The following is a 143,174-nucleotide window of genomic DNA, read 5'->3' as shown; positions in this document are numbered from 1 at the left end:
ATCCTGAATCTATCAGATTACCCTCCACAATTTCCCTATCCTGAAAGATTTCTGGAAAGTTAATGAGCTGCATCCACACAAAAAACTTATTGAAGTCTAGATCTCTATGCTCCTTCATTTCCATCCATGGCACAATTTGCAGAATGTGTTGAGATACAACCCACGGTTGAGCTTGTAAAATCATTTCAATCTGGTGTTGGTTTTCCATCCACACTTGATAAATATCCCCTTTATAAAGATGCATTTCAGTGATCCTAAATGGAGCCCATGTTTTTTCAAGGTTCAGTTTGAAAGTTCCAGCCAAAAGTTTCCCATCTAGAATCTTGACAAAGAGACTAAGTTTATTACGTTCCAGGAGTTTTGCTTTCATTCGGTCTGAGTAATTGATTGAAGGAGCCGATCGGTAAGACATTTTGATTTTTGTGGCAAAGTCAGAAGAAAGGTTTTCAATTGGATTTGGATTGTTGAGGTTGATGGAAGCTTTTCCTTTTGATGGGGTTTTGGATGAAACCATGGTTGTAGTAACAAAATCTACTGATGAGAACTGTGAGAAAGGAACGAGCACCAGAAACTGGTTTATATAGCCAGTTAAGAGAATCCATTCTTCAGTCATCACATCCGGATGAGAAAAAAAATTCATTACCGCCAACCAGTCAGCCAATCGACAATCAAGAAGAAGAAAAGTTCTGGCCTTTCCAATGTAATCCTTTCAAAACACCCTTAAAACTTCTGATTCCGCCGTCTAAAAACCCGCATGCGTTACTTAAACACATCATGACTCCTAAAGCCCAATCAGACTACTTCAGATCCAATCAAAGCTACAAACCCACCTGGAGATAGCAAAGCAGACCTAGAATCCCTTCACATTCTTCTAAAAGCTGAGAAAACCGGCTTCTATGTGAATGATTCGGCCTGACTCGGTACTTGAAAAACAAACTCGGCCTGACTCGGCTTCCCACATTGGTTAGTAACTCTTTGTGAGTGACTTAAATCTCAATATAAAGGTTTGTAGTCATCAACCAAAGATATTCAATAATTGTGACCTATGCCTATGCCCACCACAGAAGTTGTGTTGCTGTTCTAGTAGAGTAGACTAGCTAATTGTTCTTAGTTCTTAGTTAGGCCAGGCTCGTAAGTCAGAAGATGAAGCTAATCACTCTTAGTTAGGCCAGGCTCGTAAGTCAGAAGATGAAGCTAATCACTCTTAGTTAGACCGGGATCAAAAGCATCTGAACTTGGCCGGAGGAAATGCTTCTCCAGATGCAGCTATATTCAAGTTCGAGTACACCAGTAGGTCAGCTATTAGTCTACACCAGTAGGTTACGGGCTATTAGTCTACACCAGTAGGCGATTAAGAATCCATAGGATGATAGAAGTGAGAAAGGTCTGGTCGCGCGTATCGACGTAAGAGCCAAAGTAGAAGTGAGAAAGGTAGGTCTATGTGTACGCAATATCCGTCAGCAGGTTCTTGGGTGATGATTATAGAAATGAGCCAGGTTGTTCCACCACAGGATCCAGAACACCTAAACTCGAAAGAGCGTACCGGATAAAGCTAGGTCAATCTGGAAGGTCAGGCTCAAAAGCATCAGAATGAAATGGAACTTGAGCATTAAGTGACGCTGCCTGAAGGTATGGCTATTCATACCCAATAGTAGGTGATTCGATGAATCCTGACAGAAGTGAAAAAGGTCTGGGCATGAGACCACAAGATCCAAAGTAGAAAGAGCGAGAAAGGGAGGTCCTTGTCATAGAAGGCCCAACAGCTGGAACTTGAGAACCAACGACTAGGTACTGAAGCCGTACTAGTCCTAGTTAGCTTGGTACATGTCCGAGTCCGCAAATAGCTGCTAACTAGTAGTTAGTGCTTCCCCAGATGCTGCTATATTCGCCGGCTTTCATAAGTATGTCTGAGACTCCTAATATAGGTCTGACTTACCCTACCGACCGGTGCCTTTAGGTAAGGATAGCTGAAAAAGAAAGTGACTACTATTTCAGCCTGTGGCGCCTATACTCTAAGCGTAGTGATCGGTCCTGCCCATGGTAACATGAAATCCAGAGATTCGCCGATCATTTGGCCATCGACAGATCGAAGTCAAGAATGCAAAAGCCTGTAACTGGAAAGCTCTTGCTAATGCTATTGTCAGAGATTCAAGACTGAACTGAACGGAGCGCATGCTCGTGATTTAGACCGCCTAAATCAGTCTGGCTTATAAAGAGCCTTCTCTATCAATATAGAGGTTATGTCACTCACAAATACTTATACTCACTGTCATAGACCAGTGGTACTGTTTGTCCCCTTATGCTTTTTTCACTTTGATGATGTAAAACCCTGTCCCGGGTTGAATTATAGTGTACAAACGTTGACCTATGGGATTATATGAAGAAAACATAAGGTTAATGGGCTTCTTCAGTTTCCCGGGTCTGGATGAACAACTATTTATGCTTTCCTTGGATACACAATGTTCTGGAAGAGTGGCACGTGTTCCCGGGATAGACAATAGCCTTTTAGTGCCTTAAAAAAGCCTGAATTCATATATATTGATATGCCAGGATTCTTATGACTTGTGACAGTGTCAATGGGCGGTAGCCTGTTATAATTAGTTAGAGGAATTGTTGAGATTGAGATACGTATGACTATCCAAGTTCAGTTTCTGTACAGATGATAGATAGACAGTAGACGATAGGAAAACTAATTCCAATTTTAATACTTGAATCTTGAAGGATGTGCTAGCTAAGATTTGGACTCATAGTAGTTGTTAAATGAGTGAGCAGTGTTGTCTAGCTAGTTATTACTTGTCCAAAGAACTTACTCATTTTTCTTGTGTGGACCTATTATGTAAGCAGGTGACAAGTATTTAAAACCAGTGGTAATCTCAAAGCCAGATATAAGCTTCACGAATAGGACATCCGAAGATGAATGCTTGATTCTTGCAAGTGATGGTTTGTGGGATGTGTTATCAAATGAGATGGCTTGTGACGTGGCTCGTAGGTGTCTCCTTGAAGGAAATTCATCCACAAATGCAAAAGTCCTTGATAATATACGTGAAACTCAAACAACTGAAGAAAGTTTAAATGAACAATCACAATCTAGATGCTCAATTGCGGCTGCATTGCTCACACGCCTTGCACTAGGACGAAGAAGTGCTGACAATATCAGTGTCATAGTAATCGATCTAAAATGATCATGTAGTTGTGATCACTGATTTTGAGGGTTAGGTTTCTCTTCTCATAAGATAGTTAGAGGCAGAGAAAGATCTGTACAGGGTTATACAATGCATATAACTATGTGCATAGCAAGCTGATAAGATCGAGCGCTATTTTGAGTATGTGCTGGTAACGGCATTGTCTCAAGTCACTAGGAGCTAGCATATCCTTCCATACGTATGTAATGTTCAGTTAGAATCTGTACATTGGAAACCTTATATGCCAAGTGTTTTATGATTTTTCTTTATCTTTTTTGTTGTTGTTGTTTAAACTTTAAAGTGGTCTGAGATTATGATTTGTTAATGTGAAATTCCATGAATGTATTCTATTCAATTGAAAGACATCAATTGATTTTGTACATAAAATTTTTCACTTTTTCGTCCTTAACGATATTTGATCTATATTTTCCATTCTAGTATCTTAGCTTCAGCTACTGCTGTCTGCTGAGTTTAAATTGAACTACAATCTATTCCCCGTTTTTCTTTTATCAGTAAATAACGATTTACTGATGGCAGATCGATAAAATTGCAGGGAACTGGATGGGTATTCTCCCATCTCACATGCCTATGACACCCATACTAGGGGTGGGAATTTGGCCCTAACGACCCTAACCCGCCCCGACCGACCCGACTCTAAGCCCTATAAAGCCCTTACAACTAAAGTCCTCACAGAGTTTAGGGCAGGGCAGACCCGGCCCTAATGCTTTCTAAGGCAGGGTCAGGGCTAAGGTTCTGAAACATAGGCCCGACTCTAACTAAGCCCTAACCAAGCCCTAGTTATAATTTTACTATAAAATACACAACTAAAACTATCCAACTCCTTGTTACATATTTTCAATTAAAATAACACTGTCATTTGTAATTTATCACTTACCGTATGGGTACTTCTAATAACTTGTCTTATATCATAAAAATTTGTAAGCCTAATTGTTTCTATCTCACAACTCACGCACACCCTCATAACTCCCCGCCTAACCTAGTCGCCAAGAACAATAATGAGCACTCCGCACTAGCCTAATGGAAAATAGGTTGACGTCGGAAAAACTCATTCCATACTCTTATTTGTCTTTATGTTCTTCAATGTTAAATGTAATTTTGGTGAGATTTGAGTACAATAAATAACGGTTTATGTCGGTGAAAGCTCATTCCAAAATGTGTCTTGTGCATTTTAACGTAATTTTGAAATATAAATATGAGTCTCTATGTCTTGAGTTTATTAGATTGTGGATATGCATTTTAAATTGTTGGACTTATCGAGAATTATTACTTAGATTGGTTGTTATTCAAATTTCCAAGTGGTGGGACTTTGAGTTTGCAAATCTTTGAAATTTTTTTTATAATATAAATGAGTTTTAAAACTGATGCAGTAAAAAGAAGAAAATATATAGGCCCAGCCCGACCCCGGCCCTATGGGGACTTTAGGGCCGGGCTAATAACTGAAAGACTTTAAATGTTTAGGGCCGGGCTAGCCCGACCCGGCCCATTGCCCATTGCCCACCCCTAACCCACACCGAAGCAAGGCTCAAAATATCGATATCGATGAATATATCGGTGTACCCAAAAATCGATATATATCAGATATATCGGATATATCTAATTTTTTTGGTGACCAGTCCAAACTATTTAAAATATCGAAAATATTGGAAATATATTGAAAATATCGGATTTATATTAAAAAATAGTCAAAAAAGTCAACCGATATATATCACAAATATCAGATATATCAATTATATCGGCGATATAAAATTTTATATATCGAAAAAAAAAGTTTAATTTTTGGTGGATATATGTCAGAAATATCGATATCGGTGTACCAATTTACCGAGATATATCAATGATATATCGATATATCGGCAATATTTTGGGCCTTGCACCGGAGTAGGTTTCTTACTTTAGTATAGGGTTATTTAGCTTTTGGCTCCACTTTATATATGGATATTAGCGTTTGGCTCTCCTAAGTTGGTTTACTCGTTTTTGGCCCCAATTCTGTTAGTTGACTGGGTCAACTTTAACTGTTCAGTGTGTTTTGCTCATCATAATTTTAAAATGGCCTAAATACCCCTCACACGTGACTTTGTTTTTCATTAATTTATCTTTTATTTTTTTTTTATTGAACTGATTAAGTAAATTACTAAAGGCTAAAAGAAATAGGAGTGGTGTAATCTTGTTCGTTCACTTAAATTCCATCCAACAGCTACTGCTACTACTTTGAACCAAATCTTGTTTATCTCTCAAATCTCACCAAATCTTTTCAAAATCTTGCCAAAGAGACCCCCAAGTGATCTCAAGCACTCCAAGAATAGATGAAGTTCTTGTTGACTTCATTGGTGCAACTTTAAGCCATAATCTAGCTACGGGGTTAAATTAAACACTAATACCCATCTATGTGTTTTAAAAGAGGTCTTGTCAACCCTCCCAAAGTTCATTAGTAGTCCCCTTCACCTTCAAAAGTGGCTTCCCGAAACATGGAACAAATCCTATTCACGAATCGGCATGCTGCTAGTTAACCAAGGTTCACTTCAGCTATAGTGCAAAATCCATTGTATTGCCATCTTAACTGCTTTCAAACTAGAACAACCTCCAACAACATAAACATCTTCCCTAATGGTAGCAATAGAGAACTCAACCCCCCTTTAAAATATCACAGTTGATCTTATGCCATTGATCAAGAGATGTGTCAAATGCATGAATTTGTCCAGAACAGTAACCATCTTTTATAGCAACAAAGAAGAATAGTCATGGCGTCTGATATTCTCGCCTCAAACGTACGAACCTACCTATGGATGTCAAGCATCTCCATTTCTTGCAGTCATGAGAGTAATCATAAGAAGCCTTACTAAGCACAATTATAGAATTTCATCTAAAAGAAGGGTAATTTGATGTAGCAAAAGATAACGAAGGTATAGTTGGGGGATTCTGTAAACTAGGGAGTAGTGGACGACCGACATTAGATTGGGTATAGCTCTTGGAAGAGCAAAGAAATGTTAGATTGGGTGTAAGAATGTAACTAGGGTTTCAGATTTGGGGAAAATGTAGAAGAGAGAAGACTTTAGACCGAGGGAAAATGAGAGAATGAGAAATGCATCATTGCAAGCGTGCGATCTCACCAATCCAATTCCAAAGAATTTGCTCTGGGAAACTTTGAGGGGGTTGGCGTTGGATGTTCCGATTAAAATCATGTCGCCCCACTTGACTAACTTTATGTTTTGAAATTTGTATTGAATTTCAAAATCGAAATTTTACAAAACTAGTATTTACAAGATTCGCGTGCAACTCACGTGAAGGGTAAAATTGCTATTTTGAAAATATACTACAGAGCAGTTAAAGCTGACCCAGTCAACTAATGGAACTGGGGCCAAAAACGAATGAACCAACTTAAGAAAGCCAAAAGCTAATATCCATATATAAAGTGGGGCCAAAAGCTAAATAACCCCTTTAGTATATATAGTCCACATTATTACACTCTTCAGTATCCCACTCTGCTCAGCTGAACACTGCTATGAAGTATGAAGTAGAATATTTAATTTACCAAAGGTGCATGAATGACCTGATTGATACCCTCCAGTCGCATAGCATAAGGGAGGCCATTGTTCTCTCATTTACTCATTTATTAGACATTGTCACATTGGTAAAAAGATTAATATGGGAATCCAAATTATTGTAGGTTCGCCAGAATAAGAGTGCCGTCAAAAGCCAAGGTTTGTTTTTCGTAAGGGCCTATGGGCCGGGCCGTACAGAATGATCAGGTTAGTCATTATAAAAACTTACTAAAAAAGTTCCAACCTGGCTCGTAACGCACGTCGGTGTAATAATAAAAACAGTTTGGGTACCCATAAAGTTATGTTGATGTTAACGCATAAATTGAAGACGACGAAACCTTTCACGGACCCCACTCTATCTCTCCAGCACTCTATCTCACTCGATATTTATTATTTGTTTCCTTCTTCTCTTAATAACGCTCGAAACATTCACTCTCTCTGCCAAGAAAGAAAATGGGGCTGATATCTGGAATGATGATGGGGATGTTAATTGGGATCGGTTTGATGTTCGGTTGGAGTTATTTTATGCGCTATCGAAGTACCAAACGTATCTCCAAGGTATTATTATATTCTCTCTTTTGTCAACTACGGCTAGAATTACTTGTTTGACACGGATTGTGATTTTGGAGGGTAAATGGTCTTTTGATCCAAATAGCTTTTCTTCTCGCTACTGAATTGTGCGTAAATGTAGAAGAGGAAACTTGGGGGGTACAATTGGAATTGTCGGTGAATAGTGTAAAAAGTGAAGTACCAGATTCATCATTTTAACTATTTGGAGTTTAGTGTTGAGCCATGGGATTCGAATAGAGACGCCCTTGATTTGTAGTTAGACTAGTGAATGACTTTGTTGTTTTTTGTGTTTTTTACATCAAGATGGATTAGTTAATGGTTTGTGTCCCAGCAATGTTGGAGTGATGGAGACTATAGATATATTTATTTGACTAGTTTTCCTACTTTTCTTCACAGGCAGTTGATATAAAACTTCTTGGCTCTCTTAGCAGAGATGATCTGAAGAAACTTTGTGGTGACAATTTTCCTGAATGGATATCTTTCCCGAAATATGAACAGGTTTTTCTTCTTTGGCTTTCTTGTTCAATTATATATTGACCTCGTCGGGTCACTTCTTTTTTATGGAATTTGTATAATTTTTTTAACAGCGTAAACAATTAAAAATATCTAGTGGGGAAAGTGAATTCTTTGTAAAAGTTGCAATTTTGTGCCATAGTTTTGTTTAAGCATGTCCCTTTTCATTTCGGGTGCCAAGTTGTGAAGTTTGTAGGCGTCAGATCTTATTCCTCCTTTCCTGGTAGAGGTATCGAGTTGACTTGATTACCAGGTCAACCGAGTTGCAACTAGGATAGAACTTTGAACTGAGTGACTAAATGGGATTCACGGTGTAATCCTCAAAAGAGGGTATCAGGTATGATGAGGATTAATCATCGATGAATTGCTGGAGAAGTGTCTGTATCAAGTCTTGAACCTTTAAGCTTTTAATTTTTATTGTTTGAAATGTTGCTTTGTGCTTTATGACACTTGCTCATCTTTGGTTTGCATGAATGTGTTATCTCTTTATTATTTATGTTCTGTCAGTTTGTATAGCTTAGTTTTTTTGTGTTCAATCTTCCAGGTGAAATGGATGAACAAGCAACTAAGCAAATTGTGGCCTTTTGTTGCAGATGTAAGCTTTTTTACTTGATTATAGTAGGTCAATGCTTGAAATCTTTTGTGGGAGTGGTTTGGTGTGGCATGACATCCATAGACAATTTCCTTACAAACTTAACTTGACTAGAATCCTGAAAAATCTTACTAGTCTCTTAGTGATTCAGGCGTAAAGACATCTACATATGACAATCTTCAGGAAATGATCACATCGGTTAACCAGTTTAAGTTGACAATATCCCTTTGGGACTTTTTTTTTTGGGCTCAGTATCAAGGACTGGGAACCTAGCAACAAGAAATCTGTGGAAGAGATGCTAGAAGTGCTCAGGCTATTTGGTACTCATTTGTGAGATATGAATTGCATACTTGGAAACTTCCAATAAAAAGCTGAATTTAAAGACAAAAGATGAATAAATAAAATTCCCCATGAATCTTTGATGTCAATTTTGTCATGTTATACTTTGTTAGGAATGGGCTTTGAGTTTTTTGAACTTTTGGACTAAGGTTTTCATAGCTCCCGAAACAGTTTCTTTTGTGATTGTATCTCACGGAATTCCTACCACTTACATACTAGTTATTATGCATACATGTCAGGACCCCTTCCATACTAGTTATGCATTCATGTCAGAACCTCTTTATTAGGTTTTCTTTAGGTATATGAGGACTTTGTCAATGCAACTTCATATGAGGAAAAAAATATGAAGTAAAAGAGCTGGGTAAAGTTTATACTCTTATTTTTGTTAAGTTGATGTTGAAAAATTGATACCCTGATATGTGTAAAGTTGATAATGATATTGTGTTATATCTCTTTGTGGCTTCTGAACTTCTGATTGTATTGTGTGTCTTCTTCCATTTCACGTGCTATTAATTCTTATATTTGTTAATTTTAGAATCTTAGAATGTGCTTCTCCTCAGGCAGCAACGATGGTCATAAGAGAATCTGTTGAACCACTGTTGGAAGAATATCGACCTTCAGGAATTACATCATTAAAGTTCAGTAAACTCTCTCTTGGCAATGTGGCTCCCAAGATTGAAGGTCTGTTTCAGTATGGTCTTGTACCTTATGGTTTGCTTTTGTCTGTATATATTCTGAAATTGTTAGTTTTAATGGACGGTTTCAAAATTGCCTTAAGCCAACCAAATGATTAATATCATCAATATATTTGTGATACTTTCTGAATATTTGTTGGCCGTGCTTTGACGGCCTTAAAAATGAGTCACCTATATTTATAGAAACTTGTAGATGAGGATGTATTGTATATTATGAACCACGGTATGTCGGTAATGAAGGAAGTAAAGAGAAGGGTATGCATCTTACTGGTTATTTTGCTCTGATCTGAACCACATGATCTACCTGTATCTGGAGTTAAACAGTACCGCGAGTTGCACTATTGGATATTAATCTTTTGGCAACATGAGATCTACCTGTATCTTTTATGGACATTATATTCATTATGTCGTATTCTCACCAGTGACTAAATTGATGCAGGAATTCGTGTTCAAAGCCTTCAAAAAGGCCAGATCACGATGGATATTGACTTCCGATGGGGTGGTGATCCAAGCATCATTCTTGCTGTTGAAGCTGCACTTGTTGCTTCGATACCCATTCAGGTTGGTGATGCAACTATTTCAATTTTGAGATACATGCCTATGCTATGGCCGGCGTTTTCCTGTGGTTGCTTAGATACTAAAATTATGTTGGTTTCCCAACCATTTGTAGCTTAGATAATTGATTATTTACATTAGGTAACTTGACATTACATTTTTGTTATTTGTTGCAGTTGAAGGATCTTCAAGTTTTCACTGTGATACGTGTTATATTCCAGCTGACTGATGAGATCCCATGCATTTCGGCTGTTGTTGTTGCTCTGTTGTCTGAGGTATTTGTAGTGAATTTGTATGAAATTGTTTTTTTCAGTTTTTTACTTTTCTATCCTCAAATATTGAGCATTTGTATACTTTATCACAATAAATTACATATTTTCTACTGATGTACAGACTGTTTGAGACTCTAGACCCACTTGTTGTGCCTCATGCTGGAGGTGCTTAGACTAGGATCCCGTTAATCAGCATCTGCACATTTAAACTTTAACTGCATAGGTGGGTAGGAAATATTAAGTTGCTATTGTAAGATGTGATGCATATCTAATTAATTGTTACATTAGTTGAGAGGGATATACAGCAAGGACTGGAAATCTCATGTCTTTTGGTCAAGGATGAAAACGATGAATTACATTAGGGTGAGAAACCCTACTTGGTCCAGTCCCGGATATCTGGATAGATTTTTTTTTAAGTCATCATTTCCAAAGGCTCAACTCTAGTGCCGGAATAATATTATTTTTTCTTTTCTTTTTTCTTTTTTGCTTTTTGTTTATTTGGAATTTTTGGATAGATTTTTTTGTTAGTTATCAATTACAAAGGCTTAACTCAAGTGCCACTTTAATGCTAATTCAAATAGATCCAAAAACTTTGAACTTCTAAGTTCTCAAGTACTCCTTTTTAGTGCTAAACATCCTTTATTGTGAAATTTTGTATCCTGTACTATCTCTGTATGCATTATGTTCAACAATCTTAGTAAGTTGTAAACAGGTTTTCTTTACAACTTTTCTTGTATTTGTTCTTCTCCATTAGCAGTAGCAGTTGTGATGTATAGTCTAGGTGGAGATAGCCTTATATGCATGATTTACTTTATTGTATTGTATTTATAAAAGAGTTAGATACATAGGTTATTAGCCATGTTTATGATCCAATAATATACGAAGAAAAGCCATGGAAATTTGGATTATAATACAGAGTGAAGTAGGTAATGTTCATCTTTATTCTTTTCGCACACCTATTACATTTATTGTAGTTAAGCTGTCACACTATAATGGTACTACTTGACACTGGAGTGTCAGTATTATGCTACACCAATAGTCCAACACTGAAGTGTTTTGGTGGATCAAACATTAAACTGTTGGTGTATAGTGCTTTACTATATATGTAGTGATCTTTTGAGTGACAATTTCACTTGACCCAGGAAGAAGTCAAGCTAATGGCTTGTCTTTTAATTTATCTTTACTTAAATTATATTAGATTGCATTGCTTTGATTTTAACAAATGTTGATATATTTTTAACCAGCCGAAGCCTAGGATCGATTATACATTGAAGGCTGTTGGAGGCAGTCTAACAGCACTTCCAGGAATTTCAGATATGATTGACGTAAGTTATTCTGCTGTTGTCTATACTCAATAGTTTATTTATTCTTGTTTGCCTCAATTAAGTGAATAAAAATCTGTTGTTGTTTATATGATAGGATACGGTGAATACAATTGTCACAGATATGCTCCAATGGCCACATAGAATTGTTGTTCCAATTGGTGGTATACCAGTGGATACAAGGTAAATACCACATCAGCTTTTGTAACTCATTTTTACAAATTTTCAGTTTTGAGTTTATTGTGCTTTTTTTTTTTGGAGTTCTGGTGTACTATTTTATAGACTGGTTTAGATTACTACTCGAAAGTGAAACCATTGCGTCAATACAGTTACTAAGTACAGAAATAAGGAACCTGATGGTTTCTGATCATTCCGGAATAATTATACACATGAGACGTTCCTTATGTCATATATATTAAATTATTATAAAGATTTTGGGCTTATTTTGTAACCCATGGAAGAGGGAAATTTTTGGTAATTTAAGATAATGTTGTGGAGGAATTTAAAGGTGCAACATGAATTTATCATGAAATTGTCAGGAAATATTATCTTTTTTTTGCTAACCGGGTGTCCGGGCCAGCTTACGCGCACCTCAACTAATCCTGGGGCCCTGGTTGGAAATTTGACCAGGTACTACCTCGCCAGTGGCCCTGAGGGGAATCGAACTAGTGACCTAAATATTCTCTTTCATTATATATCAATTGATCGATAGTAAAGGGGTCTCCAGATCTCTTTCTTTTCGTTTGGTAACATCAAAATTTAACTATTTAAATAAGAGGAATGTGATTTGGAAAGAATTTATTGCTAGATGTAGGAATGAATTCAAAGCCTTTAAAACTTGTAATAAAGTTCTAGAACTTAGAACAGAAGAAAAGTAAGCAATCAGGAATAATATTAGCTTGCACTGGGGAGTGAAGTTACTTTATTTGTGACTTTTGAAAAATATGAGGACATTGTTATCAAGATTTGTTAATATGTTCGAGATCTAGAGTAATAATCATTAACTCAGGCATGTCGAACATGTAGAGATTGTACTGATGCATAGGGAAGGCCATGAAGGAAAAGGTGATTTAAGCATATACTGCACAAGATGTGGGGCCGGTGATTAATTTAGTTGGGAATTTGGTCTCAGGGGTCAACTTGATTCTTAACTTCTTATAGATGACTACAGTGCCATATTTAAGAAAAGGTTTGTTTGTATAAGCAGTATGAATTTTGTAGTTATATGTTGAGTTTAGAGAGGACTGGATTTAGAAATTATGCTTCGAAGGCAGGTGTGCGTGTGCCTGAGCTTTTTTGTTCCGGGTGCAATATTATACTCCATATAACGCATTTACACTTTGGGACACATATACGAACTAAGTATAGTTAAGTATATAGTTATTTCTGACTTGCAGATTGGCCTATAAGAGACCTTTAAGCCTTTAACCACGTTTATATGTATATCATAACTAAAAACAAAAACAGTTGCTGGAGCAGGCACTTCCAAGGCCCTTTTTCTTGGTATTATTAATTCATTGATCGCATTATCTTAGCTTTTCAAGCAATTATTTTTGGTATCTTTCTCCACCTGATGTTTCAGAATGTTATGTTTCACTTGAGGTTTACCATTCGATTTTCTAGATCAGAACAACAATATGGAACATTTTTTTTTTTGTTGGTTATGAAAGTGAATCAATTGAGGATCACTTACATAGCTGAGAAGAACAGGCTTTGAAAAACTCTTTGGGGATATACGTGAAATAACCGTAGGGAGTGCGGGATTGAGCACACTTTGGCCCTTAAGTTGGACAATAGTTAGCCTATCATAGAGAGCTAACATGAAGATGATCATGCAGACTAATTGAATGTATCGCTAGCGATGTCATTTATGCTATTGTTTGGGTAGAGGATTGGGATCTCTTCTCTAATAATCGGAGTTTGTATTGGGGTCGCCATAGAAGTGTAATTGCATTAAAGGAGTTCTTTTGAATGGGCTTTAGGACTAGGGGAGGGTTCTGGTCCTCCTGTGTATAAGTGGTTCCACCCTTTTAGTGAATACTCTCACATTTGTATCCCAGGTCCATCCTAATCAATAAAATTTATTTTATCAAAAAAAAACAACAAATAAAAAATAAATATAGCTGTGAAGTTGTAATTGTGATAAACATGTGCACTTGCGTGCTGGTTGAAGGCTCCTGACAATCTGTTTCTATACTAAAGTGCAGTATAACTCGTAATAGATCGATAGCACTTAATTAGTTGATGTTGAATATTGATTAAAAAAATACTGAAACGGTTTCCAACTTAGGTTCAGCACTTTTCTATTAAATTAACCTGATCAAGTTTACTGATATAATCTTTAAAAAGAAAAAGAGATTTTCTGTGAAAATGACATTCATTCGTTTATATTGTTATGTGCCTGTTAGCAAATCTTGTAACTTAATATGTTGAAATCTCTTTATTGCTTAGTAGCACTAAGCAGAGTTAGATCTGTCTTTTGGTCTATCTCATGGCGTCTCTTTTTTTTAATGCAGTGAATTAGAGCTTAAACCACAGGGGAAACTTACAGTGACTGTGGTTAAAGCAAATGATTTGAAAAACATGGAAATGATTGGTAAATCGGATCCTTACGCTGTTGTATACATAAGACCTCTATTCAGGGTTAAGACAAAGGTCATCGACAACAATCTCAATCCTGTTTGGAACCACACTTTTGAGTTGATAGCTGAAGACAAGGAAACACAATCACTTATTCTAGAGGTTTGTCTTCCTTGGTCTTGTTTTAATCTCTGACACATGATTATTGGATTCATTCACATGTAATTTTTCCTTATTTTTGGAACACTCTTGTAAATTGTGATGTATCCAGTAAAATTTGTAATTCTTCAACAAGTAGTAACTCTGTCAATATAAGGAAGATGGAATGATTGGTACGATTAAACTAGAATATATCAGATCAGTGAATCTTTTTGAGACCCTTTGGCGGGTGAGTGAACTTTCCTGGTGAAACTGTTCTCTTAGGTTGTGAAGTAGCTCTCCTCATTATGTAGCCTCTTCCTGTAGGTTAACTATATCGTTGCAGACTTGGAGGTAGTCATAGACTCATAGTCGTGGGAGAGGCTCAGCTTATGGGTAGTGTGATGCTTAACAGAGGCATACTGGTGCCTATCTAGACTTCATCGTCTACCTAGTACCTTCACATTTACACCATGTGGTTGAGAAAATTGAGATGATTTGAATAAATTCTATTTCTGATGATTGACAGGATTGTAGTTGAAAAATTCAACATTTTAAAGATTTGTTTCCCTTTATAAGTTAATGAAGTTACTTACTTGGAAATATATTTAATTGTCTGTGGATGGGTAGGGCTCAATATTTACTACTGGGCGGCACAATTACAGGAGTGCTGCTTTATATTCATTTTTGACAGTTTTTCAGTTTGTGACACTGTTGATACGAGAAGTGTGGATCAGGGGATGAACCGATGAACTGATATATGTTCATAAACCCTCCAACAGGTTTTTGATAAGGATGTTGCTGGTCAAGACAAGAGGTTGGGAATAGCAAAATTACCTTTGATAAATTTGGAAGCTGAAATGCCAAAAGAAATGGATCTGAGGCTGCTACCATCACTTGACATGCTAAAAATTAAAGATAAGAAAGATAGAGGAACGATCACTGTTAAGGTACTCATATGATTATTTATCTTTTTCCTGTGGAGTCCACTCGTTGTGATAAACATAAATTCTATCTTTTCCGCATATTTTTTACCTCATCAATACTGCTCCTTTTCATTAAATTATTATTAATTTTTCATTGTTTCTGTAGTCATTTGGTCTCAATTTTGGATGCGTCATTTACATGTTTACTACTTAATCTGTGGTGTGCCTAGTAATTAAATGGTTGCATTAGAACATTTCAAAGTGTTATGTTGGTAGTCAGTTTTCATGTTTACTCAGAGAAAATGAAACAGTAATTAGGCACTGAAACATGCTACCAGACAACTTTTGCACATCTGAGTGTTAAGTTGGTAGTTGGTTTTTATCATTTTTTAACCTTATGGAGAGCTCTTCGTATAAATTATTTCTTAATCAGACAGGCCATCCTTTTTTATAATGTAATTCTTATACATCTGTTTTTCTCTTTCACGATTTTTATGATTGACTTGTTTTTCTTACCTGCTATTCAGTATTCATGATGTTACACCCATGCATCTTTTTTTATTGGTTTCTTTTTCACTATTTTCCTTAATGGTACTTTTTTTGTACTCGCTTTTCAGATTCTGTATCATCAGTTCAACAAGGAAGAGCAATTGACTGCCCTGGAAGAGGAGAAGAGGATACTAGAGGAAAGGAAAAAAATGAAAGAAGCAGGGATGATTGGAAGCACAATGGACGCACTTGATGGTGCAGCGTCGTTTGTTGGTAGTGGTCTAGGTGCAGGAGCTGGAATAGTTGGGAGTGGCTTTGGTGCCGTTACCAGTGGACTGAGCAAGGCAGGGAAGTTCATGGGTAGGAGCATTACAGGGCAATCAAGTGCCTCCAAGAAGAGTGGCACCAACACCCCAGTAACAGGTGTTCAAGAAAATGGAGGTGCAAAGCAAGCTTAGCCATTGTACATAGTTTAATTGCATCAAGTACATATAAACTCTGGTTTGTCTGCTTTTGTATTTGAGAGGGATTTGTAATTTTTTTTTATGGAATATCCTTCCCAAGTTTGGATTCATTAACTTGTATGTAATTTTTCCCCCCGCTATATTTGATGCTAAGAATTCTAGTATCTGCACTCCGCAGTAATGCTGCATGATTGCTATAATGTTTAATTTGTAACGGGGAAAATAAAATGGTAATGTTTTGTTTTCTTCCTTTTTCAGCTTTTCAGTGAAGGGTACTTACATAGGATATCCAACCATGTCTAGCAAGCCGGGATGTCTCTGATTCATCTTCTCCTAGTTTATCAACCAAGTATGTGCATGTTTGATAAGCTGACCGAGCACACCAATGATAAACGACGTTTTCTTGCATTGGTTTTTCTTCTTAAAGTTATTGCTACATATATTCATCATTCATATTAGACATATTAGACATAACATGAAATACAGAACTGGAGTACATGGGTACATGGCAAATTGAGCCCACTTGGAGTTGTATGATTTTATCACAGATTTTTGGGGCACACACGTACAGATGAACACACGTTTGTGGTGGGTCTGTGAAACCCTAATGGTTTCAGGAAACATATACGGTCAAAAATTATTTCTTTGTTAGTTTAAACTCAGGAAAAAAGAAATTGGGAAGAACGTGAGTCATTTGCTTCAAGCATCTTACAGAAGTAACCGCAGGCAATATGTACAGTCAAAAAGCAATTCTTCTTAACAGTTTTACTTTGGTTTCAGATACCTCAACAGGTTATTTTTGCTTAGAAACAAATCCAGATTTCAACCAAACATGCATATGAAAATAGAACCTGTCAAGTCTCACAGTTCAAACCAAAAACCAACTTCATTCTAGTGCCTCTTTCACCGTAAAAAAAAAAAAAAATTCTAGTGCCTCTTCAGAGGAAACTAAGAAGCAATCCGCTGAAAATTTACCAGACAGGGTAAATTGCACCATACAAAGTGACTTCTAATATCCATCAACCAAAACCAGGCGGGACATCGGGATCATCATCACCACCATCACACGGTGGCTCACTTTTCACAAAGGCAGCAAAACCAGGTGGAACACTTAGATCATCGTCACAAGGAGACAGTACAATCAGATTCTGATGCTCCTTTTCTTCGATACCCGGTTGATCATGGGGAATAACTGGCTGCGCATCCTCCTTTTGCTCTTCATTGCCATTGACTTGCTGATTATTCCACGCAGAGACGATCGGTGCTTCATTTACCTCACTGGAAGGTAAAGCAACTGCTCCTTCGGGAACAGAACTAGTAACAGAACAGTTATTTAAAGCTTCCCTATCACCTGGAGTAGGGTCTCTTGGGGGCGAAGATTCCGGCACCTTTGGATTCAATAACCTATTATATACAGATTCTACCGTGTCGTTGATTTCAGTTTTCATCCCATCAGTTGATCTAATCACTCCCCACAACGCATCAGATATCTGGCCCGTCACTGTGTTTCTGTAAATAACATCACAGAATCATTAAATCCTAAACATCATTAAAACACATGTACTTCCGGATGAAGTAAAATACTACCCAATCTCTTCGTGAATGGCATCAGAAAGTTGTCTAGGTTTCAAATTCTCAGCTCCTTCACGATTAAGTGCTGAAGATTGCCTCACTGTCAAGACAATATTATTCCGCAGTTGTTCCTGGCACAATGTAACGAAATTCCAACACATAAAATTAATAATAATTGAATTAAACCATAAGGAAAGAGGTGGGGTAAAGAAGTTACGTTTTCTTTGAGCTTTTGAATGATTTTGAGACGTAGTTTATCGAAATCCCCGTCATCTTTAAGTTTTGCAATCACCTCCTCCGCGCTTATTCTTACCTCACCGCCACCACTGCTGTCCATTCTTTTTTTGACTGCCTTCAGACTTCAACTTTAAAAACTATATAAGAGCCCAAGCCCAATAGTAAGATAAAACGCCCCATGACCACTGGATCCCAAATTCCACTCCGAGTTAATAAACAGTTAAACATATCCAAAAATCATTAATGACGGTCATCAATATCTAATAAACATTCCAACGAACTAATAAAACAAATAAAGAAGACTAGTCAAACACGATGTTTCCCACATTGAGAATCTAACTAAGATTTATTAAAGTGGGGCCATGGCGGCTATAATGGTAGGATTAAGAGATGGTATGGTGGTTACTAGTAGTAGTGGTGGCAAAGAGAAAGTAGGAAGAGGAGGAGGAGTGTATAATAGTCGGCGTAGGATAAAACAGTTTATAGTTGGTGCCAAGACTAGGATTCTTTTCTTTATTTCTTTTCTCTTCCTTTTTTTTATTATTTGTACTAGAATTACCACTTTCATGGGATGGCACCCTCATTATGCCACTTCCAGGTTTGTTTTCCATCTAATTACTATTTATCTACACTCTACTTGCTAGCTTTTATTTATGTATATATGTTGCAGGGGGGACGGGTACACAGTATTGATTAACACGTGGAAGAGAAATTCTCTACTTAAGCAAGCAGTGGGGCATTATGCATCATGTAGTGGAACAGATGCAATTCGTGTGGTATGGAGTGAGATTGATCCACCATCACATAAGCTATTGGTATATCTAAAGAACATTGTTCGGTCCAAGTCACAAACTGCTCACAAGCCAAACTTCAAGTTTGATCTACATGAGGAGGATAATTTGAACAATAGGTTTAAGCCAATTGAAGATTTAAGAACAGATGCTATCTTTTCCGTTGATGATGATGTTATTGTTTCATGCTCTACTCTAGATCTTGCATTTTCTGTATGGCAAACTGCTCCATCCACTATGGTTGGTTTTGTTCCTCGTATGCATTGGCTGGATGTGGAGGTGCGTGTCCTTGTTCTACTTTTTACTTTGTAAGTATGCTTACACTTCATATTGCAGGGGAATTTTTAAATGGTTCATCGTGGCCGTTGGACACTTGTAGTAATCATAACTAGTCTTGTATAGATATGTAGATATTTAGATGTTATTTGAAACTGTTTTTTCTTTTGGTACAGAAAGATGGTGTTGCCTATTACAAGTATGGAGGATGGTGGTCAGTCTGGTGGATGGGAACTTATAGTATGGTCCTCTCAAAAGCTGCATTTTTCCACAAGAAGTACCTAGATTTATATAGTTACGAGATGCCTGCTTCAGTTCATGAATATGTAACCAGGGAAAGGTTAGCCGAGCAATATTGTCTTTTCCGATATGATTGCATTTCGCATGTTGTCCCCATTGATGTATGTCTGATTTTTATTTTTTCATTTCTTTTGCAGAAACTGCGAAGACATTGCTATGTCATTGCTTGTTGCTAATGTTTCGGGTGCCCCACCAATCTGGGTTAAAGGTAGCACTTGATGAAACGCTCACCCGCTGTCTTTATTATTAAATTGTAGCTAATATTGGAGTCCATATTCGTGTACTGCATGAACTTTTCCGTGTGCATGATAGTCTGTTTTTGCATGTTGTCAATGTGACAGACTGTCAGGTTCTCCTTTAGTTGGTCCTTTCAAACGTATTTGCTACTATTGATAGCCCTCCTACGCGCCTTTCAGCTTATAGTTATAAGCAACTCTAGGTGACAGCGAATCTATCTGTGTTGGAGGAATGTGTTTTTATTGTGTGCCTGAATGCAACTAAGCATGTAGTTTTTTTTATTTTTTTGATCAGTAAAATGTGATGTGTATATATATAATCATATAGTCAACTTTGTAGGATGAGATATCCTACTCAGATACAACAAAGGGAAAGACAGATACAATATCGATACTAGAGAAAAAGAAAAGAAAACTATGAATACTAGAGAAGACTAAAACAAAGGGATGCAATCATGCATGGCCGAGCAAGGAACCCCATCTGAACATAATATCCCCGAAAGATGTATCTGTCCACTCCCAAAACTTCGACCAGAGAAAGACGAATCCCTTGATTGCAACAATCATCTATGCCATAGTCATCACACATCCATCAAAGTGTCTCATGTTTCTTTCCAGCACAAAGCCCACATGATAGCAAAAGGTAAGATGCTCCACACTATGCATCCCTTAGGGGAATGGACACTAAGCACCTAAGAGCTCAACAAATCTTTCATTAACCGAGGAACAACCCAATACACCCTAGAGTGGCCCACAAAGCAACTCTATATCTCCCAAGAAAAAGGACAATGAATAAGCATGTAGTTATGTATGCATGTTTTATGATTGTGCCAATGTGGCAATGCAAGAACAACTTTCTATTCTATGATTCTATCACCATCACCCTGTCACATAAGAACAGATTTCGTTAACACCACTCTTCCATTTTCCAGGGTATTACTCTCCCAAATGCTAATATGAATTTATGCATAAATGCTTGCTGTTTTTGACGGGGAAAGAGTGAGAGAGGTGGCAGAAAAAGTATTTGACCCCTTTCTCTCTAGAATCTAGATTGCAGGTTATCATCATGTATTGTTGAGGGGTAGCTGTTTTCAGATGGAATTTGATTTCTTTTACTGGAGTGTAGGTCGGTTTGGCTTTGTTCATGTATACAGTTATATACTTGCACAACAAATGATATGTAAAACATGTCAAGAATAACTGTTTAGTTAACCGACGTTAGGAGGTCTCTTGGGGTGTAAGTCACCAAATATTGACCGTCGCACTTCAACTATTCCTTTCGTATTCAATTTCTGCATCGTCTTTACTCACTTCATTAGCAAATCACCCTCTCTTTCTCTCATCCCAAATCTAGTGATTACGCTTCGTACTCAAATCCCAAATCTTCCTCCATCATCTTGTTCTTTGTCCCTTGAATTTTAATGTCCATTTTCACAATCTAATGTCGGTCACCACTGCACAGTTGTTTTCTAGTATTAAATTGTTGGTATTTAATAATTGGTTTTGTATATAAATTGATCAGTATTTCAATTTCTGTAAATGATTACTTTCTTCTCTAACACTTCTTCGTATTGGTTATTTGAATACTAATTTGAAGTAGGTTGCATAAAGTTGAGCTAAAAGTGTCTCGTAAGCACCTAACTCTGAGATCTCTTCTTGCTAACAGTTATTGCTGATATTTGCAGGTAAAATACATGAGATTGGATCTGCAGGCATCAGCGGTCTGAAGGGTCACAGTAAGAAAAGGAATCAATGCCTCAATGATTTTGTTTCCCTTTATGGAGCTATGCCTCTCATATCGACCAATGTAAAAGCAGTGAACGCAAAACATGAATGGTTCTGGTAGTATTTGAGGTGATTAGCAATTTCTGGACTGGGTATTATGCTCTTCTTTCCATCTGATGCTGCAAGATAGACTAGATCGGTATGTAAACCGTGCCTACTGAGAAGCAATGCGGAGAGTATACTGCAAGATTACCTTTGGTAGTCATGCTATATCACCTTTGGAACTTGGCATAACAGTCGTAATTGCTTTCATCGTTGTGGAAAGATCAACTGGTGCGCAGAGAAGAGATTTGAGATGGAATATATGCAAGTTAGGAACGGAGGTAGTAGAATCTTAGACTCGGACTTGATTTAAGCTGCACAGAACAAGTTGGACGAATGAGTTTGTTATTGTTTGCTCTGTATAGTGTTTTTAGGGCCATCATCTTGAAACCCTTACCACTAACATTTAGATTGGTGATAAACCAATTTCATCATTCAACTTATATTGAGGCTGTTTTTCTAATCACAGGCCATCGTATTATATACTTTCGCTTATGAATTATTGAACAACTTACTGTTCTTTTCTTGGACAATAGTAAGAGGAAATATAATTGCAAAATTGACAGAGTATGTCGATGAAGCTAACGATCCTAAGTTCCCAACAAACCCTCACGAGTTCAGTTTTCAACACATCAAAGTGTGCCGTGGAGTGATAAAGAGCTATTTACAGGCACTGAAACAGGGAGCCAATGGTTGGAGAAAATTTAGGATGCAATATGGCTACACATGCAGAGATGGAACTCTTGGCAGCACCATGAGTCACATCACAATTGCAGCTTCTTTACCATCATTGAAACAATTCGATATCATCTAAAACGTACTACAAGTGACGAGTATCTATGAACAAAGGGGTAAAGTACTAAAGTCCCATGGAACACTGTAGCTTGAGAAAATGGATATTAGCCTAAACTAATGGTGTTCGCCGTGCGCTGCAACTGAAGGAAACTGGCCTGTCCATATCTATTATGAAGACTTTAAGAGTCCAGGCTTTCGCGTTAATGCTTGTAATTGCACAATTCAGACCATTTAGGTGCTTACAAGCTACAGCCCATTTATTGAAGTCCTTAAGCTAACAAAATAGACTGAAAATGCAACAGGAAGATGTTTGCTCTGGTTTTACAGTTTCTGCAAAATACCATCAGCAACACTATACCTATCATCATCATCAATTATTGGAAGGTTTAAGCAAATATATTTGCCGAAACATTTAATCATGAGCGTAGAAATTGTGCACATCATTATCATAAAAGATGGGATTCCACACAAGCAAATGAAAAATACTTTTTCCTGGTGTCTGTTGTCAATCAACTTCGATAATTCGGAATTACAGGCAGAGACAAAGGAGCTTAGACTCAAGTCTTCTTACTTAGCAACCAAAGAAATAATGTTCAAATCACACGACGAACTAGAGTGAGAAGAAAATTGCAAGGCCATAGAAATAAGCAGCGGTTGAAAAAGTTTATCTTGCAAAGAATAGGCATTTAAAAGGATGACAGAGAGCTAGCTAATACATGTAACAAACAAAAATTCAAATCTGATTCGCACTTCAAAAATGATTTCCTTTCGTGAGATTTGCAACAGTCACATCCCCAAACATGGGAGCATAATGGTTGCTCGGGTTTCTATAAGAGCAAAAAGGACAAGTAAACTTGAAAATTATACATATAAAGTTTGACGTGTGTGTGTAAGAATAACAAAAACCTTTAATTGCTTATCAGCTCCGCATGGACTCTGCAGCTTCAAATTCTCTACGTCCGCTTATACAGCATAATGAGCAGTAGCTGCAGGCTGGAATCAGATCACACGGCTCCATGAATTTTTCAGTAGAACTTCGACTTTCGAGGGCTTGGATGGATTAAAACAAAAGAATGTCCGTCATAGCGTGTAAAATCCCAACAGGAAAATTGAAATGTCACCTGCCCTCACTAAAATTTTGAAGGATTCATAACCTCAGCAGTTGTCCTCCTCTATGGGAAAAAGAATGTCATCCAGTCACGTGTTGACAAAATTGATTGCTGTTTCCATTTAACTGGAAAGAATATTATCCTGTAAGTCCTATCTTAATCATTAGGATCCATCTCATCATCCTGCTCTGAGGACGGTACAGAGTCCATTCTGCTTCCATTGTCATCAAATTCAGTTTGCCCGTCGAAATCTATTTCATCTTCAGAGGGCTCACTGTCAGTTCCTTCTTTTGACCTCACAGCCTCCAAGGAAACCGTTGCAAGACCATGCTGCATCCACTTTGGGCACTCATCTTCACCTCCATACAATACTCTGTCATTGCCGTCCTTTATTGGGCTTGCGGTCTTGGCATATGCAGAGGTCCTACAAGAACATTCAGGAAGAGGGTGAGCAAGGAACGAGGCTGGCTTTGACAGGCTGGATTCCCTTGTAAGGCCTTCCTCGCCCAAGCTTTTGTTAAGATGTCCTTGCACCATGAGTGACCAATTGCGTCCTGGGTAATACAGATGCTCACGGGTTACGTTGAAAAGTTCAACAAGAATTCTTCTGTTTAAAAGAGAAGGGAACAGGATCAGAAAGGGATGAGAGCAGCATATATCAAAGGGATGTGAGGTAATATACAGAAACTAAGGTGCCAACACTTAGACATGTGAAAATATACAAGGAAAAAAAAAAGAAAAGGGAAAAAGGAATTACAGTCATAATTGACAAATAGGTTCCACGGGACAACTAAAATACCAAATATTATCAGGTACCACTCATAAGCATTCGGTTAACATGCAATTGCATCAACCTTCATATTTATTTGGTACTTGAGCAAAATCACTCGACTACTTTGGATGATAATTACTAAGCGTTGGAATATAGAAACTATAGTTCCAACACTTGTTTCAGCTAGCCAATTGTATTGATGACAATGAAAATTCTGTTAATTACCTGTCTGGCCGATATGTTCTAGCAGATGCCATCTCATACAGCCGGTGACCCATTACCAAACTTGAAAAATCAGGCGATCCACTACCGTCATTATTAAAACCCGGAAAAAATGTGTCTGCTTCCACTGAGACAATATAATCAAGAGCATCCAAGAGCAGTTTGTGAGCTTGCATCCTCAGATCGGTAGGAGTAGGATCTGGTTCGGTGTCTGTCTCTGTTATCCAACCATACCAACCTTCCTTTTCATGTTGATAAATAGGTCGATCTGGAGGTGGAGGAAGAGGTCGGGGACGAGGACCAGCCTTACTCCATTCTTCTTGATTTTTCTCCTTCCTTTTGCCAGGAGGGGCCTCATGCGCATCCACAGAAGTAGGAGTTTCATAGCCAATTATGTTGTATAACTCTTGCTTGTTGCACAAGGCAGTACGATCCACTAAGTTTGCATACATAGCACGTAAAGGGATCAAAACCCTTTGACCACCAAATGTTTCAGACCCTGCTAAAAATATTATGGTTTTAGGAGGATATCCCATAGCTCGGAGAAGAAGACCAACCTGCAAAGTTCAAACAACAAAGGGTATGTTAGAAAAGCTATGAAGCAAGTACGTGCATATGAAAATTATGGAATGTTGTCAAATGTATCTTGTGCTTGTCTGTGTGATAATATGGGAAACACAAGGACCAGGTAGTTTACATGTTAAACATCGAAGTCCACGTAGACAGTGCAAACTGCAGACTAATACTACTGAATCAGGGTTGTCAATTGAGTATTATATAAGTATAATCATAATGATTTTTCAATGCTCGCTAAGCCGTGGGCCCTTTGCTCTACTTATTTAGCACACCCATGTTTATGAGTTTTATGACTCCAACCTTCTACATTCAACAAGTTTTACTGCAATGAAAGATACAATACAACAACTACTTATTAGTGAAGTAAGAGCATAGGCTTTGATAAGGATTTTTCAGCAGAAATCAAAGAAAAACAGAAATAACATTGTAAGTATGAAGTATAATCAATTCACAGCTACTATTAAGGTCTGTTGGTATCTCTTAGATCAGAATGAATCAGGAGGAACACAACCACAACATGTCAAACTTGCTAAATATATCGGAACCATAAAAGTACCTCTTCAGGCATGAGGGGGCATGATCCATTTTCTCTTCTCTCGTGGGAATCAATGTTTAGTTCTTCTTTAATTATCCCTCGTTTGATCATCTGTGCCCTTCTGTACTGTATAAGCTCAGTGTGAACATCCTGGACAATTGCAAAGAAACAAGTTAAAGTCAGAAACGCTTACTCAAGAAGGCTGACAATTGGCAATTTTAACCTTCCTCAAATGCAAAGCAATGAAATTACTAAAATATTGGTGGACCATGGAGGTATGGACCATACTCAGAAGTCGCTATATTAAAACTTACAATTAAGAGATTCTGCATGGCACTCCTCTTAGAAAAATTATGCCACTAAAATGTCTTTAATCCCTTAAGTCGGATGTCATTTACTGATGAGAATTGTGAGCCAGAACACTAAATGCTACCTTAATTTTTGAACATGTGGATGCCAATAGTTTTCCAAAAGACCAAAATACCAATCGAAGCAGAAGTCTTCAGTTATTGTATGAGAGTTCCACTGCTAAGACCACCAACATTAAACGCACAAATGGGACTCACTTGCATACTGAGAGTTGACTATTTGTTGCAGTAGAACCTTTTTGAAGAGGTCAAAAAGAGTTGCTAACAGGGGTTCTCTTTAAAAATTATTTTTGGGTTGACATGTTGTGAAGGGTTTTACCATAGGTACTTTTTTAACTGTCCCATCAAATAAGTAGAGGATTCATTAAGGCATGTCTGTAGGGTAGGAAATCGGGTCGGACATATCCAAAATCCGAATACCCTGGATTTGGAATTACACGTATATCCGATTAGCTATTCGTATTTGGGTTCGGATATTATTTGCTAAACCAGTCAGGTTTGGATTCGGATGTGAGTGCAAAACCAGCAAATCCAACTATATCCGAATTTAATTACATCTAATACGTAAGGAAAATAATATAATATAGACAATTTCTAAAATGAGGTTTGACCTTTAGAATATCATTTAAGAAACTAGGTCTAAATGAACATACAAGTTTTAAGGTATATTTCCAAAATGCAATTCAAAAAAGTCATTTGAAACAGAAGTTAATAGAGTTTCAGATTCAAAAAAATACGGGTTCCATCATCTATTTCAAATTTGGGTTTGATATCAATAATCAACCCCAACTTGGGTTCGGATTCGGATAAGTAAAAGTTTAACGGGTCCGCATTTGGAAATACCTCAATTCGGCCCGAATCCGATTCGTTTCCTGCCCTACATGCCTGTTCACTTAATTGTATGATAATGCTCAGTGCTCTTGCTCATGTTTTGTCACCAGTCATTGATGTCTAACTTCAGTTGAGATTCTATCGAATTTAATATTTATAAACAAGTGGCCGCCGGTTATCGTCCTTTTGATCAACAGAAGATGTACTTTATAAAAACCAGACATTTTGACTGGTCAAACAAGCACACAAGAGACTAGGCAGGTACGCAAAATTCAAATGGAATTGAGTGCGTTAGAGAAGGACTGGTGCTACAGACACGATAATAAATAGTAAATAGGAGTCCATATAACCTGAAAAAGCTCTGCGCAACCATGATATGCTAAAGTGTCTCTCCTGAGACCTGGATGGAAAGCTATGTAAGGTTGGCCCCCTGCTCGCAACCTGAAAATTTATTTTTTTGCTGATCAGTCTGAAGCTTACAGTTGCTAGTAATAACACATGAGCAAGGAAGCAAAACAAAGTTCTCTTACCTCGCCACCATCCGGTGCCCAAGTGCTTGAATTTCTGGGCGAAAATGAAGTGCATGGAAGGCCACCCTGCATCTAAGTCGTTGATATTCGGCCATGTTGGGGGGAAGAATGGACTGAAAGTAAATGGTCATAAAGCAAAATTAGTACAGTGCAACTGAAGAATAATACCAAACTAAGTTGCACAGTGTACGAAGAAGAGGAAAAACAACAATTACACATTCTTGAGTTACAGTGTTACTAGAAAAGTATCAAAGCTAAAGTAGAAATATTTTGCAAACTTCAAATCATAACAACTTTTAAGCGCTACGGAAATACAACAACTTTATTAGTTTCTTCTTGACCTCTATTTTGGGAAGGAAACAAGAAAAAACTTAACTTCGACACCTAAATCTCAGTGCACTACATAGTAATATATACCTCCAAGCATCCCCCATCTGTAAGCACCAATCCAATAGCTTTTGCTTCCTTCAACTTAGGTAAGACTTCGTTGATGTAAAAATTTGGAGAAGTTGAACTTTTCAGCTTAAACATAGGAAGCTCATTCCTTTTTCTGGCCTCCTTCAAACCTTTTGGCAGGCTCTTCACAACAATTATATCATTTGTAAGGGCTGCTATGAATTGTTCCTCATTGTAAAGATAGGAAAAACTTTTGAACCTGGAACTGCAAAAACAAAAGAGTGTGAAGAAGAAACCATGAGCACTGGCGTTTTCTCAGATTCGAGTTTTTGTTTGTTCTACAATTACAAACTAACATTGCAAGATAGTCAAAGAACCATCAAGAGAACCTTATGCCTTTTGATTGAGTGCTTTCTTGGATCTCTGGAATGACAAGACTAGCATTTAGAAGCCTGGATATGGTGACAAGATCACAAATCTAGCAATTTAACAAACATGTTACAAACTCTCAGTAGAAGTCAAATTCAGAACAAACTGATAGATAACTAGATTCTTACCGAAGATCGTATCTTCTCAAATCCACCATATATTTTTGCATAGATGAAACCATTGTTACGCTCAACTGGAACTGCTAAAGCAAAATAAAGTAAGATCAAACGTGCCCGGCTAGATTTTACAAAGTGCTATATTAACTGTCCCTAAAAGTTCCCAACCTATTCTCCAATTGAAGCATACTTTTTCAGCTAATTGATCCTAATATGCTTCTAAGGTAAAAAAGTCATACATAAATGATTAACAATTTGAGGCAGCTAAACTTACCAGGATATTTGATTCTGGGATTGGCATAAGGTTGCAAAGACTCCAAAGTCTTCACACTCCCCCATAACTTACGATATCTAGCACTCTGCATCAAAAAAACAAGCCCACTCTTAAAATTTTGTTTATCCCAAAAACACACTAATAATCTACAAAAAAAAGTATTACCTGTCTATTTAATTTCGGGGCAAAATCCAAACCGAACCCGGTAAATGCACTGTATTGTACTAAATCGACATTTGAATACTTGGCAAGAAGAAGATGCACTAACAATGACAGCAACGATAATACAAGACCACCGAGTGCAGCGAATTTAATCTTCGATTTGAAGACCATCTTATTATTCCACACAACCATTCATCAATCACTTCTGTTTTTTAATATCTACACGTTTTTAGATCGATTCTTTTTTATAAAGATCCATTTTTTAAACCAGAAATGTTTGAAATTGGAATAATCAAAATATCGATATTTTAATTTAAGAGAAAATTAAATTGTGTTTGTCTTTTGTGAGTTGCATGAAGAAAGGAAGTATATTGAGCTATTTTTGGATCTATAAATATTATTTTGAGTGTGAGAGAAGAAACCCGCTGCAGTGACCAGCTAGTTTTTTTTTTTTTTTTTTTTCCTTCCTTTCTTTGGTTTTGACTTTCTGTTATTGGTCACCAATAAATCAGTTGGTTTTATGTGTCTCATATTTAAATGTTTCCTTTTTTGGAGACTTGCTATATTTTTGCTTGCAGGAGGGGGTGTTTGACAAAATCTATGATGTGCAGTGCATTGTCGCCTATGCTGCACGTTTTGTATATATCGGTAGAACTCTAGCCATTTCTATTTTAAGTTTTTAACAGGAGAACAAAGTGTTTTTCAACGAGTTAGTAGTATGTGTACGAGAGTACGAGACTATGAGTACGATTTATTTATGAATTTGAAAGTTTTGAGTTGATTGCCTAGCATTCTGTATATATGAAATTAAATGGTCCGATGATATATTATGACAACAATTATATGTCCTCTATTTTCGGTTTATTTGATTAAATGTAATAAATATCGTTCAAAGAAGAAAAGCATGGGAGACTAGAGAGTGACTGTTAGAGACAGGGAGAGATTGAGAAGATTATGAATTGTATATTTCAATGAGGGGGAGGTTGGTGGTTTTGATCGTTGTGTGCTCTCGAATGGACGGACGTAAATTGCAAACAGATAATACATCTCAAGGCCCACTTATACGACATCAAGCTATGGAAATGTTTATATTTCTAGTTTTGTCATTATGAAAATCTAGATAGATCTCTGCGATGTGAGTGGTCAGTGGTCACACACTCACAGGGGCAGACGGTTCTTGTATCGAACTAATGCAATTTCTCAAATGTGGACATAGATTGCCCAATAGGCCTTGACCAAACGCTAGGCCCAATGAACTGGAATCGACGAATGCAAACTGAAGGGCTAGAATGCGGAGTTTGAATTCTTGAAGACTGTACGTGTGGGTTTAAAAATTTTATGAAACAAGAAACAAGAGCTACCAAAAATATCACGAAGCCCCCCATTTCCCCTTTCCCCTCTACCATCTCAAAGAACTTTCCAATGGCGGGATAACTTTCCTTCAAGTTTTGAACTGGAAGATCCAATTTGATTTTCGGCATGTTGTTTAGAGATAATTGTGTTCTTTCGTCGTGTGTTCTTTGAAGTTTCACCCTGGGCACTATCACCAACTGGCCTTGTTTGTTGAGGGCCGGAGGCCTGGGCTTTCAAACAGGGTGAAAGAGTATGACTATTGCTCACATAGTTGTCTGATTAATTAATGTGACAATAGATATGACTATACGAGCAGACCACGTAGCAGCTTAACATGGGGTGGGTATTGCACCAATGTCCAATGCTTACTCTTTGACACCGTTGCCTGTTCTAATCTTGTATGTTAATTATTTCCTCCAAAACAACATATACTGCAAAATGCCAAAAAAATTTTGGTCGTACGTTTCAGAAGTGGAGCAAGATTTCACATAGACGACAATCACATGAACACTTGACTCCTAACAATGAAACATCACCTTTTGCCGTTCTAGCTATGTTCCTACTTCCTCCAAAGTCCAAACCAGCACTCTAGAAAAGTGAGATAAACTTTTCATCTTTGAAAATGGTATCAGTTTGCTAGATCAAAACTCAAAAGAGGATTCTTGCAACATAAAGGCTAAGCAGTATTATTCTTGTTTTTGTTCTGAGAACTCCGAATTTGATTCCCTAATATGTTTATCATTTTTTTTTTTTTTTTTTTTATTCCCTAATATAGAAGTGGTAAAAAGTAGTAAATCTAGCAATTATATTTTTATATTTTTATGAAACAAGAAACAAGAGCTACCAAAAATATCGCGAAGTCCCCCCATTTCCCCTTCCCCCTTTACCATCTCAAAGAACTTTCCAATGGCTGGATAACTTTCCTTCAAGTTTTGAACTGGAAGATCCAATTTGATTTTCGGCATGTTGTTTAGAGATAATTGTGTTCTTTGAAGTTTCGCCCTGGACACTATCACCAACGGGCCTTGTTTGTTGAGGGCTTTCAAACAGGGTGAAAGAGTATGACTATTGCTCACATAGTTGTCTGATTAAATAATGTGACAATAGATATGACTATACGAGCAGACCACGAATAAAGCAATTGTAACATGGGGTGGCTATTGCACCAATGTCCAATGCTTACTCTTTGACACCGTTGCTTGTTCTAATCTTGTATGTTAATTATTTCCTCCAAAACAACATATACTGCAAAATGCCAAAAAAAATTTGGTCGTACGTTTCAAAGTTTTTTTTTTTTTCTGATTTCACATAGACGACAATCAAAAAAACAATTGACTCCTAACAATGAAAATCAATTTTTAGTGGGCTAAACTATGTTCCTACTTCCTCCAAAGTCCAAACCAGCACTCTAGAAAGTGAGATAAACTTTTCATCTTTGAAAGTGGTATCAGTTTACTAGATCAAAACTCAAAAGAGGATTCTTGCAACATAAAGGCTAAGCAGTATTATTCTTGTTTTTGTTCTGAGAACTCCGAATTTGATTCCCTAATATGTTTATCAAATTTTTTTTTTTATTCCCTAATATATAGAAGTAGTAAATCGAGATGCAGTGACGCCTGTCGGTTGAAGGCTTGAAGCTTTGAAAGGCACAAGTTGTTGAAAATAGACCCTCAAGTCAGGTCTCATTCAAACTTTGCATTTGGCTATTTTGCTTACACCATGTGGCGAAAGCTTCGAATGAGATTTATATTAGTAATATTCCAAAAGGGACCACGTCTCGATTGGTTCCTCTCATTCTTGTATTGATTTCTTGAATTTGGTTTATTTCATCTAAATGATGCAAGGTCAAAAGGTCCAACGATCCATGATATAATTTTCGTTTTGTTTTATTTTGATCGTTTGATTCTCTCTGGCTTCCCAAGCTAGGAAAAGAAAGCCCAAACATAAATTTTTACAATAGTTTGTTCATTTTTCATAAATTAAGCATTACTTCTTACATTTAATTGGCATAGTATACAACCTACTATGCATATTTTTGCACTTTGGATATTATACAATTTTCCAATCACTATATTACATTGTACTATAAAAAAAAAATCATTTTAATACTTGGAAATATTTCCGGTCATTTTTTGTTGATGTGGCCACCATTTTATACCACGTGTCCGGCCATTTAGACATGTAGCATTATTTGTGCACGTGAAATACACGTGACATGGTTTCGCAATTTAGAAAACTTGAAATTGAGAAAATGGTCTAACCTTCCTCTGTTTTCCTCTATTTGAAAACACTATTGATTTGAAAACCCTAACTCTCAAATGTCGTCCACCTCTATCAATTCGAATCGTTTATGTTTTGTGGAGAGCCATCTCCTTTGGTAATGTCAAAGATTGTTGCAAATTTGGGAAGAAAATTTTTTGGTTATACAAATTACAAAACTCACGACTGTGGCTACTTTGATTGGGAGGACACCATTCCAAAATCAACAAAGCAAAGGTTCATTGACTTGTATAAAGAGGCTGACGGATTGAAAGAAAGTTTGGAGGAAGCTAACATGAAAAATGTGGAGTTGCAAGGAAAATTGAATGTAATTGTTCACTTTGAGAAGAAGAAGAGAACAGAGTTGAAGAAAAATGTGATAGCTTTGGAATGCCAGAATTATAAGATGAAGAAAACTTGTTTATTGTTGGTCGTTGTAATCCTGCTTTATAAGTATTTGTTTGGTTAATAAGTGATGTGCATTGTGTTTTTGTAAGTCTATAATGAGTTCAATGAAATTATAATGAAATTATAATGAAATTGTAGACTTCCCTATAACATTGGTTTCTGTGTTTCTGAAACACTGGTTTCTGTCACTCTATGTGTGTAATGAGTTCAATCAAAATGCATTTGATAATTTAACATAGCAAAAGCAAACATTAAGCATCACTACGTCAGGACTTGATAATTTAACATAAAACAAGACAACCAAGCTAAAAAAACATAGAAACAAGAACAAGACACTACCTAGATAAACCTAACAAACACGCTTCAAACATCACTTCACTTCAAACATACACCAAGACATCCATCACTTGTTAGACTTCTTGGACTTCATACAAACTCTAGTAGCAGCAAGACCCATGATAACCTCTTTAACTTGCTGCTTGGATGGTGTTGGTGCTTCTTTTGCTGCTTCTACTACTTCTTTTGCAATTGTTCGTTGCTAACCTAGCTTAGAGATTTTCTAGACTTCTTTTTGAATCCAGGTGGAACTTCTGGACTTGGTTCTCCAGGTCGACTTGCCTATCCCTCCTCCAACAGTTCAATGATACACATCCTTCCACAATCATCACAAGGCTTCAGATTAATGGCATCAGTTTCATAAACAACCTCCATGAACACTATCTTCCCCTACTTTATTTGTATGAGCTCCCAAACTGCATCAAGTGCTCTTGCAAAAGTTTTGGGTCCCGCAACCTCAACATGGATCATCTTGCCCTTGGTCATTTTCTTTTCGAATCTAAACCTAAGTACACAACCTCTACCCCTCTAGGACACAGTTTTATAGATTTATAGATTGCATACCAAACACCACTAATTATCACCAACTATAAAGTTCAAAATTAAAACTATAACACTATTTACAAGACATTGGTCAAATCAATTTTCAATATGTTCATTAAAGAGAGAGATATGACAAAAAAAAAACCTGTTTCCTTACATTCAAAATATGTTTCCTTACATATTTTGAGAGAGAGAGAGAGAGAGAGAGAGAGAGATGAACTTGTTCTTTGCATGACCATGTTTGAGACAAGCATACAAAACGTGGCACTTTTGATAATCACCAATTTATGTAAACTAACTATCTATGCGTAAAGACAAATAATCAATCAACTAAACAAGTGCTTAGATCAATATTCCTACTCTCAAATAATAATGAAGTAATATAAAGAGTATGGATTCGTTTCACTCCTAAACTACCAAGACATAAAAGAAATTCAACGAATTTAAATCACAAAAAAACAATGGTGAGAGTAATATTATGTTGAAAGATTTCTGTTCTACGATTATACTACGTATTCAAATAAATCTAAATTAACTAAACTAATATAAATAGGGTTTTGATGGAAGAGAAAGTTATAGAGAAGAGTAATCAATTCACCTAATGATTAATTTCAAGCAAGAATAGAATTATTCATTGAAAATAGATCATCTTTAGATTTTCACACAATGATCCAACCTAAAGCCTCAAACTTTATCATTCATAGCAATAACCTACATCTCTATAGTCATTATTACTAGCATGTAGGATTATTATAACCAAATCTCTCGACTTAATTACAACAATCCCTAGTTTTATTTACTATATGATTATTTTGGAAGTCATACAATAAACTAAACTCATTGAAATATATACACAATTAAATAATTCTACTAAGCAATCTATTCTTCATTAGGCTTCATAACCACTCCCTCTAATGGGGGGATTAGCCTAATTTTATTAGATTAATTAAACTAAAATAATAAAAGAAAGACATAATATAAAGAAGAATTAATTAAATTGAATAAACTAAAGCTTTTATTAAAAGGTTCTAATGGAGGCTACAAATTAAACTTATAAACTAAAACTAAAAAGGGAGAGAGAGATAGTTTAGGGTTTTTATTCTCTTATATAATGATACAAAATCGTGCATAGGTTTTTAGGCTAGGTTATGGACCCATAAATCAAGTCCATAACCCAATTGGTTGAATCTAAGACTTCCAATTCTGGTCGTGTTATTGTAGCATATATTTTTACCTATACTACTCTGATTGAGTCAAGTCCTAGACCATTTGAAAGAGCTTTCTGAGCCGGTCATTTTGATATAAAATGGGCCCAAATCCGAAGTTTGAGTTCAAAGATATGGCTTTTTGAAGTTCTGTTGACTTTTCTTCATCTCTTTAATCCGTTTGACTTTCACTTAACAGTTTTGACTTGGGGTTTTTAAGGGCTTTTTCTCCATTAAATTTGGGTTTTCTTCATGGAACTTCCCTAACAATCACTTTAGCTCCTTTTAGTGCCTAATTAGTAACGAATTGACATTTATTTAACTCCGAAGCATAAAATACTCAAAATCACGTAATTAGTGATAAACCTATATTACTAATAACATAATTGGCTAAATATAAATACTATTAAAGGGTTTAAACTACAGTTTTGAGCTCTTATCAAATCACCCTCAAACAACATCTTACTTGTCCTCAAACAAATATGTGAAATTAAAATAAGTGGCTATTAAAACAACATTAATTTTAATTTATTTACCTCTTAACCGTGTTAGTGGTTCACATGATTTTCAAAAAAGTGAAAAACAAAATGTAGTAAGGTTGCCTTGTACCTTGTTTATCCATGAGTGTACGGAGTACCTTGCGTGTAAAAGTGTTTTGCAACTCTTATATACAATCATATATATTTTGGGATTTCGAATTCTGGAAATTTAGAAAATTGAAATTCACAATATTTCGACCCTATGTTGTTTTCTGGGCAGTTTAAACGCCTATTAATCGCCGCTTAATCGGTGCATAAGCGCCATGCACCACTCGACCGATCCAATCAAAAAAAATTTAGAGGTCTGAGCGGGTGCTACAAATTGGGTGATTTGTTTCGCTTAATCGGACGATTTCCAAGAAATTGGTCTAACACAAGCGCCCCTTAATAGTTTTGCCAATTTTGTTGTTGTTGTTGTTGTTTTTATATATATATATATATATATATATATATATATATATATATATTTTTTTTTTTTTTTTTTTTAAGACTTTAAGTTTACAAAAAAGCCCAAAACAGAAAAACCCACAAATCCATATTGAATAATTGAAAACGTTTCGCTCATCACCGAGGAAACACACAATCAAACCCGTAAAAAAAAAAAAACCACAAAAAAAAAAAAAAAAACCACTCCAGCACTCAAGCACTCCGTTACTCATGCTAGTATTTCTACTTCTTCTTTTCTTTATTCTTTTTCTTTCATATTTGCTTAGGAAGTTTTTGTATCTTATGACGTTCTACACTTATACTACGTAAGTAGACAGTAGAGTACTCTTTCTACTTTTTCTAGCATTTTGAGGAATTAAGAAATGAGTATGAGACTATGAGTATATATAAGACTATTAGTGTTTCGTATTTTCATTGTTAAATTGAGTGGTTGTGTACTGTTTTTCTTATTAGTGATTGAGTGTCCCGTTATGATCTTTAGTTACAATGTCGAATATTGGTGCCAATAATGTTGCTCCCGCTTTTACTACTGACACCACCTCCGCCTCTTCCGTCCCATACACAAGGAAGTCTAATGATCCATTTTGACAGTATGGTGAGTGTAGGGACTCCAATGCAAATAATGTTTGGTGCAAGTTGTGTAACAAGAAGTTGGGTATTTTTGTTTTAAAGAAACATCTGACTCATGAGAAAGGAGATGTTATTGGATGCCCAAATGTCCCTATCGATGTTCAAAAGACTGCCGCTAAGAAATTGTATTCAATAAAGATGTTTTTGTTTAAAGAAACATCTGACTCATGAGAAAGGAGATGTTATTGGATGCCCAAATGTCCCTATCGATGTTCAAAAGACTGCCGCTAAGAAATTGTATTCAATAAGACAGAAAAAAAAAACATAAAGATAGAGTGAATGCAATTCTTGCATGACAAGATGAAGACCTTGATCACCTTGATGATGATGTAGTTGAAGAATAACAAATTTTAAGTGGTGGCAATGAGAATAGCCAAGGGGTTGTTAGTGGACAAGCTAAGAAAAGAAAGGTAGCAAATAATACTAGAGGCCCTCTCGACCGGTTATTGACGGTTGATGTTGAAAAGACGAAGCAAGCCAATTTGGATAGAAATAGCCAGCACAAAAAAACTTTAAAGAAAAAAGCATGGATCAAGATAGCAAAGTGGGCGTAGCGCCTCAAGCTTCAAGGATGTTGTCCATGCCATTGGAGAATATGAAAAATGTAATTGGTTTACAACTTTTAGCTACTTATTTATTTCTAAAACTTTGAGAAGTGTATATATGATTAATTATATATTTATTGATATGGGGCTCGAACCCCACCAGCATCAAAGAGTTACTAATCTCATTTAAAACATGCTTGCCAATCAAAAAAGAAAAAGAAAAAGTTATTGCAATATTTTTAGGTATGTCCCCGCCTACTTATCATCATATGTGAGTGACTCTATTGAATGAAGGAGGTGTACAATGAAACAAAAACATTTGTTGATTTGTTTAAACCACATTGGGAGCTTTATGGATGTTCCATCATGTCGGACTTTTGGACAAAAGGAAAACAAAGGTCTTTGATTAATTTCATGGTGAATTGTTCGATCAAAAGGTATTGTTTTCCTTAAGTCTCTTGATGCTTCTGATCGAGCATGTTAAGAAAGCATAACTCATTGTGGCAATGATAAACGAGGTGATAGCTGAAGTTGGGGTTAAGAATATAGTTTCGGTAAACGCGACTTGAAAACCGTTGTAATTTAATTTAAATTTATAAATTGTCAATTTGCTAATGATTTTTTTATTATTAGTTTGTGAATGACAATGAATCCAACTACAAGCTTGTGGGTGAACTTTTGGAGAATGAACATGCTACAATATTTTGGACTCCTTGCGCCGCACACTGCATCAATTTAATGTTTTATGATATTGGGAGTAATCCGAACACTGCATTGCCAAATAGTAAGTTAGTAATTGCTGAAGCTAAAGTAGTGGTGCCCTACATTTACAACCATGCATTGGAAAGTGTTAAATTGGTTGCGAAAGTTGACAAATTAGAGAGAGTTACACAAATCTTATGTAACTAGGTTTGCAACTTCGTTCTATACATTGAATAGCTTGTGGGAGAATAGAAGCCATGTGCAGGTTTAGTTTGTGTTGGAATTTTGGAGAAAGAATGATTTTATAAAAAAAAGCTATTGGAAAGAGAGTTGAGAGAATAGTGACAAATGAATTTTTTTGGAATGATATATATATTTCACTTGTCAAGTGATGGCCCCATTAGTTGATGTGTTAAGAATTGTGGATGCATAAGAGAAGTCGTGCATGATAATGTATTGACATGGGTAAAAGTGAAAAAAATTATCCAGAAAAGATGGGAAACTCAGCTTCATCGTCCATTGCATGCAGGTACTAAGTTGCTTTCATTTTTCAATTTTGAGTCTAATATAGCTTGAATTAAACACTAACTAGAAATGTTTTTGTGTTGAAGTTGGATATTCGAAAATATATTTTAGTGAAACCAAAGCTAAAATGGAGTTAAATAAGACCATCAAGTCCGGGTTTTTTCAAGTTGTGGCCAAACTTATACCTGAATCTGATGTACAAAAAGCAATAGTGGATGAGTTGAAGCACTATAGAGATGTGGAGGGGTCATTTGGAATGAAAGTTGCCATCATATCGAGAGATACTATGCAACCTTGTAAGTTATATAATTTAATTTTAACTTACAAAGTTATACACTATATTACTACTTTCATTTAATTATTTGTAATTTCTCACTACAACTTACATATATAGATGAATGGTGGTTGCAATATAGGAGTGATGCACCTACCTTAGCAAAGTTTGTGGTTAAGGTTTTAGCGCAAACTTGTAGTGCATCACCATGTGAGCGCAACTGGAGTGTGTTTGATAATGTAAGTTTTTATTTATCTTTAAATATGTAACTAGCGTTTATATATAATTGTATCAATTTAGTTATTTATTTAGTATTGATCATTTTATTTTTTGATATTACAGTTGCATTCAAAGAAAATGAATTGTCTTCTCCAATCAAAATTGAATGGTTTTGTTTACATTCAATATAACCAAAGGCTAGAAAAGCGATTCAAAGAAAGATTGGTTAATGGTGCATGGATTATTCCAAATGAAGAGCAGCTTGAAGAGTTTGTGAGGGAAGGTGATGATCACTCTTGGGGCCAAGTTTTAGCGGCAAGAGGAGCTTGCGGTGCAACAACTCCTAATACGTACAAGGAGTGAAACTGGAACTGTAATGATCCACCCCATCTTACCGGACAGCTGCTTCCCAAGAGGTCACCTATCCTTGGTTACTCCCACTGAAGCACGCTTAATTACGGAGTTCCCACGGAATCCGTAGCCAAACGTTTTGAAAAAGGCATCAATGTTAGGATTTGGTAGATCAATTACTTAATCCCCAGATCTCAAACAACTTCCTAGATGGTAGAATGCATATCCGGGCGCAACCGCAAATACCCCACGGGTTAGGCCTTTCCGATATGCAATTGCGACGCTAACCTCTCCCCACAGGATAAATCGAAACCGGATTTTCAAGATATCCCTATGGGATATTACATTCTCCCCACCTTAGGAGAGAGTCGTCCTCGGCTCCGATACCATTCTGTAACAATCCACCATATCCTACCACGTCGATATTATCCCCACTTAGCCACTGCAGACCTCCAGGAGTGTGGGGGGGTTTTGATTCCGGACAGCTGCTCCCAGGAGGTCACCCATCCTTGGATTACTCCCACCGAAGCATGCTTAACTACGGAGTTCCCACGAAATCCGTAGCCAAACGTTCTGGAGAAGGTCTCAAAGTTAGGATTTGGTAGATCAATTACTTAATCCCCAAATCTCGAACAACTTCCTAGATGGTAGAATACATATCTAGCGCAACCGTCACCCCACGGGTTAGGCGTCTTTCCAATACCTGACACAACCTCTCTCCACGGGATAGGCGCTTTTTCAATATATCTCCACGGGATATTACAGGAACCGCATTTAGAATTTTGGATGAGGAGGACGAAGACATTGATATTGAAATTGGGGATTAGTAGCACTTAAGAGTTTAGTCTGTCATTTTGTCATGGAGCAACATTTTGGTTTGTTTTATTCACTTTAGACTTTAGAGTCTAGTATAGTCTGTCACTCAGTCATGGAATCCATATTTTGGTGGTGTGTTTTATACTTTTATTCACTTTAGACTTTTAGAAACTAGTAGTCTGTTATGGATTCAACCTTTTGGTATGTTTTGTTATCACTTTAACTTATGCAGACGATATTCAAATGAGGTTATACTTATTTTTTTGGTTAAAAATTATGCTTGATTGCTTGTATTTTTTTTTTTTTTACTTTATTTTGTTTTAGGTTGTTATATGGGACATATGTATTAATGTATTATACATTAACTAAGGCGATTAATTCCGATTAATCATATCCCCGTAATCGCGATTAATATGATTAATCGCTATAAGTTTTTGGAGCGACTTGCTCCCAATTAGCGTTTAAACTACACCGGTTATTTCTTTCATTTTTTTGAAAAATTGAAATATCTGGCGAATTCTGATATTCCATTTGGAATCGTGAACATTGTATACAACTGAATTCCACTAGATCAAAGCTTTTCTTTGTTTCTGACTTTCTTCAACCTATTTAGATTTGGTTTTGTAGAGAAATCTCTATCTCCATTAATTACTAATTTCTCTCTCTCCATTAAGTACTAAAATATCATATGGGGCGATAATAAACGTCAATTTTCGATAGCCAATGAAGAAAACTTATTTTTTAATTCAAAATTGGGAGATATGCGAATTTGTAACAAAAGCGACTAAACAACACTTTTTCAAACTCGATTTTTGAGAAATCATCTATCGCCTTAAATCGCTCGATTTTTCAATCCCGCTCAGACCTCTAAAATTTTACTGGTTTGGATTGGTAAAGTAGTATATAGCTCCGATTACTCACTTAAACTGCCCCGTTTCCTAGTTCCTCAAATATATCAGCCTACAAATTTTCAAGAAATATCATTAAATCAAAATGTGTCGGTCGAAATTGGTATTGTGGGCCTCACCGCCTCAGTCTTTAGAATCTCATATATTACAAATTTAGCAGTTCTAGAATACCAGTCATTTCGTCCCTTAGTTATAGACTTTGAAGGACAATACACCCTCACCCCCTTGGTTATTAGAGGCCCAGATGCTGGAGCACAGGTGCAGTAGGCGTATAATCTTCATATCGTACAAAGTTTGTAAAGTCTAGCAAAAAAGTTTTAAAGAACAAAGTACCTAAAAATCTCGTCAACAAATAATGAAAACTCATAATGAAATACTTAAAAATCCGTATTGGTGATGATTTTGATGATTCTCTAAAATATTTGGTAACCATGAAGGCAACTATTTGGTTCAGAAAGTCGGGGTCAGAAGACCAAATTACCAAAAGAGATAACAGCCCGGTGATTGTGTGTGGACGTGTGGTCATGACGTTTAATCAGTTCATGACGTAATTATCCGGCTCCAAGTCTCCAATTGAAAACAAAATTAGAGAAAAGAGCTGGAATAACAACCCAAGTACTGAATAGTCAAGACTCGAGGACTACACCTTCATAGCACAAAAAGGAGGCAAACTCCAACTTTCTCATCTCTATTCCTCCTTTTCCATTTTCCAATACAATCCAACATTCTCAAAACAAATTTTTTACAAATAAATATCGGAAATACCATCTCTTGTCGTCTCTTTTATCAGAGTGGGACTCACATGATCTCACTCTTTTTCTCTCTCTTCCACTGACCCTCACTACCTGTAAAAAGCTAATTTACTTTAACAAGTAGGCAAAAGTCAAAATCCCCACATAATCCCCAAACTACCCTTCTCTATCTCTCCTCAATTGACTTAACCCGTCTGTCCTTTTGAGTCAATAAGTTTATTAATAAGTCAAAATCCAGCTAGAACTACCATAACTTAATTATTAGGTGAGAAAAAAAGAGAACAGTAAGAAAAAAACAAAAACAAATAATAATTTAATACAACAACCTACTCCCACAGAGAACAGAGAACAGAGAAGAAGCAGAAGAAGAAGATAGCCATAACACTTATTTCCTCTCACTCAAATTATGTTACCTAATAATTTAAGTAAAAAAATTTAGCCAAATCATGCCATCTCGCCAACTATTCCAACACGTGGAGGCACCACCACAACACCACCGTAGTTCAACCACTTTCCTCCCACCACTAATCGGTGTATCAGCAGCCGTGTCAATATTTCTATTCCTCGCCATACTCTACCGGAAACTAACCCGAAAACGAACCGCTCCAGTGGATCTAAAACCGCCCCGGCCCCAGCGTTACTCATACTCTATTCTCCGTCGTGCTACTTGTTCTTTCTCACCATCAAACCGATTAGGCCAAGGTGGGTTCGGGTCAGTTTATAAAGGAACTTTAAAAACGGGTCAAGAAATTGCAGTTAAGTTAATGGACTCTGGTTCATTACAAGGAGAAAGAGAGTTTCAAAACGAGTTATCGTTAGCAGGTAAGATTGAATCGGAATATATCGTTTCACTAATTGGTTTCTCATCTGATAGAAAACGTAGGAGAATGTTATTAGTTTATGAATTAATGCATAATACAAGTTTACAAGATGCTTTACTGGATAAAAAATGTGAAGAATTAATGATCTGGAAAAAAAGGTATGCCATAGCGTTGGATATAGCAAAGGGGCTACATTTTCTTCACAGTGTTTGTGATCCAGTTATAATTCATGGTGATATTAAGCCTAGTAATATTTTATTAGATAGTAATTTTAATGCTAAGATTGCGGATTTTGGGTTAGCGAGGTCCAAGATTGAGGATGAGGTTGTGGTTATTGAGGTTGAAGAAGATGAAAAGAGGAATGGGAATGTGAAAGGGAAGAAATCGGATAGGGAAGTTAGTGAAGGGGTTGAGGATAATGGATCTATTATTGAGGAAACGGAGAGTGTTGCGACGGGGTTTGAGAGTAATTGTGTTGCAGAAGTGTCACCGGAAAGTTTTATTAGAGTTATTGATGTAGAAGCATCGCCGGAGACTGGTACTATTGAGGCGTCGCAATCGGAGATTTTGGATAAGACGAGTGTTTCGGATAGTGTGGATAGTAGGAAGGATTTGGTTGGTAATGGTAGTAGAAGAGTTGGTAGGAAGAAGAGTTTGTCGGGGAGAGATTGGTGGTGGAAGCAGGATAATGGAGGATCTGAGTCTGGGGGTGTAAAGGATTATGTAATGGAGTGGATTGGAACTGAGATTAAGAAGGAGAGACCAAAGAGTGATTGGATTTCTAGTGTTAGTGATGATAGTGGTAAGCCGAAACCAGAGCGGAAGAAGCAACAGAGGCGGTTAGAGTGGTGGACTTCTATGGATGAGGATGGAGTTTCCAAGAAGAGTCGTCCAGCAAGGGAATGGTGGAGGGAGGAGTTTTGCGAAGAACTTGCTAAGAAGAAGAAAAAGCGGGAGTTGAAGTCGAGTAGTAATGGAAGTGGAGGAGGAGATGTGTGGTGGCAGAGAGATGACGATTCAACTCCAGATCGAAAGAAGAAGAAAAAGAGCAAAAGTAGAGGTAGTCGAGGGAGTGTTGATTGGTGGTTGGATGGGCTAAGTGGAGAATTCCAAATTGGTAGGCGAAACAGCCAGGATTGGCGAAGCGGAGAGATACCAAAGAGTGGGGGTGTCAGTAGTACTCCTAGTATGAGGGGTACTGTCTGCTACGTTGCTCCTGAGTATGGTGGTGGTGGTCTGCTCTCTGAGAAATGTGATGTCTATAGTTTCGGAGTGCTTATATTAGTTCTGGTTTCTGGTCGCAGACCCCTCCAAGTAACAGCCTCCCCTATGTCTGAGTTCGAAAGAGCAAATCTCATTTCATGGGCTCGTCACCTTGCTCACAGAGGGAAGCTACAAGATCTCTTTGATCCAGCTATCCAGTCTTTGGATCAAGAACAGGCACTTCTTTGTGTCACTGTTGCGTTGCTCTGCTTGCAACGATCACCGGCTAAGCGTCCCACGATTAAAGAAGTTGTATCAATTCTTTCGGGTGAAGCTGAGCCACCGAATCTGCCAGTCGAGTTCTCTCCATCCCCACCGTCTAATTTTCCATTCAAGTCCCGGAAGAAAGCTTGGTGAGCTAAGTTATGTCCTGTATGTATGTTCATGAACAGTAGTGTACTATTGTAGTTTTTATTCTTTTCACCATCTTTTAGAGATGTTAGATGCAAGAAAATGAAAAAAAGAAGTGTTGCATTTTAAATAATCTCTGATCAGTTTCTCCTAACTTATTTATGCAATTTATATTTGAACACAGTCTGGCATTACATTTGAGTATGAATATATTCAAACATTGCCGACTCTTTTTAGGTTGTGAGACCTTAGCCCATAGAATTCAGCTCGGCTCCGGCGATTGCATAAGCAGTAGTTTACTACTTTTTGTGGATTTAGAACTCTCCACTCTTCCAAAAGTAGGCCTAATTTTGATCGATGGGGCATGTTACATGTTTTCTCTTTTAATTTGAAGAAGACGATGCTTATACCCCAACCTGCTCAACAGCTGGCTACGCCACTTTAAAGAGTTCTAGGTTAGATGTGGTAAGCACTAGGCCAACACACAATTTCCGGACCGAAAACACACAGTTCTTTCCTTTCAAGTACAGAATTTGGATGCTTCCTCTAAAGCTGTCTAGAGAAGTTCTTTTGCTATTCCTTCTATCGAAGGAAGAATGAAAAACTGGGGATATATGATGAACTGTCTCGTGGAAGCAAAAAAAGAACAAAGAATATAGAGCAGGGAAAATAGTTAGTGGGTGCTCGTGAGTTGTTAGATACAATTTCAGCAGCTCTGTTATTTGAAATGTGTTCCCAAAATCCAACCGAAGCAAATATTAAAAAGGGGGAATTAGCGATACCCCCCACATTTAAATATCTCTTCCACATTTGCAACTTCCGTCGGTTAGTTGATCGAGTCAAATCATAAGAAAAAATCTAAAAAACTCCAAAAAATAAAATAAAAATTGACCTAATTAAATAATAGAAATTACCAAAATACCCCTCCACATGTCAAAGTTAGAATGATACATACTTTATAACATTCATTATTTGAAATGCTACTTACCATATACCATCTTTTTTGAGTACCATTATTTCTTGGTTCTCACCATTTTTACTGGAAATTTTGGTATACCAAAGTAAATATAATACATACTATATACCATCTATTATTTGGAATACTACATACCATATATCATCTATTTGAGCACCATTATTACTTGATTCTCACCATTCTTACTGAAAGTTTTGGTCTGTCAAAGTAAGGATGATATATACTATATACCATCTATTATTTGAAATGCTACTTATCATATACCATCGATTTTTTATTTATTTAATTTTTTTTGAGTTTTTTAGGTTTTTTTTACGGTTTGATTCGGTCAACTAACTGTTGACTGAAGGAAGTTGCAAATGTAGAGGGTATTGCAAATGATCTTCAAATGTAAGCGTATCGCAAAAAAGATCTTTAAATGTGGGGGTATCGCTAATTCCCCTATTAAAAATTGATCTTCTTCCATAGTTTTTGTACATCCGGATCCGCTCTTAAAATTGGTTGGGTAAGTGGTGTTAGAGGACCGAAGCGTTCACCAAGGAGTTCAAATCCTTGCCTGTTCAAGTACGCATCTCCAATTGATCTAATATGCAATAAAAATGTGTTACATAATATTAGAGACCAATCAGCAAATTGACAAAAATCATCAGGTTTACTTCTTTTATTCTTTGCAAGGAAACGTATAGAGACCAAAAGTCGCATATATAGCTAGGACTGATACTAGATATCTCCCTCACAATACAGACTACAGACTAGCCCCTATTCATTATTTCCTTTAAGAACTCACTACCTATTCATTCTCACAGAACTCATGTTTCTGATGAGCCACATGCAATAGCATCCATATGGCAAATGAATAACAAATGTAGAACAAGCTACTGGGCTTTCTTTGACACGGGTTAGGATCACACTGAAGTCCCTCTGCTCGATCACTATTTTCACATTGGTATCTTTTGCAATATAGGAAACTCAAAATATGGAAAATATAGCATAAACAACATTGTACTTGTAATACACATTTGTGACTGGTCGCATGTATTAACAGGAGAGTGATGCTGGGGGTTTTCGGTGGGTAGTTAGTTTGTTCTGTTTTATTTTATTTTTAAACAAGTGAGCTACTCACTCACTATTTTACGCTTTTGTTTTTTTTTTTTGGTAACTTTTGTACCATGCATTACCTCTTAAAAAAATCACTTATAAAAAAAAAAAAAAAAAATTATACATTTGTGATTCTAGTATAAGAGCATTTCTAGGTGGTAGTAGCATACTCTTCATATTTGAAGAAAAAATTTGAAGAAGTTGGTTGAAAGATGGTCGCAAATTTCACCCGCAAATTCACTTGATAGGCCCACCCTGCGCGACATTGATACTGGCGCGCACCAGTACTAATGGCGCGTGCTATCAAATACAAAGTCCAAATTTTTACGAAATTGCTTTATTCTTACCCCAACACTCCAAAACTATCTCCACAACTATGACTTCTTCTTCATCATTGCAAAAAATTAGCCAACATACCGACGTTGCCGAATCAACTCAACAATCCTGTTATTTTGATACACTTGATCAAGAGAGGTGCCAAATTTGCACCTCAAAAAAACACATTGCGTTATCATGCAAATATCTGAACAAAAGGTGTCCTAAAGCACCACATTGTCAAGATTATATGCTCATACATAGAAGTTTCAACGAAGATGGTGAAGAAGTCAGATTTTTGAAATGTTCAAATGGTATATGTCCTGGTATGGAATATATATATATGGAGACAGTTTGTTGATATGCACGAGTTGTGGCGAGGATGATCATTGGTATAGATATTGCCCATATGCACAGATATCATGCCCAAATGGTTGTGATGGTGTTAGAGAGCTAAAAAAGTTTGCGAACCTTGAAGGAAAATGTCTTGATCTACTGAAGTGTTTAGTGTGTGGAAAATGTGAGTGGTTAGGTGCTGTAATGGAAAAGGTTAAGAGTAGTTAGAGTGTTGTAATGTGAGTGATTAATGTTAATTTTCTATGACTATGTAATTTTTTTTAATATGAATAAACTTTAATTTTATATAAATATATATATATATATAATATAGAAATTGATGATTAAAAATAAATATGCATGTACGAAATTAAATTACAACAATCAATGTCGGTCACCCCTAATGCTCCATAGATGCTCGACAAGGTCGCTTTTAAGTCTACCATTTATAGTCTTTGATTGAACTCGTAGAGTCCCCTCAATGTAGTGTTCCCGAGTAGGTGGGATCTGTGGTTGCCCTTCTGGATCAGGAATGTACCTCCTCATTTCATAATTTTTATTCTTAGCTCCGATTATCATATTGTGCAATATGATACATGCTCTCATAACAATACCCATTGTCTCTACATGCCATAATTTGCAAGCTTTTGTCAAAATCCCAAATTTAAATTGCAAAACCCCAAAAGCTATTTCAATATCATTCCTTGCATCGTTGCGGACCACTTCGTCTTTAGAGCATTAGGGTTTGAAATTGTTTGTATAAATGCCACATAGTCAGGATAGATACCATTAGCTAAATAATAACTCATATTAAAGCTATGCTGATTTACATCAAAATCAACAGGTGGAGAAGTACCATTGATCACGTGCTCAAATACCGGTGAGTTGTCCAACACGTTGATGTCATTGTGTGACCCTGGCATCCCAAAGAAAGGATGTCATATCCACAGGTCTTCGGTCGCAACAGCTTCGAGAATAATAGATGGTTTTCCAGAACGACCACTGTAAGCATCTTGCCATCCAGTTAGACAATTATGTCATTCCCAATGCATACAATCAATGCTTCCTAACATACCCGCCCATCCACGTATGGCAGAATGTGCAAACAAGCATTATGTACCTACAATAGTTGGCCTTCGCAAGTAGACTGAACCGTACAATTTGATAATTGCATCACAGAAATGCCTTAACGCTTGGTTGCAAGCATCCTCGGAAATGTATAATTGATCGTCCAATTGATTAGCCACCATACCATAACCAAGAATACGCAAAGCTCCAGCCACCTTGATCAGAGGATCTATACTAGGTTTACCAGCATTGTTAAATTTAGGCTGAAAATACTTAAAATGAGTCTGAATATCGTTGAAGATGTGAAAAAATAAAGATTTTTTCATACGAAAGCGTCGTTTGAAATCCTCTTTCAGAAAGACAGGACGGTCGACGAAGTAGTTGGCTTTCAAGATTTCCAAAGTTAGAGCATAGTTTCTATGTTTCACTTTTCGACCCTTCTTTGAACCACCATATGGTGCCTTTGGAGCATGTAGTTGTGCTTGTGCAAGTACATCCAAATGGTGCTTCATAAGGGGAATGACGTTAACAAATTCTTCATCAAAACTATCTACCGAGTCTTCCGTTGGAGAAGATGAAGAAGAAGACGACGATGAAGATGAAGATGAAGATTGAAGAGGAAACATCTCATACACTTCATGATCTATTTTTTTGGCAATGTGTGTGTATGTTGTTTGTTAAGGATTGATATGAAATGGTTAAGTTGTTTAATAAAAATGTTTGAGTTGACAGTATATGTAAAATGAAGAAGGAAATGAGTGTAGATATAGTTGGTAGAAATCCGGCCGTTTTTTGCCCATTTTTTTTTCCGTTGGAGTGCGCACCAGTAGTAGTGGCGTGCGACAGTGGTAGTGGTGCGCCGTAGTTATCGTCAAAGTCAAAAAAATGGGGCGACATTAGTACTGGCGCGCGACATCCGCATCCAAATTGCCAAATTTGCGAACAAGAATGCGAACAGACAGGTTATGCGACCATGAATGAGGCCACCTAGAGATGAAATTCCAAAAAATTCTGAATTTTTTCTTCAAATATGAAGAAAAACACATATTATACTACCACCTAGAGATGCTCTAATTAAGCAGCATCAAACACAAAATATGACATACTGAAGTTAAAAGCACAAACCTGAATAAGGCCTTTAACACGCCATGTGTGATTTTCCAGATAAACCAGACAGCGCGATAGCATTTAGCCTATCTGTTTCAAATCTGCTCTCGGGCATTCGCAATAAATCCTTGTTCTGTTGGCATGGAATGCCTCCCTACACAAATATATAAGCACGGATTTTTGCAATCCCCCTCATATTGACGCCACCAATTTTAACTAGGGCAACCTAACAAGTGGACTAGGACTTGAGTAAATTATAGTTTAGAACCACTAAGGACCACCCAAACTAAAAAGAGTATGTAGGAAGCTCATCCTAAATTTTGGAAGTGTCTTCCTTTTATCTTTAAAAAAAAAAAAAAAAAAAAAAAAAAAAAAAAAAAAAAAAAAAAAAAAAAAAAAACAAACAAACAAACATAAAACTCCAAAAATAAAGGCAACCACAAATTAAACTTGTTCTCTAAAGTTCTAACTAGTTATTCTTCCTCACAAAAATAAAAAATAATAAAAAAACCCAAAAAACAATACTCGTTTATGAATTTCATTAACAATATTTGGGATAATAGATTGAATAATATAATTTTAAACTTTGTGGTGTGCTATATATATTTCATTTTCTATTCCTAAAGAAAAAATTAAAGATGTGAACAAAATTTTAGCCTGGAGACCAGTTGATTCGAGTAATTAGTAAAATTTTAAACTGATCAACCTCCAAATTGTGTGCAAGGTGCTGGAACCAGCTAGTCTCTGACCCTTACATAACTCTAAATAAACAAACCTAAGGATGAGGACCCCAAACACCGTTAGCGAACACTAAATAGGGATGAATGTTGGATATATTGTAATAATGGATACCATTGTTGCTGGGAACACGAAATCGCCCGTGCATAAACCCTCAATAGTGCCTTGCCACCATGCGTCGCCATGTAAAAGTTCAACTACTTGATTCATTCTATAATAGCGGTCTGCTGCTGGTATAGCAGTAGGACACCGAGGTCTAAGCTGGCTGGTTTCGTAGGTATTCAAAGGCACAGTTTCACTACTTTTAAGGTCTCTCACTTTACTTATTTACATAATGACTTTCCGGTCTCTCGTTTTATTTATTTACATAATGACTTTCCAGTCTCTCGCTTGACTTATTTACATTATGACTTTCCGGGTTTTCATTTTTTCATTTGGTTTATGAAATAGAGTTTGTGGGGTTTTTTAAGAAAGAAAAAAGAACACATTTATTTTTTATCAGTAAAAAAAAACACACATTTGTGTAGAAATGAAAGATTTTTGTTTGTTTGTTTGTTTTTTACAAAATTTTGGGTCGCTCTTAATAAATTTTAGCTATGGTTTAGTTGAGGTGTAGTTATTTGTTGGTTAGGTCTCCTTTAGTCAAATTTGTGGTATCAGTATGAGGACCTTTAAAGTTTAAATAAACAAGTTGAGAATTTGGAAGAAATTTAAAGTTGGTTTTATAAGCTAGTGGCTAACAATCTTTTTTTTTTTTTTTTTTTTTTTTTTATAATCATCATATATATATATATATATATATATATATTAAGGACCAAAATTTACATGAAATGTATCGAAGTTCGTAGTTACATAACCAAGGGGGTGGGTTTTGAATCCATTCTGAACACAGGGATGAGATCTACCCCTCCTGCAAGCCCCGTGAGCAACCTTGTTTCCAGATCCGCTAACCCATTTTGTACAATAGCTATTTACAGCAGTTAACAGATCTAAAGCATCAAAAAGTAGTAGTTGAGAAGACCATGATATATTTGCATTCTTCTTCTCCAAAAAGATGCTGACACTTTGGGAGTCGGGTTTCCACTTCCAAGTTCTGCACTTTGAACTTTAAGCTCCATTTAATGCCTTGGAGCACTCCTCCCAGATTCTCGCTTCTTTCTGGATTGCTATCTCCTGCCATGTTCTGATCCCCGCACCCAAAACATCCATTAGAGTCCCTTAGAACAAACCCATAGCATGAGTCTTTCCCTTTGTATGTAATGAGGTCAACGTTTAACTTGACATGATTAATAGCAGTGGGACTCCAGTGCATTTCCTTCTTGTGGTTCAGTTGTGTTTCCTGCAAGTTCTGGTTCTCAGTAGCATCAAAGAAATATTGAACAAGCTGTGAAATTTTGAACAAATTAGGTCTTCTTTTTTCATGAAAGACAGAGCATCTTTCCAACCAAATTTTCCAATACAAGTACAAACAGAATTTTGTCCAAATTATTTTATTTATGGGCCACTTAGAAGGTGGATTAAACCATAAGTCTATCCACTGTTTAACCTGCAAGTGCTCAAATTGAGATAATCTGACACTCCAGGGGATTGTAGCCCATATTCTCCTAGTGAAATGGCAAACTAACAATATATGATGTACAGATTCTATAGGCATTCCACATAGTAAACAAGATTTGTCATTTATATGCATAATTTGAGCTAGGTGTTCCCTAGTTGGTAGAATTTCATGATAACATTTCCAAGCAAAAAGAGATTCTCTTGGGCAGTGGGTGTTATTCCAGAAGGCTAGATTGGTTGTTGGGATGATTGATTCTGTATTGTGAGAACTCAATAGGTGATACATAGACTTGACTGAGTGCGCACCTTTCTTTGTGAGAGACCAATGAAGTTTGTCTTCTAGTTGTGATCTAGGTAGGTATATATGTTGTATGTTGAGGCTGGTTGGGTGATCAAATAGTTGATTGAGAAGGTTGATGTTCCGTGTTACGTGTGGTGATTAATGAGTTCGACACACATTTGTAAGATCTGGTTTGGTATAGTAGAGTTAGGTACTCTCCCTTTTTGCATACACGGAATCCAAGAGTCCGTCCACATGTTGATATTAGTGCCATCTCCGGTTTGCGGATAGAGTTTTCTTTGATCTTATTATGAATTTTCTGCATACCATGCCGAACCAAGATATATTATGTACATGTGTTGAGTTTAAAGCGTAGATGAGTTGAAATACTTACCTTTCAGCTGTTGTGCTAAGAAAGATGAAGGGTTAGAAATGATATACCAAAGAATTTTACTTAGATGAGCTAGATTATCTAATTGTGCATCTCTAATACCCAGACCACCCTGTCTTTTGGATTTACAAATGAAACTCCAATTTTTGAGATAAAGAGGGTGTTTCTTACCAGTGCTAGTTCCCCACCAAAAATCCCTTTGAAGGGCATTTATAGTAGTTGTGACTTTTAGAGGCAGCAGAAAAGTACTCATTTGGTATGTAGGAATAGCTGATGAGATGGACTTAATGAGTACTGTTCTAGCTGCTTGGGAGAGCACCTTGCTCTTCCAACCTGAGATCCTATTATTCACTTTACAAATAAGACTGTTGAAGATCTCAGATTTAGGCTGCCCAAGAAAGAGGGGAGAGCCAAGATACTTTTCCCCGACTTGGATGGATCTCATATTCAATGCTCGCTTAATGCTATTGGGCTTGGTCCATGGGTAAGTTTTACTAAAGTGAACCCCGTGATTTCCCAAAAATTTATCTCTTGTCCCGGTAAGCGCGGAACCGAATTGTTCTAAAGCATGAAGTAACTCAGTTGCTTCTTCCATATTAGCTCTACAAAAGATGAAAGCATCATCTGCAAATAGAAGATGTGATATAGCAGAGCTGTTTTTAGAAATCTTGATCCCATGTATTTTATTATCCGAGGTCTTTTTTTCTAAAATTCTAGATAAAATCTCCATGCACAAAATGAAAAGAATGGGTGATAGAGGATCACCTTGTCTGAGACCCCTAGATGATTTGAAGTGGCCAGTAGGAGTGCCATTAATAACAGGAGAGAAATGAGGTGAGTTTATACATTGATTAACAAGATGTACAATCTTAGGGTCAAACCCCAGAGACTTAAGAGTGGAAATAATGGTGCACCAGCTGACTCTGTCGAAGGCTTTGGACATGTCAATCTTTATAGCCATAAGGCCAGATTTGCCCTTTTTATGTTTTAAGGTATGCATTATTTCATGGGCCAAGATAACATTATCACTTATCTGTCTCTGTGGCACAAAAGCACTTTGAAATGGAGAAATGCATTTTGCCACAGATTCTTTCAACCTGTTGGAAAGAAGTTTAGAAATGATTTTATAAGATATGTTGCATAAACTTATAGGTCCAGTAGTCCTCACAGAGACAGGATTGGGGCACTTTGGAATCAAAGAAATGTTGGTTACGATTGATGTTTTCTAAGGAATGACCTTCGAGAGAAGAATTTAGAAACCAAATTAAAGACCGTTTCACCAATTAAGTCCCAAGACTTATGGTAGAAAATAGGCCGGAAGCCATCGGGCCCAGGGGCTTTGAGACCCCCAATCTCAAGACCACCTCCTTAACTTCCTGAGTAATGTGTCTTTGTATATCTATATTATCCTCATTGGAGATAGAGTCAGTGAAGAGCTCGAGAAATCAGCATGGTATTAACAGTGTTATGTTCAGTGAGGAGTGTGTGGAAGTGCGTTACCACTATGTTTCCAATATCTTTATGAGAAGTGAACCAAGTACCTTTAGAGTCTTTTAGACACTCAATCTTATTATACTTCCTGTGTCTTAAAGTTTTGATGTGAAAATAATGAGTGTTTCTGTCCCCTTCTATGACATCTTTATCTCTTGATTTTTGTTTCCACAGTTTCTCCTCACTATCAAGCAAACTATCAAGGTCCCTTAAGGCTTTATGCTCTAAAGCCACATTCTCTTTTGTTGGACTTTTAGTTTGAATGCAAGCAATAGTTTTTAAGAAAGGAAATCTGGCTGGAAAATGTTGCCAAAAGAAGTCTTATTCCAAAGACCTAAGGGCTTTTTTGACGGAAGAGATGTGTTTCCCAAAGATCAGATGAGAGGGTGTTGGGTGATGGAGGTGGACTCTGTTCCAAGCATCTGTTATGATATTAGGATATTCTGGGTGATCTATCCACATGTGATGGAATTTGAATTGTTTTGGAAGGGAAGTAGACTGTGGATGGGAGTCAAGGAGAATGGGGCAATGATCGAACCAATAGTGCTGCTTTGTGAAAGAATAGCAGCATCGGGGAACTTGATGAGCCGGGCATCATTTACTAAAACTCTATCTAATCTTTTTTTGGACATTTTCTAGACCCACTCTTTTGTTAGACCAAGTAAAGGGATAACCTTTGAAACCAATATCAATAAGAGCCGATTGTTTATGATGGAATGTCTTTGGTTCACCATCTATAAACCGGTATGGATGCTTACTTGAACTCTCCTCGTGGTCCAAATAACATTGAGATCTCCTATGATGAGAATAGGATGATTGAAAGATGATAGAACTCTTATAGGTTCCCAACTTTTATCCTTACAAGGTTTATAGGGACTTCCATAAAAAGAACAAGCAATCCAAATGATTGTTTGTGTGAAGATTTATATGAAGCAATGATGGAGTTATAGGTGGTCGAAATGGTGGTAATGGATATACCCCTTTCCATAGTAGGCATAGACCTCCTGCCTTTGTTATTAGCGGGAATAACAAGATGATTAGGATAATTCAATCGAGAAGAGATGTGTTTAGGCTGAGGGTCGGATGATTTTGTTTTTTGAAAAGGAAGATTATATCGATTGTTTGTTGCAATAAGGTCTTTTAAGTGTCGGATTGTATAAGTGTTACAATAGCCCCGACAATTCCATTCGAGTTCTCATACTTCTAAAGGAAAAGCCGACTTCTAGATATATCAGAGAAGTAAAATAGATTGGAATTACAAGTGCATAAACAGTATAAAGTGTAAGTAACAATCTCAACAAACATTTGTTCCAGTATAAATGAATCTTATGTGCTATATAGGAATGGTGATTTATGTACAATTGATGGGGTGTCCGGAATTTGATAATATCAACAGCAATTTTCAGCTGACCTTTATACTCATGATTATCAGAGGAAATTTTCATATAATGTTTAGATGATGTGGAGTATAAGTATGAACAAATGTATCGGTGGATTACCTGTTCAGGATAGATTGGGTTTGAAGTCGAACCAAGAGAAGCCGATCCAATTTCCATTTGCTGCATCCCATATGCTTGCTCAGAAGATAATGCGTAGTTCTGTTGATATTCAAAGCCTGGGGTATGTGTGAGATTGTTGGTTTCCATGAAGGATATTGGGTTATGCATTTGGGAATTCAGCTGTGTATAATCCCAATCGTTCTCTTCCATAACTGTTCGGATAGCTAGTCCTTGTGAGTACAGCAGCTGAGTGACCTGTGGATTGTTGACAAAGTTCCAAACCATATCCGCAGTTGATTCCCCGCTTGGTTATTTGGCGGATTCTTCATGCACCCTTGAAGTTTGGACAAACTCGATGAGTGAGTTGTTGAGTTGTGATTGTGTGGCCGTGGTTGTGGTGTGTAGTATCCGAAAGTTCAGAGGAAGTTGTTGGTGTTGCTGGTGGATTTTGAATGGAGAAGTTAATTTTCCTCTTTTTTGGTGGGTGCTTGTTTGTTGAATCCACCATCTTTCCTTTTGATTTGTAAGATCTTTTGGCAATTATTTTGTTTGGTGAAGTTGGTGGTGATTGATTGATATTTGGGCTGCTGGTTGAGGAGATGGTGATTTGAGAAGCTATCAGATGGGGAATAGAGATTGGTAGTGAACCGACCTTTTCTCTTTTTTTCTTGGTTTGGGCCCTTTTCTTGTTTGGCTTTGGAGTTTTTGGTCCCGAGATCCGGCCCATAGTTGATGAAGAGATTTTTTCTGGGATGTTTTCTTTGCCATCCACGTGTCCAGCTTTAGCTCGTGGTGGAATATCACTGTTCCGGCCTGTGCTTTCTTGTGTAACTGTACCACCAAAAAGCATACTTTGGTGGTGTGTTTCCTCTGCAGATGACGCTGGAGGATTCTCTGGTTTCTCCACATCATAAATTGTGTTTATTGCAGGTGCTTCAAGAAGCAGTTGTTGTATGATGGGTGGTGGGTGTGGAATACCTTGACAGTTGTAGGTATCATGTCCTATGCAGTGGCATGAGAGGCAGTGGTAGTTGGGAATTCCCACATAAATGAAATCGACCCATTTTCTTCCTCCATCAAATGTGTTGACCATTGTTCCTTGTGCGAATGGGCGATCCAGCTCCACATTCACTTTTGCTTTGTAGCCAGTAGCATCTCGTGGTGAGTTATCAGGTGTGTAAACAGTTGTTACACTTCCAGCCGCTGATGCCAGGTATCTTATGACTTCAGGCATTAGATGTTCTAAAAGCAGTCCTTCAAAAGTTATACAGAACTCCTGATGGGTAAAGATGATATCTTGAGGGTTTAGGTTTGGAGAGAATGCTTTTAGAACAAAAAGATAGCCTAAAATTTGCCAAGGCTGATCCTTCAAGATTCGAGCTTTATCGATTTCTTTCTCGAAGCTTAGGATAAACTTGTTTCCAGGTACGACCACAATATCCAGTGTCTTCCTCAGGTTCCACTTCTGACGGATAGCCTTCATGATCTCATTTGGTTGTTGTTCGCTGTCTGAGATGATTTTTCCGATGAGTGAAGCTTCCCATCGAGCTCTAGATTTGATCAGTAATTCTCTTGGTATTTCCATTATTTTGCTCTCTTCTTGGGACTCAGTAATATGAGCTTGGGATAGGATATGAGATATGTGTTCCATGGTTGAGGAAAGGAAATGATTAGCTGGTGTATTTATGAGAAAGAGCTGGATTGGTAATGTGATTTCTTTTAAATGGGATGAAATTATGGTGATGATTTCGTTAGATTTGGTATAAGATCTGGTAAGGTGTGGATATTTGTGTCTAGGCGATGAGAATTGAATTGTCTGTTGAGGTAGTTCATTGATTGTTTTGTAAGCTGTCAGAGATACCCAGTGTTCTTCAGATTTAGTTGTGATTTCTTGAAATATCATTGGACCCGCATTATCTTTGAGCTTCATATAGCCTGCAGAGAATAGAAATAGAAACTGCACATAGAAGGTAAGATAAAGAAATCTATACAGGATCTTTGAACAATAACTAGAGACCAGTGAAGGAAATGATTCATCAGAAGGCTGGGAGACAATTAACAGAGAAGTACATGAATAAAGACAGGAGAAGTATATGGAAAAATAGCTATTTGGGAAGATCCGGATGTGGATTGAAGGATAAGTTATATTGAAGTAACAAGATTCATCTAAACTGTGAGTGACAAATGCTTCCCTGATTAAATCAAGATAGACCCTTGATTTAAATGAAGATTTGATTACTCCTCCAGGTAGAAGAGTGATGTTGAGCTTGTTCATTACACTATACCTTATACACTTGTAGATCCAATTCAGATATTACTCCAGATTTGTAATTTCCATGTGTTGATGATGTTCTTCAATTCAGATATTACTCCAGATTTGTCACCTGAGCCTTCAATGATGTTCTTCCAATCTAACATAAACTCTAACGTGATTAAGTCCCTACAAGACTTTATACAAAAATCTTAATCTACATAATTATAATTTACAAAATTGTGTTAGGGATACTTCTTGGATCGCATTATCAAATCAATTTAGCTCACAAGCTTTTGTATGATTAAGATCCAAGCAAACCCAACCTTTTCTTTTCAATTGTACCAAGAAAAAAAATCAATAACCACAATTTTTTAGTCACTTAAGTATATTAAAGATTTGAGATACAAGCGTAATTACCATTAGCACTACTAACATGGCCATCATAAAGACCCACAAAACAATCTCCACGGTCACTAGAATCGACACAAGTGAATACTTGTACATTCTTGTCTACTTGAACGATTGCCATATACACCTCCCCAATGTTATAGTGCCATCTAATCTCATTACCAACATTCGATGAGATATATTACAAACCAAAACCGAACTGATTCGAACCGAAAATTATAAAATCAATTAAATCCTAAATCAATCAATTAATTTTAGACACACAATTCATAAAACATATACAAAATTAATTATAAATATTACTTAATGTCATCTTATCGGTTCGGTGGAGAACAAATCCGAAACCAAACCAATATCTTATCAGTTCAGATCGGTTATCAGGTTATCAAAACCCATTGACAAGCCGAATGGTACCTATATGTTTTTTTTCCCATAATAAAGTGGTGCTATATGACAAATTGACAACCAACAGACAAACACATTTCAAAGAAGAGCCCTCTCTTTGTTAAAGGGCTCATCAAAGGCCCACATTAATAAATGGGCTAAAAAACCCACGTCAAAACCTGTCTTAATGTGTGTTTCTCTTTTCGATGGGCCTAATTCACTTTGAGCCCAACCTCTCAATCATAGTGTCGAACTGTCGATAGTCTTTGAAATTTCAGGCAATGCCTCTCTTCCATTGCCTTTTTTTGCTGACATTGCTTTCTTCTTTTATACATTCTAGCCACCGACCACAGACATCAGCTGTGCTCTTCTCATTCTCAGTGCTTTCTATTACTTTCTCATCACTGCTTCCAATACTGCGATCACTACCCGCTCTTTCCCTCATCTTCTTTGTTACTGCTCTATTTTGTCTTCCCTTGTAATAAGCTCTTCCTTTCTCACCCGCTCTCTCTTTCTTCTTACCAGTATCTTCACCTTTCGCTCGTTCCGTTACTGTTCCACGCCAATAGCCTAATCCAATCAATTTAAAAAAGGTTCTCAATTGAAATCCGCAGCAAGTAATGGTTCTGAATCCCAATTAACAAGACTCCTGGAATGATATACATATGGTCTACAAAGCAGTAGGTCCTTCCTCATGACTGCAATTGGTCGCAACTCTTGCCTTTTCAAGAGTTTCAGCTGACCTCAGATGTTCATTTCATAGATTTTCCTATATTAACCATATCATACATTTGTATTATTCTTCAAAGCCAATGAAGTATACTCACCTAAAACTGAATGGGAGGTTCAGTTGGCGTTTTTTTCTCAAGAATGGAAAGTTCAGTTCACCTCTCTAAATAATCTTGAAGAGCATCTTAAATACATTGGCAAAATTGTGTCAGGACTTGGATACAGTTGGACGCGATAGTATCTACTTCAAAGCCGTTCAACATTAGGATCATATATCAAAGAATGCTTACGGCACTGATATCTATTAGGCTACTAGCAGTCTAGCACAGACAAAAGAGGCGACTATTTGCTAGGGACTGCTTCAATTAGAGCATTCCCAATACAAAGGTAACTACCAGCAAAATTATCTAATGCAATTATTTTTTCGGACATAACTCCTCACCAGCATTGAAATGCACTATATATCCAACCAAATCTGTATGTATGTTCAATTTTGCATATAGCACCACCCTGTCGCCGCATTGTTCTTCAGGACTAATTAGAGATATGACAATGGTGAATGGACAAGTTTAGTGAGAAACGAACTTTCGGCTTTGTAACAGTGGGGAAGCAAACTTTACCTGTTAAAACTTGACACCCCTACTCAAGAGATGATTGATGATTACAATTTCAGGAAGTTTAGGACTCCTTACATAATTACCCGCACTGTGAATTGCGATTGCATTTCGAGGCAAAATAGATAATGGGTACCAGACGTCATTTATCAGATCGAGACCTATATATAATATATATCTGGTTGAAAACTGTAGATCAGGCCGGCCCTGACCAGTACAAAAACATTTCGCTTAACAGTTTTGCGATCACAAACGCTACTTTGCAAATAGGCAATGAGGGTAAGTAAAAATAAAAATATTTATTTGATATGATGTGCTTTGAACACACATATGGTACTTTGCAAGCTCACCTTATGGATGTAAATATATATTCAGAGATGAAACGGATTAAGTTATCTTGATGTACAATGGTGCTAAAACACACAGACTTATAATAAAACCCTAAAGGAAATCAAAGGCCAGCATCGAAGCAGCGGCCAAGCAAGATTGCAAGCAGCTAGCAAAGACGATTGGAATACAGCATTTAGCTTATTGTTAAACCCATAGGTCCACTAGAAGAGAGATTAATTGTAATAGTGGGAAGAAGATGCAAATAGAGGTGTTTATGCAAGAATTTAATCGATATAGGTTGGGTCTTCCTAACCCAGCCCTAAGTTTTTTCAAAATAGAAAAAAACAGCATTATATTCCAATTCCATGTTTTGTTTTAGGAAAAGTCTTTAGCAACACACAAAATGAACCGAAATTTTACTTCTATCATTATTTTTTACGATGTATATCTGAACTATTTTACTTCTCATATATATCTACCTCAGAATGAGGCGCATGCGTGGCCATTTGCTCAAATTCGTTCAATTCAGACGATTGTACCCCAAGTTTTATTTTAAAAGTACAAAAAGAGTCAGCTAAATACAAATGTAATAGTTGTGTTATTTAGGGGCTAAAAAAGGTAAAAGACGAAACTTACTTTATTGATGGCGTGGGCTAAATAGAGTTGTCTCTATCAATACAAACTATTGGACGATTTTGTCCCTATTATGCATCTTCAATTACAAAATAATTGTTTTATATTATTTTAATATTTATTATGTTTTAGGGGCAAAATGTATTAAGAATTTTTGAAAAAAAAATCGGTCAAAATTGAGAAGCCACTCTTTGTTTAAAAAAAAAAAAAAAAAAAATTTAAACACTACTTTTAAGGATGGATCGCTGCGCAATGGATCGACAAAACAAAAACTCAAAATGAGGCAAGTTTAATAGTCAACTTCTCATGTGGTGTAGCATCGCGCGTATGCTAGCTAGATTGATTGATGTGGTCTGGCACGAGCATGATATGTTCTTCATCAATCAACTAACCATGGTTATTATAGAGAGATAAAACACAATGATTTATATTGGTTCGGTGCCAATGCGGCAACCTACATCCACGGGAGAAGAAAGATTTTATATTGCTTGATTGATTTTGGTTTTGTGTTACAGAGGTGTTTATATAGCACAACATGAGTGTCTATTGTTTCTAAAAAGATTGGAGACTTTTCTTTATAGAAATAAAACATACGAATCTGTCAAACTTCTGTCAAAAATCGACTAGGGCGACACACCGCCACATTAGTCTTTTTCTCGAGGTAGCGACCAGCTCTTGCCTTGACGAACCTCCAGCGATTGAGCCGCCTCCGCCATCGACTTTGCTTGTCCAAGTGACGACCTGCTCTTGTCTTTCTTCTCCCACACTCCCCTCAAGTTGGTTGGTGAAAGATATTCAAAGAACCCAACTTGGAGAGAATATCATGGAACTTGGAAGCTAGAAGTCCCTTGGTAAAAATGTCTACAAGTTGTTGGTCACTTCGAACAAAGGAGGTAGTGACAATGTTAGACTGTACTTTTTCACGCATAAAATGACAGTCAACTTCAATATGCTTAGTTCTCTCATGAAACACCAGATTTGCAGCGATGTGCATATATAGCAACTTGATTATCACAGTAAAGTGTAGTTGGAAGATGCAACCTAAAACACAAATCCTTTAGAAAAGCACGAAGCCATATGATTTCACTGGTGGTGGAAGCCATAGTCCTGTACTCAGTTTCAGTACTAGAACGAGCCACTACATTCTGTTTCTTACTCTTCCAAGTGACCAAATTCCCTCCCACAAAGGTACAATAACCGGATGTAGATCGCCGATCAACTGGACATCCTGCCCAATCAGAATCTGTATAAGCAGTAATAGATGTATGCCCATTTTTCCGTATCCAAATACCTCTGCCTGGCGACCCTTTCAGATACTGCAGTATTCTAGAAATTGCATTCATATGTGGAGTCCTTGGGGCATGCATAAAATGACTAACCAAGCTCACTGCATAAGAAATATCTAGTCGGGTAATAGTTAAATATATTAGTTTACCAACTAATCACTATACTGACCAATGTCAATAAGAAGATCTCCGGTTACGTGATCCAACTTGGCTCCACTATCAGTTGGAGAATCAGCTGGTTTTACCTCCAGCTTTCCTGTTTCACTCAAAAGATCCAACACATACTTTCTTTGATTAAGAAATATGCCTCTTTTTGAATAAGCAATTTCAATCCCAAGAAAGTACTTCATAATACCCAGATCCTTGATGGAAAACTTCTTGTGCAGTAGATCCTTGAGCTCAGAGATTTCGACATGGTCATTACCTGTGATAACAATGTCATCAACATAAATAAGAACAACAACCAAGCCTGACTTGCTAGACTTAACAAATAAGGAAGGATCAGCATCACTCCGCTTAAGACAGATCATAGTTAGAACATAACTGAGCTTGGCATACCACGCTCGTGGAGATTGTTTAAGTCCATAAATAGCCTTTTTTTAACTTGCATACTAATCCAACCTTAGCCTTCTTATGATGTCCAGGTAGGATGCTCATATACACTTCTTCTTTAAGATCACCGTGTAAGAATACATTTTTAACATCCATCTGAAACAATTTTCAGTCTTGATTAACAACTAGAGATACAAGAACTCTAAATGTGTTCATCTTTGTAACTGGTGCAAAAGTCTCCTTGTAGTCCTGACCATATGTTTGGGTGAATCCCTTGCAACGAGTCGAGCTTTACACCTTTCTAAGGAACCATCACTGTTGAACTTGTTTCTGAACACCCAACGACAATCAACTTTTTTTTCTTTTAAGTAAAGCAAAGATAACAATCTCCCAAGTTTTATTCTTGTCTAGAGCACGAAGTTCTTCTTGCATCGCCTTTCTCCATACTGGACGAGAGTTAGCTTCTCTAAAGTTCTTGGGTTCTTGTACATCATCGACTGTACTCAAGAAAGCATGATGAGATGAAGTGATATTGACATACATTACATACTCTTGTAGCGGATATGAAACGTCATGCAAGGAATAAAAATTCTTGTGAATCACTGGAGGATGCAATTCTCTATCAGATTTATAGTAATCCTTGAGAGTTACTGGAGGTCGTCTCTCTCGTTCTAATTGTCGAGACACTAGAGGAGTTGGAAGTGCTGGAGGAGCACTAGAGTGCGCCCGCGCCTCTAGTAGCTCATTTTGGGAGAGCGCCCGCGCCTCAATCACTGGAAGATCACGAGCACCGAGCCGCACGCGCTTTGTTAGCTCGATCCACAGCGCACCGCCAGCTCTCTTGAGAACCCATACCTTCAGTGGGTTCAATAACCTCTTCGGCAGGAACTATATCTTCACCAACTGCTGGGAGAGGTGCCAAATCTATATATTCACCAAATGCTAGGAGAGGTGCCAAATCTGCCGAATACTCCCCTGGGATCGATTCCCAGACATAGCTGGATTTTGAAAGAAGGCTTCAGATTCCACAAATCGGACATCACGAGAGACAATCAGTTTTCTTGTTGCCGGATTGTAACAAATGTAGCTTTTCTGAGTGGTAGAATAACCAACAAAAACACATCGAGTAGCCCGAGCATCGAATTTATCTTGATGGAGAGCTTGCTGATGCACATAACAAACACACCCAAACACTCGCAGATGAGAGAAATCCAGCGGCCTAGATTTGAGCACTTCCAATGGAGATTTAAAACCAAGAACCCGACTGGGAAGTCGATTAATCAAATAAGCAGCAGTTAAGACGCCATGAGACCAGTATCGCTTAGGAACATTCATGCCCAACATAAGAGCACAAGTGGTCTCCAAAATATGTTTGTTCTTTCTTTCAGCCACGCCATTCTGCTGAGGTGTGCCAACACAGCTAGTTTGATGAATTATCCCCTGGCTACGAAGGTACTCAGGTAACAAACCTTTGCAAAACTCAGATGCCATTGTCAGATTTAAAAGTTTTGATTTTTCCAGCAAACTAATTAGTAATCATATTATGAAAATCCTTGAAACCATTCACAACATCAGTCTTTTATTTCAACAAATATAGCCATGTAGCACGAGATTTATCATCAATAAACAACACAAAATACCTATGGATATCATAAGAATTAGAGGGAGCAAGTCCCCATAAATTTGAGTGAATTAACTCAAACAATTTATTAGACATAGAATGCGAGTTTGGAAACGGTAAACAAGTTTGTTTAGAAAATTGACAAACATCATCAGAGTTTATAGAAACATGCGGAAACAAATTTGACAGGACATGACTAGATGGGTGCCCAAGTCTTTTATGCAAAATGCGACTCTCAAACAAACCACTAGTTTGACATGCCTTCTTATTCGACTTTAACAAATAGAGTCCATTGGAATAAATTCCTTCACTAATTGTCCTCTTCGACTTTCGATCCTGAAAGACAACATAATTAGGAGAAAAAATGACATCACAATTTAAAGAATTTGTAAGTTTGCCAACAGATAAAAGTTGGACAGGGAAGGAAAGAATACAACTAGAGCATCACTTTTGAGACTTTAATTAAAAAAAATCCACTTGACCACTACCTAGAATGGGAACAGTAGGAACCATTGGCTATGGAGATATTATGTTTTTCAGTTTTGGACACAAAATTATGGACAGAGGCAGGGCAATTAGCCATATGATTAATAGCCCCCGAATCAATTATCCATAAGTTACTATTTTCTAGCATAGTAAAATAGGCATGTAAATTACCTGACACATGAGTCAAGCCATACTGACCTTTGCTAGATGGCATGGACTTAGTGAGTTGTTGAAGAATTTGACTCAACTGATGACTAATATCTTAGTTGGACATTGATGTATCGGCTACTGCGGCATGCTCTTTCTTGGATAGTTTCTTTTCCTTTTCAAGATGCGGATATAATTCCCAACAACGGTCCTTGGTGTGCCAGTTCTTTCCACAATGATCACAATGAGACGGTTCCCTTTTTCCCTTACCTTTTTCAAATTCCTGTGACTTCTTTCGAAAGTTGTTTTCTGCAATTAATACAGTGGATTTAGAGATTGATGACTTCATCCTCGAAATTCATGGTTTTCTTCCTAGTTTCCTCTCTCTGAATAGTAGTACAAACAGCAGCAAGTGATGGAAGAGTGCTTTCCATTAGAATATTGCTTTCCAGATTTTCATATTCTGGTTTAAGACTACGAAAAACTGTGAAGATTTTATCCTTTTCAGCCCGTTTCAAAAGAGTTTTAGCATCTGTGGTGTGTGGACGATAAATGTTTAACTCATCCCACAATTTCTTCAAATTTCCAAAGTGTTATGTAAAAGTTTTCTCATCTTGTTGTAAATCACTGATTGCAAGTTGAAGTTTAAACACACGGGCAGAATTGTTCTGATTTCCGTATAAATCTTCAATTGAATCCCTTATCTCCTTTGCAAAATCAGAGAAAGTAAATATTCCAGCAATAGTTAACTCCATCGAATTGAGCAACTAAGATTGAACAAGCTGATCATTGGAAACCCAATTCTCATATTCGACATCATTAATGGCAGGACACACTTTTGTACCATTAACAAATCCCAATTTTCTCTTGCCACCCAGAGATAGCGAAACAGCCCTAGACCAAGGTATATATTTTGTTTCATTCAAAAAAATTGATGACAGCTTCCAACCGGGATTAAAATCAGTCTCTGTTGTAACAGCAGACTTTGGATCTGTCATAGTGTTTTGTTTATTTAGGTTGGATTAGAGGAGAGATTAAGAGCTCCGCTCTAATACCATGTAGAATTTAACACCAAATTAAAGAGATAAAACACAATGATTTATAGTAGTTCGATGCCAATGCGGCAACTTACGTCCACGGGAGAAGAAAGTTTTTATATTGCTTGATTGATCTTGGTTTTGTGTTACATAGGTGTTTATATAGCACAACATGAGTGCATATTCGTGTCTATTGTTTCTAAAAGGATTGGAGACTTTCCTTTATAGAAAACATACGAATCTGTCAAACTTCTGTCAAAAACCAACTAGGGCACGACCCGCGCTCACATTAGTCTTGTTAGAGGCGCGACCCGCGCTTTTGGCCTTGATGAACCTCCAGGCGATTGAGTGCGCCCCGCTCTCGACTTTGCCTGTCCAAGGGCGCGACCCACGCTCTTGTCTTTCTTCTCCCACAGTTATAACTTATAAGTAGGCTATGCATCTTATAGTATGTTGTAGTGGCCAACTTAACAGTTCGACGAAAATCCCAGAAAACAACATAGATTTAATTAAAGATTCAAGTTGATAGGGAAAAAAACTTTGTGGAACCTCATCATACACTAACACTGAAAATTAAACATTAGACTATTTTAAGGAGGTCCTATATTTGTAGAATCAAAATCACCGAACATCGAATCATGCAAGCGGAGCATAGGAAGCGGATTGACTTAAACTCACAAGCTTTTGTTGAAGGCTGGATGGATCGATGCATGCTTGATTGCTGACCTGTATATTCACTTGGAAACTTTAATTAGGGTGTAGGCTATGTACTGTGCATCTAAGAAATATATCTTGCAAAAAAAACCCTACGGCCGGATATCTGAACTTAGATGGAGAAAATGACCATACCTCAGACTGAATTGTGTGCATTAACCTGCCATTCACTTTAGCTGTAACACAGCTTACTACACTCAATCCTTCTTCAGCCAATACTTCCAGCACTTTTGAAAGAGAAAACTCCCCATTCTTCAAGCTGCTACCAACAACAACTTCCACTCCTTTCCAACACTGCGTCACTGTTGCAAAATCAGGCCCAAACAAGCTTTCTCCCGGAGTATTAGTTGCACTAAAATTGGACAACCTCTTAAGCTTGTCTCTCTTGCCTCTCAACTCTTGGATCTTCTTCTCTAAGTGCTTTATATAATTAGTTGCCTCATTCATGTGATCAGAAATGGACCGCTTTCCCTAGTCATTCATAAAACAAGCTCAATCAAACACAAAAGCACATTACACAAATTCTCTTAAATCATTATAAACTCAGCTAAAAGTAGTAGTTAATTAATTAACCTTGACATATTCAATAGGGAGTAACGATCGAAGGGATGAGTATAACTGACTCATTTCTTGTCTTCTTTGCCGCTCAAAATCACGATGTACAATCTTCTTTTCGCATCCAGAGGCATCCAACAATGACTTGGTGCCTCGGCTTTTATTGGCAAGATCACGACCTTTAGACAGTGGAGAGTTTTCATGGGCTATGTCTTGTTCCTGGAGAGGGGTTGAGGAGATCTGTACCAACAGCCCATCTCTTTGTTGTAAAGGGTTTAAAGGATACATGTAATTCTCCATGCTTTCTTTAGTATGAATATCAAATAGAAAAGGAGGGAGAAAGAGGAGATATATGTAGTAGGTTGAGAAATGAGATCTTTGAGGGGCCAAAGGTGTCAAGATTCTCAGTGATCTGTTCATAACTAGGAATTGAAGGACGATTGAGTAACTTTCGCCAACGTTTGGAAACCTAGTTTTGAGTACTGTACATTTCATACAAATGGAAAACCACATTTGTCACGTTTCGCACAAAAGTTTGACTCATTTTTTTTTTCTTTTCTTAAATAATCCATCAATTATACACTTCACTTTTTTTTTTGGTATATACAGTTAGACACTTCACGTATATGATAGCGTCCATTTTGGGTTGATATTCCAGGATCCAGATCAACTACTCAAAATTTTGCAACTAGCTAGGGTTATTAACTGTTAATTAGTATATAAGCAATGATTTGACAACACAACCACAGTATGTCCAACATTGACGGACTATATGTCTGCACGTTGGGCGGTTGGGCCCCTTTGAAAGATAAGGTGTGGCAAAATCTTGACCTGGTTGTAATGGTGATGGAGCCGTGCTTCACAGTCTTCGTGGCGAAAAGTATTTTTAGGCGTTACACTTATTTAATTTTTAGCTTAATACAACACTCACGCTCACTATACATTTACCTAAGCAAATGTATTTATCGAAAAAAAAAAAAAAAAAAATTTAAGCAAATGTCTGAACAATGATGTCCCTCACAGTTGGGGACTTAGGGTTAATAAACAGTTCATCAGTACAAGTCATTTTCACCAAATTACCGTTTCATCAAATCGTGTTAATGGGTGGATAAGGATCTCGGTCTCTAGGGTACGTACAAAACCCTTCCCTGAGTGCCTCACTAAAATACATACGAACCACCCTACTTCAACAATGGGATCTTCTTACTGCTTACCTGTTAAATCATGGTACGATTTGCTAAACTAATTCGCGCTTGTTATATACTTATATCTATATATTTTGGATAGCTTTCCATTTGTTTATACGGGCATATATATCCAGCAAGGTATATGATAGTGGACCTTTACCAACAGTATCAAGGGCAAAGATCGTATTGGGACCAGGCACACTATTTTGCTAGCACTCCCCTAGCTACTTGTGATTACAAATTACAAGTGGATATAGACATTAGAGTATTAGACAGTGCATAATGCACTTAGCTTGTCCTAATGAATTCAACTGAAATCAAAGTGCACGATCTTCCTAATTTATGCACCATGAAACCAAGTAATTAATATTCTTAATTAAACTTCAGCCTTCCTGGATTGTGACTAAGCCAAATACCCAAGTAATAAAATGCTTAATAATACTGTGTTAAGTACATGCAATCTCCTACATAAGCTTTGAAAATTTGAATTTAATAGATCTAACCTAATTGAGTCCCCTACCCACGTGGGTATCTTTGAGATTTCAACCTTATCGTACTACGTACAATTTATACCTTATTCTAGGAGATACCGTATCCATTTAACATAGAACAGAAGGACATACAGATGGATTATAGATAACCAAATGAGTGGATCACCATCAAAAACAAAAAAAAACAAAAATGAGTGGAACACATTTGGAAATCAGTCTATAACGTCTGCTTAAGTCTAATGTTATATCACAAGTATATTCGATCTTTAGTCAAACATTCAAAATCTTCGAAAACTTGGTCGACCAAAGTTGACACCAGAAATTGGAAGTAACAGCAAATTGGGTCCATAACTCCATATCGTCGTCATATTCTGAAAAACCGAAACAATCATTTTCGGAATATCGAAAAAAATATCTTCCACACTCCACGTACATGGGGCTTTCTAGAAAAAAAAATTAACCCAAGTAGTCAAGTAGCAATAACAATAATTAAAAGAAGAGCATCAGCTTAAGAAGTTGTGATAAAGATGGTGAAAGCAATTAGAGTACATGAGCAGGGTGGACCTGAGGTAATAATATTTTGTTTGGATTATTACTAAAAAGTCTCAAACTGAATTTGTGATCATTATTGGAAACTTGTTTTTGGGTAATAACTAGAGGTTAACTTATTAATGTATGGAAAATATAACAAAGTAGAAATCGTAAAACTTAGACCACTGAGGCAACAGAATGTTCACTGCTACTTTTGTATGAATTTTTCTCTCACGTTGAAGTTTAGTCTACTCTGGATGTTCTAAGCTAATATGCGCCTAGGCGATCGCCCTGGCCTAGGATCAAGATGATAAAATCAATTCGGAATCACTTAACATTTATTTTTGCTTTTCCATTATTTCAAGATTGTCAAACCATTTATCCTTCTAAACCATTTACTGTAAACAACTCTTGAACGAATTTTGGAAGATGTTGGTGTGTTTTTGCGAGTTTGACGAAATTGTTTGTCTTAGAACTGTCATCATTGGAAAGAAGTTTAGGGTTAAGCAGACCCCTACCTGCATCAAGTTCTGATAAACTTTCCCCGCTTTCTCCTCCTGTACAATTTTAGAGAGGCGAGGTACAAAGTAAGAGATGCAATGTATTTAATGAAGGGAGATGCATTGATTTTCTTATATGAGACATTAGCCCATCAAATGAACTAGGGCGTCTATCTATAAGAAGATACAATAGGGTTATAGGGACAATAGTCTCTTATACGGATATCTAGCACTAAGAGTGACTTTTGGTTAAGGGACTCTTTCATGAGTAGAAGACTTTCAAGTTTCTGAGGGTTCTTAGTGCAAATGATCTAGTCGCCAGAATACCACTAAAATCTAGAACCCTAGACGCCTTATAATAAGCTCTAGACTATCTAAAGATATGTTTTACCTATTACCTGAGCCACTATTTATGTTTTTGGGTTTGAATCTGGAACCATTTTGAGTTTTATAGTACAGATGTAAATTCACAGTGCACCTCATATTGGATTGAATTGGGTTAAAACAAGATCTTATTGTTTATTCATACATTTGTGTAACGGTTAGGACATTAATCTACTTCTTGAACTACTTGCAGGTTTTGAAGTGGGAGGATGTTGAAATAGGAGAGCCAGGTGAGGGTGAGATTCGTGTGAAGAACAAGGCTATTGGTCTCAACTTCATTGATGTTCAAATTCGCAGAGGAGATCACAAAGCTGCTACATTGCCTTTTATTCCTGGTGCGTTATGTGTTTCTAGAGCATGATAATCATTATATGAATTGTGACTACAGGTCTCCAAATTTTAAAACTTGATAAACTTTACATGGATCACTTCTGCACGAATTTCAAAGTTTCTTCTTTAGCATAACATAACAATATTTTCATATTTTTGGATGATAAGTATGGTGGTAGAATATGAATCAATTTGGTTTTCATCTCTGGATGAGGAGGGACGGTTGAGCTTCCCTCCATGCTCAATCGATACAGGAGAGGCAGAAACTGGCTGCATTTTTCAACTTTATTTTATTATATCTGTCTTGGTATAGGTGGGTGAAGTTGTACTTTTGAAAGGAAAAAAAGGCTAAATTATACAGTGGATACTATGCATCTGCTGCAAAAAAACATTAAAAATAAAATAAAACATGAAAGTGTAGGGTGAGATTAAATTGTTGAAAGGTCTCTCTCTTCCCTTAATCAGGCAGAGAAGCAGTTGGGACGGTGACAGCTGTTGGTCCTGGATTAACTGGAAGGAATGTTGGAGATGTTGTTGGTTATGGGGGAGGTCCAATGGGTTCATACACTGAAGAACAGATCCTTCCTGCAAGTGCCGTGGTATCTGTCCCATCTTCTATAGATCCTATTGTTGGCGCTTCTGTCATGCTAAAAGGAATGACAGCTTGGTTCTTACTACGCCAATGCTTCAAGGTTTGTTTATAATTTCAGTCGTTTGGTACCTTAAACTTTATTTTAACTTCAATTGCAGTAGCTCATTGGAAAATTATGAAGTTTAATACCACTAGGACATGTCCACCTAAGGTTTTAAGACCCCAAATGTTTTCGAAAGAGAGAGATGTAAGATGGGGAACATAATGCATGAATTCCTTTATGTACACATTCACTAAAAATCACGTAATCAGTATTTTCTGTTTCTATTTTACCAATTGTTTCATTTTCGTTGTTTGGAAATTCTCTACTGTAAATGAATAGTGAATTTTCTTCACAATTTTTACATGGTACACACTAATGAGTAATGTTTGATGTTTATCCCAAGAAAATGAATTGTTTCTGCTTGTAGTGCTCTCCTCCTGAATGTTTTTCCTAGATAGTTTAGTTAGTGATCTTTTTGTTCTGAGATGTGTGGTTTATGTTTATGAAGGTAGAAGCTGGACACACAGTCCTTATTCATGCAGCAGCTGGAGGAGTCGGGTATCTTTTGTGCCAGTGGGCAAATGCCCTTGGCGCCACTGTAATTGGAACTGTATCAACAGAAGAGAAGGCAACTCAAGCCAAAGAAGATGGATGCCACCACATCATAATCTACACTCATGAGGATTTTGTTGCTGCGGTCAACACGATAACATCGGGCAAAGGAGTTGATGTTGTCTACGACTCTGTAGGAAAAGATACATTCCAGGTAGGCTCTGTAAGAAAAGATACTTTACGATGTAGACTTTGTAGAAAACACACATGCCAGGGAAACTGTCTGTGTGTTTTAGATAATAGACTGATTAGTCTTACTATAAAAGGGATTTTGAATAGGAAAGACCTACCACTTTTAAATTCTGTATTGACTTAGGAGATTGGGAAGAGCTGTTAGCTCGTGAGTATTTATTCCTATCTATTGGAACTTTATCATGTTCCAAAAAAGAAAATATTGAAAATATTTGTAAAACATTCATATTGTGTTACTTGATGTATGGTTACATGAGGACAAGTAAACTAAATAGTTTTCTATGCTTTTGTGTATACCACTTACCAACTGTTTTAGTACATCATAAGATACAAAAAATTCCCTGTTTTGGTTTATTGTACCAATTTCGGATTCTTATGTTGGAGGTACGTTTTTTCAGGGATCACTAGCATGTTTGAAGACTTCTGGATACATGGTTAGCTTTGGGCAGGCGTCAGGTCTAATAGACCCCATTCCGTTGTCTGCACTTGCTGCAAAATCGTTGTTCTTAACAAAGCCCTCACTCTTTCACTACATAGAAGCTCGAGATGAGCTACTAAAAGCTGCTGGAGAACTGTTTACCAATGTTGCATCTGGTGTGTTGCGGGTTCGCGTTAACCACACTTACCCTCTTTCACAAGCAGCACAAGCTCATGCAGATCTTGAAAATCGTAAAACAACTGGTTCTGTAGTGTTGATACCAGATGGTGCTGACCTGTAAAGGATGCAAGCCTGATGATGTTTCAATTTAATTTTGAAAGGACCAGTGAATAGTATATGATGGTATATACCTTCTCAGCATTTGTATATGGTGATTGGTTCCATCTCGCAGACACACTGGATATATCTGGGCTCTCTACAATTGAGTTGGTATAGTCTATGAATCACGGTAACCTGGAAACTTTGAAATGGGTGTGCTATCGTGTGAATGCTTAATGTTTCTGTGTAAAATAGCATGTCTCTATACCTTGTTAGAGCCATTTTAGAACTTAGAAGTGTAGATCCTCTAAAGGCCGTATCAGTCACCAGTTCACACATTACTCCCTTCTGGGTTATGTATCCACTATTTTTATTTGTAGAAGGTGATCTATTTGCCAGTTCTTCAATGCTTCAGAGATACTATCTGCATCAATTATCCGAGACTGCGTCCCTTCTGACATATTCTTGTCAGTTGTCTTTTATAATGTTGGCAAAGGGTAAAAGATGAAGTCTTAAAACGGAGTGAAAATTAGCAAGTTTTTTTCCATGGACACGAAATTAGTGACTTAGTATGTAGCCTTTAGGGTAATTTGTAGGTAGGAGCCTAGCAGGATGGTAATTTGTAGTGAAGAACACGGAGATTATGTAGCACAGTAGCAGTAAGAGCAAGTCCAATGGGGAGCTGCTAAAAGGTGCCACCTAAGTTTTTTTTTTTTTTTTTTTTTGGCAGTTTTAGCCAGCCAAGTAAAATATGCCATGTGAAAACTGAAAAACAGTTCTAATTGAGGTTTTGAAGTCGAAGTGCCAAATTAATACGGACGGCAGAAAGTGTGCTCTCTGTTTAATATTTTCTAAACTTACGTTGAAAGTTAAAGCACAGAAAGCACTCTCAGAAGGCAGAAAGAGTGTCGTCCGTCAAAATACAGATGGCAGAATCTCCTCTATGGGAAGCTGCTAGACAAGGCTACTAATTTGGCTAGGTTTATCACACCAACCAAATTTAAGACCCTTATTTGGATTTACATTTTAGTGTTTGGGGGTGTTACATGACATTTAACAGCCCTATATAACGCCCCATTGGACTTGCTAATTCATGTAAGAGGGATGCTAATTTGTAGTTGAACATTACCTGCTGAAGAGGAGATATTTGGGTCTTTGAACACTGACAACAGCTCTGTTTTAGAGCTGGAAGGGTTCTGTTGTTGTATGATACCGGGTAGACATGCTGACGTCAATTAGATGGAATTTAGGGAACATAATAAGTTCCACATTCTTTAGTAGCTTTTAGTTGGGGAAACAATCTTTCAGTCAACAACCAGAGCTTTAACAAAATGCCCACAGCGGTTTCCCTAAAGTTGTGGCCTAATTTTGAGGTACGCATGCACTTGTCCATCTGTTGTTCTTCTTCTTTACTAAATCCGATTTATATACTTTGTTGTTTTCCCCCTTGTTATATTAACCCACTTTGCAAAGTATAGTAGCATCGTATCTTTTTTTTTTTTTTTTAAAAAAAATTATGTAATCCAGTTAATATATATATACGGTTCATTTTCATTATATAGGAATAGATTTTTACAAGTTGCATACGTGGTATTTGTAGCATATTTTCTTTATAGGAATAAGAGGCAAAGAAGAACGAGCAATGGAAGTTGGAATGAAATGATCAACTGAGCAGGTTGAATACTAAATATTCTTAGCGGCCTACTCAAGAGTATAATTAGGCTGTATGTTGAATATTAGCAGGTAAGATCATATAAATTCCTAACAGACTAAATCAATGACATAAGAAATCAGTATAAGAGATTATGCAGTATAGATCCATCATATAATTTCTTTCAAAAAAAAAATTGAAAAGTTCTGAGGAACCAGTTGGACGGCATTGATGAATTTGACCCTTATTTGTAGGCTGCTTACATCATGGATTTTTATAAAAGAATTCTTTTTAGTCTTATTTTGTTTAAATTATAGGTAAGAATACCCTATCAAAACCGCGTCAAAGTTGAACCCAGAACAATAAACCATAGTGACCGTTACCATTTAAGATAAGGAATACACTATTTAGAATTTCTACTGGAGATTTTGGTACGGTCATGGCATGGATAACAAATTCGTCCTAAGCCCTTGGTGTGTGTGTGTGTGTGACTGGGGGAGGGGGGAGTACTGAACTATAGTAGAATGAAGGACTTTGATATTCACATATATAACATATGTGTTGGTTGTGCGTTGTGATGGGGAGATGTATAACGATAAATAATTAAGAGATTTTATACTTGTTAGTTGTTACTGATCGCCAATGACAATGAGCTGCATTACTATCTTACAAATCCTCTTGATTAATTAACTCAACTAACCATCTAAGTAGAAAGTAGAATCTCTTCATGATTAATGTTAAGATAATACTTTACATTTCCAATGAAAGGGTAATAACACTAGGGAACAAACATTAAACTACATAGTACAAGGCCTTTTCTTCTGGCTAATATCTCCTTGTTCATACCATTTGCATTCCATTCCTTGACTCCTACGGCTGTCATTTGTCTTAACCCCAAGACTTGTTCTGCTATTTCTCTTGGAATAATCTCAACCCTCAACTTCTTTCATCAACTCGTTTTGTTACTCTTCATGCCTGCAGCTCTCCCATTGGTGATACAACATGAGGAAAATGGTCTTCAGATGTTTTTGTTGCTGTGCTCAAGATGATGAAGAACCAAACATCAGGTACCTTTTACATGGATCAATACAATCATTTATTAACTTAAATTTGATGTGTTGAAACTAATGTCCACCAACTTGTAATTATTATAGAGAAAGCAAGACCAAGAACTACCCATGGGAGATTTATTCACTTAAAGAGCTTCTTAATGCAACAAACAGTTTCCACGATGATAATAAGATCGGTGAGGGTGGATTTGGGAGCGTTTATTGGGGCCGATCAAGTAAAGGCATTGAGGTACTTTTCTTCATTGCCTACATCTTTTTGTAGTAGAGATTAATTAATCCTGTTGATATTTAAGATATTTTTTCTTCTCTTCTTGCAGATAGCTGTGAAACGGTTAAAAGCAATGTCAGCCAAGGCTGAAATGGAATTTGCCGTTGAAGTAGAGATACTTGGTAGGGTCAGACACAAGAATCTATTGGGTCTTAGAGGATTTTATGCCGGCGGAGATGAAAGACTTATAGTCTATGATTACATGCCTAATCATAGCCTAATTACTCATCTCCACGGACGGCTTGCAGATGATGTTTTGTTGGATTGGCCTCGAAGAATGAGCATTGCCATAGGATCTGCAGAGGGATTAGCGTAAGCTGACATATTTTCATCTTTAATTTTTTGTGGTAGACTATAAGCAGCACAGTTGACTTAGTATCATGGGGAAACCCCAGTAAATGATGGAGCCAGATTATCTTTTTAAAAAATATAAAACTCCATGCACCTTGCTTATATAGGACATGTCGCAGTGATTAGCTTTTGAGTTTTAGACTTGTTCATCTTGTCTCCTGGAGATCATCCTGCCCAAGAAAAGTTTTATATTCCTACAAAAACTTATATGACACTTCAATTTTTTCAGTGGTCTAATGAATGCCCAAGTTATAATCGTTTTCCACATAATTAGAAATTTCATTATGTTCTTATATACTTTTGCATGATGATCTTTTTAAAAAAAAAAAACTAAATGCTCATACTGTCCTATTTGGTATGATTTGCACATTAGAACTTCTTGGACACTAAAGTTTGATTAGGCAAACGGGACGTATATGTGTTTACCGTATACCAGCATAGGAGAGAAAAAAAGAGGAAAAAAAAAAGAAAAAGAATTATGATTATTTCTATGAAGTTCTCATACCTCCATGATTATTGCTTTCATCTATTTTTCGTAATTACAACCTATGTAGTTTGTTCTGTTCGGATGGCATCTAAAATATCTTTTATATTAGCGATTCTTAATTATATATGATTAAAATTATGTTTGGTAACTTGTTTGGCAGGTATTTGCACCATGAGGCCAATCCACACATTATACATAGAGATATCAAGGCAAGCAATGTACTTCTAGATTCAGATTTCCAAGCGAAGGTAGCAGACTTTGGATTTGCAAAGTTGATACCAGATGGAGTAAGTCACTTAACTACAAGGGTTAAAGGAACCTTGGGTTATTTAGCTCCAGAATATGCTATGTGGGGAAAAGTATCAGAAAGTTGTGATGTTTATAGTTTTGGTATACTACTTATTGAGATTATCAGTGCAAGGAAACCAATTGAGAAGCTCCCTGGTGGTGTCAAACGCGATATTGTCCAATGGGCTAGTCCACTAGTTGAAAAAGGAAGTTTTGATCGCATTGCTGATCCAAGAATGAAAGGTAAATATGATATAGCACAGGTAAAAAATTCGATACAGATAGCAATTAGGTGCACTGATGGTAATCCGGATAATAGGCCCAGTATGAGTGAGGTGGTTGATTGGCTCAGGGGTGGAGTTCGGAGGAAAAAGGAGGTAATGCTAATTAAAAATTTTGTTGAGGAAGATGAAGACGAATATGAAGACGATGATGATGATACTGATACGGATTATGAAGGATACCGCGCTGCTCAATCAGCAGCAAGAAGAGAATGGGCAGGTTCAAAAATTAGATGATAAATTTGATGACTGGTCATGTACTCATTTGTGTATTATTCTTTTCTGTATTATTGTAACAATGTTATTTGAGTTATATTCTCTTCTACTTTGTCCAAATTTTCTGATTAAATAACTTGAAATCTATCAACGAATTAACGGTGTGTGCGCGCGCGCTACTGTCACTTTATTTTGAGGAATGCAAAAATATTTCTTTGTTTTCAACTTAAACAAACATTTGGTTTGGGCCGCACAAGTGCACAATATCAATCCGTGGGTTCCGGGCCTTTCGATTGATGGATTGGAGATCAGGAGAGTAGGAGACATAGGGTGATTTCGGATCGGATAAAAGTTTTGTAAAAAAAATCAATTTTTTTGGATGGCAATATCTTTTCAAATCCAATCCAATTATTTTTAAGATGACAATTTTTTTTTTGAATTTGAAAAGTTTGAAAAATAAAAAATTTTCAAAAATTTCAAAATCCGCAAAATATAGAAAGTAAATCGGAAATTTGAATTATATAATTGGATTCTCTTTAAGATAACCATTTTTTTATCCAGCTAATACATTCATTTTGAAATCATTTTGAAATATATTAATTCAGTAAACAAGTTTTTAACATGTTCATTCAGCAAGTTTTTTCTTCATGTTAATGTACTAATTTAGTAAATAGGAAGATTAGAGAAATTGAGACACGTACTAGAATGACAATATTGATTTCTTGGAATTGTAATAGAGACAATATTCTACTTCTCTTGGGTTTTATTTGGTTTGTAAACTATCTACACTTTTAATTTATTAATTATATTAAATAGACCGTTATATATTAAAAATTTAGAAATTAATCGGAAATCGGATCGGATCGGATTTTGAAAACACATCCAATTCCTATCCAATTATTTTTCGAAAAAATTGGATATCGGAATATAAATATCATTGCCAAATTTGGAAAAATATCGGATTGGAATTCGGAAAAATTGGGTTTTCGATAAAAAGAGACACCCCTAAGAAGACATGACAAAATATAGCAGGAAATAGGAGAATTTGTCCAAACCCCCCACTTTTGAATAAACCTCCCACATTTGTAAACATCACGATTTTCCCCCCGGGCAAGTTCCGTTGGTATTTAACCTAATACCAAAAATACCCCTTAGTGATGTACATTAACTAAATTACCCTTGAAGATTTCTTTTGTTGTTTTTTTTTAAATTATCCTTGAAGAAATCATAATGTTTACAAATGTGGGGGATTTTAAATTATAAACTGGTGACAAATGTGGGGGGTCGTAAATATAAAAAGTATGTACCCACAAACTAATGGTCATACCATTATTGTCCATCCTAGATGCACTTTAGCAACGCCATCTTTCTTCTCCAATTCATTATCACGAACATAAACATAAATCTCTTTAAATTCCGGCGATTAAATTATTGATCACCTAAAACCAATCAAGACACCACCACCTCTTTTACATCTAATCTTTCAATAACCTCTAAACCATTGAAACTCAATAAATAATACATTCTTACTAACCAATCAACATATATTACCATATTTTACTAACCAATCACTTAAAATCTCATTGAAACTCAAAAGAATGTTTCTATATTTTGAGAAAATAGATGTCCCATCAACCAAATTCAAGTGAGAGGAAACAAATTTGAAAGAAGTTGTTTATTTTTAGTGTAAGAAATTCGATAATAGACAAATCGGATTCTGTTGGTATGGTTTCCAAATCGTTTTTTGATAAACGGAATCGACATCCTCACAACTCGTCTCAAAAAATGGGGAAAAAAATCGATAGAAGTCGAGAGGAAAAAAGACAAGGGACTTACCACGTGGCTAATTCGTAATTTTAAACCCATCTTAGGGTCACCAACTAGGGGGTGATAAAAGGGCGGGCCCATGGAAGTATTGAGGGCCGGGTCGAAAAAGGGTCAAGCATGAAAACTCAAGCCCTTAACCCCTCGGCCCTCATTTTTGAGGGCCGGTCGAATTATACTTCACTATTTTACTATTTTTTTTTTTTTTTTTTTTTTTTTTTTTTTTTTTTAATGATAATGATATGTATATAAGTATACAAAACTAATTCTTATATCTTTAAAAAAAAATAGATAGAGATGGTGGAAGAGATGATATTCTTAAAATATCTACATTTTTAATACTTAACTATGTTGTTAGGTTGGATTTACTTTATGTATGACTTATATACATATCATTAAATCAATTACAAAAGTGCATATATTATATTATGTTATAATTTATCCCCTTGAAAACTTTTAAAATTTTTTATTTTAGATAATTATAGTATAATACATAAATATAATGTAAAATAACAAGAAAATATGGTTTTCTTTTAGGGTTTACACAAATATATAGTATAATACATAATTATATTTTGGGTTTACACAAAAATAATCATAATTATTTGAACTCTTTTACTAATTTTGGTATTTAGTTCAAATAGGGATAATTGTGGTACCTTACATATAATGTAAAAAATAAAATATATCTTATCGAAAAAAAAAATAATTGGCGCCAAGTGAGGGGCTTGGAAGGCCAAAATACCATTTTTGAGGGGCGGGTTGAGGGCCTGAGGGCCAAATTATCACCCCTTTTGGAAACTGGTCAAGTATATGTCTCTTAAGGGATAATTTTGGTATTAGGTGAAATACCAACAGAATTTGAATGGAAGTCAGACGGAATGGGAGGAAAATTGTGAATGTTTACAAATGTGGAGGGTTTATTCAAAAATTATGACAAAAGTGTAGGGTTTGGACAAATTTCCCCAGAAAATATCGTTGCTATATCATGATACATATAAAAAAATCAGTACGATATCATATGTTGGGCCTTCAGCTTTGTGTGGAGACTCCCAAGCTAATATTAATACCCAGATTCAGTCCATACCCATAAAAGCCCAACCCAACACATTCAGCCTAACCCAAATTAAAGCCCAGATGTCATCCTGAGCAAGTTTGAGAGCAGGGTTGACTACAAATTTTGATGCAGAACAGAGTGGAATCACGAGAGGTACAAAAGTATTGATGCCTCACGTCTCTCTCACCCTGTCAAGTCTCAACCACACCAGCTGGCAGAGAAGAAGGTGCCTGTCTTTGTAAGAAGTTCGCCGTCCTACAAATTTCTAGGGCTTTGGAAATAGAGACTAGTTTGTTCTTTCTTCGACCTAGATGCCATTTGCTTTTTCCTTTCTTTCTCACTCCCATCATGTTTAACGGTTTGTGAAATTTAAGGGACATGTAAGGACAAAACATAAAGCGACTCGTGGTTACTATGAAACTCAAAGTTGTCTTTATTTTTGTACTAATATTTACTGCAAACTTTGATGTAGACATCTTTACTGACTCTCGCAGTGAAAGGTGAAAATCTTGTCTGCTCAAATACTGCAAAACTTACAAGAAAACAACCCCTATCTGATGATCCACAGGTTACGCCAATTTTAACCTTTGACTCCTTTTTTTAAATACTCTTAATTGCTAGCTTTGTTGTTTTGTTGTTGTGCGTCTTAGTGTCTTACAGTTCTTTTCTTTTTACGTTTTTCTTTTTAAATAAATAAATTAATAGAGCATGTCTTCAATGCGCAGGTCGTATGGTACTTTGCCATTAAATACACACGCACCCTTTGGTATAAGTGGCCGAGATATAATAGCGCATCATATATCTCACGCACCATAGATTTAGCCAAATTAAGATACTAGTCAAATTGTTTATGAATATTTAAACAAAGGACCCATAAACAAATACTATTCAACGACCTAACAGCCCATTTCTAGGCGGTGGTAGTACCACCTTTAAATTTGAAAGCAAAATTTGAAGAAATTGAACGCAAATTTTGACCAATTCTAGGTGGACCAGATGCAAATTTTAATATAGGGTCTACCACGCTCGCTATTAGTAATGTCGTGCTCCAATTAGGGTAGGGAATCGGGTCGGGTTTGACCCAAATTCGACCCGAAATTGAATACTTCGGGTTCGGATCGATTTTTATATCCGTTTACTTATTCGGGTCTGTCGGATTCGGTTTTGATATATTTTTTGAGTTTTTTTTTAAAAAAAATTTAGTGTTATCCGATTGGGTTTGGGTCGGGTCGGGTTCGAATATTAAATTTTGGATATATTCGGGTTCGGGTTCGAATATTATGAAACTATTCTGATTCGGATATAGCCATATCCGACCCGAACCCGACCCGATCCCTATCATAGCTCCAGTACTATTGTCGCGCGACATTACCAGTATAAATTCGAAAATTTCACAAATTGTTTCATTCTCACCCAACACTCCAAAAATATCTCCACAACCATTTTATTTTACCATAACTTTTTCTTGATCAATGCAAAAAACTAGCCAACATACCGACGTTGGCAAATCAACTCAAAAAATCATGTTATTTTGATACACTCGATCAAGAGAGGTACCAAATTTGCACCTCAAGAAAACACCTTGTGTTATCATGCAAGTATCTGAATACAAGGTGTCCTAAAACACCACATTACCAAGGTTATATGCTCATACATAGAAGTTTCAACGAAGATGGTGAAGAAGTCAGATTTTTGAAATGTCCAAATGGTATATGTCCTGGTATGGAATATATATATAGAGACAGTTTGTTAATATACACGTGTTGTGGCGAGGATGATCATTGGTATATGTATTGCCCCTATGCACATATATATATCATGCCCAAATGGTTGTGATGGTGTTAGAGAGCTGAAAAAGTTCGCGAACCTTGAAGGAAAATGTTTTGATATATTGAAGTGTTTAGTGTGTGGAAAATGTGAGTAGTTGGGTGTTGTAATGGAAAAGTTTAAGAGTGGTTAATTATTTTATTTTCTATGACTATGTAACGTAACATGTTTTTTTTATTTGAATAAACTTTTATTTTATATAAATATATGTTAGTTTAAATTATATGGTTGGCTACGTCGACATACATAAATGACATACGGAATTGACATACACAATCCTATCTACCTACATAATGAACTAAAAGCTGATTTTATGGGGATGTGATCTCCACAAAAAATCAGCTCCTATGAGCATATCTAACCCTACTAAAAATTGAGTTCAAATTAGAAATTTATCTGGTAGTCCAGAATTTTAACACTCTTTTGACAAGACTAAACACATCCGATTGAGCTGATTTTTTGTGGAGATACTATCCATGGTAAGGAGATAATATTTACCAAAAATTAGCCCATAGAGCAATGTGCAAGTCTGCTTTTGGATTGCGTATGTCAATTTCGTATGCCATTTCTGTATGTCGACGTAGCCAACCCATGTATATATATATATATATATATATATATAAATTTATTAACATTGTTTATTGATGATTAAGAATAAGCATGCATATACGAAATTAAATTAAATTACAACAATCAATGTCGGTCACCCCTAATGCTCCATAGATGCTCGACAAGGTCGTTTTTAAGTCTATCATGTATAGTCTTTGATTGAACTCATACAGTCCCCTCAATATAGTGTTCCCGAATAGGTAGGATTTGTGGTTGCCCTTCTAGATCAGGAATGTACTTCCTCATTTCATATTTTTTATTCTTAGCTATGATTATCATATTATGCAATATGATACATGCTCTCTTAACAGTACTCATTGTCTCCACATGCCATAATTTGCAAGTTTTTGCCAAAATCCCAAATTTAGATTGCAAAACCCCAAAAGCTCTTTCAATATCTTTCCTTGCAGCTTCTTGTATCGTTGTGAACCACTTCGTCTTTAGAGCATTAGGTTTTGAAATTATTTGTATAAATGCCGCATAGTCAGGATAGATACCATCAGCTAAATAATAACCCATATTATAGCTATGCTGATATACATCAAAATAAATAGGTGGAGAAGTACCACTGATCATGTGCTCAAATACTGGTGAGTTGTCCAACACGTTGATGTCATTGTGTGACCCTGACATCCCAAAAAAAGAATGACATAGCCATAGGTTTTCGGTTGCAACAACTTCGAGAATAATAGATGATTTTCTAGAATGACCACTATAAGCACCTTGCCATCTAGTTGGACAATTATATCATTTCCAATGCATGCAATCAATGCTTCCTAACATACCCGGCCATCCACATTTGGCAGAATGTGCAAGCAAGTATTCTGTATTTGCAATATTTGGCCTTCACAAGTAGACTGAATCGTACAATTTGATAATTGCATCACAGAAATGCCTCAACGTCTGGTTTCCTGTTTGCTCGGAAATGTTTAATTGATCGTCAATTTGATCAGCCACCGTACCATAACCAATAATACGCAAAGCTCCAGCCACCTTAAGCAGAGGATCTATACCATGTTTACCAACATTGTTAAATTTAGGTTGAAAGTACTTAAAATGAGTCTGAATATCGTTGAAGATGTGAAGGAACAAAGATTTTTTCATACAAAAATGCCGTTTGAAATCCTCTTTCAAAAAAACAGGATGATCGACAAAGTAGTTTGCCTTCAAGATTTCCAAAGGCAAAGCATAGTTTCTATGTTTCACTTTTCGACTCTTCTTTGAACCATCATGTGGTGCCTTCGGAGCATGTATTTGTGTTTGTGCAAGTATAGCCAAATCGTGCTTCATAAAGGGAATGGTGTTAACAAATTCTTCATCAAGACTATCTTTGAGTTTTCCGCCGGAGAAGATGAAGAAAAAGATGACAATGAAGATGAAGATGAAGATTGAAAGGGGAAAAGCTCACACACTTTATGATTAAATTTTTGGCAATGTGTGTGTGTGTTGTTTGTTGAGGATTGATATGAAATGGTTGAGTTGTTTGATAAAATGTTTGGGTTGAGTGTATGTAAAATGAATAAAGAAATGAGTGATAGATATATGGATGTAGAATTATGGTCGTTTTTTGCCCGTTTTTTTTCTTATTGGAGCACGCGACATTGGCAATAGCGCACGACATTAGTAATGGTGCGGAGTGCTAGTCAAAGTAAAAAAAAAAAAATTGGAGCGACATTTACAATGGTGCGCGACATTACCACTGTTGCTCCGCATCCGCATCCGAAATCCCAAATTTGCTAACAAGGATGCGGCTAGACAGGTGATGCGACTGAATTTGCTTCCACCTAGAGTTAGATTTCCACAAAATTCCAAGTTTTAGACGCAAATTTGAAGAATTTGGGAGGTGATACTACCACCTAGAGATGCTCTAATAGTCAGTAGATAATTTTATTATGAAAAGCCACCATTTGGTATTCCTGAATTATTATTATTTTTTTCGATTAACAATCATTCCTGAATTAACCTGTTCTTGTTAGAGAATGTATATTCCATTTTTGTTTGGATTTGTGAAATTGAGTTTGAAACTGTGTGATTTGGTGACACTTTTTTCAGAATGCACACACAAAGTAGAAGCTTAATCTTTGAATGTTTAATGATATGCGATAACTGAAATTCCGAGCCTATTATTTGTCAATTTGTCAATATTGAATGAATTACCTATATACTTATATAGTAGAAAGTAGGCCTATGCATACACACTAGTTCTTTTGAAAAACTTGTTCAACAATCATAACTATACATATTATACATATAGAACTTTTCTAACAAATTGTGATTCCCATTTTAGTCGCTAACCCATTTTAAAGTCATAACAAATTGTATTAAGTTTTTAAAACCCGTTTTAATTTCCTAACAAATTGTTTTAATTAAATTTTAAAAACCCATTTTTTAATTAGGAGAGGAATCCCGTTTTAATAGTCGACTAAATTTAGAAGTGTGATTACCATTTTATTAGGAGAATGATTCCCATTTTAATTAGATATGCTAAATTTTCTCTTTTGATTATGGAGAAATATCCGCTTTAATAAGAGAAAAATTCTCGTTTTAATTAGAAATGCTATAATTTCCTTTTCTAAATGAGAAAGAATTCCCGTTTTAATAGGAGAAAATGATGTAGAATTTTAATAGAGCTCAAAAAATACTTTTTGTGGGAGTTTTAATATTATGTCACATCGGTTGGAACTAGGGGTGATAATTTGGCCCTCAGGCCCTCAACCCGGCCCTCAAAAATACGCGTCAAAACCTTCAAAAGTTGGCCCTCACAGATTTGAGGGGCGGGCTGGCCCGGCCCTCATGCTTATTAGGGGCGGGCTAGGGTCTAGGTTCTGGAGCATAGGCCCGGCCCGCATTTGGCCCTTCCAAGCCCTCACTTAGCCCTCAATATTTTTTTTTTCCGATAAGATATATATATATATTTTTTACATTATATATGTAGGGTACCACAATTATCTCTATTTAAACTAAATATTTTCACTACAAATGATGTTTAATAATAGTAGTTTACCACATATCATATGGGGTATTTTGTAATTTGAGTAAAAGAGATCAAATATAAAAAGAAAAGTGAACTATGATTATTTTGTGTAAACCCAAAATAGGGGTGATAATTTATGTATTATACTATATATTTGTGTAAACTCTAAAAGAAAACCACATTTTCTTGTTATTTTACATTATATTTATGTATTATATTATAATTATCTAAATTGTATAAAAAAATTATTAAATTAGTTTTCAATAGGGGATAAATTATAACATAATATAATATATGCACTTTTGTAGTTGATTTAATGATATGTATGTAAGTCATACATAAAACAAATCCAACCTAACAACATAGTTAAGTATGCAAAATGTAGATGTATTTTAAGAATATCATCTCTTCCACCATCTCTATCTATTTTTTTTTTTTCTAAAGATATAATAATTAGTTTTGTATACTTATATACATATTATTAAATCAATTACCAAAAAAAAAATCACAAAAAAATTACAAAAAAATAGTAAACTAGTGAAGTATAATTAGATCGGGCCCGACCCGGCCCTCATTTGGCCCTCAAAAATGAGGGTCGAGGGGCAGGTTAAGGGCTTGAGTTTTCATGCTTGACCTTACTCGACCCGGCCCTCAATATCAAATAGGGGAGGGCTGACCCGGCCCTCAATCATGAGGGCTTTTATGGTTTGAGGGGCGGGCTAGCCCGGCCCGACCCTTTTATCACCCCTAGTTGGAACTAAAGCCCAATGATGTGGTGAGATCGTTTGGTACTAAAACCCATCGATGCGGTGATATTGTTCGAGACAAAAACATGATGCTCCTGGATTTTTTTGTAAAACTATGGTTTTTCAAAGAAAAAACAACAACAACAATGCACGGTTCAATGCTCAGAAAAATCACAGATACTCAGTGCAACATGCTTTATCTAATGCCAGATTTTGCAAAAAAATTGACTTTCGAGTCTTACTGGTAAAATCTACGGATCCCAGCACAGGAATGGGCCCCACTATGGGAAGAGCTATAAAACAAGTCAAAAGAACAAACATAAGCCCCTAAGCCAGCTAAAGGAGTCATTTTCGGGTCAAGACTTGGTTAAACTTACCTAAAACAGTCCGAGAATCAGGAGAAAGTTCAAACGGCGACATCTTTCGTCTCCTAACTCTGATTGAAGCATATGACCTGTCAAAATGATGTCCGAGAATCAGGAGAAAGTTCAAACGGCGACATTTTTCGTCTCCTAACTCTGATTGAAACATATGACCTGTCAAAATGATCAGCACAGAAAACTCTATATAACGATACATATAGAAATTTTCTAACAAATCGTGATTTCTGTTTTCGTCGTTAATCCATTTTAATTGCTTGACAAATTGTTTTAATTAAATTTTGAAAACCCATTTTTTACTTGGGGGAGGGATCCCGATTTAAGTTAGAAGTGTGATTCCTATTTTTAATAAGAGAAGAATTCTCATTTTAATTATAAATGCTACAATTTCATTTTCTAAATGGGAAAGAATTCCCGTTTTAATAGGAGAAGATGATGTAGAATTTTAGTAGAGCTCGAAAAATACCCTTTGTGGGAGCTTTAATATTAAGACTATAAAATAGACCCATACATACGCACCGACTCTTTTAAAAATTTGCTCAACAATCATAACTGTACATATAAAAAATTTCTAACAAATTGTGATTCATGTTTTCGTCGCTAATCCATTTTAATTTCCTAACAAATTGTTTTAATTAAATTTTAAAAATCCAATATTTAATTTTTGGGGAGGGGGGGGGGGGGGGGATCCCGTTTTAAGTTAGAAGTGTGATTCTCATTGGTAATAGGAGAAGAATTCTCATTTTAATTAGAAGTGCTAATTTTTTTTTTCAATAGGTGATAAATTCTCATTATAAGAGGAGTAGAATTTCTCTTTTCAATAGGAGAAGAATTCCCATTTTAATAGGAGTTGATGACGTGAAATTTTAAGAGAGCTAGAAAAATACCCCTTGTGAGAGCTTTAACATTAATGCTAGAAAGTAGACCCGTGCAGACGTATCGATTGTTTTAAACACTTACTCAACAATCAGAACAACTATACATATATAAATTTTCTAACAAATCGTGATTCTTGTTTTCCCTCTAACCCTTTTTAATTTTTCAACAAATTGTCTTAATTAAGTTTTAAAAACTTGGGGAGGGATCCCGTTTTAATTTAGAAGTTTGATTCCTTTTTTGAATAAGAGAAGGATTCCCATTTTAATTAGATGTGCTAGATTTTTTTATTATTTTTTCAATAGGGGAGGAATTTCCATTATAATAGGAGAATGATTCCCGTTTAAATTAGAAATGCTAGAAATTTCCTTTTCAATAGGAGAGGAATTCCCATTTTAATAGGAGTTGATGACGTGGAATTTTAATAGAGCTAGAAAAATACCCCTTGTGGGAGCTTCAATATTAATATATAGACTAGAAAGTAGACTCAGTGCATACGCACCAACTCTTTTAAAAACTTGCTTAACAATCATAACTATACATATAGAATTTTTTTAACAAATCGTGATTCCTGTTTTCGTTGCTAACCCGTTTTAATTTCTCAACAAATTATTTTAATTAAGTTTAAAACCCCATTTTTTAATTGGGGGAGGGATCCCATTTTTATTTAGAAGTGTGATTCCCGTTTTTAATAGGAGAAGGATTCTCGTTTTAATTAGAAGCGTTAGATTTCTCTTTTTTAATAGAAGATGAATTCTCATTATAATAGGATAATGATTCCCGTTTTAATTAGAAGTGCTAGAATTTATTTTTTCAATATGAGAGGAGATCTTGTTTTAATAGGATCGGAGTTTATAATGTGGAATTTTAAGAGAGATAGAAAAATACCCCTTGTGGGAGCTTTAATGTTAACTAGAAAGTACACCCATGCATACGCAGCGACTCTTTTAAAAACTTGCTCAACAATCATAACTATACATATATAAATTTTCTAACAAATTGTGATTCATGTTTTCGTTGTTAATCCGTTTTAATTTTCTAACAAATTGTTTTAATTAAGTCTTTAAAACCCGTTTTAATTTCTCAACAAATTGTTTTAATTAATTTTTAAAAATTAATTTTTTAATTGGAGGAGGGATCCCGTGTTAATAGTTGACTTAATTTAGAAGTGTGATTCCCATTTTCATGAAGTTAACCATTGGGGACGGTTGGAAATTGTTTTTCTAATCATCACAAATTCACAACGGTTTTTTCCAACTGTATGTGGTGTGTAAATGGAGCGGTACAATTTTTTTTTTTGTTGGTTTGAACTTTGAAGTAAGAGTTTGGACTGGGCCTTAATACAGGGTATGAGCCCATTATGTATGTTGGGTCGTAGTTCGGTCCAAATATCCAATTTCATTTTTAGACCTGAAAAATATGGGTCTGAAATAGCCACCACCTTTCTTTTAAAAACTTGCTCAACAGTCATAACAAATTGTAATTCTTGTTTTCGTTGCTAACCCGTTATAATTTTGTAACAAATTATTTTAATCAAGTCTTTAAAAATTGTTTTAATTTCTCAACAAATTGTTTTAATTAACTTTTAAAAACATGTTTTTTAATTGGATAAGAGATCTTGTTTTAATTTAGAACTGTGATTCCCGTTTTTAATAGGAGAAAGATTTATGTTTTAATTATAAATGCTAGATTTTCCTTTTTTAATAGAGAAAGAATTCCTATTATAATAGAAAAAGAATTTCCGTTTTAATTAAAATTAGGGATTTTTTTACTTAGACCCCCACGAATAGACCCCTCTTTTGAGATAACCCTCCCATTTTGAGAATCATTAATGATTGCCCCCCATTCCAGAGTTAATTTTTTATATTGACAATTTTGTCCTTATGTCAAATTTGTAAACCCCCCCCCCCCATTTTTAACATACGTCTTTGAAAAATTCAAAAAAAAAAAAAATCTAAAACTCAAAAAATTCGGAAAATTGAAAAAAAACTCGATATATGAAAAAAATAACAAAAACTTGAAATAAATTAAAAAATATTCGATAAAAGCAAAATTCAAAAAAAAATCCGAAAATTTCCAAAAATTGAAATAACAAATCGGGAAAAAAATTGAAAAAAATTTGAAATAATGTATAAAAATTTGAAAAAAATAATAAAACAACTCAAATTTTTTGAAAAAATAATAAAATTCATTTGTTTTCCTATATTTTGAGTTGTTTTATATTTTTTTTCAAATTTTTACGCATTTTTTCGATGTTATTTTATTGATTTTTTTTTTTTTCAATTTTTGGAAAATTTCAGATTTTTTTTTAATTTTCCTTTTATCGAATATTTTTTAATTTGTTTTTGAGTTTTTGTTATTTTTTTCATTTTATTTTTCAATTTTATGGATTTTTTGAGTTTTCAGATTTTTTTTTTTAATTTTTTTTTTGAATTGTCGAATTTTCCAAAGACGTATGTTACAAATGGAGGGTTTTTACAAATTTGACATAACGGCAAAATTGTCAATATAGAAAATTAACTCTGAAATGGGGGGCAATCAGTAATGATTCTCAAAATGGGGGGTTATCTCAAAAGAAGGGTCTATTTGTGGGGGGTTAAGTAAAAAACCCCTTAAAATTAAAATGATTTCTGTTTTAATTAAAATTAAAAATATTTCTGTTTTAATTAGAAATGTTAGATTTTTCTTTTTCAATATGAGAGAAATTCTCATTATAATAGAATAATAATTTCCGTTTTAATTATAAGTGCTATAATTTTTCTTTTCAATAAAAGAGAAATTCACGTTTTAATAGGACTTGATGACGTTGAATTTTAAGAGAGCTAGAAAAATACCCTTTCTGTCCGTTTTAATTTATCAACAAATTATTTTAATTAATTTTTAAAAACCCATTTTTTAATTAGAGGAGGAGTTCCGTTTTAATTTAGAAGTGTGATTCCCGTTTTTAATAGGAGAATGATTCCTGTTTTAATTTGAAGTGCTATATTTTTCTTTTTCAATAAAAGAGGAATTCCCATTATAATAAGAGAATAATTCCCGTTTTAATTAGAAGTTCTAGAAATTTTATTTTCAATATGAGAGAAATTCATGTTTTAATATGAGTTGATAACATGGAATTTTAAGAGAGTTAAAAAAATACCACTTGTGGGAGCTTTAATATTAACTAGAAAGTACACCCGTGCATATGCACCGACTCTTTTAAAAGCTTGTTCAACAATCATAACTATACACATAAAATTTTTCTAACAAATCGTGATTCCTATATTTGTTGCTATCCCATTTTAATTTTCTAACAAATTTTAATTTCAACAAATTGTTTTAACCCGTTTTCTAATTGGGGGAGGGATTCCGTTTTAATTTAGAAGTGTGATTCCCATTTTTAATAGAAAAAAGATTATGTTTTAATTAAAAGTGCTAGATTTTTCTTTTTCAATAGGTGAGGAATTCCCATTATATTATGAAAATGATCTTCATTTTAATTAGAAGTGCTAGAATTTCTCTTTTCAATAGGAGAGAAATTATCATTTTAATAGGAATTGTTGATGTGGAATTTTAAGAGAGCTAGAAAAATACCCCTTGGGGGAACTTTAATATTAATATATTGATATAGATAGATAGATAGATTTATTGATATAGATATTGATATATTGATATATGTTGATTGATTGATATAAGTAGAAGCATAGTACAAAATATCAGGATATGGGTGTTTATCGATACTCAATTTCTTGATATGTATTGTGGATATATCCCCTCTTTAGGGATATTTTACATTGTTTAATATGCAAATATCGTTGATATATCTAAAATATCAACAAATATCATTGATATTTATTGATATATAACGATATATCATTTATATTTATTTGAAATATAATAGTAAATATTAAATAAAATTGTTATCTAAACAAAATATCGCCAAATATCACAATATATCATAAAATATCAAAAATACCATAAATATCATCGATATTTACAGTTGTATATATATCTAAACTTATTGCGATATTTATGTATTTTTTGTTGAAATATCGATATTTATCGCAATATATCACAATATTTTGTACTATGAGTAAAAGTACTAAGCTATGACGACTCTTATCATCAAAAAAAAAAAACATGTGAAGATTCACTCTAGGTTAGTTGCTCTACGAAGTACAAACTAGCAATAAAAGGCATTTTGTAGGCGAAAAATGTGAATAACACAACCATAAATCATCACACAATCGTTTGAATATCATAATAGTTCAAAACTTCAAATGGCACGAAACAAGCAAGCAGTAAAGTTAGGCATTATTCAAAAGAATTTGCGTAGTTATGCGTAGTAGCTAGTATGAGTTTCTATTCTACTCATACTAGGAACATAGTACAAAATATTGCGATAAATATCGAGATTTTAGCAAAAAATATATAAATATCTTGATAAGTTTAAAAATATATACAACTGCAAATATCAACGATATTTTAGGATATATTGCGATATTTATAGATATTTTATTTAGATAACAATTTTATTTAATATTTACTATTATATTTCAAATAAATAGAAATAAAACGATTACTGATATTTTGTACTATTACTAGGTATATAAAACGATTAAGTACAACTTGAATTTGCAGCCAAAAAAATAGTAAGTACGAACATAATGTAATTTGTAAACTCTTTGAACTTCAGTCCCAGTTAATTAGGCTGCATGGTAGTATGGTACATCAAGCAATTCATACTTCACAGCGTCAATTTTGAGACAACCTAAAAAATTGTTAAAGAGAACAAATGAGATGATCAACGAAAATCCAATGCAATCTTTTGCTTCCCATTTTCCTAGACTCTATAATGAGTCATTTCAAATGTTGAATCAAATCAATATGCAACCCTTAATAACCCCCAGAAGAAGTAGCAGCAGAAACAGATGATTGAAGCTGTAACAAATGATGATAGCAGTCAGCAGCTGTTGGTCTCTGCTCTGGGTTCTGATCAAGACACTTATTTTGCAACTCCCTCAACAATTTGGGCACCCCAACCAATCCACAAGTCTTCACCAACTGTCCCACACCCCACACATCCACTTTCACTCCATGCAACCCTCTCCCCATTTCTGGTGCATGTCTTGACCCAACCATCTCTCCATGTGCATATATCTGGGGTGCACTCACTGCTTCATCAAATCCAGTAACGAACCATTCATTCCCTCTATCACATCTCTTCATCACTTTATCCCATCCTAGGTCTCTATGCATGAATGAAAGATCATGTAAAGCTACTAACGCCTTTGTCACAAATTTCAATGATTCCACAAGTTGTTCCAAACTTGTTGGTTTTGATTGAATACCTCTTGGTTTGAATAGCATACAAGACTCCTTTTCAAATGCTTCAAATATGTAATCCACATGTGGGATTCGATCATCTAGGAAATCATAGATCTCTTTCACCGCTGTCCATTTTCTTCTACTTGAAAAAATACGCTTTCTCAGATTCGGTGTGTATTCCATTTTGTTGCCACCTCCGAAGTCTAATACTTCAAAATCACTATAAGGGGCTAGATTGTTGTTTTTGTTGTTAGTTGAGAGACGTTCGGCAAGTAGAGGTAATATACTTGCAATTCTCCAACATGGTACTAGAGCTTTTAGTCTTTCTGTTGGCGTCGAGAGATCTACTGAATAAAGATCAGTTCGGACAACCCGGTCTTGTGAACGGCTTAATGCACAGAAGGTGATTGAGTATCCAATGGCATAGTAGCCAAGGACGTAAGGAAGGTCCATGTATGTCCATAAAATCTTTTCTACTATTGATGCAGAAGGCTCTAAATTACCTTCTCTTGTTTGATCAGTTTCTTCGCCTCTCCATAAACAGAAGTTTCTCACAAAACCCGTAACGTTCGGCCATTGATCCTGCAATAGTACTGTTTCTGTTGCTGAAGGTGAAGATGGATGAGATGACTTCCGAACAAGTGCCATTTCTTGGGAGCAAAATTTGGAAACAACCCGATTGATACAATCGTCCCAAAGGCCAATAAACGAGTCTCTACTTGATGCAGTTGAGATGGATATGCTTGGATTGGAACGAACAATAGGACCTAATACGTCGAGTACAATAGCTCTACAGTCTAACAGTTCTGCTGAAGTTGTAAAGAACAACTCTTTACCTGCAGGTAAGTCTCGGTAAACGTCTCTACGCAAAGGAAATCGAAGTTCTTCTGGCGGTGGTTCTTGTATGTGCCATGACAACTCAATTAAGCTTGGTAATGCTGTTAGCGAAACCCTTAAACATCCCATATAGTGCTCGGTCGGGTCTTGGTACTCCCATGGAGGAATTGCTGCACCGTAATAAAACCAGTTAAATAACTTAATTGATGTGCAAATAAAAATGCACAGGATAGACAAAATTAATAATACTAATAATAATAATCCTTGGTTCCTACACAAAACCTATATGAAGAATTAAGGCAGCTAACTAATATTCAACATAATAACAAATTGACAATTGACCATATAATTCAAACGCACTACACATTATTAGAGCATTCTAGGTATTTGTTAAAGAAATTGTGAACACAATTTTTGGCATGTCTCCATTGCAAATCAGAAAGCATACACTCTTATGTTACACTTCATTTATTAGACTTGCTTGGTAATCTACGAAATTTTGTGACTTCATATATATTTTAGTTGCATGCGTAACATACAATCATGGAACATACAATCATGGAACCAAAACTATCCTTGTAACATACAAGTAAAACGAAATCATAAATTTCTTCCCTAACAAGCAGATCATTAGTCATAACATAAAATGTTTGCTTATTCACTATTTCACTGACTTTAATTTCTCAGATTTGGTAAGTTCATACTGGTTACAATCCCCAAACAAGTAAAACTAAACAGCCTTCACTGTTATAACGATCAAATTATGGGATTTATAGGAGAGGCACAATTAATGGACGTGATCGTTACTTGTTTCTAGAGTTACTGCGTCAGTACTTACACTTAATGGATGGTTCAGTTGATGGAAGCTGAATCCTTTCAGAGAAACCTGTTTATGACCAGTTGGCAAAAACAACAAAACATAAATTACTCAATGCCAACAAAACAAGCCTATTAAATTTGGTGTTTCAGACATTAGTTTAAGTTTGAATTAAGAGAAGTGAAGAGAAGATAATACCAGACGAAGTTGAAGCAGGCTTTCTTCTACCAAAAACTTTAACTTGTTGTCCACAAGTGAACCTATCAACAGAGAAACCTTTAAGTGGTCCATCCTCAAAAGCTTCCATGGTGCAACCAGCCATTGTATCATCTAAGAAAGTGACTTCATCTGCATTCAAAAAGCTTAAACCTTCTAATTTCAATCTTCCTCTTTGATACTCTCCTTCTTCAGCCCACAAACTTAATGATTCTTCCCAAGTCATTCTTATTCTTCCTATTCTTCTAACTGCATCTCTAGATAAAGACACATTAACTTCTGCTGAAGACTCAATACCACCAAACAAACTTCCTCTACTTCCATGAAAAAAACCTTCATTACCACCTTCAGTGACTAGTTGTCCAACTCTACCTACAAGAAAATTAACACAACCCACCTTAGAAAAGACCAAAATATATAGTTTTGAAGAAATAAACTTACACATAATGACTTACACACATACTACCTGCAGAAAATGAGGTGGCATCTTCTTTGATAGGTGGTGGTGCAGGCAATGACTTTGTTACAGCAAGTGCTGTAGAAGGTGATCCTCTAGCAGTTTGAGAAGTTCTTAAGCGAAACCCCATGAACTGGGAGAGTTCATTATAAACGTCTTCATCAAAAGAAGCTGGTAATCTATGCATTTTTCTTTCATAAGGTGAAAGACGAAAGTAACTCTTACCAACATGTTGTTCTCTTTCATTACCTCTTTCCCACTCATAAACTTTTCTAAACTCACCCAACATGTTATCCCACTTAGTTCCAGCTGTTTTAGCATCTCTATTAACTCCTTGTAAGTTCAAAAACTCAGCAACTTGTTTATCTTTTTCAGCTCTTGTTTTACCTTTTGAAGGCATGGTAACAAGAACATTATCACTACTGGTACTAGTAGTATTTTCAGCAACTCCATCACCTCCTTGGAATTGAATTCTCCATGCTCTTGCTAACCAAAGCATTTCAATGGGTTTCCATACTGGGCTTACATACTTCCCTCTTCTAAGCTGAGACTGACTTTTTTCAGACTTGTTAGTTTCTTGACCTGAAGATAGGAGGGGAGAGTGAGTAGGAGATGAGGGTGTTGGAGATGAAGAGGAGTGTGTTGTTGGGTGAGTTTGTTGAGGGTTGTTTGTTGGTGATGGCGTTGATTCACTACTTGTCATAATAGCTATTTGTGAGTGTCTCTGCTGTTGCTGGTGAGGTGATTGTGTAGGAAGAAGTTTCCATTGGGTGCTCTCATATCTTGGTCTCTTTACTTGTTGATTAAGTGGTTGTTGATCACTTGATGAAATATCAAGTTGGTCTTTTGGAGAAGTTGAGAGTTGTTGCTTTTTGATCCCATCTCCTTCTCCTTTGTCACTCATTTGATCAAAATGCTATAAACTCAAACAAAATGTGTCAATACTAGAAGGGGAGTGGATTTATATTGTAATTAGTATGAAGTACTGGGCTACATTGGGTTTGTGAATCGAGCTCAAAAAGAAAGGGAAAGTTATAAAAAAGCAGAGAGAGAGAGAGAGATGGGAGGGAGGATCTATATTCATTCTCATATACTGTACTTCGGGTTGTTAGTTAGCTTACCTAAGCACGGTGTTATTTGTATCATTGTAATATTGTATGATACAAATAACAACCGTGCTTAGGTCAATATCGGCCGAGATGACCAATTAATCGCATATCGCCTGGTAAAATTTTCTCACCGACCCGATTTAATTACTGAATTGACTAATTAATAGGCTGACCAATTTCTCAATAAACCGAGAAAAAAAATTACTAAAAAGATCGGTTCTCCATCGATAAATTAACAAATTGGATTCTTAAACTGTTTAATCTAATGAATACACAAAGCTAAGAGTTTTATTTATTTTTTCATTCTTAACGAAAGTTAAATATACATATTAATGTATTATCTCTCTAACATATATTATTTCTTCTCTCTCCTCTTATTCTTTTAAATATTTAATACATATAATTATTGTGTTTAATACTCCAAAATTGAGTTGATTAGATGTGATTGTGAGAATTTGATATTTTTTGTTGTGTCTTGGACATAGTTAATTGATTCGACGGAACTCCGAATTCGGGCGAATTTCGGTTTTTCAAAAAAAAAACGAATTCAACATAGAGTCGAAATATCCGAAATTTCGAATTATCCGAAATTCCGAATACAACAAGGGTCGAAATTTAATGAATTCCGGTTTTTCAATTTGTCGGAATTCCGAGAATTCCGAAATTCCGAACTATGGTCTTGGATAACTATTTAGAAATATTTGGTATGATCATATTATTATAAATTTTGAAAGTGTCAAATGAATATACACATCCAATAAAACTGATCAAATCGTCGATTAATTCCATATCACTTCTTGATTAATTATGAAAACCGATTGTAACTGCTTAATTTGTATTTCATGTGGCAGGGTATAACAACAATAACTTATTTTGTCTTCCCATAATCTTATGGGTGATAAGATTAGGGTTTACTGATTAGATTGTGAATTCTTGTTTTTTTTTTGGCAAACTTGTTTTAAATGAGATCAGATCAGTAACTCTTTGATGCTGGCGAGATTCAACCCCCATACCTCTCGTATCATCATCCAAAGATTTTACCGACTTTGCTAGTCAGTACCTCTGCAAATTTATGTTTTTAGCAGGTTGCAGACACTAATTGGTAGAAAATAATGACAAACATATTTACGTAAGCAAATTTCTATATCACTCATTTTTGCATCATATTGTATTTTATTTATTTATTTTCAAATGGTATATTAATTATATCAGAGAATGGGCTTGAAGCCCAGTGTTTCAATTTAATTACGGAAAAAAGACACAGCTTTTTCTAATTATATCAAAAGCCCATCCGGTCCATTTGTTGGCAATATTACACAATTGTCCCTTAAAGAGAAATCAAACTAGACAAATATGCAACATTCATGTTGCAGTCAACAACATATGCAAATTTCAAAACTCTAATTCCCCAAATTAAACCTAAATTTTGAAACTCTAATCCTACTTCCCCAAATTAAACCCAAATTTTGAAACCCAAGTTCCCCAAATTAAACCCTAATTTCCTCAAATTAAACCCAAATTTCGAAATGAAGAACCCTAATGAAGAAAAAAGAAAAGATTCAAACGATAATGTGCAAGCAAACACAAGATCTACTACAAAAAAAAAAAGAGAACAAGATGGCAAAAAGGTTAGATACCAAATTTCATTGATAGTTTCACAATTTTGATATATTAGGATTTTCATTTTATGAAAAATTGGTTAAAGTGTGTTGAATGTATTCAAAAACATGAGTGTTGCATCAAATATACTTAGATTTTCATTTTGCATTGCAATATGGATGTTGCACTATCAAATCCCAATGCAACATGGATGTTGCAAAGGTCAAATCCCACTTTAACATGAGTATTTTGGGTCGAATGCAACATGAGTGTTGTTTGAGGTTTAAATTGGTGATGTTTGTTTGAGTTTTGAGGCATGTTTTCCATTGAAAACATCCATGTTGTAGTAAAAAGCACACTGAAACATTCATGCCGCAGTGTAATTGGTTGCAACAAGCTACTAATTCATTAGTTTTCTTTTCGTGTTACGCTTGACAAGGGAAGGCCGCTAAATCTAAACCGAGCCTTCGAAACAAACTAAAGATGCAACTACCTCAACAAGCAAAACCCAAAACGAAAGGCAAAGAAAAGATAGAGGAGAAAGGTAAAGAAAATTTGGTGAAAAGAGTTGTTTGAATTATAGGTCCAAATTTAAAGTCAATGATTGATATTATGGATTTGATTAGAGTGATATAACGGAAGTGCATAAGGAAAAAATGATAGATACACCATTTGCAAATCTTTTTAGTGTTTTATTGAAAATAGGGTGAATGTTAATACCACAATAAAAGCAAATATTGATGTTTGGTCAGGTTTGAAGGCATACAAAATTCCTTATTAGTGCTATCATATTGATACCTCATCAATTTCATTAATGATATCTTTGAGAAGTCGGCTCGGGAATCTTCAAGGCTTGCAAGGTACAACAAGAAGCCCACCATCACTTCTGAGATTCAAACTATATTTCTTGTTCTTCTTATTGAATTGGCTAAGCATGCCGTTTTCCTCAAGGCACCAAAGGCTTTACCAAATTTACTAGTTCTTGAAAATGTTTGTTTAGGGTTTGTTTCAATGTTTCAATGTTTCGTCTTTAGTATTTAGTATTAGAATGTTTCAATGTTAGTGGTGTCGATGTAATATATAGTTGATTTAGAACCTATGAATCGAAAGTTAGATCTTTTGTGAATGAAATTAGGGTTTACGGTGTTCTCTATTTTGGTTGATTTCTTCACTTTCGTTTTACCTAGTTCGGATCCGAGATGGTTTGATTACAATGCCAATCTGTGTTATTGGCATAAATTTCTCAGAACCAGTTATAATTGATGATGGTTATGGATCTTGAATTGGAATGATGGCGATTAAGAAAATGTTAGCATAATTGTAAAGTTTGGTTACTTTTTATGCCTAAATTGATGAAAGGTTGTGGATTTTAAATCATTTCTTGAAATTTGGTACTTCATAAATCCCATTTTGTGCTTAGGTTCATTCTTGTGAATTGTGATTGTTGTTATGAATGGTATCCTTGTCCAATAGGGGTTGCAATGTTTTGTCGTGTTGGTGGGCATCATAGTGAATGTGTAGTAAAGTTCAACCTACAATCCCCAATTTGTATCGATGAAGCGTTGAATGCCTCATCACCCGGTTTTCCTAAATTCCAAGTTTCTAATAAATGGGGTTAGCTTTGTCTACATTATGAGTACATGATTCCAAAGACAAAAACACCAAGTTTAAAAGGAAGCATCAAACTATGTAGTTGCGATTACATTAGCATGACATCTCAAAATGGAGAAGTCTCCTTTAAAAGAGATGGGTTCATGAAGTCGCACGATTACGATGCAATATGAATGTTTCACTCTCAATTACAACTGCAACATGAATGTTGCACTCTCAATCGACTATAATAGATCGCAACATGAATGTTGCACTCCCAATCTAACCGCAACATGAATGTTTCAAATACTACGATCGCAACATGAATGGTGCACTATCAATTACAACCGCAACAAGAATGTTACACTTTCAATTCGACGCAACATGAATGTTGCACTATCAATTACAATCAACATTGTTGCACTCTCAATCGATTTTGATCGCAACATGAATGTTGCCTTTCATCAATCACCTTTAACATGAATAATTTTACAGCTATAAATTTCATTATAACAAATGAAAAATAAAACAAACCGACTAGCGAATAATCTCGAATGAGTATCAACATTCCATAAAAGTATACAATGAATATCAATTTCTCATTAATAAATGTCAAAAGACCAAACTTAAAAATCTCAATTAAGACAACTAAAACATATGGTTTGCCGAACATCAAAACGATCATAGACTAACGAATCACACCGTGCTTTCAATTCTTTTCTTCTTAGGTCTACCAGACCAATCTTCGGACTACACGGATAAACCGCAGGAGAATCGGTTCGTCTTGGCATAAAACCATTCGAACCGGGCTTGATAGAATGTGAGTAGCATTGCTGAACGCGATCACCGTATATCCTTCATCAATGTAGCCATAAAAGGAATCACCCTTACTACCAATACAGCAATAACATGTATGCAAGGAAATTCAATTAAATCTCATTTTTTTGACATCGATAATTGAAGAAGACGGACCAATCTGACTCGCGAGAGTTAAATTTTTGAAGGATATAACTCCAAGAACGAGAAAATCTATCCTACAACACAAAATTGAAATGAAACTAAAAATTACAACAATTCCATTATCTTAAAAAGAGTCACGAGTTATATTATTCAATGAAAAAATGATCAAATCTGAGAGATGACGATAAGTTAAATTATCGATTAGTCAATTTCCATCTTTTGCTTTTAATAGAAGTGTAAAATGTACCTTAGTGGTGACCCGAAAAGTCCAAAGAAAAGGAGAACAAAGATGAAAAAAGAAAAGACGGTCTCAATTTCAAATCAAAATCACGATATGAGAAATCACCATTGCCAATTGAGGAAGAAAGAAATTAAGTAACAACTTTCATATAAAAGGGTATGTAAGGTATTTTGAAAAAACAATAAAGGTGCGGTTGGTTTTTTCTCACAAACTCACCGAAAACGAAACCTTTATTTCGCACTTTTACAAACCGGGTGGGCTTTAGACATAATTCAAAAAGTCAACGGGTTTTAGGCTAATAAATCAGGGTTTTGAACCTAGTTTTATGTAATTATATAATTTTTGGAGCCACGAAACTTGGGTCAAAAGGTTGTGGCATTTCTAACTGTTTCGTATTTCGGAATTGTCGAAATGCCAGCCAAATCCCTAATATATTCTGACCAAAATTTGGAATTTACATATTTCAACCTTAAAATTGTTTTTGAATTTCTTAAAAACTGAAATATTCGACAGAATTATGAGATTCTGTATCAGGAACTATGGATTCCATTGAGGCATGAAGCTGGGTACATATCTAACTGCCAGGAGCTCAAGACATTCACGACCGATCTAGTGCACAATTAAGCAATCTAATCAATTTAACCCTCTTTGTGGTAAATTACTCTATGCTCTTGAACACTAACATGGATGTTCTGATCAAATTACTCACGGAGAGAGCAAGCACCTCCGATTAGTAGGTGCGTAGGGATGTTATTAAATCGGTCGATATAAATAAGTTCTTTGCATTAATTGGGCTATGATGTTGGGCCTATTCGGTACCTCTCAACCTTCACAGACCATCCCTGTTTTTAATCAAAGTCTAGTTTCTCTTAGGTTGGAAGTGCTGTGTCATTAAGAGCGAAATTTCTTTTAATTTAGTGTTGACTTGTGAGACATCGTTATCTGGCAAGTGGCAACTAGGCACTATGACACTAAGGTCCGTCTGGTCAAACCAGCATCCCCAAGGTGACAAGAGACTCGAACATGAGACCGTGCATGGATGCTTGTGTACTCCAAACTCCAAGTCTCCAATCCGCCTAGGCTGCGATGTTTGGCATACTTGCGTGTATTTTATTGTTTATAGATTATTGTCAAAATAGATTTTCATGGTAGTTGAAACTTGAAGCATATGTAATTATTTATTTTTCGCAAATAACTTCCCAAAATTATGTTTGTTGATATTTATCACTTTTTTTTTTTCTGGTGCTCAAATTAATAATTTCCCCGTCATTGAGATATAAACTTATCAGTCATTGGGTTTGCTATTGGATCATTTGGATGGATTCAAATTCTATGTTTGAACAATGTGGCGGTCAGAGAAACTGCTGTAGGGTTGCTTTCATAATGAGTGAGAGTACTGTACGCAATACAAGAGAAAGAAGACGAAGAATGAAAGAAATGTAAAAAGAGTCCGGTTCCTCTATCCGGGTACATAGTTATTTAACCATTGGATCGTCTCGAAATACAGATTTTGACCTCGACATTCGTGTGTTGTATATCTCAGCACAGTTTTAACGGTTACAGAGATTAATCTTTGTACCCCACTCATGTAAAAAAAAAGAGGAGAAACAAAGGAAACAGAAAAACTGATGATGATTAGAGATAACATAGGAGAGGAAGTGTAGTAGTAATGATTGTACTATAGTCTGAAAACGCGGCTTACATATTTAACATTCTCTCTCTTTTTAGTACTAGAAAAAGCAAAGCATTGAATGCATTTCGAATCACGGCTGTGCCTCCGACTTCTCGCGAGTGGGAGAGTGAGAAGGAGAGAAGATGTGGATGGATGAAGAGCTGTGTGATGTGGATCTATCTCTATCGCATGAGATTCAGCCCCAAGTGATGTCTCTATCTCTATTTTTTCTTTCTGCAGCTGCAGCAGCATGCTGAGGATTGAGGAATGCACCAACAACCAGACCAAGTCTAAAAGTCACCTCGCCTGCTTTCCCTGGCCAGCTTTAAGAGTGTAGGAGTTTCGAACTCTCAAATCCTTTTTTTTTTTTATGGTGACTCCCAAAGTCCCAAATCCTAATAGCAATATTTTACAATCAAGTTTTCAACAAGATGAAGTTTCAATATATCCCACGACATCTCGACACTTGGAGAACTGCAATTCATTTCATCATTTGTAATAAAATTGAAATAAAGTTTCAATATACCAAAATTTCAAAGATTATTAAAAATTGAAAATTACTTTTATTGAAGAGAATCACAACTTAATAGCATTCCCAATACAAGTTACTATGAGAGGAAATTGAGAGTTTTCACCTTTGTGGATCAGAAAATACTTGCCCAATACAAGGGTGACAATGAAGATGACTTATAACTAAGTCACAATGAGTGTAGGAGTTGCTACCGAGATTGTCACTGAGTTGTGAGTTTCGGACGGAACATTTTATTCCGTCTCGTGTGTGTGTGTGTGGGTTTTTTTTTTGGATGGAATGTTTCATTCCGTCTCGCGCGTTGTTGTTGTTGTTGTTTTTTTTTTTTTTTCAGATGGGATGTTTCATTCCATCCGCCCGTTTTTTATTATTTTTTTATTTTTATATTCAGAAAGAATCAAACATTCCGTCCGAAATTTAAAGTCACATCTGTATTGGACAACCTTTTCTTGTTTTTCACCACAAAAATAATAAAGAGGTAAAATAGTCCTATGTGGAGGTAAAAAAAACATGACTTGCATTGAAAATGTTCTAAATTATTGCCTTTTGCTACATATAAATAATCAATGTTTCAACCTCTGTGGAACCGAAATGTACCCTTTGCAAATTAGGCGAATATCTCTCTACATTTAGCCATTTAGGTGTGGAAACTAGGGGTCTAACTTGGGCCAGCTACATTAAGCCCAACAGGTTACACTAACTACAGGTTGGGTTTGACTTGGATTGGGTTTGTATCGGGTTGAAAAGATAAGGCCCGAACAAACTTTGGGACGGGCTTGGGTTGAAAAACGAAGATAAACTGTTCAAGTAAAATTCTTATGGGCCCTGGCTCTGGTTAGAGACATTTGGGCTTAAGTTGGACTCGGCTCCACTCAAAACCCAACCAAACCCGCAGAAGTTGGCCTACAAGCATTATCATGATCCGGAAAGCTTTCTCTGTTAAACCTCGGAATTATTCAATTGATGACAAGAAATTTATCGCTGCGATCACTGTTGCTCATTAATTTTGGCCATTACATTATCTTCGGGTTTGTCAATGGGAAAATAAGCCCCTTTCGCTTTGCAATTATGGGCTCCCATTAGTAGGTGAAAACATGTGGGTGCAAATTGCTACCAAATTCAATAAAGTCCGTAAAATCTTTCACACAATCCTCATTTCAGTTCTTCTTTAAATCAAACAAAACCTTCTCAATCCCCCACTATCATCATTCATTCAACCCAAGATCTAACAATCATGGCAGATCAAAATACAGTTATAGATCCATACAAATATATCAATGTAGTTCTTAATCCTGATGGCACACTTACTAGACCTACTCTAGTTCCAAACATCCCACCATCAAGTGATCCCAATTCCAACTCTGTTATCTCCCTAGACATCACTCTAAATCCCTATAAAAACACTTGGATGAGAGTTTTTCAACCCACCAATCTTTCTTCCAATAAAAAACTACCCCTCATCATTTATTTCCATGGTGGTGGTTTTATTCTTTATAGTGCATCATCTGCTCCATTCCATGAATCTTGTGTGAAAATGGCGAGTGGATTACCAGCAATAATTATTTCAGTTGATTATAGTCTTGCACCCGAAAACAAACTTCCTTCTGCTTATGAAGATGGTGTGGAGGCACTGCTTTGGGTCAAGTACCGAGCTATAAATGGTGACTTCGAATTTTGTAAATCTGTTGATTTTTCCAAGTGTTATATCATGGGCAGTAGTAGTGGTGGTAATATTACTTATCAAGTGGGCTTAAGAGCCTTGAGTTTAGATCTTGAACCAGTTAAGATTATTGGGCTTATCATGAACCAACCATTTTTTGGTGGGCTTGAAAAAACTGAGTCTGAATTAAAAATGGTGAACGATAGAATAATTCCTCTTGTAGTTGCTGATTTGATGTGGGTATTAGCTTTGCCTATGGGTGCTGATAAGAATCACGAGTTTTGTAACCCAATGGGGGCCCATTTTAATAAGATCAAACGGTTGCCAAGGTGTTTTGTGAATGGGTACGGTGGTGACCCGCTGGTTGACCGTCAGAAGGAATTTTCCAAGATGTTAGGGGACCAGGGGGCTTGTGTCGTGGAAAATTATTCTGATGATGGTTATCATGCTTGTGAATTGTTTATTCCTGATAAGGCTCAGGCTTTGGTGATGAACGTTAAAGATTTCTTTTACTCTCCTGGTACTATGTCCACTTTGTGAGTTTTTGGAGAAATGACTATGAACTTAGGTTTGCATCTTCTACTTGATGCTTAATCGTATGACTGTATGAGTGTATGACAAAAGAAATAATGATATGTTTTTCAGTTTTGATTCCTTCTGCATCATATTTATTTTCGGAAGTATCAACCAAGCCAGCGAAGCAACAAAGCCACAGTGAAAAATATAATTTGCAATTTTGCATAACAAAACATCACCAAACCAGCACAAGAACACCATACCAAATTACCAAGTAGCTGAATACATTAAGTACCGCACAAAACTTCAGTTTACATATAAAATTTGTTTGCGTTTGATGGGTTTTCTTTTAACTTTACGTCGTCATTTTGTTACGCAAATTATGAACTGCAAAACACAATTTGCCTACCGCAGAGAAAGTAAAACACAAAACAAAAGTAGGATTGAACGATAGATGTGGCCACGAGTGAGGGTTAACATTAAGTACTTGAACGGTTGAACCCAATTTCAGTTGGTGTAGAGAAAAAAACGTTTTTCTCTCTTTGGTGTTAAGGGTGCGCCCGCGCTCATGCCTTTGGTGACTTTCAGTGTTTTAGGCGCGCCTGCGCTTGACTTTTGCCTAGTCGAGGGGGCTCCCGCACTCCACCGTTTTCAGCACGAATTCGACTGTTTCATAAGTTTTCAGAAACAGTATAAATATAAATTTTTTCTGTAAAAACTTAACCTAACCAAAACCAAGAAAGAGAGAGATTGTAAGAGAGCAATTCTTTGTGAGTTGGGTATTCATTCTTTGTGAGTGAATTGAGATATCTTGTAATCTGTTATTTTGGACATCTAGTAAAGCTTAAAACTTGCAGTGTGGACGTAGGCAAATTGCTGAACCACGATATATCTCGTCTTGTAGTTTGGTTATTCCTTTACATTAATTGTTTTTATTTATATGCTTGTTTATTGACATTGAGAAGTGTTAGGATATTATTTGGAGGGTGTTGAAGTCTTGTCTAGTGAGAAGGATCGATCTTTAATTTGTGTAGAATTGATCTATTTGTTGTGGGTAATGTTGTTTCTGCATTGTCCTATTCACAACAATTGGTATCAGAGTAAGGTTTACGATTTAAGATTTTGAGTTTTGGTAAAGAATCATAGTGCTCAAAATTTGTGTAGACAAGGTGTTCGATTAAATTCCAAAGTAAGATTGTTTTTTGGATTATTGTGTATGACTTGAAAAAAAAATGGCTTCCAAGATGTCAAATGCTAAGTTTGAAGTAGAGAAGTCTAATGAGAAGAATAACTTTGGGATTTGGAGAGTCAAAGTAAGGGACATCCTCATCCAACAAGGTTTGCACAAGGTTTTAAAGGGGATTAACTCAAAGGCTGCGAGTATGATTAATGATGATTGGGAAAAGTTCGATCTACAATTAATGATGTAGATCGAACTTTTCCCAATTAATTAATTATACTCCGGTTGTGTCTTGCTAATGATGTCATGTATAGTGTGATGGGAGAAAATACCGCTGCCGGTATTTGGCTCAAGCTAGAAGTTATGTATATGACCAAGAGCATGACTAACAAGATGTACCTTAAGAAGCGTCTTTATCGGTATATGATGGTGGATGGCTCAACGATGCAAGAGCACGTTAGTGAGTTCCTTCGATGCCTAGCAGATTATCTGAATGTTGGTATGCAGATGGATGATGATGATCAAGCAGCATGTTTAATATTCTCTTTGCCTGAAAGCTATGAGCATCTAATGACCACATTTATGAACAGAGAAGATGTTAGTTGATCTTGACGAAGTTCAAAGTGTGTTTCTTTCTTATGACTTGATGAAAAAGACAAGAGTTGAGAATAACATTAATGCATGACAGGGGCTAGTGGCAAGAGGAAGGTCGCATAAAAAGGCTTCTATAAGCAATGAGAAGTCTAGGTCCAAGTCAAAGAAGCCTTTGACACATGTGAAGTGCTACAATTGCGATGAAAATGGACATTACGCAAGTAATTGTCCTCACTCGAAGAAAGAGAACAAGAGAGAAGATAAGAAGAAATGTAAGGCTAAAATTGAGGCAAGTTATGCTTCAGGCTCTGAAGGGGACGAGTTGAGTCTCTTTGTGTCCACACAATATTATATGGCCAAAAGGTGGATTCTTGATTCCGGATGTTCCTACCATATGTGCCCGAATAGAAAGTGGTTTACTTCTTATGAGAGCATTGATGGTAATTCTATTTTGATGGGTAATGACGTTGCTTGTAAGACGGTAGAAATTGGAACTATACGGGTCAAGATGCATGATGGTGTAGTGAGGACTTTAACCGATGTGAGACATGTTCCTCAGTTAAAGAAAAACCTTATTTCTCTTGGTACCTTGGATTCCAAAGGCCACAAGTTTGTGGGGGAAGGTGGAGTCCTAAAGATTGTTAATGGCTCTTTAGTTGTTATGAAAGGTCAAAGACATGGAACTTTGTATACTTTGATGGGTAGTACCGTGATAGGCGATGTAGCAGTGGTTGCATGTAGTGATGATTCTGAATGCACTAAGATGTGGCATATGCAACCAAGGCCCAAAATATCGATATCGATGAACATATCGGTGTACCCAAAAACCGATATATATCGGATATTTCGGATATATCCATTTTTTTTGGTAACCAGTCCAAACTATTTAAAATATCGGAAATATTGGATATATCGGAAATATAATATCGGAAATATCGGATATATATTGAAAATATCGGATTTATATTTTAAAATTGTCAAAAAGTCAACCGATATATATCGATTATATCGGAAATATCGATGATATCGGCGATATAAAGTTTCATATCGGAAATTCCGATATATATCGGAAAAAAAGAGTTCTATATTCGGTGGATATATGTCGGAAATATCGATGTCGGTGTACCAAAATACCGATATATATCGGATATATCGGCGATATATCAGATATATCGGCGATATTTTGGTCCATGTATGCAACTAGGGCATATGAGTGAAAAAGGTTTGTCTGAGTTGTGCAAGCGAGGGTTCTTGAAGGACTTGAAAAAGCCATGAGGTTTTGTGAGCATTGCGTCTATGGGAAGCAGTGCAGAGTCAAGTTCAAGTCAAGCAAGCACACGACAATATGCATCCTTAACTATGTGCATACGGATGTTTGGAGACCCTCCAGAGTGGCTTCAAATGGAGGTAACCGCTATTATGTCTCATTCATTGATGATCATACTCACTATGTGTGGGTGTATATGATGAAAACGAAAGATGAAGTGTTTGAGACATTTAAGAAGTGGAAGGCAAGGGTTGAGAATCGCACAGATAGGAAGGTAAAGACATTACGGTCTGATAATGACACTGAGTATACCTAATGGACTTTCCAAGAGTTTTGTGTGCAATAGGGAATTGCCGCATTAATCGAATGATCCGAGGACTTCGAGGGGACGCGCCAAATGAGAATGGAATGGCAGAGAGGATGAATAGAACCTTGCTTGAAAGAGCGAGATGTTTGTTGTCTAATGCCAGTCTAGGCAAAGAGTATTGGGCATATGCAGTGTCCATGGCGTGTTACCTGTACAATAGGTCACCAGTTCTAGCTATAGATTGCAAGACACCTTATGAGGTGTGGTCAGGTAACCTAGCTGATTATAATATTTTGCGAGTGTTTGGATCGACTGCTTACTACCATGTGAGGGAGAGCAAGCTAGATCCTAGAGCTAAGAAAGCCATATTCTTAGGCTTTGCAAATGGGGTAAAGGGATACAGATTGTGATGTCTAGAAGACCACAAGTTCCTGGTCAGTAGAGATGTTACCTTTGGTGAGACTTCCGTGTTATCTTTCAGTAAGCCGAAAAGAGCTGGGAAGAATGGTGAGTCTATAGAAGTTCAAGCTACAGAGTTTAAGTTGTCTGATGCAGCAGATGACTGGTTGGTTCATGATGAGGTACCAGATCATGGAACCACGCAACAACAGGAAGAAGAGCATGAACATCCGTAACTTGTAGTGGCTGACCCTAGGCCAAAGAGACAAGTGAAAGAAGTTCACAAGTATGGGCACGAGAAGCCGGTGAAACACTATGGTCAGGTGGATTTAGTGGCATATGCATTGAATATCAAAGATGATGAGCCAGATAGCTTCAAGGAAGCTGTTAGAGATGCTCATTATAGAGATTGGTTGGTTGCTATGAAAGAAGAGATGGAGTCTCTTGATAAAAATCACACATGGGACCTAGTTTTATTGTCAAATGGCAAAAGGACTATCGGCAGTAAATGGGTGTTCAGAAAGAAAGAAGTCCTTCCTGAGTTCGACAGTACTGGGTACAAGGTAAGAGTGGTAGCAGAGGGTTTCTCACAAAAGGAAGGAGTCGACTACAATGAGGTATTTTCCCCGGTGGTCAAACATACTTCCATTCGTGTGTTATTGAGTTTAGATGCACACTTCGACTTGGATTTAGAGCAACTTGATGTGAAAACTACTTTCTTGTATGGGGACTTGGAGGAAGAGATTTATATAAGACAACCTGATGGTTTTGTTGTTGTTGAGAAAGAAGATCATGTGTACAAGTTGAATCGGTCACTGTATGGTTTAAAGCAATCGTCAAGGCAATGGTACAAGCGCTTTGACACATTCATGATGCAACATGAGTACACCCGAAGTAAGTATGACTGTTGTGTTTACTTTCATAGGCTTCGTGGTAATGACTTTATTTATCTCCTGCTTTATGTAGATGACATATTTATTGCTTCCAAAAGCATGGTGGAGATAGACAAGTTGAAATCTCAACTTAGCTCTAAGTTTAAGATGAAAGACTTAGGTGGAGCCAAGAAGATATTAGGCATGGAGATTGACAGAGATAGGAAGAAGTGATGGATAGTTGTATCTCAGAAGAAATACCTTTAGAAAGTAATTTCTCATTTTGGTATAAAGAATGCAAAGTCGGTTTCTACACCTTTAGCTGGGTATTTTAGGCTTTTAGCTAAGTTCTCTCCTAGTTCGGTGGAGGAACAAAAGCATATGGCAAATATTCCTTATGCAAGTGCCGTGGGCAGTTTGATGTATGCTATGGTGTGCACACGCCCAGACATTTCACAGGCAGTTAGTGTTGTAAGCAGGTATATGACAAATTCAACTTGTTTGACAATTTTTAACATTGGCAAAAGATGATTGCAAAAACTAGACATTTATGGACCGTTAGATATTTTTTCAAAAGTGGACAACAATTTTTATCTAAGTCAGAGGATATCAAACAAGTTGAATTTTTGTAGAGATGTTTTTTATGGTTAGTAGATCATATGCACAAAAGATTAGGTTTTAAATCATTTTGTAGGTGAAGTTGTGGTTGTTTTAGATTCGATACTTATTTAAGGTTCTTTTAGGAGCTGGGATGGGTATATATATATATATATATATATATATATTATAACTTCTCTTTAAGTATATCGAATTTTTGAAATCTGAATTTTTATTTCAAAACGTTTAATACTTATATAAAACATACTACGTATTATTAACGTATTGCGAATTTTTGATCGACTTGTTGACCGAATGTTTCTCACATGTAAACGAATGAAACTCGAATTATTCCCGTAAGAATAATTTCCGTATTCCGAAATGCTAACAAGGACATAAACGCCAAACCTCTCCAATATATCATCATTAATATAAATTAACCTTTGATGACACATGGCAGAAGAGGCAAACATGAGTGAGGGTAGTGAGGTAATTTTAGGTGAGCAGGGGTAGTGGGTGTCATTTAAGAAATTTTTTGGTGTGCATTGGCTTAAATGGATAGGATGATGACACGTGTCAATTAGCATGATTTTGGTATAGTGAGAGTTAATAGGTGTTTTGGACATTTTATGTGGTGAGGGGCAGATTTGACATTGCACATACACCAAACTAGACTCATTTTTTCAAAAAGAATCAATGAGAGCCTAAAAACTTTTTCAATCATGCTATGAAATTTTATCAAATCGGAAGTTTAAATGTGAAAAGGATTCTTTGGGGCGGAACACTAAAAAACTGTTTTCTTTTTAAAAGTCTGAGAAAACAGTTTTTCATAAACATGTTTGGTTGTGACTTTTCTTAAAAGCTATTTTAATACTAATTGGAAAATTTGCCTTTAGCTCTTTTCAAAAGAAAAAACACTAAAAAACAAGTTTTCCTTTTAACATAAAACAAGTTTTGGGAAAAAAGGATTTTGGAATTCATTTTTTTTTTTTTAAATTGTTATTTAATTTTTTCACTAATAAACATGTTTTAAAAAATTTCCAAACACCCCCTTGTATATTTATTTTGGAATTCATTGAAATTGTTATTTAATTGACTAGCAACATTAAAAGTTTATTCTATTTATTACTAAGAAAATATTCTATGATAAGAAAATAGATCGTAGAAAACCTAGAAAATTTAAGAAATTTGGGGCTATCTAAGAAAGTAGTCTAAAATCTTAATTCCAAATCCCTTCTCAAGCTAGGCAGAAGAACTAATCTCAAAGCATATGCAACAATATTATTTTCAAAATAATCTAAAACAATATAATTTTGCTAATGAAAAAGTAAAGTCAGTCACTTGGATGAGGGTGAAGTCGGCCCACTAACATCATCCTCATCTAGTGGGGCTGAGTAGGAGGTGGAGGTTGCACAAAGTCCTCAGCCACAGCAAGCCCAGTCCTTAGGTCTTAGGTCTTTGCGGACGCTACCTTAGTCCTTAGGTCTTGTGTTCATGGCTGGGGCCTGACACCTAGAAAAGTGGTCTAGCTTGTGTTATGACATCTCCCTCCTGTGTTATTAGTCCCATCTATTTCATTTCCTTTCATTCTTGTTTCTTTGTTTCTTCTCAAATATTGTTGATGTTGGATATAAGTTTGTTTCGTTAGTTTGGAGTGTATCCAGTAAGTCGACTAGGAGAATAGCCCACAATTATTTCTGGGATTATTTTTAAAATTAAGCAAAGAGGGAATAGGTGTCGTAAAGACGATAAGGACCTCGATGAGAATTCTAATCAATGACTCCTCCTTGTGAATATTTAAACCTTTTATTGATGACCACCTCTGTCAGACCTTGTCTTTGTGGCCCCATTGCCTTGGGTCCTAATATATATATATATACGGTTTGGCTATAGTGACACTCTTATTGTGACATCCCTATTTTACACCTCTCCTGAACAGTCCGATCTAATCTAAGTCTCAAAAGATCTAACACTCCAAATTTCAAACAACAAAGTGGGGGCTAAAAACATCTTTTACATCTTATCTTCTCAAATCAAACCGAAATTAACACCCTCACCCTCCACTTCCAGCAAATAGAACTAAATTCTCTCCAAATCAAACCGAAATTCCACACCAAAACGACGACGACAAAAGTGTTTTGTTGATGGAAATTAACACCCTCACCCTCATTCATGGTCCTGTATAAAGGTTCAATGGACAAATTAAAGATCTTATTAAAAGCTATAAAGCCTTGTTTCTGGATATTAGGGGTTTTTGAAGAATGGTAAATGCTGAGAAGTATTAGTTAAGATTGGAAGCAATGTCTTGAGAGTATCGATGTGGTCACAGTTTATATAGGTGAATGTCATGAAGTGGTTTCTAGGAAGCGGATTCATTAAACATCATAAGGATAATGAGATGTTTCACGACTTCTTTGACTTTAAAATGATGGACTGTGCTGAAAACACATATATACACTAATACACTGATATTGGAAACTGAAACAAATTATAATCGCAAATCTAACCATGGTAATTCTGGGGTGGAAAGCTTAAGGAACTGATTTATATTTGTAGATATGGGCATTTTGATTCAAGAGTGAGCAACAACTTAACAAGAGTCTAGTTTTTCTCCAATTTCGTTTTAGAGAGAGTATTCACTTCATGTCTTCTTCGCGTTTTAATTTTTTGTTGATGAAGAGAAGGGAAAAAACTAGAGTGAATTTCGGAGGTCTTCAATGGTAAACTCTTTTTTATTTTTGTTGTTGAGAAGATGAGACGTAAAAGACATTTTTACCCACACTTTGTTGTTTGAAATTTGGAGTGTTAGATCTTTTGAGACTTAGACTAAATTTCAACTCATTTGATAATGTTTATATATATATATATATATATATATATATATATATATATATATATATATATATATATATATATATATATATATATATATATATATAATTATCAAATGAGTTGAAATTTAGTAGATGTGATCTTTATGGTTAGTTGAACATATCTACAAAACATTAGGTTATCTACAAAACATTTAGTTGAACATTAGGTTATAATTCACGTTGTACGTAAAGTTGTGAGGCATGATATAAAAAGTATACGAATATACTTTTTATACCATAGTTTATACCACACCCCTATGCAAAATGAGTTAAGGGCTAAGAATTTGTGTATATGATATACTAATCATAGATAGCATCTACACAAAAATTCATCTCATTTGGAAATCTCTAACCTAGTTAAAAATCATTATCAACTGATTTTTTTTTAACGGCTCAGATTTATCGATTTTGCAATCATCTTTTGACATGGTTAAACATTATCAAATTAGTTGAAATTTTATAGAGATGATTTTCATGGTTAGTTGAACACATCCATAAAAAACTAGGTTATAATTCATGTTGTAGATGAAGTTGTAAGGCATGGTATAAAAAGTATGGTAAACGGAACCTACTCATATATATATAGGAGTAGGTTCCGTTTACCATACTTTTAAAACCATAGTTTATACCACACCCCTTTACAAGATGAATTAAGTGCCAATAATTTGTAGATATGATCTACTAATCATAGATAACATCTCCACAAAAATTTATCTCATTTGGAAATCTCTAACCTAGTTAAAAGTTATTGTAAACTTTGATTTTTTTTTAATGGTTCAGATTTTTTGATTTTACAATCATTTTTTAACATAGTTAAACATTATCAAATCAGGTGAAATATTATAGAGGTGATCTTCATGGTTGGTTGAACACATCCATAAAAAACTAGGTTATAATTCATGTTGTTGGTAAAGTTGTGGGGTATGGTATAAACTATAGTATAAAAATTATGGTAAACGGAACCTGCTCAATATATATATGAGGGGGATAGAGCCACTCCCATTATATCCACACCCGAGCCACTCCATCGACTTACAAATTTAATTAAGACCCCATTTTTTTGTGGAAATGATCTTCTCACAATAGATAGCATGCCCACAAAATTTCATCATATTTGGATATGTCTAACCTTGTGAAAATTAGTGTTCAATTTTGAATACTTATCCAACGGTCCAGAATTTTCCAATTTCATAATAACATTTTATTAGGCTAGACATATTTGAATGAGCCAAAATTTGGTGAGCATATTATTCATGGTGGGGAGATCATAATTACAAAATATCATCCCTTAATTCATCTGGTAAGATGAAATATGACATTGTATGTTTCTCTCTCTCTCTCTCTCTCTCTCTCTCTCTAACACATTTTTCTTTCTTTTCTTTAAAGCATAAGGCCCCACTCTGAGAGCTCGTTTAGGGCCTCTCAAATCTCAGAGCCGGCGGTGCTGTTTTCCTTTTACTTTGTAATAACTCATATTATATATTGCAAATTTTAATCATGGAGAGTAAGCTATGGTGGGTGTTGCTTTTCTTTCTTATTCTCTACATGGTCCCACATTATTCTGCATCTCCCCGCCTGTCCCTTAGTAGTTTTTAAATTACTGTTAATTTCTTATTTGTTTAGTTTTAGGATTTTTGTTTTGTCAACCTGGAATGCCTTTGCAAGAACATAATCTGAGATGGGTGGATTGAATCCAAAGAGAATGTTGGCAATAGTAATTGTTTCGACCCCCACCTACGTGGCAAACGTCTATTAGTAGGGGTCTCTATTTTATTCATTTAATCAACAGGGCTAAAGCCCAATTCGCAATATCATGGATCAATGTACAGGCTCATTAACTCATATGTCTAAGACTGAACCTTAGCCACATGGCTTGCCACTAATATACATTGATTTATGTCCAGATTCATTTCTTATTAAAGAGATAATTATCAGTTGAAAGTTATATTCTATCACAATTACTCAAGCAACAAGATTACTTGAGCTACAAGGACTCTCTACTCTACCTATATAAATACCACATTATTTTTCATAAGGAACTACGTGGAAACCCTCGATCCCTAGAGAATAGATCTTGGACGCGTGGCAGCCATTATTTGGTTCGGTTTCATCTCCCCAACATCAAATTCCTCCGTTTCTTAGTGCATTTTTACCATTGCTCGTTGTGTTGAAGCGGTTTTCTTGCGAAACATAATTGACGCCCGTCGTGGGAATTTAGAATTCATTATCACGTGAAACAATCAAGATGGTAAGCACAAGAAGCGGACCAAATAGTCGACATATTTCTCCCCGCTAATAATACTGCAACCCTCGAAATTCAAATCGGCCATTGCAAGAACCATTGAACAATCAAGTTGATCCTAGTGGTAGGATCAATTCTCAACATCCGATCAGAAGCGTAATAAGAATCCGCCACCGCCTCCGCCATCGCAAAAGGCCGTACAACCGCGCGGCACCAACCCTAACAAATTTTGCAACAAGAAAATCGACAAGTCGGTAATCCTCCCCTCCGGTCGTCCGTCATCCATGTCGATCCTTCCGGTTGACATAGATATGGACGTGGACACTACTCTCACACCAACTAACGGAAAAGGTGATAGTAATAGCCAATTCACCCCTAATACGGTTGAGCGTGAGTTACGACGAGTCAAAAATTTAAATAGGAACTTGAGAAGGAAGTTGGCAAAGAGGCAAAGGCGGTGGGCGATCTTTGCAAATTCAACAACATCAAGGCGACCCGCGAAGGGGACGCAGCCATTCCAGTGTATGGGACCGTCTTGATGATCCACTTCATCGTCCTTAACAATGTGTTATTTCTCAAGCACAATCAACCAGTGCGTGCTCTAAAAGTAATGACCCTATTACCCGTACTTATGGGGAGAATCGGATTGGCAGGGATAACTACTACCCTAGACATGTCCGATCTCAAAGGGAAGATTTACCTCTGAGAAGCAATTCCAGGGAAAACTGCCATCCGAGATATGTTCGACATGACTGGGAAGGCGGGCATCCTAGACAAGAGCAACCAAACATGGAGAAGCGGTATAATTATACCAACCACCCGGCCAAGGGTGACTACCGGCCTAGACAGGCTGGTTACAGGGATAGACAAAGACAATCACCGGTCGGAGCTGATCGTGCGTACTGCCAAAGATCTCTAACTCCAATAAGAGATAATGGAAGGTATCCTTTTCCACATGGGCACGACCGGGGGCGTCCAGTTGTTCGAGCCAATACTTTAACTCTAACAGAACAACAGTTGAAAGAGTTGATTGCAAAAGAACTTAACGATAGAGAGTCAAGGGATGTAAGAATGAAAAACTTGACAGTCAATGATGGCGTACTTGATAAGTTTTCGCTCGACATTCAAGAAGCTTACCACCATCCCGACTTCAAACAACCTGATTTTGAACTTTATGATGAGTCGGAAGGAGATCCTGGCTTGCATGTTCTATCGTTCAAAAATAAGTTGGTGTTATGGGGTGGAGATGATCCGCTCTTATATAAGCTCTTTCCATCAACTCTAAAGGGAGAAAGATTACGCTGGTTTAGTGAGTTGCCTTCAAGATCAATTCACCAATTCAATGAACTAGAAAATCAGTTTGTTAATCGTTTTTGCCACAATTGCAAGACGCCAAAGGATGTCGACTCACTTTTGAACATCAAGCAACAACGTGACAAAAAGTTACGCCACTTTACTATGTTCGGAAGGCCGCAGCACCGCCGCCGCCGCTACCGCAAACGGTGGTACAAATGCCTCCGAAAGAAGGCGTCACGGAAGAAAGTATAAGGAAAACCTTCATCCCAGATTGGACCGACCTAACAGGGAAGGCCGACCTCGCAAATTTGAGGAAAATTGCCATCCTAGATAGGTCCGACCAGGCAGGGAAAGAAGGCGTCGTGGAAGAAAGTATAAAGAAAACCTTCATCCCAAACTGGACCGACCTGACAGGGAAGGCCGACCTCGTAAATTTGAGGAAAATCGCCATCCTAGATAGGTCCGACCAGACAGGGAAGGAAGGTGTTACAGAAGCAACTAGAGGGAAGACCACAATCCCAAACAAACTACCGACCTAGATAGGTTGGTTACACGCAAAGAAAAAGACAATCTCCAGTCGGACCCGAACGTGTGTACCGCTTAAAATCTCTAACTCTTGTAAGAGGTAATGGCAGGTGTCATTTTCCACATAAGCTCGACCGGGGGCGTCTGTCTGTTTAAATCTTCTGGATAAAATGGATTTCACCCCACTTAGCACGAAGTCCCTTTGATGTAACTTCCCACTCATCATAAAGGTCATCCGAACCTTTAAACGAGCTTGTCCGATTCAAACGTATCCGTTGCCCGCGAATTTCGAACCGGTGAACGCCACTTCGGCTTCCAACGCCTATCTTTCATGGATGCTTCTTCGTGGTACTACCAGATATCTTTGAATGTGGATGACCAAGAGTTCACCGCCTTCATCACCGACCAAGGCATTTTTGCTACACTATTATGCCTTTTGGTCTGAAAATGCCGTGCAACCTACCAAAAGCTTGTCAATACAATTTTTCCGATCGGCTAGGAAAAAATAATGAAGGCTTATATTGATGATATAGTCGTTAAATCGAAACATACCGGGTGATCATCTTTCGTTCTTCAACTTGTTTTGATAGGCTTAACAAGTATAACATGAAACTCAATCCGCCAAATATTCTTTTGGCCTCTTCCGAAAATTTCCGATTCCTCATGACTCGTAGAGGTATTGAGGCTAATCCCGATCGATGTAGCCGTTATTGATATGCCATCACCAAAAAAAGAAGAAGAAGGAAATTCAACTACTTAATCGGGTCGGCTTGCATCTTCATAAATTTATTTCTAAATATTCGATCGTTGTCATCCCTTCTTCCAGACTTTAAAGGGGGCGACAACTTGGAACGTTGATTGTGAGATGGCATTGCAACAACTAGATCGAGAAATACTTGGTCAGTCCTCCTATATTGACAAGTCCTTCAACGGGTCAACCTAGTGGCATATACCGGCGCCTACAACTCAAGCCGTTAGTCTTTGTTCTTTTCATTGATGATGGTAGACCGCCTTTTTTATCGATAAGACTTTAACCGGAGCTGAGTCTCATTATTCAAAGATGGAATAAATTGCACTTGCATTTGTTCGTGTCGCTCGCCGATTGAAACCATACTTCCAGGGGAGGTTGGTCATAATTATACTGAAAATCCCTTACGCAAGATCTTTCGTGATGCACAAGAATCAAGTTGATTAGCCGAATGGGAAAGTTATCTTAGTGCATATAGCATTGTCTTTGACAGTCATACTACTGAAAAAGGACATGCTCTGGCTTCTTTGATAGTTGATTTTCCGATTAATGATTCTCCTATTGATGATTTCTTGCACCAAGAAGAATCTATGGAAGACATTCTGCGGCCAATAACTGGGGGCGACGAAGACCAACATGAAAACGCAATTCCTAATCCCATTGACTTATGGATTGTTTATTGAGATGGCTCCCATAGTAATATGGGTTTGGAATTGGATGCATTTTTTTGTTAAACCCGGGGAGAAAAAGATTGGGAAATCACAGGCGACTTAGTTTCGCGCTTCAAATAACGGCCGAAAGTATGAGGCTGCCATTTGTGCCTTGAGAACAGCTTTGACACTGGGGGCGCGAAAGCTCCAGTTATACACGGATTCTCGCCTTGTTGCCAATCAGTTTGGTGGGTCTTTTGAAGCAAGAGATGAAATGTATGGCGGCTTATCTTAGTTTGATAATGAGTCTTGCTCGACAATTTGATAGCATCTCTATCACTCAAAGACCCGAAATGACATCGTCATGCGATTCATTGGCTTATCTCTCCTTCGCCGTTAGAAGCCGAAGGGTCAAGACACATCACTTTTGCGATCATCTTTTCGTCGGTTTAAGTTTAAACGCTTTTGTTTTCACTTAGTTCATTACTATCATTACGAAAAATCGTGAAGTTACCACATTTAGCCGTCGGTTTACGTTTGAACGCGTTTTTACGCCGCTTAGTTCATTACTATCATTCACGAAAAATCGGCGAAGTTACCACATTTAGCTTCGTCAGTTTACGTTTGAACGTTTTTTATGCTCGCTTAATCATTACTATCGCTATCGACAAAATCGTGAAGTTACTACTTTTAACTTCGCCAGTCTAAGTTTGAACGCTTTTAATCATTACTATCGCTTTACAAAAATCGTGACGGCTACTACTTTTAACTTCGCCAGTCTAAGTTTGAACGCTTTTATGCTCGCTTAGTTCGTTAATATTGTTCCGACAAAATCTGACGAGGTTACCACGTTTAGCTTTGTCAGCCTAAGTTTGAACGCTTTTATGCTCACTTAGCATAATTTTGCAAAGTTAAGTATGCATTGGGGGCGTTTTTCTCTACGTGGGGGCATCTCGTTCTATTTCATTTCAACTATATAAATCAACAACATTGTCAGTTTTCCACAGGTATGTTATCTATCACAACAACAACATTCAATAGCAAACACATACTTTATTTTTATTTATTTTTCATCAAAAGAAGTTTTAGCTCTATGGTATTACATTCACACAATTACCTAATCAATTGTCTCTGTCAATTATCTTACGGTCGCTCAATTAAATCTTCATTTTCTTCTTTGAAATCTGCATTAAATTAAACTTAGCACTTTCGGTTAATTATCTTCCGCATTCATTATTTTTTCTAAGGCATTGCGCCGCTCTTTCTCAACGAAACTTTCCGTTGGCTTCTAAGGCATTGGGCCGATATTTCTGAGAGACATTTTCTTCTTCCACGTTTTCCTTGAATTTTTCTTCTCTTCTTTGCCATGTGAACTTTGTTCGCATGACAAAGAGGGGGCGGTGTTTCGACCCCCACCTACGTGGCAAACGTCCATTAGTAGGGGTCTCTATTTTATTCATTTAATCAACAGGGCTAAAGCCCAATTCGCAATATCATGGATCAATGTACAGGCCCATTAACTCATATGTATAAGATTGAACCTTAGCCACATGGCTTGCCACTAATATACATTGATTTATGTCCAGATTCATTTCTTATTAAAGAGATAATTATCAGTTGAGAGTTATATTCTCTCCCCAATTACTCAAGCAACAAGATTACTTGAGCTACAAGGACTCTCTACTCTACCTATATAAATACTACATTATTTTTCATAAGGAACTACGTGGAAACTTGATCCCTAGAGAATAGATCTTGGGTACGTAGGCAGCCATTATTTGGTTCAGTTTCATCTCCCCCAACATCAAATTCCTCTGTTTCTTAGTGCATTTTTTACCATTGCTCTCGTTGTGTTGAAGCAGTTTACTGCCGAAACAGTAATCACACCATGGTTTTGGCTACTTAGACCAGCAAACACAACTGAATTATTCTTCCCAACGTTGAATTGGAAGTGAAGCCTATGGGGAATACAAATACATCACCCTGATATAGGACTTTGGTGATGATCGAGGCGATTATCTGGATTGGAGGTGGGGAATACAAATACATCACCCTGATATAGGACTTTGGTGATGAGGCGATTATCTGGATTGGAGGTGATGAGTCCAACATAAAGTGTACCCTCCAAGACCACTAGGACCTCAGTTATGAGAGGGTGCGTATGGGGTGGGTTGAGACCATAGGGTGCATGGTCTATACAAACCAAGGAGACGCCGAGAGTGTTGATTATTTCTTCCTTGTCTATAGGATGTTTTTTGATAAAATATGATAACATTTCCTATTATTTCTCAACAGGGCCAGTGGAGGAACTACCCCTTCCACCCTTTCATGATGAGTTCCCCAAGGTCGAGAGCCCCAATACCCCCCAACCCCAAAGGTATTTACAAAATTTACTTGTTTCTCACACCTCAATTAATCGCACACACTACGCAGATGGCTTGGAAGTGTATTTGAAGTGAGTGTGATACTAAGTAGTTGAAAATCTTTGTTCATAGATCTAATAGTATAAGTATTTTCAAGTTCTTTCCACTTTCTGTTTGTGGGTTGTTTTCACATATATCGACTCCAAAGGCTTGTGGCTTATGTTTATGACATAGTTACCAAGAAGTGAAATGCATGCTAATTTATTGCATTTTTATATAGGCAAAGGCTCCAAACAACTCGATCACTCCCTACGGGAGGACCAACGCACAAGGAACCCATGATCTTCTGGAAGTGGCTGCTTGTGGGTCTACTTTCTGGCGTTGTAGTTACGGTAGTTGTTGGCGGATTTATAGTTTGGTGGTGGAGGTGGTTACAAATGAAGAAAAAACAAAAACATCTTGAACATGAGAGAATCCAACAGCAGCAAAGAGCAGAGCAAGAGAGAATCCAACAGCAGCAAAGAACAGAAAGAGCTCAGAAAAGATTAGAAGCAGCTCAGATGAGAGCCTTGGCGCAGAGGGTGAGAGACTTGAGGCGCGTATGATGCTGATATCTGTTGGAATTCTCATTTAAAACAGGCTCCCCAATAAATAAATAAAAAAATAAGAAACCAAAAATAGAGGGGAAAAGAGATATGGTCAATCCCATGACTTAAAATCTTTTGTATATCTATGAAAGACATTATTTTTTCTTTTCGCAAATCAAATGATCGAGTAAACTAACATAAAGACATGAATGTGTTGCCTCTAATTCTTATTTTCTTATACAATTTACAAATCTACATTCTAAAAGAGATGCTAAAATAGAAGAGAGAGAAATATTGACAAATATATATTATAAAATTATATTAAAGTAAAATTAGTGGAACATTATAATAAGTTGAACATTTTACTCTAATTATATATTTGTAATATATAGTTATAAGTAGAACATTTTACTCTAACTATAATATATAGTTATAAAATTATAAAAGAGATATAAATATAGAAGAGAGAAATGTTGACAAATATATATTATAAAATTATACTAAAGTAAAATTAGTGGAATATTATAATAAGTAGAATATTTTACTCTAATTATATATTTGTAATATATAGTTATAAGTAGAATATTTTACTCTAATTATAATATATAGTTATAAATAAAATTATAAGTAGAATAATATATAGTTAGAGTAAAATTATAATAAGTTGAGTAAAATTAGTGAAATATTTTAATTATATTGACAAATATATATTATAATTTTTCTTTTAAGTGTACTGAATTTTTGAAATCTGAATTTTTATTTCAAAATGTTTAATACTCGTATAGAATATACTATGTATTATTAATGTATTGCGAATTTTTGTGACCGAATGTTTCTCACATGTAAAATTGTAAACAAATGAAACTCGAATTATTCCCGTACCGAATAATTCCCGTATTCCGAAATGCTAACAAGGACATAAACGCCAAACCTCTCAAATATATCATCATTAATATAAATTAACCTTTGATGACACGTGGCAGAATAGACAAACATGAGTGAGGGTAGTGATAGGAGCCAAAAACTGTAGTTTTAACCCCTTAATAATATTACATTTAGACCAATTATGTTTATAATAAATAAGAGTTAGTACTGCTTACGTGCTTTTGTGTATTTCAGGTATTGGAGTCAAATATGTGAAGAAATATGTCACTTTTGCAAGAGAAATGAGCAAAGGTTGGTTGCTAAGAAGTTATATGATTAAAGCCCAAGTTTCAAGGAGAAAAAACTTTTTTAAAGCCCCAACCAAAGCTAAAAAGTCAAAGTCAACGCGGGCAGAAATAGAGCATAAAAGTCAACAGAACTTCCATAGGCCGTATCTTTGGACTTAGACCTCGGAATTGGGCCTATTATATGTCAAAACGACCGGATCGGAAAGAGCTTTTTAATGGTTTAAGCCTTAACCCAATTAGAGAAGTGAAAGTGGATAAAAAAGATATTGCAGTAATTTCCAGCAGATAAACCCTTTTTGGACTTAAATAATTAGGTTTTGGGCTTGATTTAATAGCCCAAAACATAGTTCTAAAATCCATGCACGAAATTATAAACCTAGCCCTCTCCTATATAAAGAGAACTATGGCAAAACTCTAACTCTATCCTCTATATTACTTAGAATAAGAACCCCTTAGTTAATTAAGTTTTCTATCATTTGTTTTCTTTAGTTTTAAACCCTAGTTATTGTTTTATTAGCCTAGTCACCATTAATTCAATTTAAGTTATCTTTAATAAAGTTGTTCTCCATTATGTCTTATTCTTATTCTTTAAATTATGATACAATAGTATTTTAATTAGGCCCTATTTTCTCAAACTTGTTGATTTGAATATCCATTTCATTTCTTCATAAACCATCACCTAAGTCCCGCATCACCTAATAAAGACCTCTAGTATAATTAGAAATAGATTGGTATGATAGTAAGTGGTAGTTGTGTTTGATCAACCTCGGCTCCTTTGGATTGTTATTGAGATTGTGTGAGGAAGTGTGTACCCACTGCACACTGGAGTGACCGAAATTGAGTGGAAAATTTAGAGAGATTTTGTGTCTTGACACATTCTTTGTGAGAACCTACTTAAGAACGTTATTCCAAAGTTTCATAAATGACTTGTCATTGTATTTCATAGCATAGTTCATTGCATGTATGTTTATGTTAGATGATTTGATTATTATGCATCTATTAACTTAGGTTTTAAAATGATAATTCTTTATTCATTGCTAGTGAGATGTATAAATTTCTAAGATAAATTAAGGGGACATTACTTTTGTTATTTAGTCGTTGCAGTATAAATGAGGTTTGTGAGTATCTTATCGGAAAAACTCTCATGAGGCTATAACTGCTTGTCCACTAGGGAATCCCTAATGGTGTAAGGTCTTGTTGCATCATATGGTCAATATAATTGCACTCTGTGAAATAAGACTAGTTAGGACTATATTTTTTGCTACTTATCTGTTTTAATTTATCATATTTGCTTAAGGGTAAGCAAAATGTTGTTAGGAGTGGTGTGATAAATACCTAAAACTGTAGTTTAAACCTCTTAATAGTATTTCAATTAGGCCTATTATGTTATTAATAATGTGAGTTTATTACTATTTATCTGTTTTTGTAGGTTATATAAGTCTTGGAGCTGAATATGTGTATAAAAGACATCACGTTTATATAGAAAATGACTTAATATGATTACTAGAGAAGTTCCATGGTTAAAGCCCAAATTTCAAGAAGAAAAAACATTTTAAAGCCAAGTCAAAGTCAACTCGAGTAGAAAAAGGACAGAAAGTTAACAATACTTCAATAGATTGTATCTTTGGACTCAAGCCTTGGAATTGGGCTATTTCTATATCAAAACGACCATCTTGAAAATAGCTTTCTAATATAATGGTTCATACCTCGACCCAATTAGAACATTAAAAGTAGACGAAAATGACATTACAGTAAATTCCAGCAGTTTAGACCTTTTTGGATTTAATTCTTTGAGCTTTAAACTTTATTTAGTAGCCCAAAACTTAGCTCCCAAGCCTGATCACGAAATTATAACCTAATTCTCTAATACATAAAGAGATTAGAGCAAAAAACCTACTTCATCTTCTTCCCCAATAGTTTTAGTTAATTAGGGTTTTTATGTTTTTAGCCTCAACCTCGATTAAAACACCTTCTTTTAATAAAATTCATTTATTTCTTCATTAATTTAAGTCTATTTCTTATTTAATTGTTACTATAGTTGTTATACCAATGAAATTAGGCTAATCTCATATTAAGAGGGGATAATTATGAAGCCTAATGAGGAGTTTTAATGTTTAAGGATGGTTGTTTCATTGTGGATGTTTTACAGATTTAGTTTTTTTATGCATGTTTAGAGATAAATATATTTTAAGTGATTTTTAGTGTATTTTGTTGATCTTTAAACCGAGGGTTAAGCATTGTTCGCAAGACCGTAACCAGTTGTAATAGTACAAAATATTATAATAAATTATAAGGTTGGCAAACTTAAGAGATAAATATTCTTTTAAGTGATTTTTAGTGTATTAATGTTAAAATGAAATATATTGTATGAAGATTTATTAAAATATATGTGATAAATGTTGAGGGCCTAATGAGGGTCGGATTTAAATTTCAAAGTCTAGGCCTTTACCCTTGTTAGAGTGTGTGGACCGAAAAAAGAAATAGTCCCACATTGAACAAGAAAGGAGTTCATCATGGGTTGATAAAGTGGGAAGCTCACTAACTAGTACCGAGGCCTTTTAAGATAAAAACCCCACACCCATGGCCAAGATGTGGTTCAAGCCCAATGGGTGGTTAAGTGGGGGACAATATCGGTACTAGTTATCCCATGGGCGCCGGAGGCTCTAGGCAAAAGGATCCGGGTGTGCCCAGTCCTAACAACCGGATGTATCGAGCCGATGGTTAGCAGGGACAAAGGCACCGATCATTAATCGAGATAAAAAAAAATCATTCAAGCCGGAAAATACGCCAAGGAAATAACTCAGTGGAGTTGCTTAACGGCGTGCCCGCTACAATCGAAGATTGGTGCCCCGGATGTTGTAGAGATTCGGAGGGTGTAACTCGAAGTTGGATCTAGCAACATCGAATGATGTTCGAGGTGGAGTAGGCTCGAGGTTGAGAAAAGCCCCTCCTTAGAGGCCCGCATACACCCGGACCTGAGCTCGCATGGATCGAAAAGTGCTTTCGACGATGAACGAATGTACTCCTTTTGGAGTTCGGCTTATCTGGTGGAGATACTCCCTCGGAGTTCGGTCCAAGGTGGAGATTGTTAGAGTGTGTGAACCGAAAAGAAATAGTCCCACATTGAACAAGAAAGGAGTTCATCATGGGTTGATAAAGTGGGAGCTCACTTAACTAGATACCGAAGGCCTTTTAAAGATAAAACCCCACACCCATGGCCAAGATGTGGTTCAAGCCCAATGAGTGGTTAAGTGGGGGACAATATCGGTACTAGTTATCCCATGGGCGCGGAGGCCCAGGCCTGGAGGGTGTGCCCAGGTCCTAACAACCCTCTCTTAAAAGGCTTGAGGGGTGGGTAGGCCTGGCCCATAGGCTGGGTTGGAGGTGGGCAGGATGCGGGCTTGAGGGCCATTTTGACACCCCTAGAACACAAATAATTCTAGAAAATAGTATATATAGATGTTTTTTTTTTGGTTGAAGACTCAATGTTGACCATTGTCTTTCTTAAATTATGGAGGTTCAAACATTTTAATTTTGTCAAAGTGATACTCCGCACCAATTCAAACAAGGAAATAACACCTATTTATAGTCTTCGAAAACATGCACTGGAAGTCATTTTTACAAGTGGACAAAGCGCGGAGAATATGATTCTTGCTCATTCTACTCCTTTCAGGTATAAATATGTAAGGTCTAAAGGAACACCACCATTAGAATTGCTTCGTGTTTGCCAAATTTAATCTGATATAATTAATTAGTATGGCGGGAAAAGGCAGAGATACAAAGGATCCAGAATGCATCGTCGATCCCTTTGAACAATTGAAAATCACTCTCAACCCTGATGGTTCACTTACTCGTGAAGAGTATCTAAGTGCACCCGCGACCGGTGAGGACGAATTGGTTCCAGGCCAACCATATGTGTCGAAAGATGTTACTCTCAATGCCGATAACGAAACCTGGATGAGGATATTTCGACCTAAGGAAATACATCCAATTGAAATGGATATAGACAAGCTACCTATCATACTTTATTTCCATGCCGGAGGATTCGTATTGTACCATGCAAGCACTATGTTTTTCAACGAGACATGTGGTCGATACTCGAGCGAAGTTCCATCCATAGTAATAAGTGTTGAATTTCGTGCTGCTCCTGAAAATCGTCTTCCTGCTGCTTATGATGATGCAAAGGAAGCAGTATTTTGGATCAAGAAACAAGCATTGGATCCACAGGGTGATGTATGGTTCATGGACCAAAATATCGCCGATATATCCGATATATCGCCGATATATATCGGTATTTTGGTACACCGACATCGATATTTCCGACATATATCCACCGAATATAGAACTCTTTTTTTTCCGATATATATCGGAATTTCCGATATGAAACTTTATATCGTCGATATAATCGATATTTCCGATATAATCGATATATATCGGTTGACTTTTTGACCATTTTAAAATATAAATCCGATATTTCCAATATATTTCCGATATATATCCGATATTTCCGATATTATATTTCCGATATATCCGATATTTTCGATATTTTAAATAGTTTGGACTGGTTATAAAAAAAATGGATATATCCGAAATATCCGATATATCCGATATATATCGGTTTTTGGGTACACCGATATATTCATCGATATCGATATTTTGGGCCTTGGTATGGTTGAGGAATTTCGCAGATTTCTCTAGATTCTACCTCATGGGTTGCAGCTCTGGGGCCACCATTTAACAGAAAATCAAAATGTACTGCATTAAGATTTGCCGCTAAATACAAATGGACCTCGGGCCAGTAAAAATGGCTGGGCTTATAATAAACCAACCTTTTTTTGGAGGGCTGGAAAAGACTAGATTAGAGCGACGAAAGCCCAATGATGTTATGATACCAAGGTCTTCAATGGATTTACTTTGGGAGTTAGCACTACCTGTTGGATCTGACCAAGACCATGAATATTGCAATCCATTCATCAAGGGGTCGTATCATAAAAATATTGGACTATTGCCGAGGACTTTGATACGCGCATTTCAGGGTGATCCGCTGATGGACCGAGATATTCATTTTGTGAAGATGTTGGTGAAGCTCGGTGTTCAGATAACTGGTCATTTTGGAGAAATTGGTTTTCACTGTGCAGATAGTTTCGATGCCACAAGAAATTTAACTATGATAAAGTACATGAAGGATTTCATTTGATCGTCACCCTCAGCCAACTATTTATGTATTATTTTTCTTCTAATTTTGTTTCTACACACTCCGTTTGTAACTCATTACTAGTGTATATTTTTTTTGTTGGATAACTATTGCTAAAAGATATGAGCATATGAGAAACGTGATTGTGTACATATGGTATAGTCGTTAATAAAGTTGGAGTATAAATGTTTATCATACATAAAATCTAACTACTTTAAAGAAAACTGTCTCGTGAACAGTGATATTTTTCTCTTATACCCCTGAACATATTTGGTTATTACAATTATTATTAAAAGGTAAATATGTAAATAAGATATGTTATGGAAGGGTAAGACCGGTATTTGACCGGTAAAATTTAGACGTTTCTCCCTTGATTTAGCACATTATCCTCAGTTTTGCAAATATTTACAATATTGCCACTGTCCAAAAAGCTGACACGTGGACTCCTCTTTTCGAAATTGAAACATTGCCCTCATTTTTGTGAACAATTACAGCATTACCAACACCCAAAAAACTGCGCCATCGCGATGAGCGTAATGCGTCGTTTGCTAGTTAGTTTAAGGGAGTCTGTTAAGAATTTTTTGGACTCCTAAGACAGATACATAATATTTTTAGTTTTTACATTCAAGTTTGACCAAAACCAGAATTTGACACATGTTTAACCATTTTTGGAAGTAATAGACAAAAATATTCTATTTAATTATTTGCAATTACTTCTACAATATGTGAAACAACGAGATTTTCTCTCTCATAATCTCTTTAAAAAATCATAAATTTTAAATGTATTTAAATTATTTTGAAACTCAACATTTTAAAACATACTAGCTATGGCAGGGAATCGGGTCGAGTTTGACCCGAATTCTGACTTGAACCCAAATAGTTTGGGTTCGGGTCAATTTTTATATCCGTTTATTTATTCAGAGTCGGGTCTGTCGGATTCGGGTTCGGATATATTTTTTGGGTTTTTTTTAAATTTTTAGTGTTATCCGATCGGGTTAGTCGGATTCGGTCGGGTTTGGATATTAAATTTCGGATATAATCGGGTTTAGATTCGGGTTCGGATATTATGAAGCTATTCGGATTCGGATTCAGATATAGCCATATCCGACCCGATCCCTACCCTAATACTAGCCAATTAGTCCTCCTACGGCCGGACTTGCTACATTGATAGTTCACGATGAATTGTTTTTACTTTTATCAAACTATTAACAACTACAATACAGTATTACCTACCGTTACTTGCCATTAGTTGCATTACCTACTATTGGCAGAGTATTGACTGACCTTCCTCCTCTTAAGCAAATATAAATGAATTCTTAGCTTTTCAATAGATTAGCTGATAAATTGATTATCGGAGAGTGAGAGCGATTAAGGTTTTAATGGAGACAACAAAGGGTTTACAAATGCTAGTATAAACCATGACCACTGAAATGATCATTTCACATGATTTTCGACATCAGTGCGTATAATTAGTTTCAAGTAATGAAAAATAACATTTGAAAATGCATTTTAAGATTTTAATTCAATGCAACAAAATACAGATATATAAGTCGTGAGAGTCAAATATAGAGTGGGTCAGTGGGGTGAGTGCTATTCACTCCTTTGCGATCTTAGTGAATAGTTGATGTATAGCTGTGCAGGTTTGTCTGTGTTCATTATAGACTAAACAGTAAAGCTAAAAATAAAAGTTCGTGTACAAAGCTATTGAGATAGAGTGCAGAGACAGAAGCCACAAAAGAACGCCTAAGAAAAGGCTACTATCATTTACATATACAGAGTAAGTAAAGTTAGAGCCATTGAAGTTCCTTCTGTCTGGCAAGTTCTTTGTTGAAGTATTCAGTTGTAGATAGTCACAAAATGTCACAATTGTCAGAGCAAGAAGAGATTTGTATGAATGATTACATTAAAGATAATTGAAAAGTTCCATTTGTAGATAGTTCTTGCATTTATACTATCTTCCTAAACTCAATGTTAAGGTATACACATCAAAATTATTCACAATCAAAGCATTGAAATGGAGAATTGCATTAACTTATGTATTTGATACAAATAGCTCATTGAAGAGTCAAATAAGTCCAAAACTATATATATATATATATATATATAGCAGTGTTTTTATCTGACACATATAGATTGAAAATTAAACCAAACAAAACCAATTCAACTGATGCAAAAAATAGGAATACCGGTACATAACTTGAGTCATAACTGACTTCACGACAAACATTTTAACATTTTGTATCAACTCCACGTTTTATGATCTAAGTTGGCATTGGATACAAAAACTGAATTGATGTACTTGGAATGAAGCTTTCCAATCAAGATAGGAAGGTAGCTCCATTCTTAGTAACAAGTTGAGTGTGTTCTTGACATGACAAACAAAATGTGTCTTAGCTTTGGCATATGGAGCATCTCTTGCTGCAAAGAGAAAAGCAGGCAATCTATGAGTTCGTGTGAACGGAAAAAAAAAAACCAAAAAATGCATGGTCCCGTACTTGTACATCTCAATTAGCCTTTGAATTATGCATGCTCTTACTTGCTATCCTTCGTGAACTTAGAATATTCTGCCTCAACTTCCACTAACATACAAAACCAATAACAATTAGCAAAAGTGCAAAAAACACTCTGAATGCGATGCCTCTCTTAGCAGCAGTGGAAAGATGTGGACCACATGTAGGTAGTCTAGGTATACCACAAAGACCTGCATTAGTAGTAAAGGTATATATGCCCACAATAAGTATTCTTATATGCAAATCATTAAATTCAGAGTTAATTATAGGCTTTTAAAGAGTCAATGTAGCATACTTGAAGCTAGCTGTATGAAGAAGTCTTCCTCCAAGCATAGCTGGGACTCTTCCAGATAATAACTTGCTATTGAGATTCATGCAGCATGATAAAGTACATTAGAAAGTGTTAACGTTTATGCATATCCGTGTACATAAGAAAGCAAACTTATGCAATTGATGTTGGCAATTCATATATTGCGTACCTACATCCTTGCTATTGTTGTATATGAATGAGCTGGAAAACAAGATGAACATAACACAAAAGAATTCATATATTAATTTCAAACGCTTATAAAGTTCGAAGTGCATAATATAGCAACATGTAACACAATGACAATGTTAAGAGAAACCAGTTGAATCTTGCAAGGTGTGAGCAATTATATGAAGTGTATGAATTAAAGACTTCTGTTGGGGACCTAGAGTGGATTAATTAAATTATGCAACAATAGGTTTAGAAGACTTAACTAAAGGAATAAGGACCCAGAGGAACACAAATGAAAGACAATATGCACAATGGTCGGTATCGACATAAACCACATGACTATTTGGAGAATGGATGTGTTGGTCGAAGTTGTCTTTTGACTTTTTCAGATATGAAGTTATTTATCGGGTATGAAAGACTTAAAATGAGATGCTAAAATCATACTTGGTCATTCTTCATTTGTCCCATAGGAGGATTGAAATTTCATTGCTCTCCTCCTTGCATGCCATCCCTCTGCTCCATCTACGAGAATCTTTGTCTTTTGCCTGGCCTTGGATGACTCTGACTATAGCTAGAGGCAGCTCCTTGCCTGTAGTATCCAACAGCAGGACCAAAGTTCCTACTATCGCCTCTGAGATCCCTATTCTCTGGAGGCATATTATATCCTCTTCCCGCCTGTGGGAAGTCCCTCTGATATGAAGGCATTGGTTGATGAGTCTCTCTTCCTCCAGTTTGTTATCAGATTGGAACTGGACCATAGTTCTGTTGTGGTATGTAGCTTTGTGGTACGGAGTTCGGTTGTACCCCAGTGCCCCTTCCATCTCCTAGTCTAGCTGGAGTTGAACTGAAGTTTTGCTGCTGTGGATAATTCTGTTGTGCCACATAGTTCCTTCCATCTCTTGGTGCGGCTAGACTTGGAGCAAAATTTTGTTGTGGTAGACAGTTTTGTTGTACCCCACAGTTCCTTCTACTCTTGGTCCGGCTGGACCTGTATCTGGACCAAAGTTTTCCCTCGAACCATAGTTATGTTGTGGCGCATCGTTCTTTCTATCTCCTTGGGCAGAACCCTAGTGATCATACGACTGGTTTCTTGGTTGCATTGGTGGGCGGCCATTGCATACTACGATTCCTATCACCATATCTACCAGACCTATACTGTACTGGCGGAGGCTTGTGAGTAATTATCCCATTCTCATATCTTCTATCAAGTGGGGGTCTGCCTTAATCCCATAACCATTTCAATCATGCAATGAGCAAAATAACTCCAAATGACTCACCTCGCATCCTAACTCCAATGCAAGCTTGAAGAATCCGAGTGAAACAAAGTGTTTTGCAACTAACTCAGAGAGCTTGATCTGTGATAACCAATATGAAGCTGAGGATATAAGAACTTCCTTCTGCTCATTGAAACTCATTTTTCACTACTACTCCCTTGCCCTTTGCTAGATCTATTCTTTCTGGTCTCAGATAGTTGACATCAAGCACTCCCTAAGTCTTCTCCCACGCTGCAAAGTCCTTTTGAGGGGTACTAAGCTTGTTGGCTTTTATAGCAGCAACAAAATCTATAGTTTCAGAAATTGCTCCTACAGCTAACTTGATATTGTCGTGAAGGAAAGTGTCTTGATTGCAACAGAGCTCATAGTACTTTTCTCGATCGTTCTTAGAGAACTCGGAATCTATGGTCAAACCGTTCACTCTAATGGTGAAGCTATCTAGATCTTTCATGTCTTTGAACTTGGGAGTTTTTTCAAAAAGTCTGACACGTTTAAGAACTACTAAACCAACTCTTCATTGTCACTTCTCGACTTCTCAACTGTTGAGGGTTGCCACTTGTAAGGCTTCACATGAAAAATAGGTTATTGTCATTTCTCGACATTGTGCTATAACCTGAAAAATAACTGCCAAAAAATAAAGCACAATGTCATAACAGAAAACTCAAGAAACACAATAAATATATCAGGAGGAGTCACATACGCATCTAGAAGGATGAGGTTCAGCATCACCACTCGCAAGTCAGAGGCACGCTAACTTCAAATTCATTTTTCCCAGCTTTTGATGCATATTATGCAAGATTTAAGAATTTTGTTCCAAAAATTGGTGTCTTAATCTTTTGTCCCTGGCTCAAAACTTGAATAATAGCGAAAAATGGATAGAGAGGCTAAATAACTTTAAAAAGAAGAAAACACCATAATGATATAAGAACCAAATTGATAGTAACATGAGATATACACATAAAACACAATTATTAATTAAAATAGAAAGGAGCACCTAATATAAACATAAAACACAATATTTCAAACAGAAACCCATGAATTACATATCAACAATAAACAAAATGAAGAGCACTCAAGCTTACAAAATTAATCCAAATGATTTTTCATAAGAAAAACAAACAAATACTTCAAGATGTTGATCCTGATGGCATTCAAAGAAATCAGTATGGAAAAGCGAATATATGTGTCTGATGATATATTATAATAGCTTGGACCAATTCAAAAATCAACTAACCACGACCGAAAACCTCCTTAGCCAAATTGCATGGTCAGGAGGATTCTAGATGTCAAGAACCTAAAGATTAGACGACTCCGATAATTAAAAATAAAACGTATCTGTGTCGCATGAGATCTCCCTTGAGATCGACCCCTCCCGAAATCTCTCTTAGTTTGCCAAGACCACTAATATTAGTTGGCCTTGCAGCCATCACTCTACTTTAAATCTCATAGTTCTACTACAATCCTTCACCGAGCCATGGAGTTTTTTTTCTGTCTTGAAGCTACAATGGAGAAATAGATATTGCTTCTTCAAATTAAAGACATAGCACTCATCCATTCAACACCGTGATAACCCTGCTTAATTATGAGATAGTCCACAATTAGTATTATTTCCCACATTTAAGAGAATTGTCTCAGAGCATAAAACATTTAGGGCCAAGATTTGTAATTTATAACCATCAAGTCATGTCTTTATATATCACCGGAAGAAATATAACTCAAACTCATACCTAACAAATAGAAAGAGCCATTTAGGGCCAAGATTTGTCATTTATAACCATCAAGTCATGTCTTCATATATCACCTGAAGAAATATAACTCAAATTCATACCTAACAAACAAAAAGAGCATTGAGCTAAAAATTGATATAGTTTTAACTAATACTGAAACATCAACTATGCTACACTTGTAATGACTTAACTTAACAATCATGCATGATCAGTAGTAGAGAAAATTGCATAGACTAATATCTCTGTTGGTATGTTAAAAAATAAATCACTTATTTAATTAATACACAAAGATATATATTTACTCAAATAAAAAGATGCAAATGTGGGGTTTTTTATATTATTACCTCTGAGAATTCTACAATTGTAATAAATGAACTGCTTCCAACCCATTTTCTCTTTTATTCTACACTTACTCAGTGTGAAAGCAAAAACACCATTTTTTCGAATTTAATGGTTCAATTTTCAAATCAAAGAGAGAAAAAGAGTGGTGCATCATGTTTTCAAGTGTAAATCAGTGATTTGAATAGAAAAGTGTTAGAATTGAGTTAGGGTTTTCACATACCTTGTTTGTCTTGTCACAAACCAACTTGAGGTGCTCTAAATAATTCTACATGGGAAACCATAGTTAAAATCATCTCGAGATTGCAGAGATTACATTAAAGTAAAATATATGAGATCTATTTTTGTGAGAGAAAGAAACCAATATTGTTTCAAATGAAAGAAGCTATTCGGAGGAATCCCAAGACGAAGAGAGAGAAAGAAATGAAAAGAGAACATAAAGAAAAGTGCTTACCAATCAAGTAATTAATTTTCATCGCATTGCCTGTTGCAAGTTTATGCTCAATCTGCACCATTCGACCAAACTACATTTGAAATTTTCTTTAAGGCATATCATTGACCCCCACCAAGCAGTGAAGAACAAAAACATTCATAAGCAAGACAACTAAAATTGAGATCTAACAAATGAAAAAAATAATTACATTAATTCATTTATTATGGAATATATATATTAGGAAACTAAATGGGTTAATACATATAAAGTTAACTACCATGACATTTCCATAGCACAAATGATGGTTAATTCATCTTGAAAAATGTAGTCAACATGTTGATCTTATTGTAGGTTAGCCAAAAGCTAAAGAACGAAAATAAATTATAATCTAGAAAATGAAAACTTCATTCCTGCATTATCGGAAGCACTAATATTAGAAAATATAAAGATGCTAAATTAAGCATTTTAACACATTCTCTGATTATAGTAGTTAGGAAGAATAGGTAAAGATATAGTAAACAATGATATGTTAACTAAAACATATAAGCAAGTCCGTAGAAATGTATAATTGTATAAAATATAAATGCAACTTGAGATAACTATGAATGAACATTAAATCTACTCTATTTTGACTGCATGAGAACGAAGTAGCCTAAGCGAACACCACATCACATACACCACATCACATGAATATATGAATAGAATGGGAAAAAAGGAAATGTACCTGGCTAAAGTTTGGTCCTCGTGATTTGATCTTTTGCCCCGTCCTCATCAAGTCTAGTGTACAAACATTAAGTTCCTCAGGCTTTCTTAGGATCATTGTTGCACGTGCAATATGCTTTAGATCCTTCTAACTACACCCAACCTCTTTATACTCACCCAAAAAAAAAACACTCATTACTCAACTGAAACAAAAATAAAGATATCCAATTCCTAAAAAAAATATTAAATAAATAATCTTCATGAGACTAAATTCAAACTACCCAATTGCGAAGAGAGGGGTTGAGTGAAAACAAATAAAATTTTGAAACCTGATTCACAGAGATTGAAAAAGGAGAATGCAATGGTTAAAAAAGGCAGTATGCGATAGGCCGCCATTAGTATCACCGGTTGTGTTTAGCATTCGATTCTTCTATATATATGGTCATTGCACTTGATAAAAGCATATTAGGATCAATTAAAATTTATCAGAAACAGTAATGCAGCGACACCTTCTCATAGAGACAGAGGCAAGACCTAGAAGATGTTAAGAAAAACATTTTTAAAATATTACTTGCCCTCCGACCTCCAAGGAAAAACAAAAGTTTGTTAAAGCACCAATTTACCTCTTCGAGTTGGTGTATAGTGTATACAAATGTTTCTTGAAAGAGATTTCCTTGCACTATTCTAAAATCTTAATTTAAAAATCTCCGATACAAAATACTAATAGGCTCGAATATTTTAGATTTTTTAGGCGCCTCATACCAAATACAGGAATCCATCATAAGAAAATCTCTTAATTTATATGTTAAAAATCAAAGTAGCCTTTAGTCAACCAGACAGTCAACATAATGAAAGTTGAAATCAGCAACCATCGTAGCAACAATATTTAAAATATAATTTTGAAACGCCTACAAAATCAAGATGGAATAAATATGGATTACAAAGGAGCTGAGGGTTAAGTGATGGGAGACACAACTGGTGTCTCTTGTAATGCAGGGTTTCTTTCAAATGATGTACAAAATTAAGAATTAAACTTGAAAAGCTAAATTAATACATGACATACAGTGACAACAAAAAAAAATGCAACAGTAAAATGGGGAAAAAAAAAATAATAGGGTAAACAAACTCAAAGATTTCATACCAATGTTAAGGCCAAAAGATCACTACCTGGTATTTCGAGTAGGACCAAACCTTGTCACTGACAGGAGCATCATCGTCATCAAGTTGTTGGATTTGTGAGCAAAGAATTTCGGTTTTCCATTCGTCCAATACATTGTCAGCATCAAAGATATAGTTTATTATCGAGTTTTTCGCTTTCTTTACGTACACCCTCCAATAGATTCACCTCTGTTTGGAGGATCGTACCCAATTGCTCCAACACACCAAAGATCACTGCATAAGCCATAGTGATAAGTGGAGATTAGGTAATGAACATCATCCTCATTTTTGTTCACACACTCCAAAAGCATGTGTTTCAGTGACATTTGTATTGCTTGCGTGGTCAAGAAATAAGGAAATTACATGCTACAATTCTGTGAACCGTATAGTTGGCAATGGAAGATTACAGTCACTTTCATTTGGTCCTACAAATGCTAAGACATCCTTAAATGGCAATGGAAGATTACAGTCACTTTCATTTGGTCCTACAAATGCTAAGACATCCTTAAATGTTTCTATTACAACAGAGAGAGAAAAAAGATGAGTAAAACATCCTATTGCAAAATAAGGAATAAGAAATATTACATTTGTGCAAATTGAGATCTTTGTTTTGCATCAAGAAGATCCACTCAAAACAAATTTTGCAATATAGAATGAAGTGATGATCTCTATAATAGGGCATCATGTTGGATGATTTGGTGTTGGTTTTTTTATATCTTATTCTATGTGGTGGAGAAGACGATCAAGTCTGTAGCTGTTCTTGTAGTTTAAGAGAACTCTTGGAGGTTTGGAACTCATTGCTGCAATGAAAACTTTGACTTTAATTTGGGCTTGGAGAAAGATACATCAAAGTCTGTCAAAATAACTCATTTAGAGTTGGATTTTGAATAACTGAACCTAAGTGAGAATTTCCATATGATTGCTTGAGTTTTGTCTCCTAAGTCTACTTGCTCCAATTGAGATTCAATTTTAAAAGATAATTAACCCCAAAAATTACAATCATACTTGCTGCTAAATGGACACCAGCAATCCTCAAGTGGAAAATGTTTTGGGCATCTGAAGAATGAAACTTCAATTCGGGATCGAACAACAAACATCGATATTAACATCCAACAGAATAAGCATAATAAAAATCAAAACTTTGGTTTATTTCTTTGACTTATAGATATGAAAATTAATGGGTTTTGAAGAGGGAGAAAAAAACTTACCAACATTGAAACCAATTTGTGAGAGTTTTGTAACGATAGAGAAAGTGGTGAGAGCTTTCTCTTCTCTTAGCCATCGTTTTTGTTCGGTGAGAGAGAGAGGGAAAGAGGCGTGAAGGGTTTTTCTTTCCTTTTTGGTTTTTTTTTTCTTTAACTTATCGTGGGTGAACCATCGAAAAGAGTAAAAACAAGCGTGTATTTCATTTTTTTTCTGCCAAATCATTATAAAAGCTGAGGTGTTTATCATAGAGAAAAAAGAGGTGCCGACGTGTTTCACTGGGAGCATTCTCAACTACTCAGTATTCATGGTCTTTGATATTTAAGTTATTTACTCATGCGTAGGTTTCTAGGCCCTTGGACTACCTTTGTGGAGCAATACACCAGTACCTTTTGCTGTTATGAGTGGCCTAGATTCAATACACCACTCTCTCATGTGCATACTAGCTTTACTCCTTATAAATCTAAATTTAATTCAAACCCAAAATCCATATAAATCTAAATTTTATTCAAACCCAAAATCCACCCTTCTTGTTCTGGTAGTTATCTTATTCAATCTTATTATGGTAGTTATCTTGTAAGGGTGAAAAAGTGAATAAATTATATTAAAAAATAATAGGTGATGGCCTAGTCTCGAGTCAAAAGCTTAGATTCTAAAGATTTTCTATAAAAAAAAAATACTTATGTGGGTGCAAGGGGTATTAAAACCCAAAAAAATTATTGGTCGGGCTTTTGAGTTGGTTTTTTTTTTTAAATGAGACTCTCTAGCATAATTTCTTATTTTATCATAGGAGTACAATTATTTTCTCCTACTAGTTGCCCCCATTTTAGCAAGGCCCAATTCTGTTTCATCAACAAAAAAGAAAGAGAATAATGATGTGGATGTGGATGTGGATCTGGTGAGGATCCATTACTCATTCAATACATGAGCGGCCAACTGGGCCTTCGGCCTAGCCCACCATTCCAAATGGTCAGAATTGAGAATTGAAATTTGAAATGAGTTAAGCACTTAAGCAGCGGAGAAAAGCTTCGGTCCTCAGCGCTTAGGACGCAAAACCGTCCATAGCGCCTCTGCACCACACATGTGTCCCATACTACAACCTTTGTTAACTATGGTTTTTTTTTGGATAACTCTAGTTAACTTCCAATAAGAATGGTGAGAACCAAGTGATAATGGGGCACAATAGGATGCTATATAGTATATATCATCTAGAAAATTATATGCTACATAGTATGTATCATCCTTACTTTGTCAGACCAAAACTTCTAGTACGAATGGTGAGAACAAATGATAATGAGGCTCAACAGGAGGCTATATAGTATGTATCATCTAGAAAATGGTATGCTACATAGTATGTATCATCCTTATTTTGGCACGTGGTTAAACACGTGAGGTCCCCGTTAGACAAATTTGACGGATTGGGATGGAAAATAGACGGAGGTACTAAATTGAAACAAATTAAATCTATTGTTTAATTGGAAGAATCTAAATTCTGCAAGATTTTTTTTTTTTTTTGTGCAAGTTTATTAGGTGAGCGCTAAAATTATTTAGGTGAAATATTTAACTTTTAAGGAGAGAAAATAGGGAAGAGTTAACTAGAGCTACCCAAAAAAAAAAAAAAAAAAAACCAGAGTTAACAAAGGTTGTAATATGGGACACGTGTGTGGTGCAGAGGCGCTATGGACCGAAGTTTTTCTCGAATAATTGCTGCTGATTACCAACCAAAAAAAAAAAAAAAAGGAATAATTGCTACAACAGTTGATGTAAAAACAAAAGGTAATTTTTTTTTGGTAACTAAACAAAAGGTAATTTGTTGATTGGGTTGGCCTTCATTTCAATTGTTGCAACTTGCAAATGCTGCGACCTGTTGCTCCAAAAAATATATATAATTTTTTTTTTTTTAACATAGGTTTTGTAGAGAAAAAAAGATGTTTTTCTCTCTTTGGTGTTAGGCGTGCCCGCGCTCTATGTATGCCTAGACAAGGGCGCACACACGCTCCTCTCTTTGGCGACTTCTAGGTTGATTAGGCCCCACGCTCGACTTTTGGCTGGCCAAGGGAGCGCCCGCGCTCCACCGTTTTTCAACACGAATTCGACTGTTTTCGGAAGTTTTCAGAAATAGTATAAATATAAGTTTTTTCTATAAAAACTTAACCTAACCAAAACCTAGAAAGAGAGAGATTGTAAGAGAGCAATTCTTAGTGAGTTGAGTGTTCATTCTTTGTGAGTGAATTGAGAGATCTTGTAATCTGTTATTCTGGACATTTAGTAAAGCTTGGAACTCGCAGTGTGGACTTAGGCAAATTGCCAAACCATGATATATCTCGTCTTGTAGTTTGTTATTCCTTTACATTAATTGTTTTACTTTATATGCTTGTTTAATTGACATTGAGAAGTGTTGGGATATTATTTGGAGGGTGTTGAAGTCTTGTCTAAAGAGAAAGATCAATCCTTGTGTAGGGTTGATCTATTTGTTGTGGATAACGTTGTTTCCGCATTGTTATATTCATAACAATTGGTATCGGAGCGGGGTATACGACCTAGGATTTTGAGTTTTGGTGAAGAACCATAGTGCTCAAAATTTGCATAGACAAGGTGTTTGATAAAATTTCTAAGTGAGATATTTTTTTAGGTTACTGTGTGTGACTTGAAAAAAGGCTCCCAAGATGTCAAATGCTAGATTTTAAGTAGAGAAGTTTGATAAAGAAGTAAAAGAAAAGACGGCGAGGGTGATGTCGAATGAGATGACTTCTACAAGCAAGTGGAAGGGTAGTTCAAAGAAGCTTTAAAACATGTACGGTGCTACAATTGCAAAGAAAAGGGGCAATATCTATGTGATTGCCCTAGCTCGAAAAATATTAACAAGATGAGTAGTAAGTTTGAGAATGAGGATGTTAGTGAAGCAAGTCTTGCTTCCGACTTCGATGGGGATGATGTAAGTCTTTCGGTGTCTACACAAGACGACCACATGACCGAAAAGTGGATTCTTGATTCTGGGTGTTCCTACCACATGTGTCGAAATAGGAAGTGGTTTGCTACCCTATGAGAACTTGAGTGGAGATTCCGTTTTGATGGATAATGATGTTGTTTGTAAGACAGTAGGAATTGCAACTATACGGGTCAAGATGCATGATGGTGTAGTGAGGACGTACTTTAACCGATATGAGGCTATGTTCCTGAATTAAAGAAGAACCTCATTTCTCTTAGTACCTTAGATTCCAAAGGCCACAAGTTTGTAGGAAATGGTGGATTCTTAAAGATCTTTAGTGGCTCTTTAGTCATTATGAAGGGTCAAAGATATGGAAACTTGTATACTTTGTTGGGTAGTACAATGATAAGTGATGTAGTAGTGGGTACATGTGGTGATGATTCTGAGTGCACAAAATTGTGGCATATGCACCTTGGGCATATGAGCCAAAAGGGATTGTCTGAGTTGTGCAAGCGAGGGCTATTGAAAGACTTGGAGAAACCAAGTATGGAATTCTGCGAGCATTGTGTATATGGCAAGCAGTGCAAAGTCAAGTTCGGTACAAGCAAGCACAAGACGAGAGGCATCCTGGATTATGTGTATACGGATGTTTGGGGACCTTCTAGAGTGGCTTCTAAGGGTAGTAACCGGTATTATGTCTCTTTCATCGATGATTATACACGCTATGTGTGGGTATATATCTTGAATACCAAGGATGAAGTTTTCGAGATATTTAAAAAGTGGAAGGCAAGGGTTGAGAATCGCACAGATAGTAAGGTGAAGACTCTACGGTCTGACAATGGTACTGAGTATACCTATGGGCCTTTCCAAGAGTTTTCTGCACAACAGGGTATTGCTAGACACTGGATAGTGAGGAGGACACGCCATAGCAGAATGGGTTAGCAAAAAGAATGAATCGCACGTTGCTTGAGAAAGCTAGATGTTTACTTTCCAAAGATAATCTTGGTAAAGAGTTCTGGGCAGATGCAGTGGCCATGGCGTGTTACTTATATAATAGATCACCAGTTCCGGCGATAGACTGCAAGACACCTTATGAGGTGTGGACAGGGAAATCAGCTGATTATGATACTTTGCGCGTGTTTGGATCTAGTGCTTACTACCATATAAAGGATAGTAAGTTTGATTCTAAAGCTAAGAAAGCTATATTCTTGGGCTATGCAAATGGAGGAAAAGGATACAGATTGTGGTGTCTTGAGAACCACAAGTTTCTGGTCAGCAGTGAGGTTACCTTTGATGAGACTTCGGTACTACACTTTGCAGCCCGGAGAAGGCTAGAAATAGTGGTGATTCTATAGAATCTCAAGTGATTGAGATGGAAGCGTCAGAGGATGCTATAGAGAGTGAGGTTCTTAATGAAAGAACTATTCAACAAGAAGTAGAGCTACAACAACCTGAGTAGCAAGCTTTGGCTAGATCAAAGCCAAAGAGAAGTGTGAAACAAGTTACGAAGTATGGGCATGATAAGCCAGTGAAACATTATGGTCAGCCGGACTCGGTTTCCTACACACTGAATATCGAGGGTGATGAACCAAACGACTTCGAAGAAGTTGTTAGAGATGGTCATTGCAAAGATTGGTTGGTGGATATGCATGAAATGGTGGAGGCTCGTGACAAGTTTTGTATTTGGGAATTTGTTTCATTGCTTACGGGCAAGACGGCTTTGGGTTGTAGAAGGTTCTCTATAGAGTTGAGTTCCAACATTGGTTGGAGGTACTCCACAAATAGTGGAGGCTCATGCATTGTTGATTGATGCCTTTCGTAGGCATGGCCCTTTGTGGGTGTGATTGCTCTTTGTGAGCATGACTCTCTGTGAAGATAGCTCTTTGTGGGCTCGACGTGCTCTTTGTGGGTATGACTCTTTGTGGGTGGCTCTTCACGGGCATAGCCCTTTGTGGGCATGACCCTTCAGGGCAGTAGACGGCGAGTTTCTGGGGACTAGTACTTCTTGCTGGATGTGTTCGGCTCGGTTTTATGTGTTAAAACCTCACCGAGGTGGAGAATATAGAGAAAAAAAAATGTTTTTCTCTCTTTGGTGTTAGGCACACCCGTGCTCTATGTATGCCTAGACAAGGGCGCGCACACGCTCCTCTCTTTGGCGACTTCCAGGTTGATTAGGCGCACCCACACTCGACTTTTGCCTGGCCATGGACGGCTACCAGCTCCACCATTTTTCAAAGATGAATTCAATCTGCTTTTGAAAGTTTTCGTAAACAAGATAAAATATAAATTTTTTCTGTAAAAACTTAACCTAACCAAAACCTAGAAAGAGAGAGATCGATTGTAAGAGAGCAATTCTTAGTGAGTTGAGTGTTCATTCTTTGTGAGTGAATTAAGAGATCTTGTAATCTGTTACTCTGGACATTTAGTAAAGCTTAGAACTCGCAGTGTGGACATAGGCAAATTGTCAAACCACGATATATCTCGTCTTGTGGTTTGTTCTTCCTTTACATTAATTGTTTTACTTTATATGCTTGTTTAATTGACATTGAGAAGTGTTGGGATATTACTTGGAGGGTGTTGAAGTCTTGTCTAAAGAGAAAGACCAATCTTTGTGTAGGGTTGATATATTTGTTGTGGATAACGTTGTTTCCGCATTGTTATATTCACAACAAGTTTATATTTCCTTAATTTTTGTGGGCGTCGATAAGACTTCTTTAAAAAAAAAATCTTATATTATATTCTAGTCTTCTAGTTGATAATATAATCATGTAGGTTCTCTTTTCTCGTTGAGGTTTCCTTTCTTTATATAGCTCATCTGTTCTTCTCTTAAGAAATTCTATCATATTTATTTGCTTTTGTCTTGGCTAGCAGTACTTGGCACCAAGGCCCAAAATATCGAATTCGGTGAATATTTTGATGTACCTAAAAACCGATATATATCGGATATATTGGAAATATCGGAGATATTTATTTTTTTTGTTGACCAATTAAAATTTTGTTTTGTATGTCGATATATCAAAAATATCATCAATTATATCGGAAATATCGTTAATATATCGATCAAAGTCAACAATATTTAGTCAAAGTCAACAATATCAGTCAAAGTCAACAATTTATATCGTATATATCGGTCGATATATATTGTTATATCAGAAATTATGATATATATCGGGGAAA

General features: G+C 36.2%; 12 protein-coding genes, 1 long non-coding RNA gene and 2 pseudogenes across 39 annotated transcripts in view; 9 read left to right on the top strand and 6 right to left on the bottom strand.

The window, feature by feature from the left end:
* AHG1 (Protein phosphatase 2C family protein) overlaps positions 1–3,576 on the top strand; it is a 12,508-nt gene extending 8,932 nt beyond the window's left edge. Inside the window, exon 4 of the mRNA XM_086597189.1 lies at positions 2,845–3,576. Within this exon, the coding sequence (XP_086453315.1) occupies positions 2,845–3,182 (338 nt within the window). The 3' untranslated portion in view covers positions 3,183–3,576. The remainder of the gene's footprint in view (positions 1–2,844) is intronic.
* Positions 3,577–7,043: 3,467 nt separating this feature from the next.
* On the top strand, positions 7,044–16,442 carry NTMC2T4 (Calcium-dependent lipid-binding (CaLB domain) family protein). Of its 4 annotated transcripts, none has more exons than XM_086597181.1 (11): positions 7,044–7,300; positions 7,709–7,810; positions 8,370–8,420; positions 9,317–9,437; positions 9,891–10,012; positions 10,183–10,281; positions 11,523–11,603; positions 11,698–11,783; positions 14,117–14,342; positions 15,101–15,268; positions 15,862–16,442. In XM_086597181.1, the coding sequence occupies exons 1-11, from the start codon at positions 7,196–7,198 to the stop codon at positions 16,189–16,191; spliced, it is 1,491 nt and encodes a 496-aa protein (XP_086453307.1). In that variant the 5' UTR covers positions 7,044–7,195; the 3' UTR covers positions 16,192–16,442. The 4 variants fall into 4 exon arrangements, with proteins under 4 accessions (XP_086453307.1, XP_086453309.1, XP_086453308.1 ...); XM_086597183.1 differs by lacking the exon at positions 7,044–7,300 and adding an exon at positions 7,465–7,484; XM_086597182.1 differs by lacking the exon at positions 7,044–7,300 and adding an exon at positions 7,608–7,630.
* Positions 16,443–17,064: 622 nt separating this feature from the next.
* On the bottom strand, positions 17,065–18,243 carry LOC147513863 (uncharacterized). The gene is made up of 3 exons (XM_086597186.1): positions 17,987–18,243; positions 17,785–17,900; positions 17,065–17,706 (listed from the first exon to the last, which is right to left on the bottom strand). The coding sequence occupies exons 1-3, from the start codon at positions 18,104–18,106 to the stop codon at positions 17,217–17,219; spliced, it is 726 nt and encodes a 241-aa protein (XP_086453312.1). The 5' UTR covers positions 18,107–18,243; the 3' UTR covers positions 17,065–17,216.
* A 125-nt stretch (positions 18,244–18,368) lies between these two features.
* LOC147513862 (glycosylinositol phosphorylceramide mannosyl transferase 1-like) lies at positions 18,369–21,902 on the top strand. Its single transcript, XM_086597185.1, has 5 exons — positions 18,369–18,604; positions 18,677–19,076; positions 19,250–19,413; positions 19,511–19,581; positions 21,295–21,902. Exons 1-5 carry the CDS (start codon positions 18,369–18,371, stop codon positions 21,453–21,455), a joined length of 1,032 nt encoding a protein of 343 aa, XP_086453311.1. The 3' UTR covers positions 21,456–21,902.
* Positions 21,903–22,950: 1,048 nt separating this feature from the next.
* Positions 22,951–29,042, bottom strand: EDA30 (O-fucosyltransferase family protein). Of its 4 annotated transcripts, none has more exons than XM_086597178.1 (10): positions 28,555–29,042; positions 28,390–28,474; positions 28,128–28,198; positions 27,960–28,048; positions 27,592–27,835; positions 27,175–27,287; positions 26,995–27,085; positions 25,467–25,595; positions 24,338–24,891; positions 22,951–23,947 (listed from the first exon to the last, which is right to left on the bottom strand). In XM_086597178.1, exons 1-10 carry the CDS (start codon positions 28,741–28,743, stop codon positions 23,497–23,499), a joined length of 2,016 nt encoding a protein of 671 aa, XP_086453304.1. In that variant the 5' UTR covers positions 28,744–29,042; the 3' UTR covers positions 22,951–23,496. The 4 variants fall into 4 exon arrangements, with proteins under 4 accessions (XP_086453304.1, XP_086453305.1, XP_086453303.1 ...); XM_086597179.1 differs by having other exon boundaries at positions 27,960–28,022; positions 28,128–28,201; positions 28,555–29,039; XM_086597177.1 differs by having other exon boundaries at positions 28,128–28,201; positions 28,555–29,019.
* Positions 29,043–41,273: 12,231 nt separating this feature from the next.
* LOC147513860 (receptor-like serine/threonine-protein kinase At2g45590) lies at positions 41,274–43,981 on the top strand. Its single transcript, XM_086597176.1, has one exon. The coding sequence runs from the start codon at positions 41,810–41,812 to the stop codon at positions 43,802–43,804; it is 1,995 nt and encodes a 664-aa protein (XP_086453302.1). The 5' UTR covers positions 41,274–41,809; the 3' UTR covers positions 43,805–43,981.
* Positions 43,982–63,532: 19,551 nt separating this feature from the next.
* Positions 63,533–66,964, bottom strand: LOC147513859 (transcription factor bHLH36-like). Of its 3 annotated transcripts, XM_086597171.1 has the most exons (5): positions 66,423–66,964; positions 65,985–66,320; positions 65,814–65,861; positions 64,150–64,407; positions 63,533–63,801 (listed from the first exon to the last, which is right to left on the bottom strand). In XM_086597171.1, the coding sequence occupies exons 1-4, from the start codon at positions 66,915–66,917 to the stop codon at positions 64,237–64,239; spliced, it is 1,050 nt and encodes a 349-aa protein (XP_086453297.1). In that variant the 5' UTR covers positions 66,918–66,964; the 3' UTR covers positions 63,533–63,801; positions 64,150–64,236. The 3 variants fall into 3 exon arrangements, with proteins under 3 accessions (XP_086453297.1, XP_086453298.1, XP_086453299.1); XM_086597172.1 differs by lacking the exons at positions 63,533–63,801; positions 64,150–64,407 and adding an exon at positions 65,238–65,601; XM_086597173.1 differs by lacking the exons at positions 63,533–63,801; positions 64,150–64,407 and adding an exon at positions 65,442–65,578 and having other exon boundaries at positions 66,423–66,958.
* A 1,314-nt stretch (positions 66,965–68,278) lies between these two features.
* On the top strand, positions 68,279–72,364 carry LOC147513858 (uncharacterized). Of its 2 annotated transcripts, none has more exons than XM_086597168.1 (5): positions 68,279–68,651; positions 69,691–69,832; positions 70,293–70,519; positions 70,971–71,228; positions 71,665–72,364. In XM_086597168.1, the coding sequence occupies exons 1-5, from the start codon at positions 68,610–68,612 to the stop codon at positions 71,983–71,985; spliced, it is 990 nt and encodes a 329-aa protein (XP_086453294.1). In that variant the 5' UTR covers positions 68,279–68,609; the 3' UTR covers positions 71,986–72,364. The 2 variants fall into 2 exon arrangements, with proteins under 2 accessions (XP_086453294.1, XP_086453295.1); XM_086597169.1 differs by lacking the exon at positions 68,279–68,651 and adding an exon at positions 68,756–68,829.
* A 692-nt stretch (positions 72,365–73,056) lies between these two features.
* On the top strand, positions 73,057–76,695 carry LOC147513857 (PTI1-like tyrosine-protein kinase At3g15890). Of its 2 annotated transcripts, XM_086597167.1 has the most exons (5): positions 73,057–73,336; positions 74,596–74,681; positions 74,769–74,913; positions 75,002–75,264; positions 75,951–76,695. In XM_086597167.1, exons 2-5 carry the CDS (start codon positions 74,617–74,619, stop codon positions 76,594–76,596), a joined length of 1,119 nt encoding a protein of 372 aa, XP_086453293.1. In that variant the 5' UTR covers positions 73,057–73,336; positions 74,596–74,616; the 3' UTR covers positions 76,597–76,695. The 2 variants fall into 2 exon arrangements, with proteins under 2 accessions (XP_086453293.1, XP_086453292.1); XM_086597166.1 differs by lacking the exon at positions 73,057–73,336 and having other exon boundaries at positions 74,194–74,681.
* A 6,043-nt stretch (positions 76,696–82,738) lies between these two features.
* Positions 82,739–83,182, bottom strand: LOC147513856 (uncharacterized). The gene has a single exon (XM_086598971.1). The coding sequence runs from the start codon at positions 83,180–83,182 to the stop codon at positions 82,739–82,741; it is 444 nt and encodes a 147-aa protein (XP_086455097.1).
* An 8,561-nt stretch (positions 83,183–91,743) lies between these two features.
* Positions 91,744–95,406, bottom strand: LOC147513855 (Protein kinase superfamily protein). The gene is made up of 4 exons (XM_086598970.1): positions 94,509–95,406; positions 94,028–94,411; positions 93,851–93,898; positions 91,744–93,182 (listed from the first exon to the last, which is right to left on the bottom strand). Exons 1-4 carry the CDS (start codon positions 95,404–95,406, stop codon positions 91,744–91,746), a joined length of 2,769 nt encoding a protein of 922 aa, XP_086455096.1.
* An 8,330-nt stretch (positions 95,407–103,736) lies between these two features.
* Positions 103,737–108,361, top strand: LOC147513854 (putative carboxylesterase 8 pseudogene; annotated as a pseudogene).
* Positions 108,362–125,806: 17,445 nt separating this feature from the next.
* LOC147513853 (putative carboxylesterase 8) lies at positions 125,807–126,852 on the top strand. Its single transcript, XM_086598969.1, has 2 exons — positions 125,807–126,283; positions 126,739–126,852. The coding sequence occupies exons 1-2, from the start codon at positions 125,807–125,809 to the stop codon at positions 126,850–126,852; spliced, it is 591 nt and encodes a 196-aa protein (XP_086455095.1).
* A 2-nt stretch (positions 126,853–126,854) lies between these two features.
* On the top strand, positions 126,855–127,247 carry LOC147513852 (3-O-acetylpapaveroxine carboxylesterase CXE2 pseudogene; annotated as a pseudogene).
* Positions 127,248–129,301: 2,054 nt separating this feature from the next.
* LOC147513851 (uncharacterized) lies at positions 129,302–137,273 on the bottom strand. 17 transcript variants are annotated; one of them, XR_015215705.1, is made up of 11 exons: positions 137,074–137,266; positions 135,875–136,099; positions 134,730–134,872; positions 134,027–134,078; positions 133,578–133,840; positions 132,207–133,307; positions 130,677–132,130; positions 130,234–130,265; positions 130,050–130,115; positions 129,740–129,823; positions 129,302–129,662 (listed from the first exon to the last, which is right to left on the bottom strand). It is a non-coding gene; the product is annotated as an uncharacterized LOC147513851 (long non-coding RNA). The 17 variants fall into 17 exon arrangements; XR_015215691.1 differs by having other exon boundaries at positions 129,740–129,945; positions 137,074–137,265; XR_015215700.1 differs by having other exon boundaries at positions 129,740–129,945; positions 130,050–130,265; positions 132,207–133,078; ... (1 more) ...; positions 133,796–133,840; positions 137,074–137,264.
* Between the last annotated feature and the right edge of the window lie 5,901 nt (positions 137,274–143,174).

Source organism: Coptis chinensis, chromosome 3 (genome assembly GCF_015680905.1).
Source record: "Coptis chinensis isolate HL-2020 chromosome 3, ASM1568090v1, whole genome shotgun sequence".
NCBI lineage: Eukaryota > Viridiplantae > Streptophyta > Magnoliopsida > Ranunculales > Ranunculaceae > Coptis > Coptis chinensis.
Note: the sequence above shows the minus strand (reverse complement) of the source record. Positions and strands in the feature narration are given on the sequence as shown.

Coding starts and splice junctions, on each gene's coding strand:
- NTMC2T4 (XM_086597181.1), top strand. CDS start 7,196: ATGGGGCTGATATCTGGAATGATGATGGGGATGTTAATTGGGATCGGT. Junction 10,013..10,182: donor TTGCTTCGATACCCATTCAG/GTTGGTGATGCA, acceptor TATTTGTTGCAG/TTGAAGGATCTTCAAGTTTT. Junction 10,282..11,522: donor TTGTTGCTCTGTTGTCTGAG/GTATTTGTAGTG, acceptor ATTTTTAACCAG/CCGAAGCCTAGGATCGATTA.
- LOC147513863 (XM_086597186.1), bottom strand. CDS start 18,106: ATGGACAGCAGTGGTGGCGGTGAGGTAAGAATAAGCGCGGAGGAGGTG. Junction 17,901..17,986: donor TTCAAAAGCTCAAAGAAAAC/GTAACTTCTTTA, acceptor ACATTGTGCCAG/GAACAACTGCGGAATAATAT. Junction 17,707..17,784: donor GCCATTCACGAAGAGATTGG/GTAGTATTTTAC, acceptor TGTTATTTACAG/AAACACAGTGACGGGCCAGA.
- LOC147513862 (XM_086597185.1), top strand. CDS start 18,369: ATGGCGGCTATAATGGTAGGATTAAGAGATGGTATGGTGGTTACTAGT. Junction 19,077..19,249: donor TGCATTGGCTGGATGTGGAG/GTGCGTGTCCTT, acceptor CTTTTGGTACAG/AAAGATGGTGTTGCCTATTA. Junction 19,414..19,510: donor GAATATGTAACCAGGGAAAG/GTTAGCCGAGCA, acceptor TTTCTTTTGCAG/AAACTGCGAAGACATTGCTA.
- EDA30 (XM_086597177.1), bottom strand. CDS start 28,743: ATGGTTGTGTGGAATAATAAGATGGTCTTCAAATCGAAGATTAAATTC. Junction 28,475..28,554: donor CCCCGAAATTAAATAGACAG/GTAATACTTTTT, acceptor TTTTTGATGCAG/AGTGCTAGATATCGTAAGTT. Junction 24,892..25,466: donor GCCCCCTCATGCCTGAAGAG/GTACTTTTATGG, acceptor TGAACTTTGCAG/GTTGGTCTTCTTCTCCGAGC.
- LOC147513860 (XM_086597176.1), top strand. CDS start 41,810: ATGCCATCTCGCCAACTATTCCAACACGTGGAGGCACCACCACAACAC.
- LOC147513859 (XM_086597171.1), bottom strand. CDS start 66,917: ATGTGGTTTTCCATTTGTATGAAATGTACAGTACTCAAAACTAGGTTT. Junction 66,321..66,422: donor TCCCTATTGAATATGTCAAG/GTTAATTAATTA, acceptor ATGAATGACTAG/GGAAAGCGGTCCATTTCTGA. Junction 64,408..65,813: donor CCAGCCTTCAACAAAAGCTT/GTGAGTTTAAGT, acceptor TATTAATTGCAG/AAAACAACTTTCGAAAGAAG.
- LOC147513858 (XM_086597168.1), top strand. CDS start 68,610: ATGGTGAAAGCAATTAGAGTACATGAGCAGGGTGGACCTGAG. Junction 69,833..70,292: donor TACATTGCCTTTTATTCCTG/GTGCGTTATGTG, acceptor TCCCTTAATCAG/GCAGAGAAGCAGTTGGGACG. Junction 71,229..71,664: donor TAGGAAAAGATACATTCCAG/GTAGGCTCTGTA, acceptor ACGTTTTTTCAG/GGATCACTAGCATGTTTGAA.
- LOC147513857 (XM_086597167.1), top strand. CDS start 74,617: ATGAGGAAAATGGTCTTCAGATGTTTTTGTTGCTGTGCTCAAGATGAT. Junction 74,682..74,768: donor GATGAAGAACCAAACATCAG/GTACCTTTTACA, acceptor TAATTATTATAG/AGAAAGCAAGACCAAGAACT. Junction 75,265..75,950: donor GGATCTGCAGAGGGATTAGC/GTAAGCTGACAT, acceptor CTTGTTTGGCAG/GTATTTGCACCATGAGGCCA.
- LOC147513856 (XM_086598971.1), bottom strand. CDS start 83,182: ATGAAGCACGATTTGGCTATACTTGCACAAACACAAATACATGCTCCG.
- LOC147513855 (XM_086598970.1), bottom strand. CDS start 95,406: ATGAGTGACAAAGGAGAAGGAGATGGGATCAAAAAGCAACAACTCTCA. Junction 94,412..94,508: donor CACCTCATTTTCTGCAGGTA/GTATGTGTGTAA, acceptor TTGTAGGTAGAG/TTGGACAACTAGTCACTGAA. Junction 93,183..93,850: donor AACTGAACCATCCATTAAGT/GTAAGTACTGAC, acceptor ATTACGGTGCAG/CAATTCCTCCATGGGAGTAC.
- LOC147513853 (XM_086598969.1), top strand. CDS start 125,807: ATGGCGGGAAAAGGCAGAGATACAAAGGATCCAGAATGCATCGTCGAT. Junction 126,284..126,738: donor CATTGGATCCACAGGGTGAT/GTATGGTTCATG, acceptor GGAATTTCGCAG/ATTTCTCTAGATTCTACCTC.